Here is a 144,179-nt window from a genome sequence, read left to right as displayed (position 1 = left end):
ACTGAAACCTGTTCATCTGGGGTTGCCTGCTAGTATTTGTGATAAGTAACAGTGACCTAGTTTCCAGCAACCCACAAATCACCACAGTATAACAAAGTGACGGAGAAATGGTGCACATGATCAATAACTACATGAAAACAATTTGACTGGAGCCTTCCATGTTAGCGAAATGAGTGAAATGGTTTCCAAAAGTGCATTGGAAAATGTCATTATCTTTTTTAGAAAACTTTTTTTATTATGAATTAGCCGAAGGTCTACAAACCATGTCATAAGTTTTGCATTCAACGCCCCATGCATGTTTTCTCTTTATGTAAACAGCACTGATCCCAATTCCTTCCTGTGTTTTCATACCTCCTTTTCCCTAACTCTCTGAAATTTGTTCTTGGATAAAGACTGCCTTTTTGACCTTGAATGGCTGATTATTCTAACCTAGAAGTGAATTCAGGTCCATAACCAAAGGGTGATCCAGAGGTACCACCGAACTCATTATCTTTTAATTTCGCTTTGCTACAAGACTTTTGCAGCCCCTCTTAAATGAAAGCCACTGTCAGATGCTACTTCCTTCTCAATACGATAGCTATAGGAACATATAGGAGAGGGTTTGGAGACACTGGAACTCAAAGCCATTGGTGGGAATGTATAATGGAACAGCTACTATGGAAAACAGGTTGGCAGTTCCTCAAAACACAAAATATCGAATTCCCATGTGTTATGAATTGAATTGTAACACCCAAAATCTGTGTCTTTTTGTCTAGCCCATGTTTCTCAGTGGTTTAGCACTTATGAAATATAGAATCTGGCAGTTATACAATGATGTAAGCATACCCCATGAAGTGATCAGCCACTAAGTTGTAAAGGAGTTCAGATGAATGCAATACTCTTTCTCAGGTTCCAGACTGGACCCAGTGTAATGAAAATTTCGCAGAGTGTGACCTGCATCATTTTTTATCTTACAATATATAGAAGAAGGGACCTCAGTACCACAAAGAAAGAAGGGTTAGAAGTGGAGCATATTCTCTGGACCCAGGTCCCTTGTGCTGAGCACTACCGAAACCCAGAGGAAGCTTGATGTCAAGAAACATCATGGGGAGCTGCAAGAGCCACTGAGGTCACAGATGTTGAAAGAAGGCAAAGACCTTCCACCAGGCCTCACACAGAGAGAAAACCTTTCTCTAGAGCCGGCAGGCTGAATTTGGCTTCCAGCCTCCTAACTGGGAGAACAGATTTCTATTTGTTGAAGCCGTTCACCTACAGTATCTCTATTATCACAACACTAAACAACTATGGCACTATATGACTGAGAGAGTCCACTCCTAGTTACATACCGAAGAGACCTGAAGACTCTGACTCAAACAAAGACAGGCATTCCCCGGTTTGTAAACAAAATCTAGTCATAGCTATAGGAGCCCTGCTGGAGTAGTGTTTACAAGTCGGGCTGCTGACCACGAGGGCAGGAGTTCAAAGGCATCAACACCAACTCCGTGGCAATGGATCTATTTATTTTTATTCATAGCTCTCTGTAAGAAGTTGTAGCTCAGTCAGAACAGTTCCGTACCATTCTGATTTGGCCTAACTTAAGTGCAAGAAAAGACTCTAAACCGTTTCAATTTTTAAAAAGCTGTTTGTGCAGCAAATAAAGTTGATTGTGAGGAAGCATTTGTTCCACGTAGGCCCCGGCTCAATCACTTCAAAGTAAAAGTAAATCTATAGAACACTTAAGGGCAAGTACAAATATGTCTATAAGTCAGATATGCATAACCCAGAGACTGCTTGTATTTATATACAATTCATGATAGCATTATTTCAAATAGCCAGAAGATGGAAATAATTCTAGTGCCTATCAACCAATGAATGGATAAAGAAAATGTGGTATATGTGTATAATGTATTAGTATTTAGGCATAAAGAGAAATGAAATTCTGATCCACAGTACAACATGGATGAGTTTTGGAAGACTTCCGAGTGAAGTAAGTCCACACAAAAGAATAGTAACCTGTGATCAAATATATAAGAAATATATAGAATAAAATATGCACACAATAGATTAATGGTGATGAGAAATAGGGGGCGGGGGAATTCAGTGCTTCCATAATGTATTTAGCAGGCATGTCTCCGTGATGAAAAGGTTCTAGAAACAGACAGTGGTGATGGTTGTACCACACAGTGAATACAATTAAGGTTACTGGACTGTACATGAAATGTGGACAAAAGGGAAGTTTCAAGTCAAATGTAAGAAAAGATACTTTCATTTAAAACAGAAAATATCCCTTCTTCAGTGGTATTATAACGAGTGGAGTGTAGGAGTCAGAGACACCACTTGGCAAGTATGATAGTGTGATAAATGCGCGACTGACATATTCACAGGTGTTCAGAGAAACAAGCAGGCATGGGAAACTCGGGACCTGAAAGTTGCTATTGACTGGTCTTGGAGATTGATGAACTGCAGAAGGTGGTGGAGATGGAGGAAGTACAAACATGATGTGCAGTTTGTGATTGTAACAACTAGGTGAGTCATGGTTTCACAGTTTGCTGAGGGAACATCAGAGAAGCAACACGTACAAAAACCCACCCAACTTGCTGCCATAGAGTTGACTCTGACACATACACACACGTGCGCGCGTGCACATGTACACAAATGCCTCACTCATTATCTACCTCATTCGTCTCATCCTTCGAGATTCAGCTTACGTGGTACTAATTCTAGAATGTATTATCTGATAACCACTTACTGTCCATGATCAGTCCAGGCCTGCCCACATTTACCTCTATTGTAACATATATCCTACTGTATGACTACATTCTCTTTGCCTGTCTATCTTCACCTAAGGAATGGGGTAGGGCCTTTATTTTGCATCTCAAAGTTTAATGAATACTGAGTAGGTGCTCGTTAAAATTTAATGAATGAATGATTACTTCTATGATTAAGCAAAGCAGAGTGAATAAATGTGCATGTTACTAGGCTTTGGGGAAGGCACTATGTTTGGGTAGGGAAGTGAATCCAGAAAGCTAGAGCTTGGGTAGAAGCACCAGAGCATAGAATCAAGTAAAGTACTCTGCATACAAGATGAACTGGAAGTTAATTTTTTAGGAGGGATGGATTATCCAGTAAGGAAGCAATCATATGCCTAAGACATCAAAAAAAATAGAGGGGGAAAGTTTTCCAAAACAGGGATATAGATTCCAAGCAGACGAGACACCGGAAAAGCCTCGTAGTGAAAGTAACTAGCAACACACTAAGTCAAGTTGGTGTCAGCTCCAGGTGTTAAACAGAAATACAGTTTATACATGATCATAAGAGGAAGTGCCCATCGTTCAAGTTTGAGTTATGAGACACCTACCTTTTCAGGACTTTTGTTGGTGTCTGTCTCCTACAGTCCCCTCCCATGTAATTGAAGCACCTTATCTCAGCAGGTCTCTTGTGCATATGTGATTTCTTTCTAAGAAACAAAATATTGACATGGCTATTGGTCTAACTTTGCTACCTTCAGCCAACATGCCACTGGATCCAACATGAGCAGTTATTGGGCAAAAAAAATTATATTAATAGTGAACAGGTCTCTTGCTGATTTTGAAAGAACTTGTACATCATGTCTATTGATCCAGCAGCTCCAGCTACGGGGGGAAGCAATGATATAAACACAGAGTATGCTTTTGAATATTTCCTGGTTAACAACCAATGAAAACCACAGTCCCATATGATGCAGGAAGCAAGGAGCAAGGGACCTTGAATGAGTGGTCTATTGCAATAAATTCCATCTAGGTACTTTTGAACTAGAACAAGAGAATGACTCGATGATTCTGTTGTACATAGGTCATTGTAAGTCAAAACCAACAAGATAGTACTTGACAACTTTTTAATTTCATTTTTTTCCCTCAGCAACTTTTTAACTGTATAACATTTAAGGGAAGTTATTGCCTAGATACCATAAGCAATATTATTTATAACTTTAACTCTGAATTGGCTTAGCATGCTTGCGGATGCATTCCAGCAAACACATAGGTAGTAGTTTAATATAATACTATCACAGCAAACACCCAAAATTGACTGGAAATGCTAATATGGATCAAAAATGATAAGTTTTAGTTTCTAGACAGCTGAATTTTTATTGTCTGTGGAAGGGAACACAGTGCTTGATATTACACAATGTGTGCTCGTTAATGGGATGGTAGGTACATTGAAGGCGGCCTGGTGGTACGGGGACTCGGTTCCTCAATTGCTCACAGTGGTGCAACGCCAGCAGCCCTTCTGTGGGAGAAAGGGGTGGCAGTTCGTGCCTGCGAAGACTGACAGCTTTGAAACCTCGAGGGACCAGTTCTCCTCTGCCCTCTACGTCCCTGGGAATTGGAAAGGACTCAACAGCAGCAGGGTGGGTTTGGTTTTGGTAAATGTAGTAAGAGGACACAAAATTCCCTTTTCATTTATTGTGCAACAGACGTGAGTTGAAATGGACTAGGACGAGCCATTTTGGATCAGACCATCGCATGATTTACCATGCCTGTAATGACAAACAGCATCACATTCACCATCAAAAAGGACATTTCAAGAGCTATCTCAGAGTGCCATGCTGTCCGTGATGGGATAATACCGATACATCTACAAGGAAGACCAGTTGATAGGACTATTGTGCACATTTGTGTACCAGCCATTAAAGCTAGTGCTAAAGAAATTGAGTTCTACCAGCTTCTTCAGTCTGAACTTGCTCACACATGCAATCAAAATGCATTGATAAGTACTGGTGGTCGGAATGTAAAAGCTGGAAACAAAGAGAAAGACAGCGTAGTTGGAAAATACGGCTTTGGTGACAAGAAACATAGCAAGAGGCGGAGAGACGAGCGCTCAGAAACATAGTTGAAGAAAGAAAAATCACCTGGGCTGGGACGAACACAGTGGACAACAGGAGCACAGATCACAAATGGCACCGAAAATCCAGGGCCACGATATGTTGCCTGTGTGGTTCTAGTGGAAGAAAATCCTGCTGTGATTTTTCCGAGGGAAATAAGGTGGGGGGGGAGCGCGAGAAGGACAATTCCAAAGAACTGACTGGAAGCTCTTCACTTCCTAATAACATGATGTGGTAAGTCATTGTTCTTCCGGTGGAAAAAGGAAACAACTCAAACTGACTTGGGGGGTGGATTAGGGGGAGATTTTGTGAAGAGTGTCCTAACTAACTCACTAAGCCTAGGTTTAGTCAATCACAGGACATACTGGAACCATGAAGTAAAATACAATAAAAGCAGTTGTCTTTGAGTCTACTCTGATCAATCACACATTCGTCAAAATGAAACTGTGCTTCACAAGATTCTCAAAGGCTGATATCTTTTAAGTTGAGCAACAGGATTTTCTCCCTCGACTTCTCTCAGGGCACTCAAACCTGCAGCCTCTGGCTAGCAGTCAGCTGTTTAACAACTTGTATCACCTGGTTCAGGCAATAGCTATCATGAAGACCAGCCATACTTTCTCTCCACTTCTGTTTCACTCAGTGCGGATTTCCCTACTAGCATAAAAGATAGGCGACATGAAAAGAAAGATTAACAGAAATTAAAAAGTGAAAAAGAAAAGATAATGAATCTCAACATGCTGACTCAGAGAGAGGGTAAATATGACTGACACCTGGTCCATGCTATGTCAAAGGAGAGAGTCATGCAGTACAAAACTGTCTACTAAGATCTTCCCCACAGGGGTGGGGTGGGGAATGCTCAGAAAAAAAATGAAGGTTCTAGGAACTGAGAAGCCATCCCAAAGGTTACTACTGAACTGACAAAATCGAAACATCAAAATGAGAAAGTAAAAAAATATATATTCTAAAAGCATATATAAATGATGTTATAGAAGCAGGATCAGAAGAAATCGAATCATTCAAATTCAGAAAGAAAAGCCAGCATGTAAAATAGCATTGCATGATGAAAAAAAATTGAACCACAATGTATTCACTACAACATGACTTTAATGAGCATCATGCACACAGAAAACAAATGTGTGAGGGTGTCGTGTGGTATGTAAAAACCACATAACTCACCTTTTATTTGTGTAAAAGACAGTAATAATAAAGAAGCATAACTGACTTTTCAGCTTCGACTAGTAGTGTAGTAGTTACACAATGGGGTACTAACCACAAGGTCAGCAGTTCGAACCATCAGCCAACCAACAAGAGAAAGACGAGACTTTCTACTCTTGTAGAGATTCAGTCTCAGAAACCCACTGACAGGGTAGAATCAACTCAATAGCAGTGGGTTTGTGTTTTGAGTGCTTTCTAGTTCACCTCTTTTTTTAAAAATCATTTTATTGGGGGCTCATACAATTCGTATCACAGTAGTTTAACCTCTTTATCTGTAAAATGATTCTACTTGGTAGAGCAGAACCATGGTAGGAGTGCGACCCTCGTTGGCTTGAGGAGTGGTCAGTAGCCACATGGAGTGAGCCAGGGATCACTTGCATTTGCGATGGCACAAGTGCAAGTACAAGTGGAAAGCAGAAGGATGTCCTCACGGGGAAGCAGGAGTGCGAGGTGGAAGCACCTGTGGTGGATTCCAAGGCAGAACTGAGACGGAAATGCTTGGCTGCCAACCAAAGGAGCGGCTCAATGCTATTGGACCATCGAGGAAGATTGTTATGATAGAACATAATCGTAGCAGTTAATTATGCTTTGTTGCCATTGTTCAAAGGAGAGCCTGGGCTTTATCGTTACCCGTAGCCTTTTCCTAGGTCTAAAGATCTAGAAATTTTTCTGACGTTATTGGATTCGGTGACACAGCAACCATGACTGTGTAGAAAAGTATCAAGGAGCTTGTGTTAGTCTGGGTACTTCAGAGAAACAAATCCACAGGAACTCATGTAAAGAGAGCGTTTTATGTAAAGGTTACATGCACATCAAGAAACATACCAACCCAGTGCTGCCCAAGCCCACAAGTCCAACATTAACCCATATGTCCAATGCCAATCCACAAAGTCCTCCTCCATCTCACAAAACACACATTATGATGCCGACTGTAGGAGGAAAGGCGAATCAGTGAAAGTGTAAGCATCTCGGCAGAGGTCTCCACACGGCTGCCCCAGCACCCAGGGCTGCATCGGGATAGGTCCATGAGTCTTCTCCTCAGGGATGTCTTGCAGGAAGTGAGCCTTGCCAGCTGAAGCAGGGAAATCCTCAGGCAGTTGCACCTGGTCCGACCATCACAAAGCAAGTGACCCGAGAACTAGGAAGGCGAGGTTCACCGAGCCATTTATCTCTCCGCCCTTCAATTAACCCCACATGCGTTTATTGGCCAGGTTGGCACAATGAACTAACTCAGAGCTGTAACACATGGATTACAGAATGAGATGCATATCACAGATTGTCTTCTCCAGCACCTCTGAGGCTTTAAAGGTTGTGAACTTGATCCTCTGTGCTGTGGTGAGTTCAGGAATCAAATCTAAGACTACAAAGCTTCCAGAGTTTGGAAAAAGTAGGTTTGGGTCTAGTGTTACCCTGAGTGGAGAACTTGGTTTCCATGACTGTGGAGGGATCATCCCGCAGAGTTACCGGCACTGCTTGAGTTCCACTTGCTGGCGCTATAGGAGGCCCGGGAGTTGGCAGGGCAGCAGGTAAGGGGAATTAGCTGCTGTCCCAAATTCCCCAGCCTCCTGTGAATTAGCAGCACCCGTCCGAGAAGCCGAGGGCGAGCAGGTGACTAGAGGTTCTGTAGCAGCTGCTGCATTGCTGCTGCTTTCAGCATTGCTGTAGACCCGACACAATACTGACCGAGACAGGGAAACCAACCGCTACCTGTGGGCAAGGCAACCCTATTTTCAAGCTCCTCCACCCCAAAGGGCCTTTCCCCTCAAGTGATGAGACCCTCTTCATCAGGGAATAGAGGGCTACCTTTCTCAGGAAGGTGCCCACCAACACCCTGGGATACTGTTGGTCCTTCTTAGTCGATTGTTTTCCTACAATGCCTTATAAAACTATGTAGCCTGTTTGTGAACTTGGGGTCTTCTTTTTGCTGCGTTAATATTAACCAATAATAAGGGCATAGAAAATTGCACTGCAAAATAAAAAAGATTCTACGTGGTGAATGGAAGCTGTCATTACCCAACCAGAAAATACTCAGGACTTCCTCATGCCAATATTTCCGTTGTCTTTGTGATTTGAGGCTGACCTCCCTGCAGGGGAAGATCATTGCCATCTCATTAATGAAACTGCAGAGGAGCGTTGACTTCAAAACAGATCACACTAAAAAAAATCATGACATAAAGGCATACAAATTGAAGCTATATTGGATGTCCAAACTGGAGTAACTTTAAAAAATAACAAAAGAGAATTATACAAAGAATTATTTTTAAAGTATGTATACTTACAAAATAAACATTGATGGTACTTTTGATAAATAAATTTTATAAAGTTGTTTATGAAAAGAATTAGGACTAAACAAAAGGTTGTGTGAAATGTTTTACGAAATCAATGGCGTTGAAAAAAATTTACATTTTTTCTTCAGGAAAATATGCCCTTGCCAAAGGGAAGGATTTTGGAAGAACTAAACAGAGAAAAGACTTGTTAGGAATTGCTCCAGGTCACAGACTAAGTGGGTCCGGTGTGCAGAGCAAGGCCTGATTAAAAGGGATACAAAAAAATAATTCATATATCTATATTCCATTATTTTCCAATGAGAATTTAGAGTAATTTATAAAACTACATGAGCTACAGCAGGATAAAACAAATTAAAAGTAAATGGGAAACTACAAAGGCATGGAGAGATATTGGGTTCAAAAATGAGGTTAATTATAAACCAGGAATAAGGTTAAATTTTGTAGTTAGGCTTTTTCTATCAATAGGCCACACAAATTTAGCTTGATGAATTTTATCAGTGTGGTATTTACATAATCTGGTGTCAATTTAAGGATTAAGAGTGTAGGGTGGAGTCTAGCCTGTCAATTCAGAGACAGCCAATGAGACAGAAGACACTTCTCTCTTCTCTCTCTCTCTCTCTCTCTCTCTCTCTCTCTCTCTCTCTCTCTCTCTCTCTCTCTCTCCACTCCCTCGGAGATGCTCTACTGACAAGACACCTGGTACTATGCTGATAAACTCCATGCCCTGGGAACCAGAGAAGCCACAGAGAGACCCCTGCCAGCACTGAGATGCTTACAACGCCACTGGATCCAAAGACTTTCTACCCACTGGCCTGTGATTGTCCTGCAGTCGGAATCATTGCATATGTTTCATGAGTCTGAAGAGGACTTTATAGACTGGTATCGGACATATGGGCTAATATAGGACTTATGGGCTTGGACTGGACTGGGTTGAGATGCTTAATGTACAATTACCCTTTATATAAAACTCAATCTTGTACACATATGAGTATCCATGAATTTGTTTCTCTAGTCTACCCAGACTAACACAATCAGTAAACAGGAAAATCTGATTAATTCTATAATATACAGAGTTAAAAAATTGAAAAAATTCTAAGAGATGCTCAGTCATTCCTACTGGAATGTGGTTGTGTATGTTTCAGATGCCATGTTTCTGAAACACCTTGGTGGGAACGCTTCGTCTGTGTACTTTTATGAACTGCATATTTTACAGGCCATCTTGTACACTTGCCCAAGATTTCCACAGTCGTTACATGGTACAAAACTTCCGGTGACATTTTGCCAATATAGACAGCATCTATATTTTTCCAGATCCTTTAAATGACAATGAACTAAAACTCAACTAAAACCAACTTCAGGCTAAAGAGGGGATCATCAGTTCATGTAATCAAAATATAGTACTACTGGTACTAAATGAATTCGAGTTAGCATGTTTATAAAACACTCTATCTCCTCATTTCTAACTCTCATCACATTTTTTCCATATTGGTTTTCTTCTTACTCTCTCCAAGTGGTGGATATCAGAGTTCAAAAATCAACTGCTCCATCTCCAAAGAAGGCATGCTTTCCTGCCAGAAATAGTATTTAATTTTTTTTCCCCTTTAAGTCGAGAAAACAGCTCAATCGACTCATCTTGGGCCAGTCACTGGAGCTAGAATAATAGTAAATCAATAAATTCTAAGAACTTCATAGGATTACCTATCATGTGGCCACTTACAATAGTTTTGAGCTATAAGTACTAATATGCTCACAAAAAGATTATTTGTAGAAAAAATGAAGCTCAAGAAAGTTTATATTAGATGAGGTCTTAAGGTGCGGTTATTTCTGAATAAATATATGTACACACACACGTAAATCATTTTATTGGGGCCTCTTACAGCTCTTATCACAATCCATACTTACATCCATTGTGTCAAGCATATTTGTATATATGTTACCATCATCATTTTCAAAACGTATTTTTCTACTTGAGCCCTTGATATCAGCTTCTCATTTCCTCTCTCCCCCACTCCCTTCCTCATGAACCATTAATACTTCATAATTTTTTTCACATCTTACACTGACTGATGTTTCTCTTCACCCACTTTTCTGTTGTCTGTTGCCCTAGGAAGGGGTTATATGTAGATCATTGTAATCGGTTCTCTCTATCTCTCCCCACTTCCCCCTTACCCTCCTGGTATTGCTACTTTCATTATTGGTCCTGAGGGGTTATCTGTCCTGAATTCCCTGTGTTTAGAGCTCTTATCTGTACCAGTGTACATGCTCTGATCCAGCCAGATTTGTAAGGTATAACTGAGGTCATGATAGTGGGGGAGATAAAGCAATAAAGAACTAGAGGAAAGTTGTTTGTTTCATCGGTGGTATAGTGAACCTTGAGTGGCTTGTCTCTTCCTTGTGACCCTTCTGTAAGGGGATGTCCAATTGTCTATAGAAGGGTTTGAGGTCTCCCCTCCACATTCCCCCTCATTCACATTGATATGATTTTTTTGTTCTGGATCTTTGATGCCTCGTACCTGATCCCTTTGACACCTAATGATCACACAGGCTGGTGTGCTTCTTTTATGTGGGCTTTGTTGCTTCTCAGCTAGATGTTTATCTTCAAACCTTTAAGACCCTAGACACTATATCTTGATAGCTGGGCACCATCAGCTTTCTTCATCACATTTGCTTATGCACACATTTTGCCTTCGGTGATCTTGTTGGGACGGTGAGCATCATGGAATGCCAGTTTAATAGAACAAAGTATTCTTGCATTGAGGTAGCACTTGAGGAGAGGCCCAATGTCCATCTGCTGCCTAATACTTAATATATGTACATAGATCTATTTCCTGATCATTATATATAAATATATTTACATATGCACATGCCTGTATTTAGACCTCTATAAATGTCCTTTGCCTCCTAGTTCTTTCCTCTATTTCCTTTTACTTTCCTCTTGTCCCACTATTATGTTCAACCTTCACTCGGGTTTCAGTAATTCCTACATTGCTCTTGATTAAGCACTACCAGACACCCTACGCCCTCTTCACCATTGACTTTAGGTAACTTGTTGTTCCCTTGTCCTTGGGTTTGTTAACACCCACTTCCTTCCCCTCGCCTGCACTTCTCCCGTGTCCCCCAGGAACCATCGGTCCTGTTGTTTTCTACTCTGGATTGTTTATCCCACCCATCTTATCTAGATAGATATGCAGAGACAATATTAAGCACAAGAGAAAGCAAAACAAAACAACAACAACAAAAAAACACAAAACAACAATGACAATAAAAGGAAAAGTCTATCAATAGTTCCAGGTCTGTTTGCTGACCTTTGGGAGTGTTTTCAGTCCAGTCTGATGGGGTGCCATGCCCTATCCCCAAAGTCTATCTTTGGTATCCCTTGGGGACTTCATTGCTTTGCTTCCCTTGCTGCTCTGTTGCACGCCCTTAGTGCTTCACTCCAGTGAGATAGTCAGATCGGGCACAATTGCTGCACCGGCACACATATATTATAGGCATTAAAAACTAAAAAGTAGCACAACTTATCTTTGACTAATGGTCAATAGTTTTCTACTTTCTTTTTCATACGTATGCTTTCCAAATTTTCTGTAGTAAATATGTACTACTAGTATAATTAAGAAACAAGTTTTTGGTAAACATTTTTAAAAAGGGCACTGGTGACACAGTGGTTAATCATTTTGCTGCCAACTGAGAGGTTGGTGGCTTAAATCCAGGAGCTGCTCTGTGGGAGAAAAATTTGATAATCTGCTTCCATAAAGATTTACAGCCTTAGAAACCCTAGGGGGCAGTTCTACTCTGTCTTAGAGGGTTCGTTGTGAGTTTTAATTGTCTCACGGGCAATGGATTTGGGTTTATACTTAAAACATAAGTAGCACACTAAAGAGAGACAAATGAACGATTAATTTTCCCAAATTCCCTTCCACTAAACCACTAAGTACAAATTTAGATAATTTGTAATGTACTTTGATGTCCTCAATGAATGTGTTAAAGATGTACATCAAGCTAAAGAAATGAACTAACTAGCCTATGAGGATTTTGTCTATTTATTCAACATACATTAAGTACCTACCATGTGCCACGCACCGAGTTCATAGAAATGTAGCAATAAGCACTTCAAATACATTTCCAGCCCCATGAAATTTATAAACTAGTACTCTCAAATTCACCGCCCTGGAGTCAATTCTGACCCACAGTGATCTTATAGGACAGAGTAGACCTGTCCCTGTGAATTTCTAGGATAGCAGATGTTCTAGGACAGCAGACAGAAAAAGGCAAGAATATTTTAAGAAGAAAACCCTTATCTTTTCATGAGTGTTGTGAAGAGGAAAAGAGTTCAACAGAAAGTATAACATGGTAACATATTTGTTGCTAGTGAAGGCCTCTCGTCAGAGACGATATTTTAGCTTGAGGGTAAGGTAAAGAGGATAAGGACAAAGACGAGTTTGGAGGTGGGACAGTGTTGGGTACTTTTATAGAATGGAGAGAAGGCTGATGCCAAGTGAAAAAAGGGAAGCATGGAATGGGGTACAACTGGAAAGAAACATCTATAACCAGATACACTTGAGTGCATTGTCAAAATAATGACCTTTACACTCGGTCTGGGGCCCTTCTCCACAGCAAGCCCACTCTGTTGAAGCGGGTTCCTTGTGTGACAGGAAGCCACCTTTGACCTACAAACGGAACGCTTTTCAGAAGATGTGTTGATTCTTGTTCTTGAGGGACAATCTTTATGAGGACGCAAAAAGCAAAACAAACCCAGAGGAAAAGAAGAAACTTCCAGAAAAGTAATAACGAATAAAAAGAGAGGAGTTACAAAGAAATGAAACTTTAATAGATAACATTGCAAGGCTAAACGATGTACACAGTGTTTAACCACAACGTTCCTCTTATAATGCTTTCTCCTGTCATTAACATGTCCCTAGCATCACTTTGTTTTATTATTAGGAAGAGGCAGGGCATGGACACTGCAACATGATAAACTATGCTTATATTTTTCATTATCTGGTGGCGTAGTATACATTTAAATTGTGTAATACATAAATGTCTTTTCTTCTCATCTGAGAGTTCATACATAAAATGAAATAGGATACATAAAGTATCATAGTTAAATGGGAAATGATAAAAAGTAAGACTAAGGAGTGAACGTATCCATAAGCCCCCTCTTCCCCAAATCCCAGCCTGTCTTCTTTGGCTGCAGGAGTTTAGAACTAGAACTTGAGACAAACCAAAAGCCCACCTTATGCAACATCTAGGTAATGTCCCAAAAGGTCCAAAGTAGGAGCCCCTTTTCTCATTGGTTTTCTAGTATAATCTTCGCAAACTATGCAAACTGTTGCTTCATATCTCTCAGTCTGGTCTTTTTCTTTTTAAAGATGAAATAATCAAGTTAATAAATTATATATTAAAAAGAGCTCCTCTATTCACCGAGATCCCAAAGACTAATTAGTTGGAAACTGCTGAAGGACAATGAAATTGATCTCTCCTGATTGCTGCTGCATGAAATTAGCGCACTCTCTTAAATCCCAGTCCAAAAAAGAAAACTTCTTCGTTGGTTGGAAAGAAAATGAGTCAGCGGCCTGAGTCGGCGTCTTATGCAGACTACTTGGTAGCTTTAGGAAAACAAAAAGGATGATGCTGTTTGCGAGGATTGCTGCTTGTAGAAGCATCCCCTAGCATTCCGGACTGGAAGCTGCCGGCCATGTAGCTGCTCCTTCTGAATGGAAAGCTTTTAGATAGGTCGTTCAATAAAGACTGCCGCAACACCAGGGCTTCAACAATCTTATAGAAGCCGGATGTGAATGATAAGAGAACCAAATAGATTAGAGAGCAGAGAAATTCCAGACTTTTCCTTTCTGTTCTTTCACAAAGTTCCACAAGGTAGACTGGCTGGGAACAGTCAGGTATTCCTATAAAACTCTCCCTGTTGCTCCGAATAAGGATTTTTAAACATCAACTTTAATATTACCTTCCAGTTGAAAACGAGCTACTGATAGGCTGATGCTATTGGCGATATTGCAAATTATAGAAAAACCTCAGGCTGTGTTAAAATTCCTACATATCACAGAATCTAAACTTCTCCTACATTTTGCTTTTACTCTCTGGACTGTCATAATGGCAGAGAAGACAGCGCTGGCAGAGGAGCTGGTGGGGAAAGTAGCGCAATATGCCGGCTGGGAGATGGACATTACCCAACCCTCATAGCACAGGTGACAACTCGGCAAATGAAATCTCTTAAGTATCTTTCATTTCACTAATCACCAGAACTCCAAATCTCCACAGCCCCTAATGGCAAACTCCCTGCCATGAAATCACTTCCGGCACATAGCAAACTTATGTAGGGTTTCTGAGGCTAGAAATCTTTAGGATAGCAGGTAGCCTCATTTTTCTCCTGTGGAGCAGCTGATGGATTTGAACTGGAGACCCTGTGATTAGTGATTAGCTTATCTGACAGTGCCAGCACTGAGAAAAGAGAGAGAACAACAACAGCAGGAAAAACGCCCTGCCATCGAATCAATGCTGTCTCAGAGTGACCCCTGTGGGTTTGTGAGACTGAAACTGGTTAAGGGAGTAGAAAGCTCACTCGTTCTTCTGTGGAGCTGCTTGGTGGTTTCAAACTGGCATCCAGGTGGATCACAGACCAACAATGTGACCACGATACCACAGTGCTCCTAATAACTAAACCATGCCACGTTTCTCTATCCTGATTACCCATCCAGTTCCACACCATTCATCTGTCAGTGTGTCATATCGTGAGGCTTGTGTGTATTGATGGTGGAAGTTATGCCACCAGCATTTCAAATTCCAGCACATTTCATGGAATGCCCAGACCAAGAGAGATGAAACAAAGCAAAAGTCTGTCAATGTACCTCCAAAAGTTAGCCAAGGAAAACCCTATGGACCATCCCGGAACTCTGCTGAATAGAATGACCCAAAGCCGACTCCTACGTTAGAAAGCCATACAAACTTATTACAACCCTGGCGCAAGCACGCCAGTCACCTTAAAACTGGCACGGCGCCTGGGAGCATTTTGTTCTGGTAGATGCCAATGTAAGGCTGCCATGCGTTGGAGCCAACTGAATACAACCCACAACCTAAGTCAAGCCTCTCCAGAAGAGAACCCAATATGTGTATAATAAGTGAATTTATTGAACAGACTACCAGCCAATTTATAGAATTTAGACCAGACACCTTTGGTTACCTCAGTTGAAGAACTTTGAGCTCCTGGCGAATGGATAATCACTTACAGCCCCTCTTTTCACAATGGACATAACTTCGCATGGAATTGTTGTAGATGAAGACATGAGCCATGATGAAATGAAGTTACTTGACATGGCTCTCCTCTCCATGTCACACACTTTCATGTGGGGATGGAGGCATGTAAATAGGGTGTGTGAGTTACATAATCTGGTGTCAATTTGGGACTTGAGAGGATTAAGAGTGGAGGGGTGGAGTCTAGTCTGTCATTGGATCATAGCCAATGAGGCGTCTGTGTGGGCATGGCCTTCTCCCAAGGATTCTGGGATCTCTGGTATTTTCCTTCTTGGAGTTGAGAGACATCTCTCTCTCTCTCTGCTGACTCCTTGCAAGACATCCCTGAGGAGAAGCCACATGGACCTACCATGATTCAGCCATGAAAGCTGGAGAAGCCACGTGAAGACTCCTGCCAGCACTGAGATGCTTACAACGCACTGGATCCAAAGATTTTTTTACACACTGGCCTGTGATCATACTGCGTTCGGCATCATTGCATGTGTTTCATGAGCCTGAGGAGGACTTTATAGATTGGTACCGGACATCTGTGCTAATATCAGATTTATGGGCTTGGACTGGACTGGGTTGAGATGATTTCTTAATGTACAATTAAATTACCCTTCATATAAAACTCTCTTGTACACATATGAGTTTCTATGCATTTGTTTCTCTAATCCACCTGGACTAACATATAGGGTATGTAAAACACTAATAAAGGGTATTGGTTAGTTTTGCGATTCCATTGGGTAAATATCTGAGAAGGAAAAGCGAACTATAAGGTTAGCAATTTGAAACCACCAGTCCTTTCCTCAAAAGAAAGATTGGCTTTGTTTTTTTCACTCCTGTAAAGAGTAACAGCCTCAGGAACCCACAGGGGATGTTCTACCCTGTCCAACAGGGTCCCGATGACTCAGCATCGACTCCCTGGCAGTAAGTTTGATTTGGGAGTGTGTGTCCATCTAAAAAGAAGAGCCAGCCGCAGGGTGCACAGAGAATCCCTGTTTAAAGTGGCAGTGCACCCGAGGCCACAGTGCCAGTAAGGCAGAGTAGAGGGGCCACACTGAGACCAGGAGGAAAAGTGGTGGGGCTTCCTGAGCCACGGAACAATGCCGACGCCAAGGGGTACTGCTGTGGAAAACAGCTTGTACCCTTGTTTTCTGATCTGACTTATGGAAACCTGTGAACTTCTCTAACAAACCCTCAACATCATGAATACTGTCTGTGAGTTTGGTGGAGCCATGACAGCAGGTTATCAAATGCCGCAGAGAAGCCCCAGGACGTGGGAGGAACAGTTGGTGCCAGAATAGTAAAAGAAGTTGGAGAGTAGAGACATGCCTGACGTCTGCTTTGTAGAAATCAGCCTTGGGCTGGTATGTAGTTGGAGTCTCCTTCTTTCTACTGATGCTAGAGGCTGTCGGATGTGGCCCACCTGCCATTTCCTCAGCACACTATTTTAATGATGTGGAAGCACACAGGAAACCCAGGCTAAGTCTTGAACTTTACAACTCAGAATGTTTAAGGCCCTGAAGTTTGGCTAACATCTTATAAGTCCTCACTAGTATCAGTTGCTGTCCAGTCAACTCTACCTCACAGTAATAACTCCATAGGCTTCAGAGTCAAAGTATGCTCCCCAGGGGTGTTCAATGGCTGATTTTTCCAGAAATAGATTTCCAGGCCTTCATCCCGACGACCACGGGGTATATAGAAACCTCTTCTCTTTACTTTGCAGATGAACATATTACCCTATTATACGACCAGAGAGGAGCACTATTTTACTAAGGCTGTAGATCTCTGGGATCACTAGTGGTATAGGAGCCCTGGTGACAGTACAGTTGCACTGCTAACTGCAGGTCAGAAGTTTGAAACCACCAACCTCTCTAAGGAAGAAAAATGGGGGTTCTCTACTCCTGTTCTATAGGGTCACTATGAGTCAGTATTGACTGGTTAGTAGTAAATTTGGTTTTTGTTTTTTTGTTTTTTCATATTGCTGGGAAGCCTGGTGATGACAGTGGGTTACTCATTGGACTGCTCACTGAGAGGTTAGCAGTTCAAAACCATAAGACTGTCTATTGTGTAGAGTAACAGTCTCAGAAACGCACAAGGGCAGTTCCACTCTGCCCTGTAGAGTCACTCTGAGTTGGAATCAACTCGATGGCAGTGAGTTCTCTTTTGGTTTTATATTGCTGAAATCCCAGTTTGAAAAACCATTATATACGATGCTGATGCACATGGATTATTTGAAATAACAGGCCTACGGGGCTTCTATAGTTTATTGACATCTTTGAAAAAGATCTACATAATGAAGTAGATCCCCACCGCCCTAGTGATCACTGTCAGGTGAGTCTGATGTTTGCTTGTCAGACACATCATCACAAAGAGACAGCCATGAGATTCACCACGTTTCCCAAGAATTCAAATTGTAAAGGTAATATTGGGAGACAACTAACAAGCTCATGTCAACTTATAACTGGACAGTGATTTGATCTACTGAAAACCTCTGAGGGATATATTTTGGTCCATTCATGTATATATATATATTCACACACACATATATACCCACACTTTGGCACTGGGGTCCAAAGATATGTGGGTTATTTTGGATTTGTGGTTTCTTTCAAAGTAGTTATTTATTAAATGATAAAATATAAAACTCCTTAAAATGATTATAGGAAGCCAAGAATTAAGATTCTTGAACTTATTCCACTGAAAGCATAGTCTTTCTTATTGGAAAAGCTATAGCATAGGTCCCAAATGCCAGCGATTTAGAATGCATTGCTGCATGAACCTCAACCTCAGGTTCATTTTTGACCCCTGAGAGAACTGTGTACATTGAAGCTGAAGGCCCAACCATATCACTCCCCGGGGGTGGTCATTCTTTCAAGGACAAATGGCATTTTCATGGCCCTTGAAAAGCTGTGACTCACCTTGGGAAGTATTCTTTTTCTTCTGTACCAGATTCACTTTCACTTGATAGAACCTGGATCTCTGGGCTTGACAAAGGGGACTGGGGGATGCTATCCAGGTCTCTATAGCACTCTTGAGCCATCTGTGGTTTTCTTCGGCCTCAGGTTAGACCGAGGAATTCCAGGGCAGTGGCAGCCCGGTAGATCCTATATACTAAAATCATTACCCTCTCTTCTCCTGAGGAAAAATCAGCTCATTTCCAAGTTTAATTGACTTACAAAGGAAACCAGCATTGACCTCAGCTCCCAGCACAGGGAAAGTAGTAGAAGAAAAATGGGAAAACTTCGGAAACCCTTCTTCCAGTGCATGCCTTCGGAAGGACACCGAGGACCCAAAGGGAATGTGGGCGGCGTCATCCATGTGGTCTGTTCTCTCTAGCTCGTGCTCAGGGTACGTAGTTGCTTTGCCCTGTGAGTGATTTCCTGCCAAATTATCAAGCTGAGTTTAGTCCGATATTTGTTGCATGTGTTTTCTCTACCCGCCTGTGGCTAAATGTAAATAAATGCAATCAGATGCATCTATTTATGAAATGGGAAGATGCCAAGGAAACTACTGTCAAAATGACTTCCAGGGGATTTCAATTAATTTGCATCTGCTCATCCTGCGCCCGCTACACATTGAGAATACCCCTCTCTTATCTATGCTTAAAAATACTGAGTTTTGTATTTGGTATATTATCCTTCGTAGTTCACATGAGAGGTTTCTGTCACTTTTTTTTTAAGCTATTGCGGCTAAATGAGGAGGTCTCACAGCACAATTGTTAAGCAATCAGCTGCTAGACAAAAGGATGGCCGTTCAAGCCCACCAACGGCTCTTGAGGAAAGAAGAGGAACAGTGTGCTTCTGTAAAGACTACAGGCTTGATTTCGTGCAGAGTAGTTCTCCTCTGTCCTCTAGAGTCAGAGTTTATGTCTAATTAATAAAATAGTTATTAATTTGCTAAATTACTTTTTGTATCATTTAATATCTCATGGCTGAGAAGCATATGATTAGACTTCAGCAACAGCACAGGATCAATAAATTAATAGGCACTATGGAAAAAGATTGTTCCATCTACTTTCCCTTGCCTCAGCATGTGCCGACATGAATTCACTGACATTAACGTGGTACTTAATTTGGTTTCTATGCTCTTTCTTTGAGACAGTATCTTGCTTTCACCTCTATTCAAAGGAGCCTTTCCCTCGAGCACATCATGGTTTAATTATGCATTGGCATTGTTGATGGAAAAGACAAAGATTGCAAGTAAATTGCTGTATAATCACAGCCTCGCAGCACTTAAAATGGCAGTGGACTGAGAAAAATTAATAATAATTTCACAAATGCAATAGTGTAAGAAGGAAATACTCCGCTAATTCTCATAGCCAAGTGCTTTTTTTTCCTGGGCAGCATTTGAGTAGGAGAGAGCATATCCGCTTAGATGCCACTATGTTTGATACTGAACCCAACTGATGGTTAAATTAAAACTTTCAGCTACAAAGGAAATTATAAAAGGACACGCTCGTCCTTCCTTAAGGGACTGTTTGTAGGACACGGAATTGTACCAGGCACTCTTTGATGACATTTAAAGAACATTATAGTAAAATCTAGAACCCAAAATGGAATCCATTTCTGTGGTCAGCCTACTTTCTCAAGGATGCAGAGCTTAACCTCCGGTTTCATAAAAGCTTGGAGGTGGAATTTCAAGGGAAGCAAAATAATTAGAGGATTAATACTGCAAGCATTCAGTCTGACAGCCTGGGTTCAAGCCATTGCTTTCTCCCTCCCCAACTGAGTGATTTAGCATAACGTATGGAAACAAACAGAAACATTAATTTTCTCATTTGTGAGATTATGAAAGTAGCTGCCTCTTAAGATTCCTGAATGTGAAGATGTTTAAAATATGTAGAATTCTAAATTCTGTTTAGCTTGTATTACTCAGAATGCCTTCATGGTATCCCATTGTTCTAAGATATTGCAGACCCAATAAGCTGCCTTATTTTCATGGTAGGTCTATGATCAATAGACAATACAGACAGACTCAATCATGTATGTCATATGCACCCTCAGATTCCCACTTTAAAGCCCTCTGGCAGATTGAGGAAGAAGGCTGCAGCCAGCCTATTAACCTCAGTAGGTTTTATATGACAGCAGACAGGGCTGGAACTGATGGGTAAGTGGAGAAATGATGAGGAACCCTATTAGTTCAGCCCCTGAGCAGTCTTCAGCACAAATACTTTCAGTTTCTAATCTCTGAAGCTTTCTGATTTTAGAAGATTTTAAGAGCTAACACATATAAAAGGTAACCAAAAACTGAAGCCCCATGAGTTGGTAGTTATATATCTTTATATACTTTTCTACAATGGCTATATTCCATTGTCTTTAAACACTAGTTTCACATAAAAAGTTTGAAACTATTTCCTTAAAAGCAACAGGCATTAAAATAAACCAGCCTGTGCTCAGTAGACATTCCTGAGACTAGGTGAATTCAAGATGTGTCCATTTGGTGATTCGGCGTTCTCAACCATCTGTAAGAATGGCTCATGGTAGGCTTACCGTGGCAGTACCATTTGCCACGCAGGCAGCAGAAATGATTCCCACAGTTCTAAGCTACGTTCACACACATAGAAAAAGTGAATATTTAACCTGCTGTAGTTAAAGTTTATTGTGCCAACCTGGCCGATAAACACACATGGGGTTAATTGAAGGGTGGAGAGTTAAATGGCTTGGTGAACCTCACCTTTCTAGTTCTCCGGTCTCTTGCTTTCTGATGGTCTGACCAGGGTGCAGCTGCGTTCGCCAGTTCAGCTGGCAAGGCTTACTTCCTACAAGACATCCCCAAGGAGAAGCCATGTGGATCTACCCTGATGCAGCCTTGGGTGCTGGAGCAGCCCAGTGCTGAGATGCTTACACACTCACTGATACGGCTTTCCTCCTGTAGTCGGCATCACTCAGTGTGCTTTGAGAGATGGAGGAGGACTTTGTGGATTGGTGTCGGACATATGGGCTAATGTTGGACTTGTGAATTTGGGCAACACTGGGTTGGGATGTTTTCTTGATGTGCACTTACCCTTTAAATAAAACTCTCTCTTATCCATATGTGTTTCTGTGGATTTGTTTCCCTAAAGTACCCAGACTAACACAAACCATTCCCCAGTTCACTTTATTCAATAAATTTTCCTTAAACACTTGTTCTGTACTAAGGGCTGATCAGAATTTTACTATTGAGGGAAACAGAATACACTGGGGTAAGTCCAGAAGGACTGCTACTGGGGTTCCAGTTCAAGGCTTTATTTTTCACCCAGAATGTGTTCAAACATGTCTATCGGTGGAAGAGACATATGTTCCCTCGGGAATCTGCACACTTGTCTCAGTCTGGTTAGGGTGCCTTCAAAGAAAAGCCAATCAAAATAGTGGCTTCCAAGGGGAGGGGTGGATGGGAGGCAGGTGTGTATGCAAAGAGGTGGGAGGTTGGGTGAGGAATGAAGGGTGTCACAGAAAACAATAGATGATAGATAGATAGATAGATAGACAGACAGACAGAAAGACAGACAGATAGATAATTGCTCCATGGGAAAGAAAAAAACGCACATCTCAATTCCTTAATTCCTCAGATCAAAATATTTTATGAATGGTTAAAAAAGAAGGAAAAGTAGAACCGAAGTGGACTTGGAGTCTTCAGTGACATTCAAGGTGATTAAAAAAAATGTGGTTCCCAAGGCGATCTACAGCGTTAATGAAATTGAAGGCAAAAAAAAAAAAAATCAACTCCGAAGGTTATGGTGACTACATTTTGGGATTCCCAAGGGGCGATCATGATATTCCCAAAAGACAGAAGACAATCATGGGGGCTTATATGAAGAAACTAAGAATATTTAAAAGTGCACTGGTAAGAGAAAGGCCAGGAAAGTTTTGGCAAGGAATTTGTTTGTCTCATTATAATGCAACTGCTCATTCTGCCAATGATGAATGCTCTAAAGATACACGAGCCTTACGCACTATTCTACTCTGTAGCAGGGTTCTAAAAAGTATAAAACTATTGTGGCTCACTACCACAGTCCTTCACACATGATTTTCTTACTCTCGAGATCTGGGAGGCAAACTCTTTTAGGTGAGTCTTATAGCATGAGCTGGTTGATGCTGACTTATCGTTAGGATTCTGGATTCTATTTATACAAAGAAAAGGGAAAAACTGGAGAAGGACTCCATGAGCTGAATCATTGTGGAGAATCAATAGAGAGCACTCCCTCCCTCCACCCCCCATCTCCTCATTTGCAGCATGGTGTTTTTCCATAAATTCCAAGAAACAAAGTGAAGTTTCTACTTCGTTTTCACTATGAATATGCAACCTAAGTGCTAGCTGAAGTTAAATCTTTGATACTTGTACACATACCTCCATGGAAATGCAAATGGAAAAATGAGAACTATAGGTCATATAGGCCAGGCATACGAATTATTCACACCAAAAAGTGATTTGTTTCTATCACATTGGGAAGAACAACGAGACACTAGGCCATCAGAAGTGCGGTCCCTGGTTTGCCATTTCCACTATCCTTGGGACCTGGGAGGCATCATCTCATTAGTTATTCTCCTTGAGTCTCAGTTTTCCCATTTGTAGAATCTGTATATCGTTTAATTCTAAGATTTGACAGTAAAATCTTTCCCCATAATTGTCCAACTTGGAGCGGTAACCCTGGGTGCACATCATGGTCTAGCTCGCAATAGCAATTCCTTATTCTGATTATCTCCCATCTGAGGTTCTATTTTGTAAATATAGATACATGTTCCCTATTCCGCTTCCTTATCTGTCAGGTTTTAGAAGCCAATCAGCAGTTTGTGCTTTCTCTTTCTTGTGTAACTCTTGGAGTTTGAGTGAATAGAACAGAAAACAATCTTCTCTAGCAGATAGCAAAGATCGATCTTCTAGGCCTCCACAGAACTATTAAATAGGCTAAATTAGTTTCACCTGGGTTGACCTTTGTCCTACCAATGCTCGATTGTGCAAACCCAGGTGTCAGGATCTTATTTTTTATAGCCCACGAGATTCTTTACCTAACCTCATCAGCAAACCAGGGATCTACATCTCAAATATTTGCTGGCCCAGCAAGGTAACGTAATTGGACCAATTGTAAGAGAGGGGTGATCTACAGCGCAACTCTCATCTAAAGACATGGAAATAATTTCACTTATCTATTTATTTATTGTTAAATGTGTCAACCAAATAAAACACTTCCTGATGTCAGATTTGACCAGAATTTGTAACCTTTGCTGTAAATTTTTTAAAATCAGGAACTAAGTCTTATCCAGCTTTAGAGACCCAGTACCATCCAATCAAGTGTTATATCTAGTAAGTGTTCAATAAATATTGTTGAATTCTTTTTCAGAGGCACAAGACTGAAAATTTAGATATGCTGACATCTGGTGGCAGGGAAGAGGGATTGCTTATGATATTGTCAGTTCATCATACTGGCGTGGCTGTGTTGTTACCATGCAGGTAGCTGTGCCTCCACTATTTCAGATCCAGTAGGGTAGCCCATGGTAGACAGGTTCCCCAAGAGTTTCTAGATTAAAACAGAGTAGGAAGAAAGGTCTTGGTGATCTTCTAATGAAAATCAACAAATTGAAGCCCTATGGATCACAACAGAATATTGTCCATTAGGCACTAAATGATCCAGGGGGTCTGTAAAAGCAGATTCCCATACCGTATCCTAAATCATGGTCTACATGACAAAAGTTTTTAATGGCCAGGGAGGTGCTGAGTTGTTTTGTTTTAAAAAGCAGGCAGTAAGCCAAAGAAGTTTGGGAAACCGCTAGCAGATGAGTGCCCTGCATTGGAAGGTAGAGTGGCCGTAGTGAACTAGACATATCCACAACCGTGAACAGGATTTAGAGCCAGACAGTATGTTGTCCCGTTTTGAACTGGAATCACCGTGATTTGGAGCCCAATTGACAACAACTCACAAGAGCAGAAGCTACTGAGAACCAACATTTGTCAAATGTAAAGTTTTCTCATAAGAGATTGGATTTGTGCATAATCTCAAAAAATCAATAGCATAATTATGTCCGGTTTAAAGTTGGTTAAATCCAATGTTGGGTTAGGAAATTGCCCTGATCACTACAGGGATACAGATTTGTTGGGATTCTGTCTGACTCAGAGTTTTAGGCTTAAGAGGGAGGGGAGCCATTAGCTTGCATTTCAATGAAAATTGTTTTATTACAACATTTGTGGAATGTTTAAACTTTAATTGATTTGTATTTGTCTTTCTAGGTAACGCATTTTGGTTCTGTAAGTGCCTATTATAATCTTTACAATGCTCTTTGAAGCTTAACATATTGTCAAAAATCCTCCAGACTTGCTTTATGCCATGGTTGAAAGAGGGGAGAGTATCCACTAAAAGGTGTTAGGGATTGAATTGCTCCCCCACCCAAATATGTCATCTTGGCTAGGTCATAATGGTCAAGATTATATAATTATCCTCCTTGTGTAATCTGGTTTGTAGTGATCCTAAATTAGATCAATCTTAACCTCTGTAATTTCATCAGGCAAAATTAGAGCCTGTTATGTTAATGATGTAGGATACTATCTAGATGGATTGTATTAAATCGATCCCTTTCCAATATAAAAGAGATTTTACAAATGAGCAGAGATCAGGGGGCCCCCAAGATCACCAAGAAGAGAGAGCAAGCTAAATGCAGTGTGTCCTTTGAATGAAGGGAGCCTGTGCCGGGAGCCTCCCAGACCTCAGAGAAAGACAGATGCAGACACATGGCATTCCAAAGAACACAAGAAGAAACAAACAGACAAAAGCCGACAGAGAACCAAACCCTCCCCCTAGTACTGACACACCACGCTGAGACGTGCAGCCTCCGAAACTGCCAGAGAATAAATGTCTGTGAAAGACATCCACTTGTCATATTTCTGGAGAGCAGTATTTGAAGTCGAAATCAAGGGTGCTTCATGACTCGTCTGATTTTCCTTCTAAGTTAAAATTTGCATTTTGATACTACCAACTCTCCTTCCTGTTAAACACATGTTCTCTCGAATTCAGGATGCCTTTCCTTGAGTCTCTCCCCTTCGCTGGACCATTTTAACATACGTGTTATTTCTGTATCAAGAGCTTATGTCTCATGTGTGGACTTTCCTCAGTCAGAGGGATTTTTCCTTGATTTATTCCCCCCTTTAAAAGGCAGTCTCTCTCAGTCTCTGTCATTTTGTCTACCACTTAATCAACAAACAGTTGCCGTGGGTCAGTGAACAGTGACAGGACACTGACTAATTAAAATCAGAAAGACTCCCACCTCCCTCCACATATCCCAGAGAAGAGCGGTGAAATGTCATGAACATGAACATGAACATAGATGTCAGAGTCAGACAGAACTGAAAGGGAACTCCAAGCTCCATCATTTGAAAACTGTGTGATCTTGGAAAATTCTACATCTATAAAATGAGATGATGTTCTTCTCTAATGTGGCTATGGTGAAGATCAAATAAAGTTAGACCATGATAGGCTTTCAAGAGAGTGCCTGGCCTAGTCTGGGTTCAGAGTAACCATCTTCAAAATAAGCAAGAACAGACTTTCAAATAAGTCTCTAAAATGCTACAATTTGTTGAGAGGTGATAGGATGTAGCGTTTTGGAGGATTTTGAGTTTTGACTAAATTAGCTGTCCATGTTTTTTGTCCTGCTCAGGAGAGTGCATGATCTGGATCTGTCCTGGGAGGCCCGTGGTCTCAATCGTAGCTCACCACAAAGACCCCAGGAAGCAGAGGCAGTGCAAACATCTCTTGACTATTTCCCATCGACTGCCTTCACCTCCTGGTATAAACATCTTTCTCCTTTCTCCCCCAGACTTCCTTCCTGCAGCTCTCCCAAAGTAGAAACTAGCATTTCTTCATTTACTGAGCTGCCCCCAGAGCTACACAAAATACTCGTGTCACACCGAAAACAAGTCTTCACGCCCTTTGACATGAAATGAATGCAGAATGGATGTCTTTTTGGCGAAACACGAGTACATCTCCCTGCATAGCATCTGTGCAGGAAAACCCCACTTTTAATGTCTTTGAATAATGATGAACCACTCTTAAGAACTGGTCATTTTTTCACATTTATCATGTAATATGTTGCAGGGCAAGTGCATAATTTCTTGATGTTATTCTTTGATATTCACTTGCCAATGTTAAATTTTATGATTTACTGTAATAAAGACACAGTTATATTTATAATACTGATAATAAAAGGCAAAAATAATGAAAATGGGATAAAGTGAGGTATTCAGCTTAAATCAGAACCGACTAATAATAGAGTCCTGGAAACAGAACCCCATGAGTCGGGGACTACTGGTAGTAGTTTTCGTTGTCAGCTGTCGGGCAGTTTGTCCCCGACTTGTGGGGATCATGCACAATGGACACAGGATCAGAGCATTGTGAACCATAGTGGTTTTGTTGGCAAATAAATCTTCATCCTTTTCTTCCAACTCTGCTGTTGTCTGTAAGCTCCTCCTGGCTTCAGCTTCCTAGCATTATAGGATGGCCAGCATCATTGCGGCACACCATCTCCAAAGACGGCTAAGTGGTGACTATTCAGGAGCTGCATTGGGAGGGACATGAACCTGAATCTTCTGTATGGAGGGTCAGAGTGCTTTCTCTGAAACACCCACACTTCCTGTTCACCAAGATAGAGAAGCTGTTTTCCTTAGTTGTATTTAAGAAGTATGGCTATTTTATGGTTTCTCATTTTTTTCCATAATCTTTCTTATTGTGTCTCTTATAAACAAATTTTATTCTAGTCCAGCTTTCTGACAGGCAGTCAGAGAGGTGGTGAAAATATAATTGTAGTAATAAACAAACATGGATTTATGTCTTACCTGCACCTGAGATCCCTCAACGGGAAACCACAGCACAGCCTCAGCGAGCCTATGCAGGCCATTGGGAACTAGAAAATGCCCTCAACCCTCTTCCTGAACACAGAACTCAAGCACAAAGTTCAAAAAGTGCAATTAACAGAATTTCAAATCTAACTCCTAAATCCTGCCACCACTCAACTCTTCAGCCCATATTCAACCCACCCTCCCCACTCACCTCTTAACCCCGATGTGGCCTCTCGCATAATGGGTGCAACTTCTCTGAAAATATTGAAACACTTGCTTTATAAGGGGTGCTTAAACACTTCAACAAGAGATTATCCATCAGAGATCAGTCCGGAAATATGTCTCCACAAGAAAATGGGTTGCAGTGAAATAAGTTTTGAAAGACTATTACTACCTTGAAATTCAGAATGCACATTAACATTTTAAAAATGTTGAATATATTCTTAAATGAAATACTGATTTAATTTTAAGTATTTCCCAATTTATTTGACCATAAAACTTTCTTATGTTCTAAATAAAACTATTAACAATCAGACACACTTTAGGCAACACAAGTGGGCTACCACTTACCTGTAAGTTTGTTGTACTGGGGTAACTTGCTTGTCGCTGTGATGCTGGAAGCTATGTGAATGATATTTCAAATACAAACTGTGTTAGGCTGAATTGTCTAGAGAAACAAATTCCATGACATTCATCTCTGTATAAGAAAGAGCTTTCAATCAAGAAGTAATCATATATCATGAAGGCATCCCAATGCAGTCCACCTGAAGTCTGTAAGTCCGATGAGAGTTATGCCTCGCCTCAGACTCAAGTGGCCACATGCCAGTGATGCAGAGAGGTGACTAGGAAGCAGGAAGATCACAGGTTGGTGTATGCAGAGTTTTGTGAATCCAAAGTCAATGGGAAAATGGCAGGGCACCGGCAGCTCTCAGAGTCAGGTGGCCAACATGGGGCCATCTCCTGAGGCAGGAAGAGCTCCAGGAGGCAGGAATGTGAAGAAAGAGCAGTTCCCAGAGTCTCTTCCTCTTATACAAAAGGTCAGATCATTAAGGAGCTGTCATCAGCTACCATTTGATTGACAGATTTGACTCCACCCATAACCATGAGTGTCTATAAAATCATCCAACTCCCACAATGATGTTACCCAAGGGGAACAGTTTTCAACAGAGCTTCCAGACTAAGAACAGACAATAAAGAAGGAATAAGCTGTCCAACTTTGGAGAGTTAGCCACTGAAATTTTTATAAATAGCATTAGAACACTGTCAAAAAATAGTGCCAGCAGATGAGCCCTGCAGGTCACAAGGCATGGAACAATGGGATGGAGCAAAAGGTGCCTTCTCAAAGTAGGTTTGACTATAATGATGTGGAGGACCTGCCACTTTTATGACACTCGTTTTCTGTTGGGGCATGACTCAAAAGAAGAAGCAACAGCTGCAAACATCCATCAATAATCAGAAAGAGGACTGTCTGAAGCATGATTCTCAGAAAATTGGAAGTTGTCAAAATGAAATGGAACTCATAAATATCAAAAGCCTAGGTATTAGTGAGCTGAAATGGATTAGTATCAGGCATTTTGAATCAGACAATCATATGGTTATTATACTGGAATACAAAATTCAAGAGCAATGACATTATATTCATCATCAAAAATGACATTTCAAAATGTATCTAAAATATAATACTCTCCATGATAGAAAAATATCTATATGCTTACAAGGTAATCTGGTTAATAAAACTAGTATTCAAATTTACACACCTATCACCAAAGCTAATGATGAAGATATTGAAGAACTCTACCACCTTCTTTGGTATGAAATTGACCAAACATGCAATCAAGATGCATTGATATGCATTAGAATGCAAAAGTTGAAAACAAAGAAAAAATAGCAATTGGACACTATAGCCTTGATAGAACAATGTTGGGGATCCATTGATAGAATTTTGCAAGATCAATGAGTAATCCGTTGCAATGACCTTTTTCAACAACATAAATGGTGACTGTACACATGGCCTGAGCTGGACAGAATACATAGGAATCAAATTCACTACATCGGATGGAAGAGACGATGGAGAAACTCAATTGGTGTTAGATGCGATCAAGGCAGTTCTGACCTATAGCAACCCTACACACATTGCAGTGAACCATTGTCCAGTCCTGCACCACCCTCACGAGTGTTCCTACACTTGAGGCCATTGTTGCAGCCACTTTGTCCATCCATCTCCCTGAGGGCCCTCCTTTTGTTCACTGCCCTCCACTTTAAAAGCATGATGTCCTTCTCCAGGGACTGGTCTCTCCTGATAACATGTCCACAGGAAACAAGACAAAGTCTCTCTAGCCTTGCCTCTAAAGAACACTCTGACATACTTCTTCCAAGACAGATTTCTTTGTCTTTCTGACAGTCTGTGATACAGCCAATATTCTTTGCCAGCATCACAATTCACATGCATCAATTCTTCAGTTTTCCTTATTCAACGTCCAATGTTCACAAGTACATGAGGTGATTGAAAATACCATTGTTGGGGCCAGGCTCTCGATAGTCTTCAATATCACTAGAGAAAAGGAAGCCCGGGGTGACTGTGGTAAAGACTTATTTTGTTCCAAAATAAGTTCAGGTTGAAATAAAATAAAAATCAACCCAAACACTCAAATTTGATTTTGACTCTATCCCACCTGAATGCAGAGAGCATCTCCAGGATTGAGTCAACTCCAGGGACACAAGCGACAGAAGGATTGATGAGGTACGGGGTGACCCTGAAAACGTCACATGTAAAGAAAGCAAAAGGTCATTCCAAAGAAAGGAAAAAAACAAAGATCAAAATGGACGTCAGAAAAGATGCTGAAGCTTGATCTTGTTTACAGAGCAGCGAAAGCAGAGAGAACAAATGATGCACTCCATTCCAATTGTTATTCTTTCCCAGGTATAGCGATACTGTGAGTCATGTGGTTTCATGGGCTCGCACCACACACACGCATCTTTGTTTTGGGTGCTGTTGGTGTCCCTATGATTGCTCCCAAATCTGGGGGGGGGGGGGTTTAACTACAATATTGTAACAGTGTTATTTCTGAAGTTACGTCAGTAGCTGTTTTGAGAAGGCAATGGCAATGAAAGGAAAAGAAGAGGAAAGCTTAAGCTAAATTACTTGGTAAACTGGAGGGTCCGCCAGAAAGGAAGACCCTCGACACGATGCATTGGCCCAAGGAGGTAGGCTTGTTGAGGACGGCTCAGGAGCAGGCAGGCTCTGGCTGTGTGGGCATAGGATTGTCATGAGTCAGAGCCAACTTGGCAGTCCCAAAGCACAACAATAGTCACTAATAATGCTGCAATACTAGTGCAATTCAGTCTAGAAAGGTTTTACCAAACAACTTTGCTTTCAGTACTGATATAATCTTAAAAATATTACCTTTAAGCAACTCATGGCACTATTTAATGCACATCTTTAAATCAATGATGAGCATTGCTGAGGGTTTGGCATGGTCTGATGTGGGAGAAAGTACACGGGGGCAGGAGGTATGACAGTATGTGTTTCCCTGTGGCGGACACCAACCCTAGTGCCATCCCTGGGTTTTCCAAATTGAATCAGAAACAGGCTTGCCCTGGGGTCTGCCTATCTTCCTGACTTTCTTTCTGTGTCCCTGATTCCCTTTCAAAGGATCTATGGGCAGATCAGGTAGCAACATAGCCTGCAATAGGGCTGATATGAAAGAGGCAAACACAAACCAACAGATGAAATGCTGACTAGCTCAGGCAGCAGGTCAGATCTCATAGACATAAGTCCGCAGGGATCTCAGAGGTAGTCAGAGCTGCATCAACAGCTAGAAGGACAGGGGAAAATGAAGGCTCTTCGTAAACCACAAAATAGCTAAGAATTCAAGTTTCAGTTTTCGGAATTCTGTTTGCTTTTAAGACATATTCTGGAGATGAGCCTTACAATGCAGAGTATAGTTTTTATTTTTCAATATCTGCTTGATTTTTACTATATACTTAAGAATTCTCCAAGTGATTACAATTTTGGTTAAGATTTGAAATGTTAATTGACTAATTAATGAAATAAAAAATGAACAAATTAATTTCAAAATCTGTTTGAATATGTGCTTTTAATACCAAGATATCTGAAGTTTGGAAAGAAATGTATGGTTACAATGAAAAATTAAGGTTATAATGCTGTCTTACTCTGGGTTTTCTAGAGATGAAAAACAACTGACACTTACACACACACACAGAAAGACAACCATTTCAAGATGGTTCACCCTCCTCCCTGGGGAATGGACAACAGAAAAGTGGAGGAAGGGAGACCTTGGACAGTGTAAGATATAACATAATAACAATAATTTCTAAATTATCAAGGGTCCCTGAGAGAGGAGGGACCAGGAAGCAAGGGGAAAAATGAGGAGCTGATACCAAGGGTTCAAGCAGAGAGCAAATGTTTTGAGAATGACAAAGGCAACAAATGTACAAATATGCTTGACACCATGGATGTATGTACGGATTGTGATAAGAGTTGCACGAGACCCCGATAAAATTATTTTTTTTAAATCAACATGAGGGATGCTTGTGGTGATTAAAAAAATGTTCTGTTATCTTGACCATATCGCTCTCTGGACATGTCTACATCTTGGTTGTGATAGTGTACTAGTTTTGCTAGATGCCACCATTGAGAACATGAGGTAAAGAGCTCACAGGGTCTCTCTGTGTTATTTTGTACAATTGCATGTGAATCGACAATGCTGCCAAAATAGAAACTTTAATTAAAAACAGAAGAAGAAGGTTCACGTGATTGTGCTATTATTGTTAGGTGGCACTGAGTCCCCCCTAACTCATAGCAACCCAGGTACAACAGGAAAAAACACTTCCAAGTCTTTCAGGATCCTCAACAATTGTGCGGGTCTTTCTCTTTAACAACGACAAAGATTGAACTTGCCACAGGTTTCCTTTTACTTGAGTCCAGCCTCAGCGTCTACAGAAGTCACCATCAACAGGCCGAACCAGTATTGTGTGGTAAATCTGTACATCGTAGAATCGAATCGTTCAATTGTTCAAACATTTCAAGGAGGAATTGTGCAATCACCATCACATCCATCCTAGACCATCCCCATGGTTGATTCACCCCCAAAGGGAGCTTTTCAATCACGATCAGCTCCAGTGCTTCCTCCCCGCCCGCCACACCTTCATGATTTACTCCCAAGCTCCCCTTCCCACCCTATCGCCCACGCCCTCCCTTACATTCCCTGCAACACCTTGCATCAGTTATTATCATTGTACATCCACTCCCCTGTACTTCACAGCTTGGAAACCCTACAGAAAACAATGAAAAACAAATCACACTAGTGTGGTCAGGATACGATGAAGGATGAAGTAAAAAGGCAAAAATACAAATACTGTGGATGGGAGTCTTTTCCCTCTCACAAGTTATAATTTAAAGTCGTGAAGAACAATGACGTCACTTTGAGCACCAAGGTGTGTCAGACTCAAGCCATGGCACGTTTGCTTAACCTGTGTGCATGTGAAAGCTAATATTGATGGAGTGAGTGCTCTGAGACAAGTGCACTTCCAGACACTTCATATGCATGATCTACGTCAGCCCTCCAGATCGGGAAGCTAGAGCTTAAGTCCCTCACCCACAGTCACACAGCTTAAAAAAGTCAGAACCTGGAGCCTTCATTATGGAGAAAGTGATGGGTTCTTTAGCAAAACTTTCTAAATTAGTTATCTCTTCTTTTCACTTTTCTCAATAAACAAAATGGAATCAAACACAAATCTGCCCACCCTTAAGTGAGCAAGTGCATTATGATGAAATTTAGCAATAATTCTACTTCTTTCACTACATAGAATATACACGGGCACATAGGATAACTTTAGGGCTCATTAATGTTCTCTAAGTGATCAAGGATAAAGTGCCCAAAATGGAAGAAAGAAATTCCATTTGACAAACAAATTTTAGATTTTATAAATTGCCTTGTAGTTCTGCACCAGACAATTCTCAAGTTGGAGAATTTCGGGAGGCTAAGAGATATAACCTCAGAAATGTATATACTCAATTTGAAAGCTCACACAACAAAGGTGTGCTGGTGGCACAATGTGTTAAGTGCTTGGCAGCTTGCCACAAGCTTGGCAGGTCAAACACCCTAGTCATTCTGCAGAGAAAGATGAAGCTGTCTCTTCTCATTAACCATTTTGGAAACTCCTGTGTTACTATGAGTCAGAATTAAATAAATTGCTGTTCAGTTTGGGTTTATATAACATAAATGATATTTTGCCTAGCTGTTTTACTAAAATTCAGTGATTTTGTTGACATTCTTAGGCTCGAAAAAAATGATACATTTTCTGATTATGTGTTTTTCCCTTTGATATGACCTAATTCATCCACAATACAGCAGAGAGGAAAGTCATTACCCTAAAGACAATGGATTAAACGGGACATGAGAAAGGTTGAAAACGTAAATCAATCACCTTTCCTTTTATCAGCGCACCGGAGAGCTGCATAAGAGATGCAGCGTCCTCCAATGCTATCCTGGCTGTCAGACAAAGAAAAGAACATAATTGTTTTTCCAAATCCTAATCTCCTGGAGTTAGAGGGTCAGGTTATCCATAAATACCTCTGATCTCTAATAACCTCCCACCAGCTACTGGGGTCTGATAAGGTAAAGGTGATTGCTCTTTATCCAATCTCCAGAAGTGTTAAGGTGCATTGCAGAGGTACCATAACCTTGTCACAAATGGCATTTCGGTTAGCTAGGGAATTAATCTTGGTTTGGCTGAGTTCTCTTTATCGCAACATTGTTTAAATGGAGAATTTTAAAAGATAAAAGTAGGCAGGAAAAAAGAGACACTCATCGTCTATCTTTCCCATTCTTCTAGGGCAGGATATGCCAATGATCCAGCCTTTCTAGATATTAACATAAAGATAGCGCTGGATGCAGGGCGAATGGAACCCCTCCATTATAATTCATCTTAGCCGAGGTCTGCCTGCCAAGCACTTGGCTAGAAATAAGTGGCGCGCGTGGGATTGGTCTCAGGAATTTGGTTTAGCTTCAAGGGCCACCATCTTACTTCAGGACAGTCCTTTTATACTTCTTTCCCCACACACACCCACTAGTTCTTCCCATCCTCCAAGCCCACTAGTTGATTCTGAATCACAGTGAACCTACACAGCAGCATGGAACTGCTCCACAGAGTTTCTGAGACTGTACGCCTGTATGGAAGCAGCCGGCTTCACCTTGCTCCTGCAGAGCAATGGCTGGGATTGAACCACACACCTCTTGGTAAGCAGCTCAATGCTGATCCCACACCACCGCCAGAGCTCCTTAATTAGGATGCAGGCCTAATTAATTGCCTTGATCGTTCCCACTAATGTTGTGTGAGAAAGAGGTTAAATATCACTCTCCTAATTACTCAATATCTATCCAAGTATATAATGTCCAGTGATTAATAGTACAATTGCTTTATCTGGCTTAGAATGAGCAAGTTTACTTAATGCTCAGCTGAAAGCATCTTTGGCCATGCCATATGGACCAGTCAAAAATTTAAAAGTCATGGTATCAATCAACCCATTTTTAACACTGAACCTAACTACATGCAGTTAGGTATCTCATTTTATATTTTCCCCCAGGGGTGATCATCTCAAACAGATTGTTAGACATATTCCCCTATAGAGACGTGTGCTCTTCTTCTTTACCCTAATGTTTAAACCAGGCACACAACGGTGTCCTGAGCTGCCAGAGATGCGCGGCTTTGTATTGTTCCCTTGTTCAACAGCACCAGTTCCTAGCCCAGCTGTCGGAATATGTTGGAGTAGCAAGTCTTCACATGTGCTGTTTTTCGAGAGCTCTGAAAGTTGTCACCATTAATACCATGTTCTAGTTAGAGTCTTGACATGTTATTTCCTGCCCTGCCCTCTCCAAACTTATATGATTCTGGAGACAGCATCCAACCCTGATACCATTTCTTCTGCATCTCAGTTATCCCGTGAGTAAGTGGGGAAGCCGTTGGTATTGTTTGCACCATCAAGGCTGCTCGGACTCATAACCCCCCTCTGTCCAACAGAACAAACCACTGCCTGGGCCATGCCGTCCTCACAATCACGGTTGTGCTTGAGCCCATTGGTACAGCCACTGTGTCGATCCATTTTGTCAAGGAGCTTCCTTGTTTTCACCGCTCTTCCATTTTACATGATGTCTCGCTGTGTGTGATGTCCTTTCCAAGGACTGGTATCTCCTGGCAACATGTCCAGAATCGGTGGGATGAAGTCTGTCCATCTTCCCCTGAAGGAACATTCTGGCTTACTTCCTACAAGACAGATTTGTTTGTTCTGCTAATACCCCATGGCATGTTCACTATTATGCATAAGCACCATACTTCCAATGTATCAATTCTCCCTGTCTTCCTTATTCATTGTCCGTCCTTTACATGCATATGAGGTCATTGAAAATATGGCATGAGTCAGGTACACCTTAGTCCTCAACATGAAATGGTCGCTCTTCAGCATGTTAAAGAGGTTTGTAGAGTAGACTTGTCCAATAAAATGCATCATTTGATTTCTCCACTCCTGCTTTCATGAGCATTGATTGTAGATTTAAGCAAGACGATATTGTTGTTAAGAACTCAGTCTTTTCTCCACTTATCATGATGTTATCTATCTAGTTATGAAGATTGTGTTTTTCTCTACACTCCGTTTAAATCCATAGTGGAGAATGAAGTCCTTGATCTTTACCAGCAAATGCTTCAAGTCCTCTTAGCTCTCAGCAAGTAAGCTGTGTCATCCCCATATCTCAGGTTGTTAGGAAGTCTTCCTCCAATCCTGGTGCGGCATTGTTTTGTAGTCCTGTCTCTCAGCTTCTGTGCTCACCACACCGACTGACTAAATTAGCAAAAGGGTAGAACCCTGACACCTTTCCTAATTTAAAACCACACACTGTTCCCTTTGAAGAGGTAGTTCCAACAACTACCTCTTATCCAACGTACAGGTTCCACGTGATCGAAAGGAAGCACTCTGGAATTCCCGTTCTTCCCAACGCTATTGATAGCTTGTTATGATCCACACAGTTGGAAGTCTTTGCATAGTCAATAAAACACAAGTAAACAGTTTTCTCGTAGTCTCTACTTTCAGCCAAGATCTATCTGTGTGGTAGTTATTTCTTACAGAAGAATTAAAACCAGGCTAGTTCCAAGGAGTTGGAAATTAAAGACATCTCAAATGCCCAATTCTTCCAAACCCCTATTCCCATTCCCAGTCCCTACTCCACCTCATCCCCACCCTCTCACAACTCCTCCCTTGAGTATAGAACCTCACCTCCTTGGCTTCTGCAATCTGCTGCAACATCTCACAGGAATTTGTTAAAGTTTAGAAAACTGTTACATGTGGTTTGGGGTACTGTTAAGTCTCCAAACTAAAAGCAAGGCAGAGACGAGCCCCATGCGGAGTCCAGAGGCAGAAGACCAAAAAAAAACAAAAATCTGAAAATGAAAGCAGGTCTTTATGCTTCTACCAAAGTCCAGTTGGGAAACACAAGAAAGGATGGTGTCTTAAGTCACATCATCTATTACAGTTTAAAGATGCCCCCCAAGGAAACAAATGATGTAACTTGGTTCACACCTTGGATTAAAGTTAATCTTAGCCTGATCTTGTGCATTAGTATAGTAGAGAACACCCTCCAAAATGGGATTATAGCCACAGTATGGTATCCAGAATTACAATACATCACATAAGGAATTATGGATAGAAGGGTCATATCAAGTGACTACAACTCAATCTGAAGTTAGTAATAAAATCCTTTGTTCCACGTCCTCTGCTGAATCTGGCATGATTTTCTGGGAGTTCCCTGCTGATATATGGACATATTTGTTTTTGAATAATCCTTAACAAAATTTTACTAGGAAGTCATATTAATATTAATGATATTTTTATAATTTCCACATGTTGTTGGATTGCTTCCTTTGGAGTGGGGAAATGTTTGGATCTCTTTTCATTCTTTCTTTTTTTTAATCATTTTATTGGGGGCTGAAAAAACTCATCACAATTCATACATACATCAATTGTATAAAGCACATTTGTACATTCGTTACCCTCATCATTCTCAAAACATTTGCTCTCCGCCTAAGCCCCTGGTATCAGCTCCCTGTTTGCCCCCTTCCTCCCCACTCCCCCTTCCCTCATGAACCCTTGATAATCTAGAAATTATTATTTTGTCATATCTCACACTGTCTGATGTCTCCCTTCACCCACTTTTCTATTGTCCGTCCCCCAGGGAGGAGATTTTATGTAGATCCTTATAATCGTTTCCCACTCTCTACCCCATCTTTCCTCCACCCTCCTGGTATTACCACTCTCACCACTGGTCCTGAAGGGATTATCCATCCTGGATTCCCTGTGTTTCTAGTTCCTATCTGTACCAGTATACAGTTTGAATCTCTTTTCAATCAGTTAACCAGGCAGTGTTTCCAATTTCTTGGCATAGATCAATGAGTGCTTCCAGTGCTTCATCAACTTGTTGAAATATTTCAGTCAGTGCTGTCAATTTCTGGGGGTCTTGCTTTTCCCTAATGCCTTCATTGCGGCTTGGTACGGACGACTCTGTGTATTTCTTCCATGGTCTTTTGATGCTTCCTGCATAGTTCATTCTTTGTCTGTAGAATCTTTCAATGTTGCTGCTTGAGACTTGGACTTTTCTTCATTTTTTTTCAGCTTGATATATGCGAAGCATGTTCTTCCCTTTGATTTTTTAACCAATATACAGATATGCGGTATATTAGTCAACAACCACTATGTGCTGTGTTATGCCGAGTCTAATTTTTTTTCTGATATTGTTTCAATTAAGCTTTATCAACAACTCTGGGAAGATGGTTGTATAAAACACACAGAAGAGTCCTTATCTGACCTCTGACTTCCCAATTGCCATGAAGCAGTGGACAGAAATGCCTCCACTATTCAGCTTTCTTTATCTCTTCTGACACCAACTGTTCTTTCCAGGACACTCTGCTTCTATGCTGGATTTGATGATGTGTTGTAATGGCTACACGGCAGTCACAAACAAAATTCTCAGTTGGTGGGGGGTGGGTGGGGTGGGGAGTGGTTATTAGGGAAGTTAGGATCCTTGGTGGTGTAGTGGTTACCAGTCGGGCTGCTAACTGCCAGGTCAGCTGTTTGAAACCACCAGCTGTTCCTCAGGAGAAAATGGGGATTTCTATTCTCATAAAGATTACATGGACGCTCACAGGGGCGTTTCTACCCTGTCTTATAAGTTGACATTGATTTGATAGCAGTGCATTTGTCTTGACAGCAGTGAGTTTGTTTTGTTTTCATTTGGGAAATGAACAGGTCACCACAAATCAGGACCAGTAAACAGTAAGGATATGGTTGTTGGTACACAACAACCCTTCTCCTCAGCCAGTAGGTAAGTCTCTCTCTGGTCCTCAGCCACATGGTCCCTCGAGCTCTGCCACTGCGCCCCAGGATGCACACCTGCAGTTATGCCTCGCAGTCTCAGAGTTGCAGTGTTGCTCCTCTGGTCCTTCTCATAGTCTGCTTGTCCCAGTCTCTGGCCTGAGCCTGATTTCTTTCCTTTATCCCACAGTCCAGAGGTTCTCAACCTGTGGGCCGTGACCCCTTTGGGGGGTCCAACAACCCTTTCACATGGGTCACCTAAGACCATCAGAAAACACATATTTCTGATGGTCTTAGGAACCGAGACACTGCTCTTCTATCTGTCTCCAGGCGGGTCTGCCCACATGCTGAGTACTACTCAGCATGAAGACTGTTACCCACGCAACACCATGCTTCAAGACAAATTTTCATTTATTTTTCATTAGAAATAAATATTTCACAATATATAATTTCATGTTATTGTGATTAATCAATATGCTTTTATCATGGTAAATTTTTAACCATGAAAATACATCCTGCATATCAGATATTTACATTATGATCCATAACAGTAGCAAAATTACAGTTATGAAGTAACAACAAAAATAATGTTCTGGTTGGGGGTCACTCAGCATGATGAAGGTTGAGAACCACTGCCATAGATGTAGTGCCACAGTTTCTACTGTCTCTGGTCTTGGCCTCTGTCATTTAGTCTTGGGATCTCTCATTGTGTGTTTTCCAGTTGGCTCTTATACACACGGGGAGGCTGTGATTGACGTGTGGTGTTTGTCTTCCAGCCGTCCATACCCTATGTGTTAGTCTGGGTTGACTAGAGAAACAAATTCATAAACACTCATATGTGTTTAATAGAGAACTTTATATCAAAGAGTCATTGTATATTAAGAAAACAACCCAGCCCAGTTCAGATCACATCAACAAGCCTGATATTAGTCCATATGTCCAGTACCCGTGTGTAATTTCCTCTTTCCACTAACACAATACATGCAATGATGCACAGTGCAGGGAGATCACAGGCCAGTGGGTGGAAAGTCTGTGGATGCAGTGGTAGTGGAAGCATCTCAGTGCTGGTGTGGGTCTCCACGTGGTGCTTCCAGCTCCAAGGCTCTGGCTGCCATCAGCATAGCTCCATGTTGCTTGTCAACAGCAATGTCTTGGAGGGAGGGAGTGTGTGTCTGGCCTCTAGGGAGCTATTTATATCCGTGGTACCTCCAAATGTGATGAAATAAGCTCAACTCCACCCCTTTGCAAGTTGACAGGAGATTGTGTAATTACCACAACCCCCAAGGAAAAGAAGGTTGGTGACTTGGTTTACCTCCTCCTACTTTAATCCTGTCCATTAGGGCATAGCAGAATATTCACTCCAGAATGTGATTACCGCTGCAGAATTTATATCACAGACGAGATTGCAGTAGAAGGGCCCTACTAAGTAACTGACTACATCTCAGCGGTCTGATAAAGTCATATAGTCTATGATAAGAACATGTAGAAGAGCTAGGATCGGAATGCAGGCTATGTAACTCCATAGTGTGTGTATGGTAGAGGGTCCTTTTGAACTCTATACACTGTCTGTAGTGGTTACTTTTACCAAAGCAGCTGAAAGTTAGCCCCAAAGTCTAAACCTTGTTCTTTCCTGTAATTTCAAATCATGAAATAAATCCTTTATAAAATGTGTTATGCTTAGCTGGTAAGGATTGCTTGGCTATAACATTAGTCATCTCTCTATCCTCCTGATTCGTTCCTCTCTACTTACTGACAACACCTGTGGTCCAAATTCCTAGCCTCTGGTCTGTACACACACACACACACACACACACACACACACACACACACACACAGTGTTCCAGCCCCATTTGTTGAAATTCAGCAGCATCTTAGAGAATCATTTGAAGAATCTCATTCACCACATGGAAAGCTCAATAATTCAAATGTCTTCCAGGGACCTTCAATTTGGAGAATAAGGTTTTTATTTGAGATCTGAATCATCTACAAAAGTCTAAGCTTCCCCCGCCCGACCCCATCCCCCCACCCAACTTCAAGCACCCTTTAAAGATTTGAAACTGCTTTTGCAGTTTAGATTGCCTCTTACCACAAAGCAAGCAGCAAGATTAGTCAAACAGCTAATTATGCAGATTTCCCCATTAGATTTCCTTTGCCTAACAAATTCTGAAAGCACTTCTCTATGAGCTGTAGAGAAAACATTGATTTTTGTGGTTAGGCACCTACTGTGCAGAATTTTCAGATCAGGTCCCACTGTGTTGATGTGGAGTTGAACAAGAACGCTGACTGAAGTGGACATGGCAAAGTTCTAATGCAACGCTGTCTGTTACGGCTTTATCACAGCCTTGCAGCCCCCTCCCCTGTTTACATGCTGACCTGCGGCAGTCCCAGGAAATACTGGTAATAAAATAAAATACTAACTGAATCACTTGGCATCCTCTCTACTTGCTGGCGGTAGGATGGGCTGGTAAAACATTTCAGTGGGTTCGAATGCTTTCATAATTATACAGCTGCGGCAACCTGAGAGTCTGTTTCTCTCCAATGTTAAGAAACAGATTTTTAAATGCTCAGTGTGTGCTTCAGAGTTAATGGACAGCGATTTGAAAACCCCTTTGTACACTAGAGCTGAATTGGACTGATTAAACTGTAACACTCGAAGGGGAGAAAATATGAAAAAAAAATGTAAGACCAGCATCAGAGCCCTGGTTGATAGGAATATCTTTTCACGTCCCCACCGACCATAACCAGCTGGACTGGAAGCACCTGGCTGTAGCCCTACAGCCGCCTCAGACTAATTGTATCACCTCAACCGGATCCCTTCAGTTACCTGATTTCTCCTCACTTATCAAAAATAACAAAAGTGGCCTCCATAAATTCAAATGTATCCTTCATCTAACAGCAGGGGATTTGGAGGCAAACTGATTTAAATCTTACCCTGAGCATCATTCTGACTCTGAGCGTGTATGATCTTATTGAGCCTCAGTTTTCTCGCATGGAAAATGGACACAAACCGTGTGTCTTACGGCATCGTTGTAAGAAGAGAACTGGACTGTGCATATAATGGATGTCGCATAGTGCTTCTCACCAGGGGCATTTCCTCCACAGAAGCTATCGTGCAATGTCTGGAACCAGCGTTTACACAAGCGGAAGAGTACGGAGTCTTTAATGGGCAGCAGCCAAAGATGCGGCTGAGCATCTGATAATGTGCACAGAATCCTGTAAGGTTTCGGTGCTTGTGGTTAGGAGACATGAAGCCCCAAGACTATCAGACGGGGAGGAGTTGAGTCAAGACTCAGTCTATAGGATGGATTTTCCCTTTGGAGAGGGAAACTTAACTTCCTCTCTCTGGACTCTTTTCTGATCAAATCAAAAAGGTTCTGGTCCCAGCATGAGGTGGCGTCTTTAGCCCATCTCCTGCAGACTTCACCAGAATATTAATTCCACATCCTAAGTCTAAATGCAGCCAAATATTAAAAGGCCCTGGAATTTTCCACTATCCTGATCAACCTAATCAGAAAGAGCTCCAAATTTAATTAATTTGCATTAAAATTCCTCCCTTTTCCAAATTAATAATCTACAGTAGGTCGACCATAAATCATTTACTCCCCCCAAAAAGTCCCATGTAGTAATTACCACTTTCCAATGCAGCACACTAAATTAGATTATAATTATTAGTCACGCTTGCAGCTTTTATTTAGACTCCAACACGAGCCAACACAAAACAAATGTTTGGTGTGTTTATAAACACTCTTCTTCCCTTTAACCTGACAGGGTTCTGCACATTCAGTAGAAATCAAAATAGAAAATGTGGGGTTGCTTGGCGTGAGGCAAGGATAAGAAAGATGAATTGAACAAATAGCCGCCCTGTGACTCTGTCATCTGCATGCACCATGCGGGCAGAAGCCAGTGATGATGCTACTGGAGAGCAGTAAGCAGTGACAGGTCTGCTGGCTCTGGATCATCTTTGTACTGGATCCGCCAGCCAGTCTGAAAGTCTAACATGTTCTTTTGTCATTTACCCATTAGGATCCTTTTCGCCCACTGCACTTCATGACGAAGTGAAAAAAAAAAAAGAATGAATTTTGCAGTACGATGTCATAGGTTCATAAGCCAACCCTAAACAGTTCATCTACCAGCAGCCAAATCTGGGGGGGAGGGGAGATTCACCTTTAAAACCAAGTTTTCTTATGTGAAAATAGTATAACACCATAGCATGGCATTTTAAGAGTTTAATAAATAGAATGGAGTCCTGGTAGCCCAATGGTTAAGCACCCAGCTGCTAACAGAAAGGCTGGTGATTTGAATCTAAGGCATGGTCCTCTGAACCTCTGAAAATGAAAGGCTAGAACCCCTGCAGAGCAGTTCTGCTCTGCGACCTGGGTCACTATGCCTCAACATCAGCTTGATGGCCCACAGCCAGCAGCTTGATAGATGTTAGCCATGACGATGTGTTATTGTTAGCAGGAACAGGTATCTGTTCTTTTCACTCCTGTACAGATGCCTCAGTCCTCAGTACATTGCTTGCAGATGCCGTGGACTCCATGACGAGTTGTTAAATGGTCCCATACAGGCTATGGACTCTCAGAGCGGCCTTGGGGAACTACTCATCTCCATGAGCCAGAGACACAGTAATCTATATGGGAATAGGGTTATTGTGAGAATTAAATGAGATCATGTCTGTGTCATTAGCTGACACAGAGCATTTTTTAAGGAATTGTGGTTGTCTCTGTCATTAAAGTGACTACTATTAGCAATGGGTGCCTTAAAAAATCTCTTCATTCTAAGCTTTAGTTTTCTTGTCTAAAAAATATGAAGGTATTGATTCAATACCATGCGTGTAAGTGGAGAATGGCTCTTAAGCAGGGCTAAGGATTTGTAAGGAAGGTCTGATAAAGGGAGAGGGAGGCAAAAGACATTTCCCAGAGTTATTATAATGATGAGCCATTAAGACTATGGGTGGAAATGAGGCTATAAAACTATAAAACAGAGAGTAAAGGAAGCTCTACTGGGTGTGGAACCCTCTTATTCAGGGCTAGTGTGGGAGTACTAGCGTACAGAAGACAGCGGGCTACCTGATCCCTTCAACACCTCGTGTTCATACGGGCTTGTGTGCTTCTTTCTGTGGGCTTTGTTGCTTCCAAGCTAGATGGCAGCTTGTTTGCCTTTAAGACCCCAGACGCTGTATCTTTTGATAGCCGGGCACCATCAGCTTCCTTCACCACATTTGCTTATGCACATATGTCTGTCTTCAGCAATCATGTCGGGAAGGTGGGTATCATGGAATGACTGTTTAACTGAGCAAGGTGCTCTTGTATTAGGGGAATGGGTGCGAGGAGGCCCAATGTTCAACTGCTACCCTGCTACTAAACCTATAAATATATGCACATAGGTCTATTTCCCCCATAATCATAAATATATTTACATATGTACATGTCTGTATTTAGGCTTCTATGTATGCCCTTTGCCTCCTACTCCTTTCCTCTATTTTCTTATGCTTTCCTCCTGTCCTACTATTATGTTCAGCCTTCATTCTGGTTTCAGTAATTCCTCTCAGTTACTTTGCCCTTGGTCACTCCCTACCAGTGATCCCATCCTCCCCTCCACTGGTTTTGAACCACTTGTTGTTCCCTTGTCTCTGGGTTGGCCAACACCTCTTCCCTTCCCTACTTCCCACACTCTCATGTCCCTCCGGGACTGTTGGTCCCATTATTTTCTTCTCACATTGTTTGCGTAGCCTATTTTATCTAGGTGGACCTGCAGATATAGTAATATGTGCATAAAATTGTGGAGGGCTTTGACAGCACCAAAGGGGCACATAAGAACTTGGCATCAATGGCAGCAATACCGACAAGCTAACAAACAGAAAAGTCACTGACATGAAATTTAAAAGAAGAGAAAAAAACCCAAAAAGATAGCAAAAAAAAAAATAGCCTGTTAGTAGTTCAAGGTCTGTTTATTGACCTTTAGGAATGTTTTAGACGAGTCTGATGGGGTGCCACATTCTGGCCCCAGAGTCCATCCTTTATACTCCCTCAGGATCTCCTTGCTCTGCTTCCCCCGGTGCTCCATGGCACGCCCCCAATGTTTTGCCTCAGTTTGGTGGGGTCAGACACCAAAGAACAAAAACCATCATTGTGTGATCACCCTCCCCACATAAATGCTGAAGATGAATGTGTGCATAAATAAGTGTGGTGAAGAAGGCTGATGGTGCCTGGTTATTGAGAGATATAGCGTCTGGGGTCTTAAAGGCTTGAAAGTAAACAAGCAGCCATCTAGCCCAGAAGCAACAAAGCCCACATGGAAGCAGCACACCAACATGGGTGATCGTGAAGGGCTGAGGGGACCAGGTTTCAAGCAACAAAGGCGGGGGGTGGGGAGAATCATATATTCGTGAATGAAAGAAGCATGTGATGGGTACTCAATGCCCATCTATATACACTGGACATCCTTTGCAGAGGGGTAGTTGGGAGGAGATGAGTTACTCAGGGTTGAGTCTAGCAATAATGAAAACTCACAACCTTCCTCTAGTTCTTAAACGCTTCCTCTACCCAACTATCATGATCTAACAACCTGGTTAGACCAGAGGATGCACAGTGGTGCAGATGGGAACTGGAAACACAGGGAATCGAGGACAGATGAGCCCCTCAGGACCAGTGGTGAGAGTGGCGACACCGGGAGGGAAGGGAGTGTAGAAAGGGGGAACCAATCACAAGGGTCTACATATGGCCTCCTCTCTGGGGGATGGGCAACTAAGAAGTGGGTGACTGGAGACGCCAGGCAGTGTAAGATAAGATAAAATAATAATTTATAAATTATTTGGGGTTCATGAGGGAGGGGGACCGGGGAGGGATGGGGGGAAAGGAAAGCGAGGAGCTGATTCCAGGAACCCAAGCAGAAAGTGAATGCCGAGGATGATGAGGGCAATGGATATATACGTGTGTTTATACAATTGATGTATGTATGGATTGTGATGGGTTGTGTGAGCCCCAATAAAATGCCTTTTTAAAAAAAAGGCAGCAGGCTGACTCTCCAGAAATAAGATGCTGAAAATGAGCTTTCAGAAGAGGTGTGAGGAAATGTGCATTTGCCAATATCTTCATAGCCCTTTATGCTCATTAGCATACAAAAATATTTGCTGATGAATGAAAACTTTATCCCTTTTAAAAAACAAAAGACCCTCTTTAAAGCCTGAATGGAAATTATTAGCTGTAGGTAACACATATTTCTCCCCTCACACTTTCTTGCTGTCCTACTGACATACTGTAATTACTCATTCTCTATCATTCATTCACTATGTTTTCACTGAGGGTCTACCATGTACCAGGCCCTGGTCTATGCATTTCGGAGTCTGTTGGTCTTAGCTCTTCTCCACCCAGTTCTGACTCAGGATAACTATCTCCAGGTGTTACAAAGTAGAAATGCTCCATAGGTTTTCCTAGGCTATAATTTTTACTGACATGGTTCTCTGGGACTGCCATCTATGCTGTTGCTGGCTGGGTTTGAACTTCTAACCTTCAGATTATAAGCCATGCATATTTGTGCCACTCAGGGACTTTTGTTTGGGACATAGGGCTTTAATAATGTACCCCTAGTAAAAATTGTATTTATTATTTTAAAAAAATAGCCACCTGCAGTCATCCAGTAAGTTCTGATTGATGGCAGTCCTATGGGACCAAGCAGAAGTATTCCTTGGGGTGTCTGAAGCCAGAACCTTTAAGAAAGCAGAAAGGCCTATCTTTCTTCTGGAGAGCAGCTAGAGCACTTGAACCACTAACCTTGCAAGTTGCAGCCTGAGTGTGTCCCACTAGGGTTCCCATATATTCCACAAAGTTCACCAATTCTCATTAACCAATTAGACCGACCAAGATCTCTGCTACTGTGGAGCACGTGTTCTAATGGGGAGACAGATTTTTCCAAAGTAAACATGTAGCTAATAGAGTGAACTGTTGGGAAACTACAAGGACTATTGGAAAGACAGTGGAACAAGTAACGAGGATCAGGAGGGTTAATGGAGCCCATTTGAAATATAATGATCTAGTTTCATTGAGAGAGGCCCTTTATCAACAGGTAAGGAACCAATCCAAATCCATCTTCTCTTGTGGAACAAACTCCCATTTGCCACTAATACGGCTGAGTGGCTGACTTTGGTTTCCTGGCCCACATTGTCACCATCTGCTCTTTCATTTCCAAATATGGTTTCTCTCATTGGCAGGATAAACCCGCTATCACGAGGAAGCTTTCCCATGATGTGACCCGTGATGTCATAACAACCTTGAAGAGATTAACCACCCCGAATGGGTCGAGAGAAAGCTGGCACGTAAAAAGGCCAATTCTCCCTTTCAGACTCTTGCCAAAGGACCCTGTCCCTGTCGCCACATCAAACAGACACCAGCACTTTCAACAGGAAAGTCGCGGGCTTCTCTTTGAAACATCACTGCAATTTCTCCAGTATTAAGACTAAACAATCAAGTGGTAGAATGCCCTGCATCTGAAAAGCTACCTTTTAGGATAAGACCTGAGTCCATTTCTCCTTCATCCATGTCAGCCAGAGGGGAAACTTAAACCAGATAACCATTTTCCACAATGGTTTCCATCGGACACTGGGAGGATGGATGGCACACCATTCTTCAGGAGAACCTATTATTTCGTCTGAAGGAGACGTCAAGTATTGTTACTATTTGGTGGGACTTAGAGAAAAAGAACTGGAAGAACTGAAGTAAGAAGTAACAGGCATCGTCACTAGAAATGCACATCATTTGATATAATCAATGGCATATAAATGTGTGGCCCCTGCTGACTGACTATTCACCTTGGCACCAGAGAGGTAAAGCCAATCTCAAAAAAGAACCCAAGTTACAACCTTAGGAATAATCAAGTTCTGAAAATGAAATATTTCCTCATTCAACTACTGTAGGTTTATCTGCAAATGGTTATAATAAATATCTGTAAAAGTGCTCTTGTTACAGTCTTTTGGCTCAAAATAATGAGGCAAATATCAAAGAGCTAGCCATCTAATAGGTTTAATCAGGACAAACAACCAACTAGTTAGTGCAAGACCCTAACTACATATTTAGAATATCTCATTCTGTCTAACACAGTGGTTCTCAACCTGTGGGTTGCGACCTTTTTGGGGGTCGAATGACCCATTCACAGGAGTGGCCCAATTCATCACAATAGCAAAATGAGTAATGAAATAGCACTGAAAATAATTGTATTGTTGTGGGGTCACCACCACATGAGGAACTGTATTAAAGGGTTGTGGCATTAGGAAGGTTGAAAACCCCTAGTCTAACAGGACAAGTGTTTTTTAAAAATTAATGCTTATAGATTATAGGTTTTTAATCCTTATAGTTATAAGGATTTTAAAAATCTTTATAGCTCTTATAGATATCAAAACATTCCATAGTAGGTTTAACATCACTTTAGATATGCTGTGAATGTTTTCTCTTTTGAGTGTGGGAGATTCTTCCTTCACTAAACTCAATACTCTTAAAAAAAAAAAAAACCTAAAATAAAATTAGTCAAAAACTCCATAGTAGGATTACTTCTGAAGCATTCCCAATACAATCCCAAGTCTCCTTTGAGTTTTAAGATCAATTCCACACTCACTTAGATACTATTTGGATTTCTACTTCTTGTCATTGTACAAATTATAATAAACCTACTAGGAGTTTACTGTTATAAAAGGGAGAAATGAATTATTATTTGTAAAAGGTCATTTAAATGAAATAATATTTTCCTTTAGTTGTACCATTTACTTAAACTAGTGAAAGCATGTGGTTCAAAAGTCAATTAATAGGACAGAGATAGAATAAATACTTTTGGAAAATACTAAATCAACATGATCTTGGACTAGGCTTAGAATAATCTAGTCTAGTCATTTTTGTCTGTTTTAGGGTCAGGAGCACCATTTAGGATTAAGAAACATTATGGATTCTCTCCTCCGAAAATTCTTACATGTATAATTTCAAGGGGCTCATTGTCTTAGGATCACTGTGGAATCTATATTCTAAAATCCAAATTTTAACTGAATTTGTCATCTTTTTTTCATTAAAAAATTAGTGGCTCAGAAAATGGAAGAAATTAAATATCACACACAAAAAAGTTGCTAAAATAGAAGAGCAAGCTGAGCCTCTGATTCTGCTAACTCCTAGACCCTTGTCCTTCTGGGTAAGTGCTGAACAACTATCCATGAGATCCGTGGTTCAAGTCCTCCGGCCCATTCTAGGGAGGAAAATACAGTTCTCTGCTTCTGTAAAGATTTACAACCTTGGAAACACTATAGATGGTCACAAGGAGTCAGGATCTACTGGATGGCAGTGAGTGTTTTTTTGTGTGTGTGTCTACTAGCTGTTATCTCTCATTGACTCTCTCAGAAGGAAAAAACAGCCAAGTCAAACTTCTCATAATTTCCTTGGTTTTAAAGTTCATCCAAATCTTGAAATATTTTGCATAATTTGTATGTACCATGGGATATTAAGTCTGTGGGGGGCTAGAATTCATTGTTTAATCTTTTCTTCTTGGAGATTTATGAAAATCAATAGACTCCAGGTTATAAAAAATCCTGCAGTAAATAAATTGTACTTTGTTTTGATTGATAATATTTCCCAAATTTACCAGAACATAGAACAAATGTTTCAAGGCATTCCTATTCATTAATAATCTGTGCTATAAACTTCCAAGTGACATCATTTAGAAAAACACTGTAATTATGCACAGGGTTATATTGTCCTAATCATTCTATGCAAATCCTTGGGCTTTTTCCCACAGTGTTGTTAGTAAGAGAGTAAGTTAAAAAAGATAGCTCCAGAATCATAGAACCTTTACTAAACAAAAATATCAGACTGTGAAACTTTCCCCCCAATATATCCACCATCGAGGTCCAAACACATTTAAAGGCAGTGAATTCATCTCTCTAACCTGACCCTGTGTGTTAGACAGGGGTTTCTAGAGAGACAAAACCAGATTGCTAATAATTATATATTTATAAAGATAGATAGATATACAACACAAGAAATTAACTGTTAAATTATATACAGATAGATAGATATATAATACAAGAAAGGAACAGTTACATTATAAAGCAGTACAGATGGCTCAGTGCAACTCACTCCTGTGAGAGAGTTGTGAGACACTGGCAGTCCTTCAAGTCTTGAGGGCCATCAGGTAGTCCTCTGTAGAGATAGAGCTAGGCTATCCTAGCACAGGCAGCAAACAGCAAGGTAGGTCACCAACAGTCAGCCAGGTCACCAACAGTCAGTCCCCAACTCAAGAGGTGTAAATTCCAATTGTGTGGCAGAGCAGGTCTTAAAAGGACCTCAAATTACAGTAGCACAGTCCACTGTAGGTGCGTGTCCCACCGGTAGTGTTAGGTGTCCCACAGGTAGTGTAGCTTGCAAATTGAGGCATAGAACAAGCAAGGCAGCCGCACACTGGTCCGATGATCAAAGAGCAAGAGACAAGAAAGGTGAGGCTCACCGAGCCATTTTTCTCTCCGCCCTTCAATTAATCCTATATGTGTTTATCGGCCAGGCTGGCACAATAAACTATCTCACCCTGAAAATTTCTGCACTCTTCATTTTACTCCACATGAAACTGAGAGTTTGGACAACTTCAAGGGACTCAAATTGTGTTTTTTGTAACAGAAGTAAGTCTGAAAGCACAAGACCATGATGGTAGAAAGGATAGCGAAAGATTTTCCAATAAGAATCCCCAGTATTCTCTGAGAAAATCCATCTAGATTACCCAAGGGGATAAAAACAAATAGCCACGACCACCTCCTGAGCTGACCCCTCCGCCTTGAGTTTAACTGGCCAAGCAGATCCCTTCCAAAAATATGTTCTCTTGATTAGATGATTTTTAGGGCATTCTAAGGAGAACTTTTGAAAGCAAGAATTCATTTTCCCCTTTTATAAAAGTAAACTCCTAGTAGGTTTATTATAATTTGTAGAGTGTCAAGAAGTAGACAAGTGTATTCATGAGAGAACTTGTCTACAGCACTCACTGATGACAGAGCCATGTTAAAACAAAATTTGTTTGCTATGTCTCTGTGTCCATGAACTGGTACCACAGTAGCAATATTTTTGGAATTACCTCATATATAAACTTGTGGCAGGCAAGAATGCCTTAAAGTTTATAAAGTTCAAAATGTCAACAGGTTACAAACCTTGGGAATGCTAACTTAATTCTCTCCATCCAGGGCAATTGGGCTGGTAACTGCGAAGTCAGTGGTTTGAAACCTCAGCCCCTCTGTGGGAGAAAGAGGAGGCTTTCTACTCCCATACAGATTTACAGTCTCACAACCCTAAAGAGGCAGCTCTCTCAGCCCTCTAGGGTCACCATTCACTGTAATCGACTAATGGCAGTGAGTTCTAGGATAATTACTGCCTCGTATGGACAAGTACTCTGGATATCTCTTGTAGCATAGCACACCATCACAAAATTTAATTACTGAGAAAGCGTATTACCTCTCTCCTGGATCTTGAGGTTGGCTGGGCTCAGTGGGTAGTAATTGCTTGTGGTGTCTCATACAGTTACAGACAAATAGCAACGGGGGCAGGAGTCCTCTGAAGGATTGACTGGGCTGCGCTTCCAAAACAAAGACTGGAATCTGGTGATGACTGTAAACTGGAATACAGGATATGTGAACTAATCAGGAGAAACTGCTTACCTTGTAGTTTCTCCATGTGAGCTTAACCTCTAAATGCATGGCAGCTAAATATGAGAGAATGGATTCCAAGAAACAACATTCTAAAACTCCAGTGGAACACAGGATGTTTCTTATTATGCATACTTAGAAATCTAAGAATATCACCTCCATTATTGATCAAGCAAGTCACTATGGCTAGCCTATATTCAGGAAGGGAGCCCTGGGTAGTGCAAAAGGTTTGCACACTCAGTTGCTATACAAAATGTTGGAGGTTCACGTCCACCCAGAGGTGCATTGGAAGAAAGGTCTGGTGATATAGTTTAAAAAAAAAACGGTCATTGCAAACTCCATGGAAAATAATCCTACTCTACAGAGCACAGCATCACCTCGAGTCAGAGTTTACTTGATAACAACTGAGAAGCCAATGTCAAGAAACATGTAACATGTTTAAAACCCACATTGTAACACTTGTTTGAATTATAAAGCCTGTTTATTTAAACATCTATCCTATTCGATGACAGCCATTGCTGTGTCTTAATAACTGGGAGTTGGATAAATGAGTGAAGGGAAGACTAAAGGAATATGGAGGACACGTCTAAGAGTCCCTTTAAAGACGGTTTCTTGTGAAAGAGCTTTACATTTGTGAACATTGGTTGTTAGTCTTTGTCGAAATAAAGTATAAAAGACTTAGTAGAGGGAGCACTTGAAATTACAAGAAGAGAAACAAAACAAGCAGAGCTCACCTCTATATGAGATTAAAAGAGCATGATCCATAACATGGATGAAGAATTTAAGGTGGAGGGGGGAAAGAAACATTTCCATTGATACATGAGGGAATGAGGAAAGGTGTCTGTGGGAGAAACAAACTTATGAGAATAAAATAGAACAGGGAAAGAATGATACCCTGATAGCTGATGACATGTATATATATATATATATCCATATATATGATCTAGCATATATATATATATATATATATATATATATATATATATATATATGAGGTAGCTTCATTCTTGATGTGTTCATTCAATGCTGACAACTACCACCTCTGTGCCCATATGTTATGGCACCGTATTTTGGGCCTGGGATCTCTACCAACAGTGAGAGTGAGCACATCATTTCTTGAACTTTTTGAAAGACTCCTCAATCTTGGTTATATAAAATCATTTTTCAAATAAAAACTCATTCTGGCTATTTCAATGTACATGTTTGGAAGCAAATAGATTTGGGAAAGAGTCTTAATGCATTTCACTATTGCCTGCCATCGACACACCCCATTACTCCCATATATTAAGAAAACTGCTAAGAAATTTATAGTTGAGAGTAGCTTCAAAAAGAACATGGGGGAAATAAAAATTGTTGAATTTGATTAATAGTCAATGATCCTGTGTAAGTAAAAAATACAACAGTAAATTCCTCCTCCTAGAATTCAAAGTCAGGCAGGAAAATGAATGAACTTGTTTGTTTTCTTATTCATTTTCCTTTTATTAGATTTCATTTTCAATAAACAGTTTTATTGGGCCATAATACAAATATACAGCTCAATAGTTCAATAGTGTCAATAAGAGTTGCACCAGCATACAGACCCAGAATTTTTCTATATTTCTATACTTTGTTATTAATTTTAATTTTTTCTTATTTCTTATTTTCATTTTTAAAAATCAGTTTGGGCTATGTCATAGTCAGTGTACCTACTTATATAGGATAGACATGGGAGGCATGCCCGAGGAGAGAACAATGGAGCCAATGGTCCTGGGGAGACCTGGGAGGTGAGGATTGTGGGAGAATGGGGCGGTGAGCAGGCTGTGCTGTGGACAGGAGAACAACTGGAGTTTTGGAGTCAATAATAAGTAGGGGATAAGGATCTGAGGTGGGGGTGTCGGAGCAACAGCAAACTCACTAAGAGGAGGTTCCATGAGGTGGAAATAAGGGGGAAGTGACAGTGGGACAGGAGGAAGGTAAAAGAAAACAGAGGAAGGACCAAAACAAAGCAATAGATAGAGATATAAGCATAGCAGTATGCATATGTAAATACATCAATCCACAAAAATAGAGGTATTGGCATGTACATATATTTATATGTCAATACACTGAGGTAGGGGATGGACTTTGGGCCTCTACTCATACCCTCCCTCAATACAAGAACACTTTGTTCTAACCAATCAGCACTCTGAGATGTTCACCCTCCCAACACAATTGCTGAAGACAAAATGGGTGCATAAGAAAATGTGGTAAAGAAGGCAGATGGTGCCCAGCTATTAAAAGATATAGCATGTGAGGTCTTAAATGCTTGAAGTTACACAATCTGCCACTCAGCAATGAAGCAACAAGTCCACATGGAAGCAGCACGCTGCCAATGAGATCATGAAGCATCATAGGGACCAGCTAATAGGCATCAGCAGACACATAACAAACAAAAACATATTATTTAGAACAAGGGAGCTGGAGCAGAGATCCAAAGCCCATCTGTAGACAATGAAACTATCTATCCACAGAGGGGCCACAGGGAAGGGATGAGCTACCAGTGTTCAGTAAAGCATTGATGAAACGCACTATATTCCTCTGGTTCCTTGAGGCTTCCTCACCACCACCACCCGCTACCATGACCCCAGTACTGCTTCTCAATTCACACTAGACCAGAACATGTACACAGGTATAGAAATGGATGGGCGCTCACAACACACAGAACCCAGGAACAAGAGTGGGAGTAGTGATACCAGAAGGGTATGGAGATGAGGGGGAGCGGAAAGGAGAGAGGGGGAACTGATCCCAATAATCGACACATAACCATACACCCCTCTACAGGGGGAAGAACAACAGAAAACGTGAGGTAAGGGAGACAGCAGTTGGTATGGAGATGAAAATAATAGCAATGTACAATCTATCAGGGGGTTGTGAGGGTGGGGGTGGGGGAGGAAGGAGCTGATACCAGGGCTCAGTAGAAAGTAAATATGTAGAAGAGAATGAGGGCAACATATGTACAAACATGCCTGATTCAATTGATGTACGGACTGTGAAAAGAGTTGTATGAGCCCCGACTAAAAGGATTTTTTAAGTGTATATATAAAAAAGGAAGAGAGACTATGACTGATATGCTATCACAAAACCTCGAGCAACTAGAACTGAGTCAACAGAGCAACCCCTCCAGTAGAAAAAGAAAAGAAATAATAAAAATCAGGGCAGAGTTAAACCAATGAGAAGACAAGGGAATATTGCAAAAAATGATGCAGCAAAAAGCTGGCTCTTTGAAAGGATCAAAAGGATTGACAGGCCGCTGACACACCTCATCAAGGAAAGAAAGGAGCAAGCATCAATAGCCAGGATGAGGGATGAAACAGGAGAAACAACAACAGACCCAAATGAGATTAAAAGGATAATCACAAAATTCTATGAAAGTCTGTATTCTAATGAATTCAACAACGTGGAACACATGGACAAATATTTGGAAAAGCAATACCTCCCTAGATTATCTCAGACAGGGGTCAAGAACACTAACTGACCATAACAAAAGAAGAAATAGATATGGTTATCAAGAAACTACCAACAACAACAAAAAGTCCCTAGGCCAGGCGGCTTCACAGGAGAATTTTACCAAACATTCAGGAAAGAGCTGACACCAATCACCCACAAACTATTCCAGAGCATGCAAAAGGATGGCAAACTCCCAAACTCATCCTAGGAAGCCAGTATAACTTTGATACCCATACAGGAATAGAGAACTACAAACTGATATCTCTAATGAACATAGATGCAACAGCCAACATCATAGTCAATGGAGAAAAGAATCCCACTGAAAGTGGGGACCACACAAGGATGCTCCTTGTCTCCACTTCTATTCAGCATCATACTGGAGCTCCTAGCTAACAATATAAGACAGCGGAAGGACATTAAAGGTATCCAACTGGGAGAGGAGGAGGTGAAACTATCACTATTTGCAGACAACATGATTCTATACATTGAAAATCCCAAAAGCTCCACAACAGGAGCATTGACAAAGATAGAGGAATATGGAAGAGTGGCAGGATACAAGATCAACAAACAGAAGCCTGTTTGGTTGCTATATACATCACAGTAACCAAGAACAAATTGAAATATCTAAGGATATATTTAACTGAAAAACCAAAAGTCTTATACAAGGAAAACTACAAGTCCCAATTACAGGAAACCAAAAACAACCTCCACAAATGGAAGAACATCCCACACTCTTGGATCAGAAGACTCAATATAGTAAAAATGTCAGTTCTACCCAAGGTACTATATAAGTTTTTTAAAAACAATTTATTAGGGTCTCATACAACTCTTATCACAGTCCATACATATACATACATCAATTGTATAAAGCACATCTGTACATTCTTTGCCCTAATCATTTTCTTTTTTTTTCTCCTCTTTTCTTTTTTTACATTTTATTAGGGACTCATACAACTCTTATCACAATCCATACATATACATACATCAATTGTATAAAGCACATCCATACATTCCCTGCCCCAATCATTCTCAAAGCATTTGCTCTCCACTTAAGCCCTTTGCATCAGGTCCTCTTTTTTTTTCCCCTCCCTCCCCACTCCCCCCTCCCTCATGTGCCCTTGGTAATTTATACATCGTTATTTTGTCATATCTTGCCCTATCCGGAGTCTCCCTTCCCCCACTTCTCTGCTGTCCCTCTCCCAGGGAGGAGGTCACATGTGGATCCTTGTAATCAGTTCCCCCACTCACCCTCCACTCTCCCAGCATCGCCCCTCACATCCTTGGTCCTGAAGGTATCATCCACCCTGGATTCCCTGTGCCTCCAACCCTCATATAGTACTATATAAGTTTAATGCTATCCCGATTCAAATACCAGCAACCTTCTTCAAAGAATTGGAAAAACTGACCACCAATTTCATATTGAGAGGGAAGAAGTACAGAATTAGCAGAAAGCGCCTCAAAAAGAAGGACAAAGTCAGAGGGCTTGCTTTACCTGACTTTAACACCTCTTACACAACTACAGTGGTCAAAAGAGCATGGTACTGGTATAATAACAGATACCCAGACCAATGGAAAAGAACAGAAAATCCAGAAATAAAACCATCAGCATATAGACAATTGATCTTTGACAAAGGGGCAAAAGAACATCAAGTGGGAAGTAGATGCCCTCCTTAACAAGAGGTGCTGGAAACGATGGATATCCACCTGTAGGAAAGTGAAACAAGATGTTTACCTCACCCAATGTACAAACTCAAGGCAGATCATAGACCTAGAAGTAAAACCCCAAATTATCATGCCCATCAACAAAAGAATTGGGACAAATCTATGAACCTTGGCTCAGGGAATACATACGCTAACTGCAATAGGACAGGGTAAACACACAGATGAAGCTGAAAGCGACAAGTGACATATGCTATAGATAAAACACCTGTGCACATTGAAAGACTTCACCAAGGGGGTAGCAAGAGCACCCACAGACTGGGAGAGGATTTTCAGGAGTGACACAACAAAGAGCTTATTACTAAATCTACAATGCCCTCATAGCCTGTAAAAAGAGGAAAACTGTTAAACCCCGAGGAAGTGAGCAAAAGAGCTGAACAGAAGTTTCACAAGGGAGAAAACCCAAATTGCCAATAAACATATGAGAAAATTCTCCTGATCATTAGCTATTAGAGAATTGCAAATTAAAACAACCATGAGATATCATCTGATACCCTTGAGGATGGCCCAAATCAGAGAGCAATAATTGTTAGAGGGGAGGTGGTGAGATAGGAACTTTCCTCCACTGCTGGTGATCTTATAAATAGACACAGCTTCTGTGGAAAGTGATCTGGCGATATTTAAAGAAAATGGAAATTGAGCTACCCAGTGACTCAGCTATCTCTCTACTGGGTATATACCCAGAGGAGGTAAGAAGTAGACCATGACCAGCTTTCTGTGATCCAATATTTATTGTGGTGCAATTCATGATCGCAAAGAATTGGAAACAACCTAAATTTCCATTGATAGATGAGTGGTACATACACAGAGTGGAATACTACACATCACTAAAAAGCACTGATGATCACATGAAACATGTTTTAAGGGAAGAACTGAAGGGAATTATGCTAAGCAAAGTCAGCCAATCACAGGACAAGTACAACATGAGTCCCCTGAACTAAGTACAATTAGCACAGTTGGTATAGAAGAAAAACCACATATCTCATGTTGTACAGGTTGAGATACAGACAGTGGGGTGGAGATTGGACTAAACCTAAGGAGGTGCATGTTATTCCAACAGAAAGAAGGGGGAAGGGGGAGGGAGAAAAGGGTGTGTGTGTGATGGCACAGGGAGAGCAGAGCACTAACCCACACGGGGAGAGGATGGTTTATGTTTCCACAGAATTGGGAGTGTGCAGTGTAGATCCCAACAGAGAGCACCAAACCTTGAGGGCAACATGGCCACGTGGAGAAATGATTAAAACATTGGCTACAGGGCTGGCCCCAATCAGAGTCAAACTTACCCCTCCCTAGAAGTACGTGCAACAGAGAACAACACTAAATCTACAGGTTGAGGAAAGGGCCGGGGCAGTCTAGACACCACTTCAGCACACCATGCCTGGGCCGATGTCTCTGAACAGATTTGCTAAGGAACAGAGAGGATGGTAGAGCATACAACAGCTCAAGACATGCCGTCTCCTCCCTGGAGCCTACTGCAACAGAGGACAAAACTGGGGACACATGGCAGGGAGTGAGTCTAGTCTGATCCCCCACCCCTGCTGTGGGTGAACCAAGAAGGGAACAGAACAATAATGGAAGCAATACAAAGCCCCTGAAGAGTACCCCAAATAGACTGCAGGCTAGGAGGGCAGCTCCTGGAATTCCCCAAGGACCAGAAGGGAGATAGTCATAAAGGTCAGCAGACAGACGTGGAATTAGTTTTTTTTTCTTTCAATGTTTTGTTTTCTTTCTGCTTGGTCTCTGTTATTGTTGGATTCTCTACTTATATAAGACCAGCATGAGAAAGCCATGGGACCAACAGTCCTGGATGGACTGTGGGGAGAAGTAGGTGGGGGGAGAGAGCAGTGAGAAAACAATGCCATCGACAGGGGAACAACTAGGAAATTAAAATCAACTACAAGGACGTAGAGATCCTGGGGTGTTGGAGCATCGGCAATCTACCTGAGAGGAATTACTAAGAAGCGGAACTAGGGGACAGGAGGAAGGTGAAAGGAAACAGAGGAACAATCTAGGAAGCAAAGCTATGGATGGAGGTATAAGCATAGGTGTGTACATATGTTAATACATTAATTCATTGAAATAGAGGTATTGGCCTATGTACATATATTTATATGGCAATACTCTGAAGTTGTGGATGGACTTGGGGCCACAGCTCACGCCCTCCCTCAGTGCAAGAACACTTTGTTCTAACAAGCTGGCATGCTGTGATGCTCAGCCTCCCATCAAAATCGCCGAAGACAAAACGGGTGCATAAGCAAAAGCGGTCAAGAAAGTGAAAGTGACTACAAGGGTGGGGGTGGGGAAGAGGAGCTGACACCAATGCTTAATAGAAAATAAATGTCTAGAAAATCGTGATGGCAACATATGTACAAGTGTACTTGGCAACATTGCTGTATGGATTGTTACAAGTGCTGAAAGAGCCCTCAATGAAATATTTAAAAAACAAAAAAGAACAGTTGCGCAATCATTATCACAATCAATTTTAGAACATTATCATTAGCTCTCCATTTCCCCCCAGCCTTCCCTGCCATATCCCAAGGAAACATCAATCCAGAGACTGTCTCTACAGATTAACCCTTCATCTATTTCATACACTGAAATATACAGAAACAAAAACCAAAGAGTTTAAAAAAACTAACAACAGTAACAATAAATATGTAGAAAAACCAGGAAGATCATTGCTTAATCCTGAACATAATTATAATAATTGTTTCAACTTGAGCATCTGATAGCTATACACTTTTCCTCTTGTTGTTTGATGTCTGGCACTTAAAAATCATAATTGTATCACTTTGTTCAGGTTATGTGTGAAAATTACTTCAAAATTGCTTTGGAAGTAGAGAGAATATACATAAATTTTTAGAGAAATGCTGAACACAAAGAGTTCATTGATCAGCCCTAAAGCAATGCTTTTATTAATATAATTCCACCAATCTGAACTCACAAGAAAAATGGATGATAATAGACCACTCAAAGGGTTGTTATAGGTTACGTAAGAAGTAACTACCTGGTGCTCTCACGTATAGAGAAATATTTCCTGAATCCTAAAAGTCACATCGCAATTCAAAAGAGCTACTACATGCATCATACCATATTTTCTCACAGTTGTTGGGCTGATCATGTATTATCTATATTATCCTTTGTCTGAATACTGGGGCTGGTTGCACAACATTCAATTGTGGGTGGAGCCCATTTCTTGAGACCCAACTAAAAATTATATGTAGATATAAAGATGCAATTACAAATAATCATGAATTCATTTATTCCATAGTTACTTATTTGGGGGGGTGTGGATTATGAACATGGTGACACTGTGGGTTAGGCATTGGGCAAGGTTGGTGGTTCAAATTACCAGCTACTTCATAAGACAAAAATCTACCTATAACCCCCTCCCTGGGGGATGGACAACAGAAAAGTGGGTGATGGGAGACATCGGTCTGTGTAAGACATGAAAAAAAAAAGGTAAATTATCAAGGGTTCATGAGGAAGGGAGGGTGGGAGAGGGCACAGAAAAATGAGGAGCTGATACCAAGGATTCAAGTGGAAAGAAAATGTTTTGAAAATGATGATGGTAACAAATATACAAATGTGCTTGACACAATGTATGTGTGTATATATTGTGATAACAGCTGTATGAGTCCCAGTAAAATGATTTATTAATTTAAAAAAAAGAAAAATGAGATTATCTGTTCCTGTAAAGAGTTACAGTCTTGGAACCCTACATAGGTCCGTTATGAGACTTAATCGATTTGATGGAAGAGGGATTGGTTTTTTGGTTTGGTATGAATTTGGTACTGTATTGGGATTAGTGGTATATGAGATACATTAGCCATATACACAGAGGAAAAGACAAGGTGAAAGTAGAAGGAGAGATTATGGTGTCAGAGCCATATGCCAAGAAAAGCCAAGGGCAGCATTACAGAAATTAGAAGAAGCTTCAAAAGCTACAATTCTCCAACAGAGCCTTCAAAGAATCTTGCCAGAACTTTAATTTCAGACTTGAAGCCTCCAGGACAATGAGAGACATGAATTTCTATGGTTTCAAATCATCGAGTTTGTGGTGATTTGTGACAGCAGCCCTAGGAACTAATACAACACACAAATTACTATGGAATTGCAAGTTTTGAAAAGTAACAAATATGCAAAGTGTAGGATACTATACAAGAATAGCATGGAAAGTACATTACATTCATGTAGAGAAGTGGGGGAAATAAGGGATAAAAAGGCCTAGACTTCATTTTTTGGATTTTATGGGTGAGACATTGAACAATTCAGGATACATAAAGGGAGGGTGCAAGGAATACACAAAAGCTGCACCAAAACAGTGTTCAACCATTTCAGCAGGCAATGTGAGATCCAGAACCAATGTTACTGGAAGAAGAAGTGTAAGTTTCACTGGAGGAATAGGTGATAAACAGGGTTTTAATAATTGACAGAACACAACTTGAGGTGTTTTAACAAATGTAGACAATGCTGAAAGTATACCCAAAAATTTAGAAGGCAACTACCTGACCAACCGATTGGAAGAGATCCAAAGTAAGGAGATTCAACAGAATGCTGAAATTACCTACCAGTATCAGTAGTATTATATGCAAGTAATATTTTGCTGAAGTGAATTTAAAAATGGATGTACCATTGATGATAGTAAAACTCCACTTGATATGACTGAACAACAGAATTGCATGTAAATGGATATATTGGATTGTGTAAGGTATGTCAATAAAACTATTATATTAAAGAAAAAGATATACCGCACCAAGGGAGGGTGAGGGGGTTGGGAGAGCAAACAATGTGCGTGGGAGGGGGAGGGAGTACTCTCTAGAACTGATGGTGATTCTACATCTCATTGGGGTTGAGGAAAGAAACTGTTAAAAAATGGATTGTGGTAATGATTGTACAACCCTTTTAGATGTGACCGAACCACTCAATTGTGTGATGCATAGAGTAAGTGCCAATAAAATTGTTCAAACAAACAAACAAACAAAAGATGGTTGTGGCAGTAGATTAAGAGAGCACTTCCAAAAATTCAAATCAGATTCAGAAGAGGATATGGAACAAGGGAGAGCACTGCAAATGGCAGATGGACTTTGGCTGAAAGAAAAGAATGCCAGAAACATGTATTGAATTGACTATTCAAAGGCATTTCACTGTTGGATCATAACAAATAGATTACATTGGAAATATCTGGAGTTCTAAAACACTTAATTGTGTACATGAAGAACTTGTACATTGGCCAAGAGACAGGCCTTCAAACAGAACACGGGGGTGTTGTTTGGTTTAAAACTAGGAAAGGCATGCATCCAGGTGATCTCCTTTCACTATGCTTATTCAGTCTGTTTGTTGAGCAAACAATCCCCCAAATTGGAATATATGAAGAAGAACAAAGATCAGGATTGGGAAAAGACTCTTTAAGTACCTGCATTAGAATAACAGACAGGCAGATATGCATGGAGAGTTTCAAGATTCCAGTCCTACTTTATAAGGGATCTGGTTTCTGTAGTACCTGCTTAGTTCTATAAGCTACTCATTTACTTTCGAGGTAAGAAAGCAAGCCTCCTTTTTCTCTAGGTAACTAAATTTTAATTCTAACTTTTAACCAAAAGAATTCAGTGATGGACTACTACTAGATCTTTGAGATGTGAGAGTGAGTTCACGCTACTCTTTATCAGTGAGAGTGTTCTGTATGTGTCCTCTTAAGTGTGGAGGTAGAGGTTACCAAAGAGGAAAACAAGACAAAAAAGCAAAAACCACTGCCATCAAGTCAATTCCAACTCCTATGACCCCAAAGGACACAATAAAATGTCTCCAAATGGCTTCTGAGACTGCACTATGTTTTTAGAAATAGACTGCCCCATCTTTCTCTTTCAGAGCAGCTGGTGCATTAGGGCCAAACGCCTTTCAGTTAGCAGCCCACTATTTAGCCCACTGTGCCCATTACTGGGACCTCTTTAATAAGTATAAGGCTAATAATAATAATAATAATAATAATGGGGACTCCAACTAAAATAGAGTAGGATGAAAGCCTGATGATCCACTTGCCCAAAAAACAAAAATTAGTAAATGAAAACTCCCTTAACCAGTTTAATTCCATGATGCATGGATGGGTATGAATCCTCTCACTCTATCACATATGATATCATTATTTACAGTTCAAAGACAAGAAAAACCTCCTATAAGAGGTTGCATAACTGACTCGAATTCACACAGTTCATAAGTAGTAGAGAAGAATTAGAACATAATATTTCTCATTTCAGAGAAGTTATCTGCAACAATAGTGAGAGAATTCTTGGAGGGAAATGTCCCAAGGTTAATGAATGAAAACCAGGCAACCTTTCAAGAGGCTGAAAGAATGCCAGCTGGAGAGAATCTTAAGAAGTCACCAAGGCGCATAACAGTTAAACCATCTAACTTTGAGGCAAAAGAGAAAATCATGAGAGCAGCTAGGGAAAAACAACCTAACATAGATACAGGTTCCCAAATAAGAATATGCTCAGACATATCAGCAGAAACTATGAAGAAGAGGAGAGCAACATATTCCAAAAATTGAAGGAAAACAACGCAAACCCAAGAATACCCAGCCAAATTATCCATCAAGATAGATGGAGAAATAAGAGTCTTCCCAGACAAGAAAAAACTCAAAGAATGCAATAGAAGAAGCCCAGCCCTACAAAAAATCCTTGCCAATCCAGGAGGATGGTACTCCAATGAATTTAACAACTTGGAAGACATGGACAAATTCTTAGAAAAACAATCCCTCCCTAGACTATCCCCAAAGGACGTCAAGAATTTCAACAAACCCATAGCAATAGAAGAAATAGACAAGGTTATCAAGGGATTACCAACAAAAAATCCCCTGGACCAGATGGCTTCACTGGAGAATTCTACCAAGCATTTAAGGAAGAACTAACACCAATCCTACACAAACTCTTCCAGAACATAGAAAAAGATGGCAAACTCCCGAACTCCTTCTATGAAGCTATTATAACTCTGATACCAAAACCAGGCAAAGATCCCACAAGAATCGAGAACTACAGACCAATATCCCTAATGAATATCAATGCAAAAATCCTTAAGAAAATACTGGCTAATAGAATACAAAAGTATATAAAACAAATAATTCACCATGACATAATGGGATTCATACCAAGGAGGCAGGGATGATTCAACATACAAAAGACCATTAGTATCATTCGCCACATTGACATGAAAAACTATAAGAACCAATTCCGATTTAAGACACATAAGAAGATAGTACTGGAAGGACAATTCCTCGGAACAATACAAGCTATATATGAAAAACCAACAGCCAACGTTGTAGTCAATGGAGAAAAGATGAACACAATCTCACTGAAAAAGGGGACCAGACAAGGATGCTGGTTGTCCCCACTCTTATTTAACATCATATTGGAGGTTTGGGCTAACAGCATAAGGCAAATAAAAGACATCAAAGGTATTTGTCTTGGGAAGGAAGAGGTGAAACTATGGGGAGTGCAGAGTGGGGACCCAAAGCCCATCTGTAGGCTACTGGACATCCACTTATAGAAGGGTTACAGGAAGGAGACGAGACAGTCATGGTGCAGTATAGCAACGATGACATATACAACTTTCTTCTAGTTCCTATATGCTTCCTCCGCCCCACTATCATGATCCCAATTCTACCTTACAAATCTGGCTAGACCAGAGGATGTACACTGGTACAGATAGGAACAGGAAACACAGGGAACACAGGAAGGATGATCCCTTCAGGACCAGCGGTGAGTGGCGATACAGGGAGGGTAAACAGAGGGTGTGATAGAGAGGGAGAACCTGCTATAAGGATCCACATATAATCTTATCCCTGGGGGATACACAACAGAAAAGTGGGTAAAGGGAGACATCAAACAGTGTAAGATCTGACAAACTAATGATTTATAAATTATCAAGGGTTCATGAGGAAAGGGGGAGCACGGAGGGAGGGGGGAAAAGAAGGAGCTGGTGCCAGGGGTTTAAGTGGAGAGCAAATGTTTTGTGAATGATGAGGGTAATGAATGTACAAATATGGTTTACACAATTTATGAATGTATGGATTATGATAAGAGTTGTATGAGCCCCCAATAAAATGATTTTTAAAAGAAAAAAACCTAAAAATTTTCTTATTTCAGAACCCTGCTGTTAAGCTACTATTTGTCCTCTATCCACTCTACCTGTATGAAGTAGACAAATGCTTCCATTATTTTATTGGTAATGTTTGAAATGATGAGTTTGAAGAATCTTAAGTCATTTTCTACAGGGATATCAATAGCCGCTGGGAAGTGAAAATTCACTTACTGGGTACGTTAGCTACTTAATCACTTCTTTTAACTTTCAAAAGTAAAGGGAAAAAAAGAAATCTCTTACTTTGCCCAGAGAATATATTTCCCAATATTTTGTTCTTGAAATAAATTCAGGTGAAATAGAAAAACCCAAAGGTTCATTTTTATTTGCAGATCAAATTCTACCTTCAATTAGCAGAAAAATTGAAATTAAATACTAAAATCCTGAGGTATCATTATCTTATCCAAAGCCAACTTTTTCTGCGATCTATAGTTAGAGAGGCGAATCACAAAAGAATAGGAAATCATTTAGATAAATTTTGTTTGTTTTTTTCCAGGAAGTGTTAAGGAATAACCAGGATGATTCCAAATTGAAGTGAGAGCATTGCTGTGCAGTAAGTCTCCTGAAATGGCACAAATGACTTACTGTGCTTATGTCATCAAACCAAGTTACAATAATTTACAGAAATAGATGGGTCTATCTATATACTGAAAACAGATAGACCTATATTTGTATATACTTAATACTATGCTACTATATCACTCTACCATCCTTTTATAGCCAATAACTCAATAATGCCTTTATACCAGGAAAGAGGACAATAAATAGCTTAATCTAAAACATATTATATGGCATTATCACATTGTTTCAGCTAACTTACAATTCCAACTTCTCTAATTTGCATCCTTTATGACTAAAGCTGACTTTATAGGCAAAATTCTCCTACGGCATAGAGCAGCTCCGGTGAGACATGATGTATTGCACCTTCACACCTTAATCAGTTAAAGTTACAGGACACTTCAGAGTTTGGCAATTAAACCATTGAACTATTTAGCATTACCAACAGAATTCCCTTTATGGAAGTGGATTGATTTAGCTAGAGCCTGTCTCTTCCTCTTTCCTAGCAATCACTAAAATCCTGATTACTTGTTAAAAGGGTTTTCCTTATGTGATTCAAGTCTCCAAACTTTTGATGAGCCATTGACCATGTTAACTGTGCACTACCCAGGTACTCTGTAAAAGACCAGAAAGACAAACCAAACCAAAGAGTCCACAGGCATAGAGTGTATTCTTATTCATAGCAGCCTAAAGGGTGGAGTAGAACTGTCCCTGTGAGTTTCTGAAACTATAAAACTTTATGGAGGAAGAAAGCCTCATCTTTCTCCCAAGTAGCAGATGGTGGGTTCCACCTACTAACCCTCCTTTTAGTAGTCCAACTCATAATCCACTAGGCCCCTGGGATCCTTTCCCTTCAGTAGCTCCCTTCAAAAATAATAGTTTTATAAAGTCAGACATCTCTGTTCTTTATGCCCCCCAGCAGTCATTAATCTATTTAATCTCTTTCTGTGTCACCAAACTCATCAGTACTTCTCAAAATTAGGATGTCTAACATAAAATGTGAGATAATTCCTTCAATTTTCTTGAATGTCTATGCTAACAGAATCCTTGGAGGTTAAAAGGAGGGGTCAATGGTCAGTCACAGGACTATGAGCCTTATAACTAATATCTCACGTAATTCTCACATCAAGCTAATCAGTTAGGTACTGATCATGCCCATTTTTGATCTTTTAAAAAGTAAGATCATACAGCTAGTAAGAATCAGGGATGGCTCACTGAGTTAGTTAAAGTTTATTGTGCCAACCTGGCTGATAAACACATGTGGGGTTAATTGAAGGACGGAGAGATTAATGGCTCCGTGAGCCTCACGTTTCGAGTTCTCTGGTCTCTTGCTTTGTGATGATCGGAACAGGGTGCAGCTGCCTTAGCCAGTTTGCTACTTCAGCTGGAAAAGCTCACTTCCTGCAAGACATCCCCAATGAGAACCCAATGCAGCCTTGGGTGCAGAGCAGCCATGAGGAGACCCCTGCCAGCGCTGAGATGCTTACAAACTCACTGATTCGGCTTTCCTCCTGTAGTCGGCAGCATAGTGTATGTTTTGTGAGATGGAGGAGGACTTTGTGGATTGGTGTCAGACATATGGGTTAATGTTGGAACTTGTGGGTTTGGGCAGCACTGGATTGGGATGTTTTCTTGATGTGCACTTACGCTTTATATAAAACTCTCTCTTCTACATGAGTTTCTGTGGATTTGTTTCTCTAAAGTACCCAGACTGACACACTCACCTTCAGTGTGTCTGATTCAGGAGCAAAATTTAACCCCTACAAAGCGCTGACTTTCTTTCAGCGTTCACTACTCACAGCACGCCATTAAAATGTGGCCCCTTGTCCAGTGATGCAAACAGATGCCCGTAAGCAAGCTTACTGCAGAACCACTCACAATAACAGAAGGTAGAGACAACCTAAATGGTTATCAGCAGATGGGAGAATGAATAAATAAAACATACATACATACAGTGGAATACTACTGAAGTGTAGAGAAAATTGAAGTCCGGATACATGCTACAGCATAGAGGACCCTTGAAAACATTATGCTGAGTAAAATAAGTCCATCAGAATAGGACAAATATTTTATGATCTCAGTTATGTGAAATAGACAAAATAGGCAAAGACATAGAGACTAAAGTCTGGTAGGGGTTCCCAGAGGTGGGGGTCGGGTGGGTTAAGATGGAGCCATTGTTTAGGAAACAATGAGCTTCTGTTTATGGTGATGGGGAATTTGGCAAATGATTACGGGTGCTCAATGTACGACACACGGACCTGATTTTGTAGTATTAAAATGCTGAGCTGCTAACCAAGAAGCCAGTGTTTCAAACGCACTAGTCATTCAGTAGGAGAAAATATGCTGCCATCAGCTGTGTAGATTTATAGGCTGGGAAATCCTGTAGTGTAGCCCTGAGTCAGAATCAACAAGACAACGCAGGTTGGGTTATTTTGGTTTGGTTTGGTTTCACAACATCACAACATGGTTAGTATAATTGCTATCACTAAATTGTGCACCAGAAACTGTGGAATTTGGTAAATGTTTTGCTATTTATATATTTACGTTTTTAAAACTTTCTTGTGACGAGAACATTGGCGCTCTGCCATTAGGTTTTCAATGTCTCTGTAATTGCTTCTACATTTGAGTGGGATTTATTTGACGACATAAAGAGAAAAAAATCTAACTGTGAATAAATTGGTTTATTTTGCGTATACACAAAAGATACCACACTGGCCCCGGTGTTCACACTGTCAAATATTATTTTTAAGCCTGGGAATTTTTCCAAATCAAAATGCTGCCTTTGTTTTCCCCAAACCAAATCATAACAACTGTCTTGCTCCTAACAAAAATAGAATGACAGAATTGTGTTTGCTTCTGGTTATTTTTCCAGATTATATCAGGAAGCATAGAGGGAAACAATATTCTCAAAGCACATTAGGCAACAGTGTTCGAGAATACATTTCTAAACAGTGGTGACGCATAGCCATGATAAGTAAATATGTATTGGTTTAGTTGATTTATTTATTCCTTATGTACTAGAAACACAAAAGGCTATCTTATCAAAGGCAATAACTCACTCAAACATAATAACGGGTGTGATGTATTCTTTCAGTTACTGAAATTATAGAGAAATCCAATCCTGAAATAAAGTTTTAATTTTGAAAAACAATTGCTTTTTATTAACATAATGCTCTGAGTTTTAAAAGTAGATGCTATTAATATAAGATCTAAACATGTACTATTTTAAAAGTAGTAGATGTGTCACAATAGCTTTGTGAGTCAAGAATTCTAGATACCAAGGGATATTCTTGGACTCTGGTACTAAACCATAGAGGCGTAAATTTATCTTTATACCTTGAGTTCCCATTATAACTGGTGCTGGAGATAATGGACACTCACTTGGGAAAATAAAAACAACAGTGAATATCCTGAAAGAATTCTTCAGAGAAGATGAGAACTTCCTACTATATCCAGTACAGAGTCAAAACACTATGGGAAATAATAATAAATGGTTGATAAATTATTTCAGCAATAAGTCTCTGGAGAGTATAAAATGTTTGCCCTCCACTTCACCTAAATTGTAGCAGTTCAAACCTATGCAGCAACGCTGTGGGAAAAAGGTGGCGTGATCTACTTCTACAAGGATTAGCGCCAAGAAACTATGGACCAGTTTTCTACATGAGTTTTCATCATGAGTCAGAATTGAAAGGTTAGTATGAAAGAGTGCTCTGACGTAAGTATGGTGCCCACGTTGAAAATACAACTCGAAGCTCTTCAGAGATCTGCCTTATTGCAACTTTAACCACAAAGCCTGGCAAGCCTATCTAGGCAAGGGTAGGAAATGGCTGCATATAAATTGTTCTTGCTGAATAAAACAAATGTTAACTGTAACATCCCAGCCTAAATCTTCAATTGGGCTCAATAAAGCAGATTTAGCTCCAAGTAGAATTAACTCCGCATCTTCCTCACATTTTATGAGTTCATTTTCATGGTTTTTTGCACCTTTCCATCTTTAGTCCATTGTCATTATACACAGGCTTCTTGAGTTGAACACTTGCTGTGGCTAGGTAGGCCACCGTGATTCAGAGCAACCCCATGTTCAACAGAATGAAACACGGTCAGGTCATGGCCCATCCTAACCACGCTTGTTCTGTTTTAGCCTATTGTTTTTGTCAATGTCTCGCTCTATCACACCAAGCATTTTCCTCTACTTTACCAAGCATGATGTCCTTGTCCAGGGACTGGTCTCTCCTGACAACAAATCCAGAAGACATGAGATGAAGTTGTGTCATCTTCTTTTCTAAGGAGTATTCTGGCTGTGCGTCTTCTAAGACAGAGATGTTTGTTCTTCTGGAAGTCCATGGCAGTTTCCATATTCTTCACCAACTCCAGAACTCAGACATCAATTCTTCTTTGCTCTTCCTTATCCACTGTCTAACTTTCACATGCATACGAAGGGGTTGAAAATACCTTTGCTTGAGTCAAGACCAACGTAGTCTTCCAAATGACATAATTGCTTTTTAACATTTAAGAGATCTTATGCAACAAATTATTTCCCACTGCAATATATAAATTGATTTCTTGAATATTCCTTTAATGATAGTTGATTGAAGATCCACATAAAATCAAAATCTTAGCAGCTTCACCCTTTTCTCAACTATTGTCTATTGGTAGAATGGTGAAAATCTTGGGGTTTTTTTAAAACCATTTTATTGAGGGCTCATACAATTCTTATCAAAATTTGCTTTCTATTTGAGCCCTTGGTATCAGCTCCTCATTTTCTCCTCCCTCCCTTACAAACCCTTGATAATTTATAAATTATTCTTATTTTGTCACGTTATATCTTACACTGTCTGACGTTTTCTGTCACCCACTTTTCTGTTGTCCATCTCCCAGGGAGGAGGTTATATGTAGATCCTTGTAATTGGTTTCCCTTGGGTTTTTTTTTTAATGATGAATTGTAATCCATACTAAAGGCTGTTGCCTTTGATCTACTTCATAAGTAAGTGCTTCAAGTCATCTTTGCCCTCAGCAAGCAAGGTCAAGTCAACTGCTGTCAAAAGTTGTTGCTCATTTTGGGGGTACAATTAGAGTTCCAGAGCCTCCTCCTACCTTTATGTGTGACTATAAAAGAAGGCTCGAAATCCTCACCATGGACTAAAGGTCACCATCAGAGTCTGGCCATCCCAAAACCGTTTCTTTTCTCTACAAAATACTTACTTCTTATTATTAAAGAAAAAAATTTTAAAAATAAAATGGAAAAAGTTATTTCTCCAACCATGATTTTCAGTCTTCCGTTTTTTCTAATAAAGTCTTTTAAATATATATAGTCCTATAGTACTATTTTAATGAGCCCTGTTGGCCGAACAGGTTAAAGGACATCAGTTCAAACGTACCGGCAGCTGTGCTAGAGAAAGATGAGGCTTCTCCTCCTAAAGAGCGATAATCCCGGAGACACGCAGGGGCCGGTCTATTCGGTCCCATTGGGTCACTCTGAGTCTGGATCAATGCGATGCCATTGAGTTTGAGTTTGATAATACTGTTTTAATGGCATTCACATTTAACTGTGTTCTCATTGACATTCTAAGCTAAATTTTACATACCTAGCATTTAATGTTCTTCTTTAACCCTTTAAGGATGTAGAATTGTTTCCCAGTTTCCAGTTGTATTTTTGAAGTAGCAATGAATACTTTGGCTAGTTTTAAATTTTGATTTCATCTTTATTATATTGTTAATAAAATCTAATTAGTAAAATAGTATTTTTAACCTTTGGAATAAAGGTTTCCTTTGTTCGCTGGGATGTGGTCAATTTTAAAGACCGTTTCATGTTACCTTAAAAACATTTACAATTTTCTATATGTTGAATGCAGGGTTCTACATGTTTGTACTCATTAAATAAAACTTATTAATTGTATTATTTGAAATGTATATGTCATTTAATATTTGGTTTCTCAGGTTCTAAATTCATCTACTGAATGGAGATATCAATTTCTTTTTGCAATTCTGCTTTGCATATTTTGAAATTCAATGAATACAAAATAACTCTTTTTATATTGATCATGTAACATTTCCTTAGCTCTACCCTGCTTTTAACTTTAAACTTATTGTTTCTGTTATTAAAAACTACTTAGATTACCCAAAATGCTTTACTGATTTACTTCACTAATGGCTCTGTTTTAGTATATTTACATTTACTAGTGGTCATGAATCCAGAAAGTGAACAGGAGAGACTGCTTTTCCCTGCTCCATAGTGTGAGGGCTTCAAAAAAAAAAAAAAAAGTTGACTCCCGTGGCCAGTGGGACCGGAACAGCGAGGGTCCCCAACAACTGAAGTTAGAGGCGCCCCTACCACGATGACTTCTTCACAGATCACTCTGGCTGCTTGGCTGAACTGACTCAACGAAGGTTCCTTTGGACTTCTATAGAGCAAACCTGCCAAGAAAGTTTCGCAGACCTCGCTGAGCTTCAGATTTACAAAGCACCTCTACTGCACTGCAAACACAAATTGGGCACGAGGCAAGGAAGAATCAAAAGCCAGTGTGTTGAGTTTAGCTGATTCTAACTTCAGCTGTTTATGGGAGTAGAAAGCCCAGTCTTTCTCCCACGGAGCTGCTGGTGGTTTCGAACTGCCGTCTATGCTTAGTGGACAGAACAAAACCATTCCATATGGTTTTAAAGACTGTCGTCTGTGCGGGAGCAGGCTGCCACATCATTCTCCCAATAAGTATAATTTTATTTCTCCAAATGTTTGTCAAGTGTTGTGCTATAGTCTCTTCTGCGTTATAAGAGCTTTTCTTTTGTTTTGATTTGAGGGGAGGACTGAATTTTCCGGAGCTGAAATGTTTTAGTTCTTATAGATTTGTATAAATGAGGACAGCTTATATTTGTGCATTTTGTGGCAAGGGATGACATTCTTTAGATGATTTACAAGATTCTTGATTCAAGAGTACCATATCTGGTTAATATCATTGGGATGAATACTTTATTATGTTTTTTTACTATTGAGGGAAAATTATGTGCCCATTTTAGGGGTCACTTTGAAACTATTTGGTGAAACTTCATATGATCATATGATGAAGTAGGAATATTTTTCAGAAAAATGTACAATATATTCAAGCACACAAAGATTCCTCACTGCAACAGTCTTTGAAGCTGAAAAGGGTTAAGTCGCTGAATGCCTACAAATAGGAAACGGATGACTAAAATGCGGTATATACAAATGATAGAATAGGAATGTTAAACATAAAAGGTAGAAGACAAAATGAGCTATGTACCACATTATCATATATGTAAGGCCACAAGAGATGGTGGTAATGTTGGAGAAAGATAAAACTTAGCTATAGGAATGATAGGCAAATAGGAAGAAATCAAGGTACAAGGAGGGGGGATGACAGTCTTCCATAACTAAGCATTTTGAGTAACCCAACATTGTGTATATGGTATTGGATTTTGAAAAAAATTAAGTGTAATCACTCAAATCCTACAAATATAAAATAACTTGCTGAGAAACTGCTGGTACTTGTCCCATTAAGGTAGTGCATGCTATAAATTCGATAAGAATGATAGTCAGCATTCCTTTGATCCCATTTCCCATGCCAATTCAACTCATTTCAGCATTAACCACTTTTACTCATTTAGGACATGATAAAAGAGAGCTGGTCTCAATTTCTAAACCATATGCTTTAAATAAAATGGTGATTTGGCAATTCTACTGATAGAATACCATAGCCAAATACATGGAAAAATAAGCCCAAGATAAACACCATCAAAAAGATGAATCAAATTTGTTTGGTCCGTTTAGAGTCATAGAAACCTCTGTTTTGAGAGAAAACATTTGCAATGTCAACTTTAGAATCACCAGTCCAAACATTAATTTCCTACCCAAACTTGGGCATTTTCAAGCAGATAAACTACAGCTAATTTTATGATTACAATGAAAAAAAATTGGCTAAATAAAGTGCTTAGCTATCTATAGTCCAAAAAGAATGAAATATTTATTAGTCTCTCTTCATTTTTCTCTCTCTCTCATTCTATGGCACACCTGCCAACACTTATTTGCCTATACTCAGCAGAACACACATAACCAGAATAGGAAAGAAAACACCTCGACTTAAGGATTATTCCCTCATCTTTGCCTCATGTGTCCCTATTTGCCTTCCCTGATTCCAGGACACTATTCCTAACCTCCTGCTCAAAATTTACTTTTTGGTTATTTTATTTTGTTTACTGGAAACCCATTTCGGGTCTGTTCTTCATCACAGTTACATAGTAGTTTAGTCTCTGAATGTGGACCACACTTCACATTCCCACATGTTCCTGCTAAATTAGAGATTGTACTCATGAAGATTTTTTCAGAATCTACTACATCCCAGCTTCACTCAAGTTCTGAATCTGACTTTATTTTCAATTATCCATTATCTGGTCATAAGAGACAGGCTAACAGTTGTATTTCTCTGTGTCATGGTAGATATGTGTCCAAGTTACATTATTATTATTATACCCGGTTACTTAGGATTTAAAGATATAGCATTTGAGACAGTCTGTTAAAAATTTCTTCCAACAAAGCCCACATGGAAGAAGCACATCAGCCTGTGTGATCATGAGGAGTTGATGGGCTCAGGTATCAGGCATCTAAGACCCAGAACAAAATCATACCCAAGGTGAATGGAGGTGGGCATGGAATGGAGACCCAATGCCCATCTGTAGACAATTGGACATCCCCTCACAGAGGGGTCACAGGGAAAAGATGAGCCAGTCCGGGCAGTATAGCACTGATGAAACATACAACTTTCCTTTAGTTCTTTGGTGCTTCCTTCCCCCCACTATCATGACCTCAATTCTACCTTACAAATCGGGTTAGACCAGAACATGCACAGATAACTAAGAGCCTGTAACACAGGGAATCCAGGATAAATAATCCCCCCAGGGCCAACCATGAGAGTAGAGATACCAGGAGGATTAGGGGGAGTAAGCGGGAATCAATCACAAAGATCCATCTATAACCTCCTCCCAGGGGGACAAACAACAGAAAAGTGGGTGAGGGGCAACAGAGGATGATATAATATATGAAAATAAAAAGCTGCAGCTTTTCAAGGGCTCATGAGGGAGGGAGGGCTGGGGAGGGAGGAGGAAGAAATGGGGAGCTGATATCAGGGGCTCAAGTGGGAAAAGAATGCTTTGAAAATTATGATGGCAGCATATGTGCAAATGTACTTGACACACTGGATGAATGTATGGATTGTGATAAGAGATGTAAGAACCCCCAATAAAAGTATTTAATTAAAAAAATTTCCTCTGCAAATGTTATTCTTCCTCTTAGAGATAGAGGAGAGAAAGTAAGTACTCCAGGTCATATTTCTGTTCAGAATTTAGAAAGTGGTATGCTTGAGCTCAAAATACCTCTTGAATGAAAAGTAAGATGAAAGCTTTCTCTGCCTTTTCTCTGCATTAAAAGGAAATAAAACAGTGAAAAATAAGGCATGTGCCTGAACACACATATGTTGTTGTTCGGGGTGATTGAGTTGGCTCTGGCCCATAGTGATCCTATGCACAGCAGAAGGAAACACTGCAGGGTCTGGTGCCATCGTCATAATTGTTCCTTTGCCTGCGCCTGCTGATGTAGCCACTGTGTCCATCCATCCTATCAAGAGCCTTCCTCTCTTTCATCGTTCCTCCATTTTCCCAACATGATGTCCTTCTCTAGGGACTAGTCTCTCCTGACAGTATGTCCAGTGTTTTTAAAATGAAGTCTTGCCTTCCTTGCCTCTAACGAGCACTCTGGCCTTACTTCTTCCAAAACAAATTGGTTTGTCCTTTTAGCAGTCCATGGTACCTTAATACCCTTCTTCAGCATCACATACCAAATGCATCAATTCTTCAATGGTCTTCTTTCACATGCATATGGTGCAAGGGAGAATACCATGACTTTGGTCAAGCACACCCTAGTCCTCAAAGTAACATCCTTGGTTTTCAACACTTCATTGCACTCATTCAACATTTTTCTTCTTTTTTGCACTCATTTTTAGCTCCCTACTTTCCCCCAACATCCCCGGCCATACCACCCGAGAAATCATTAATCTAGGCACTGTCTCCTTAGATTTACCTATTCTGTATTTCATGTACATAAAAACACACAAAACAAAAACAATCAAATAAAAAACTAACGACAAAGTAAAACAGAGAAAAAAATCCTCAGTTAAAAAGAAAGCAGAAAATATAAAAAAGTAAAATAAATTTAAAATGTGTCAAAAAAGAGATCAAATGATAAACCTTTAAATTTTTCCTGACCGCATCTGCAATAATCCACTTTCCAATGCACTGTGCATGATACCAGGGTGATACGTATCCCTGGTTTTTGCTCACGGAGTACTCACCCCTGTCTTAATAAATGTGTATTTCTGCTTCACTTTTTAAAAAACTGAAGCAAGTTTTTAAAGGGTCAAAAGGGACAAAAATAATAAGAAATTACATTTCAACCTATCTACAGCTGCCCTAATCAAGTTTACAATGCTCTCTGTCGGGTAACAAGACTATTCATGTCCCTCGACTTGGTGAGAGGGGATTCACTGAAAGCTCATTCTATGTCTGTACCCTGCACATGTATTTTGGGTTTGTCACCAGTACCCTTCTGTAAACCAAGTGTTCACGATTTAAGCTCTAATATCAATCCCTCCTTCAAATTTGGATTTTATTACTCCAACCTTTGGACAACACAAGCTGGTGTGCTTCTTCCTTGTGAACTTAGTTAATGCCTCACTTAGATGGCTGCTTGTTTGAAAACAAGTTTTTAAGACCACAGACACTATTCTTTCTGATAGCCAAGCACCATCTAGTTTCTTCACCATACTTTACTATAGCACTCATATCTTCATGAAAGTGACCATCAGGCAAGGCCATGTTACAAGAACTAATTGTTCTTAGATTGGGGCTAGAATTGAGCTCAAGCCCCAAACTCATTCACATACCTATGGCATATATATGTCTCTGGTTCATTTTAGAGACATCACTATCATTTTATATTAGAGAACACTGTCAATCGTCCCTTAGCACTAAAGTAATTCTATTGATTTTGTCATTAATTTTGACAATGGTAGAGAGGTTCAAACACTGTTGAGAAACAGAAATTTTGGAACAATACATGAATTGCTTACTTGTACAGATGAAACTCTAGAATGTCTGGAAAATATTTACACAAAAATAGGGGTTGGTAATAGAACAACCCCCTCAATAATATTCATTGACAACAACAGAACCCTGCCTACCAGATTAACACATACAATAATAAGGCAAGAAGGGTATTAAATAGTAAATATATGGTAGTCCTGGGCAACCATTCATTGAGCATACTCAAGGCAAGAGATCAAAACAAAGTCCAATAATCACCAATTTATGCCCTTGGGATAGAAATCATCTGCTTCTCACATTAGGGAGTTTTAGCCGTAAGTCCTTAAGGACTATGAGTCAGTTTGAGGCAGATTCCAGTACACTTAGTGGGGTTTCATATGGAGTCCTTCTATTGTGGCCTATGAAAAATGTTGTGCACCTTGAAAGAACAGAGTCTACAGCCCCAGTAGTTTATAATGCATGGCCTGGTTCAACAAGGGCTGGATAGAAACTACGACGGTAGCACTTTAAGGAAGTTGGAAGCCTCATTTTTCTGCTGTGAAGGGGCTGGTTTTGAGCTGCTGACCTTGTAGTTAGCAGTCCGGTTGTTAACCACAGCACCACCAGGGGCCCTAGTTAACTCAAAGAAGTCAAATATGTAACATAGGTGAAGACACAAACTCTGTCAACTTAGTTTTGTCTGCGGCATGCTCCATATTTAGTGCCTCTTGGATGAGTCTGTTTATGACAAGATGACCTGCCTGAGAAACACAAGGTGATCTTCAGCTCCTAGGTAGAATCCAGTTTACCTTGAAAATGATCTAAATTTTAGGCAGTGTAAAAGTCTATAACTTATCCTCTAGAGGCACGCTTTCTTTCCCACACTCTTCCCAAAAGGGATGTATTAAATGGGTGTCTATTCATGATTTACTACACCTGTGTCTATATAGGTGAGCCCTCTAGCAACAGATGACTCCCATTCCTCCTACAAGTGTGAGAGCAAGAGGAAAGGTCTCATGACCTTCATGTGTTAATGTAAGACCATCTGCCAACTTTATCCATGACAGGTTCTTTCTCCAGTTCTGGGGATACAGAGGGGAAACATGAAATACTGTGGCTAAAAATATTGAATGGGATAGACATGGTCTCTTCAACAAATGGTGCTGGCATAATTGGATTTATAACTATAGAAGAATGAAATGGAACCCTTACCTTCTCTCCTGTTGGAAAATGAACTCAAGGTGGAGCAAACACCTACATATAAATCCCAGAATTATAAGGATCCTCAATGAGCAAATAGGAGCTAACTTAAGGGCCCTATTGCAAGGCACAGACACTCTATCAAACATAACAAGTACCACACAGTAGCTTATGAGACAGGTGACTTGGACCTACTGAAAATAAAACACTTGTGCATGAAAAGACTTTATCAAAAAAATAAGAAAAGAACTGACTGTCAGAATGTTTTTTCCACAATGATAAGGGACTAATCTCAAAAATCTATAGAAAACTACAGTATCACAATAAAAGAAATCAGCCAGCTAATTAAAAATGGACAAAGGACATTAACAGACAGTTCATCCAAATGCCCCACAAACATGGAAATGCTCAGGATTTCTAACCATTTGGGAGCCACAAAGCAAAGCAACAATGAGATACCTCTTCACCCTGACATGACAGTCAAGTTAAAAAGAAAATAACAAAGGTTGGAGAGGTTTCACAGAGATTGGAGCACGCAGGCACTGCTAGTTGGAATGTAACTGTGTGCAACCACTGTGGAAAATGATATGGCACTACCTAAACTACCGAGACTAGAAATTCCATATGCTCCAGCACCCCCTCTGCTCAGATCCTCAAAAAGTAAGAGTCATAGCAGGAGCACGTGTATGCACATCCACTGTTCACAAGAGCAAGGAGATGGAAGCAGCCTAAATTCCAACCAGTAGAAGAAAGGACAAAGACACATTGGTACATATACACAGTGGAAAACGATGCATCGCTGAAAAACAATAAGGAGACAGCAAAGCGCCTCGGGGCATGATGGCCCTGGAGGACACTATGCTAGCCAATCACAAAAGGATAACTATTTTTTTTTAACAATTTATTAGGGGCTCATACAATTCTTATCACAATTCATACATATACATACATCAATTTTATAAAGCACATCTGTACAGTCTTTGCCCCAATCATTTTTTTCTCTTTTCTTTTTTTACATTTTATTAGGGACTCATACAACTCTTATCACCATCCATACATATACATACATCAATTGTATAAAGCACATCCATACATTCCCTGCCCCAATCATTCTCAAGGCATTTGCTCTCCACTTAAGCCCCTTGCATCAGGTCCTCTTTTTTTTCCCCCCTCCCTCCCCTTTCCCCCCTCCCTCATGTGCCCTTGGTAATTTATACATCGTTGTTTTGTCATATCTTGCCCTATCCGGAGTCTCCCTTCCCCCCTTCTCTGCTGTCCCTCTCCCAGGGAAGAGGTCACATGTGTATCCTTGTAATCAGTTCCCCCTTTCCAACCCACTCACCCTCCACTCTCCCAGCATCGTCCCTCATGCCCTTGGTCCTGAAGGTATCATCCACCCTGGATTCCCTGTACCTCCAGCCCTCATATGTACCAGTGTACAGCCTCTAGGATAACTATTATAGAAGAATCTTGGATGCTCTCAGAACAACAAACAAACAAGACAAATTAAAGACTCTCATATCAAAGGGATCAAATTTTGGAATTTGCCAAAGTGGGGGAGGCGGAGAGAGAAGAAAGGACAAGAGGGACGATAAAGCAATGACTGTGGGGGTGTTAACTTGGGTGAATTACAAGGTCATAGTCCACAAGAAGGAGAAAAGTTAGGCAGAAACGTGGGCATTATGGGGAGCTAATAACAATGAGTTCAAAAATGAAGAAAACATTCTAATATTGGTTGTGGTGGTGATTGTGCTTTTTGAGATGACGGACGGTTGTATTGTATGATTTCTGAAATATTTGCCAAGAACACTGTTTTAAAAAAAGAAATCCAGAAATGAGTGAGGGCTAAACAATTGGGAGTTTGTTGAGTGGTTTAAATTATTGAATAGAAGTTGATGATGTACCATGTAATCGCCTAATTTTTTTTAAAAGGATGTTGTGATGATATGTTTTTCTTTGTTTACTCCCCATCTATGGTTGGGAGAGCAATATTTGTTTCTGATTATTGTTTATTATTCTACAAATTACAACCCTCTGCATGACAGCACAATTCAGAGACCTGGGCTTTCTGTAGACCTGCTTTAAGGGGTGTCGGTGGCCTTTTGAAAGCGCAAATCAGAGAGCAGCAACCATCCTGGAGCAATTCTGATAGAAACAAGAATCATGGATGCCATCCAGCTCCTCTGTTTGGAACACCCACACTGAGGCTCTGAGGCTACTGAAGCCTTTCGAAGGGAATATGCATTTATTTTTCTGTCACAGGAACTGCGAAAATGCTTTGTGTCCAAACTTGATCTGAGGCTTCAAAGAAATTTGGGAAGGCAGCGTTAGCAGGGTCAGCCTTCAAATTACAGTTTGGGGAGTTTAGAGATAAAATTTTGAGGGAGCTAGACATAAAAGCAAAGGCAAACCCTCAGAAATGTTGTGAAAATGCCTTTTTCACCTCATGAGCCAATTAACTCCCACTCACAGGACACCAGGAAGAGTGCCCAGAGTAAATGTCCCCTGTTGTGAAGGCTCCCCCACAGCAGGGCATGCACAGAGCTGCCTCTGAATTTGCAGATGGCCAAATTAGAAACAGAAATAGATTTGATCACCAAGTGTTTGATGTGCTGCTACTTATGCAAATTCCATTGAACCTTAAGCTGTCTGCATATGTACATGGGGGGACTGGTGCGCACTGCTTCCCAGCCTCAGCACCAGGCTGGCTCAGATTAGCTAGTCTGACAAATATGCCTGGGGCGCTTCTAAGTGTCAGGCCTTGTGTTAGATTGTGTGTCCAAGTTGATTGCCACTGGTCACACATGGTAACTGAGCATTTGAATTGTGTCTAGTACCTAACTGGTCATGCTGTATATGATAAAATACTTACTGTAACTTGAAGACAGATCAAATGAAAAGCTAAGGTCTCAGTTATAATTTTTGTAATAATTGCCTGTTGAAATGATACTATTTTGACTACATTGAGTAATGAAAAGTACTAAAGTCAATTTCACCTGTTGCTTTTATTTTTAATGTGTCTTCTAGAAAGTTGGAGAATTTGGTGCTTCAATGGTAGAATTCTATCCTTCCATGCACACGTCTCAGGTTCAATTCTTCAATTCTTGGTCAATGGATTTCATCTACATTAGAAGCCTACATGGTGTTTTGATACTGAACAGATTTCAAAGTAGATTTCAGATTAAGATGTAGTAGGAAGAAAGATTTAATGATTCACTTCTTAAAATTAGCTAATGAAAATCCTATGTATCACTATAGTCGGATCTGTCACTCATCATGGGGAGGACAAAGAACTGGGCAGTGGTTCAGGCCACTGTGCATGGGGTCACTATAAGTCAAAAAATGACTCAATGGCAGCTAAAGACAAGTAGAAAATTTTAAATGATATATACTCTGGTCTGCATTATATTGGTGCAGCACAGCATTGTATTAGCCCGTAGAAACTCAGTGGCAACAATTGCCTTTAAAGAATACTTCCTGTTGTCCATGCGACAAGTTCACAAGTCATCAGCATAGCATCTCTGAGTGCTCACACATAGAGTGTCTGATCCCATCTTGAGCCAGGAAATACATCTCAGGTGTGATAAGCAAAATACTATTTCCTCAAGAAGATCTACACCACAATTGCCAGAATGTGCACACAGGCTTTCTTACATGTCAAAGGGGAACTTTGCAGATTTTATGAAATTAAGGTTGTTGAGGTGGAGGAAGGATGCTACATTATTTGGGAGAGCCCAACAAGAATCCTTTAAAGTATAGAGTGCTACCCTCCAAGGGAAAGCAAGAGAGACAGGAGATCTGATGATGAAGAGGATGATGAATGATGAGGTGTGATGTGAGGAAAAACTCAACCTGCTAGTTTTCAAGATGAAAGAAGGGGGCCAAAAGCCCACCAATATGAGTGATCTCTGTTGTTGTTGGGTGCTGTCAAGTTAGTTACAACTCATAGCAACCCTGTGCGCAACAAAACAAAACTTTGCCCCGTCCTATACCCTCCTCGCAATTGTTTCCATGCTTGAGTCCACTGTTGCAGCCACTGTGTCAATCCATCTCCTTGAGGGCCTTGATCTTCTTGGCTGCCCCTCTACTATGCCAAGCATGATGTCCTTCTCCAGGGACTGGCCTCTCCTGATAACATGTCCAAAGTATGTAAGACAAAGTCTTGCCATCTTTGCCTCCCAGGAGCACTCTGGTCACACTTCTTCCAAGGCAGATCGGTTTGTCCTTTTGGCAGTCAATGGTAACGTCAACACTTCTCTAGCACCGTAATTAAAATGCATCAATTCTTCTTGTCTTCCTTAATCAACATCCAACTTTCACATGCATACGAGGCAATTGAAAATACCATGGCTTGGGTCAGGCTCACCTTAGTCCTTAAAGTAAAATCTTAGTTTTTCAATAGTCTAAAGAGGACATGGGCAGCAGATTTACCCAATGCAACGAGTCTCTTGATCTCGTGACTGCTGCTTCCAAGAGCATTAATTGTGGATCCAAGGAGGATAAAATCCTTGAAAATTTCAACCTCTTTTCCTTTTATTTTGATGTTACCTATTGGTCCAATTGTGAGGATTTTGGTCTTCCTTACAGAGTCGTAACCCATACTGAAGGCTACAATCCTTGATCTTTATCAGCAAGTGCTTCAAGTCTTCCCTTTCAGGAAGCAAGGTTGTCAGTAAGACTTCCTCCAATCCTGATGCCACACTCTTCTTCCTATAGTCCAGCTTCTCTGGTGAGATGCTCAAAAGGACCTCTAGAAGCTGGAAAAGGCAAGTGAATGAATTCGGACAATATGACCTAAATGGGTGAGGTGAAGTTGCATTATTCTGGCCTCTCAGGAGCATTCTAGCTGTGCTTCCTGCAAGGCAGGTGTGTTCTTTCTTGTGGCAGTCCCTGATGTATTCCACAGTCGTCTCCAATGTCACAATTCACACAATAAATCTCCTTTGGTCTTCCTTATTCATTGTTCCACTTTTACGTATTTATATGGGGATTGAATATACCACGGCTTGAGTGAGGCATATCTTACTTCACATTGTGAAACCTTTGCTCTTTTACACTTTTAAGTTCTGTTGCAGCAGATTTACTCAAAGTAATGTGATATAGTTTAAGTTTATTGTGCCAACCTGGCCGATACACACGTGGGGTTAATTGAAGTGCAGAGAGAAAAATGGCTCAGTAAGCCTCGCCTTTCTAGTTCTCAGGTCTCTTGATTTCTTTGGTTGGACCAGGGTGCACCTGCCTTAACCAGTTTCCTGCTTCAGCTGGCAAGGCTTACTTCCTGCAAGATATCCCCAAGGAGAAGCCACATGGACATACACCGATGCAGCCCTGGGTGCTGAAGCAGCCATGTGGAGACCCCTGCCAGTGCTGAGATGCTTACACAATCACTGATTTGGCTTTCCTCCTGAACTTGACATCATTGTGTATTTTGTGACATGGAGGAGGACTTTGTGGATTGGTGTTGGGCATATAGGTTAATATTAGACTTGTGGGCTTGGGCAGCAATGGGTTGGGGTGTTTTGTTGATGTGCACTTAACCTTTCTATAAAACTCTCTCTTATACATGAGTTTCTGTGGATTCATTTCTCTAAAGTATCCAGACTAACACATAATGCATCCTGTGATTTCTTCTTTTTTTCTCTCTTCTTTTTCTGTCCTGAAGGCTTCCTTCTGATAGATCCCTACCAGAGAGCTGCTCTGCTATCAAGGAAACCTACATTCAGAACATCCTTTAATTATTGATCCTTGACAACTGCGATCTTGTCTCCATATAGTATGTTGTTGCTTTTCAGTCCAGTCTGAGAACTTTGTCATCTTGACGTTGAGGTGTAATCCATATTGACAGCGATAGTCTTTGATCTTCATGAGTGAGGATTTACAGTTCTCTTTGCTTTCAGGACACAAGGTAATATCACCTGCATAGTTCAGGTAGTTGCTGAGACTTCCTCCAATTCTGATATCATACAGCCTACCTTCTCAGATTATTGGCTCAGCACACAGAGTGAATTGGTATGGTGAAAGAATACAACCTTGACCTGCAGTTTTCCAGGTTTTAAACCATATAGTAAATACTATTCCATTGTCAGGAAGAAAACGGATGAAATCTATGGAAGATGATGATAGTGAGGCTCAATATTATTCGTCTGAATAAGGTCAGAAGCCAAATGAGGAACAGATAATCAATTGCTCAAGTTCAAGTTCAAATTGCAGCTGAAAAAAAATGTTTAAAAGTCCATCCATAAGCACCAATGAAAATACAACTTCCAATTTAGAGAGCACCACAAAAGTAGGTTTGATACACTAAATCCTAATGACTAAAGACCAGGTGAGTTATAGGCTGACATCAAATGCATCATGCATGTAGAAAAAATACAAGAAAGAATAAAAGGCCAAAATGAATGTGAGAAAAACTAAGAGATGCTGCAAGTCACTCTTGAACATCGAGATGCTAAAGTGAATATAAGAAATGATGAAGGAAAAGAGTGGAGTGAATATTTTCCAGGGCAGTTCAAGAAGATAAAGTGAAATATTACAATGAAATGTGCATTAAACAGCTGGAATTAAAGAACTAAAAGGGAGGAACATTCTCAACATTTTTAAGCTGAAAATGTGTGGGTGTACTCATTAACAATTTGCAATATGCAAATGACACAATGTTATTTTCTGAAAGCCAAACGTCACTTATTGCTGAAGATCAAAGACTGCAACTCAATATGGTTTACAACTCGGTGTAAAGAAAACCCAAATCCTCACAACTGGAGCAATGGACATGATAAATGGAGCAAAGATTGAAGTTGTTAAGGATTTCTTTTTACTTGGATCCGCAGTCAAGACTCATGAAGCCACAGTCAAGGAAACAAAAGACACACCACATTGAGCAGCTCTGCTGCACGAGGCATCTTTAAAGTGCTGATGATCAAGGTCACTTTGTGGACCAGGATGCAGTCTGCTCTCTCGCTCTTTCGCTCGTACTTTGCTCCCAGGTGGTCTGGGAAGACCCACCACTCTCCCAGTCTGTATCTTCACTGCTGCCCTTTTTAGTGCATTCTCCTGGGGAGGGGGGTCGATGTAGCTGGGATTGGGGCTGGCTCTGCAAACCTCTGTTAGTTCACTGCTTCATTCCCACAAGTTTGGCGCGCCAGGTGAGGTCTGGTCCCTCTCTCCCCTTCCTGTGGATAAATTAAATAATACCCTCCCCATGGGTGGGTTAGTGCCCTATTCCCCCACTATCCATGTCCTGTTCCCCCACTATCCATGTCCTCTTCCCAACTCTATTTTCTCCTCCTTTTTAGTTGGCTGCCATATGCATCCCTGGGTTGGGTCTGACCTCTCAAAGATGACATTGCTGCTCAGAGTAATCAATGCCCATAGAGGACCCTAGGAGTGGCCCCACCACAAAACAAGATGTCCCCTCACTGACCCACAGTGCTACAGGGGACAGCACTGGAAACACAGTATGGGAATTGTGCCATCTGGCTGCCCCACACCGGGGTGAAACACAAAGGTAGTGCAACAGAGCAGCAAAGGAAGCAAAGAAACAAATTTTCAGGGGAATCCTGAAAACAGAATTCAGACTTAGGGGACAGGGCTTGGCACCTCATTAGACCTGATTGGAAAACATTCATAAGGGTCGGCAGAGAGACCTGGACTATTTACAGGTACTTGAAAAAATTGTTCATCTCCCCCCACCCTCCATGCCTATCTATATAAAATAAGCAGGAAAAACAATCCTGAGGAGAAAACAATGGGGACATGAAAGGACAGCAATTTGATGACATAAAAGAGGGACAGAGTGCTAACCCACCCAAGGGAAGGGTACTGTTTATATCTCCATAGGGAAAGAGGGACCAGACTTCAACCCAGTGCTCCAAGATGTAAATGGAGTAGGGAACTAATGGAGAAGTCTGAAGGGCCGACCCCAATCCCAACTACATGGATACCTGCCCCTCCCCCCAGAAGAAATTATTTCAGAGGACAACACTGAAGCTACAGCTCAGGGAAAGGAACATGTCTGATCAGAGCAAATGGGAGCAAATGAAGGGGGAGGAAGACAGAGTGGAGCATAACCTGGTCCACCAAGCCTTAAGGACAATATTCCAGCTCAGAGCAGCCAATCCACAAATAAGACCATACGGCTGGCTCCACTATGACACACAACACCCCTCACTGACCCATAGCCCTATAAGGGACAACACTGGAGACACAGTGTGAAAATTCTGTCCAATCTGATCCCACCTACTGAGGCAAAACACTAAGGGCATGCAACAGAACAGCAAGGGGAACAGAGCAATGAATGCCCCAGGGAGTACCAAAAACAGACTTTGGGGCCAAAGCTGGGCATCCCATCAGACTCGACTGGAAAACAGTCCTGAAGGCCAACAAACAGTCCTTCATCTAACTACAAGCTTTTCTCTTGTGTAGTTTTTTGTTGTTTTGTCATTGGCTTTTTGTTGTTGCTTAGTTTTCTTTTTCTGCTTGGTTTTTCTCTGTCTTGTATTTGTGCATGTTATTATCTACTCAAGTCTGTCTAAATAAGATAGGCTGGATAAACAATCTGGAGGAGAAAACAATGGTACTGACAGTTCCAGGGTGACATGAGAGAGGGGGAGATTGGGGAAAGGAAGTGGTACAAGGGACAAGGGAACAACCCAGGGACAAGGGAACAACAAGTGATCCAAAGCGGTGGTGAGGAGGGTATAGGAAGCTTGGTAGGGCTTGACCAAGGGTAATGTAACCAAGAGGAATTACTGAAACCCAAATAAAGGCTGAGCATGATAGTGGGACAAGAGGAAAGTAAAAGGAAATAGAGGAAAGAGCTAGGAGGCAAAGGACATTTATAAAGGTCTAAATAAAGGCATGTACATATGTAAAATATTTATATGTGAGGATGGGGACACTTATCTATGTGCATATATTTACAGGTTTAATATTAAAGTAGCAGAAGGACATTGGGCCTCCACCCAAGTACTCATTCAATGCAAGAACACTTTGTTCTATTAAACTGGCATTCCTTGGTGCACACCTTCCCAACACGATTGCTGAAGACAAAGAGGGTGCATAAGCAAATGTGGTGAAGATAGCTAATGCTGCCTGGCTATCAAGAGATATATCCTCTGGGTCTTAAAGACTTGAAGGTAAATAAGTGGTCATTTAGCTCAGGAGCAACAAAGACCACATAGAAGAAGCGCACCAGCCTGTGTGATCATGAGGTGTCAAAGGGATCAGGTATCATGCATCAAAGAACAAAATACTATATAATTGTGTGCTCACCTCCCCAGTACGATCACTGAAGGCAAATGGGTGCAAAAGCAAATGAGGTGAAGAAAGCTGATGGTGCCCGACTATCAAAAGAGATAGTGTCTGGGGTCTTAAAGGCTTTAAGGTAAACAAGCAGCCATCTAGCTCAAAAGCAGTAAAGCCCACATGGAAGAAGCACATCAGCATGTGTGATCATGAGGTGTTGAAGAGATCAGGTATCAGACATCAAAGAACAAAATATCCTATCATTGTTCATGAGGGGGAGTGTGGAGGGGGGACCAAAAGCCCATTTGTAGGCCACTGTACATCCCCTTACAGAAGGGTTATGGGGAGGACGCGAGCCACTCAGGGTGCAGTATAGCAACGATGAAACATACAACTTTCCTCTGGTTCCTAAATGCTTCCATCTCCCACGCTCCACTATCATGATCCCAGTTCTACCTTACAAATCTGGCTAGACCAGAGGATGTACACTGGTACAGATATGAACTGGAAACACAGGGAATCCAGGATGGATAAGCCCTTCAGGACCAGTGCTGAGAGTGGCGATACCAGGAGGGTGGAAGGAAGGAGTGAAGGAAAGGGGCGACTGATTACAGGGATCTCCATATAACCTCCTTCTGGGAGATGAACAACAGAAAAGTGGATGAAGGGAGACATCTGACAGTGTAAGATATGACAAAATAATAATTTATAAATTATCAAGGGCTCATGAGGGAGGGAGGGAGGCAGAAAAATGAGGAGCTGATGCCAGGGGCTTAAGTGGAGAGCAAATGTTTTGAGAATGATGAGGGCAACAAATGTACAAATGTGCTTTACACAATTGATGTATATATGGATCGTGATAAGAGTTGTATGAGCCCCCAATAAAATGACCAAAAAAAGTAAATAAATAAAGTTCATTTTACTACCAAAAAAAAAAAAAGGTGAAGAAAGACCAGATGACTTTGAAAAATGTGTCCAATAATTGAATCACAGATTTGACAAATGTATTAAGTGTAATGGAGAGTACGTTGAAGGTGATAAGGTTGTTTTGTAAAAAAAAAAAAAATTTAAGTACACAGCTTTGAAAAAAAGTCCTTCTATTTTACATATATATTTATATATATATACATATATTACAAGCCCTATTAAGTATCTTACTACATGCATTTCACTGAGTTTACCATTATTATCCCCAATTTTTTATCTTGCCCATTCAAGGATTCATGAGGATTGCAATGGTTCTAAAACAGAGCAAAAATGTTCATTTTAAATACAAGGAAACAATATTGAAGTACTCTGTAAATAATTCCACGCCAAATGGCTTCTTCCTCCTGGGCCTTTCAAGCCTCTCCAATGAGGCCGGAAATTCTTTCACGACAGGGAGCCCACTTTGCTATTCTTTCTGTCACTCACAGCACCTTCTCAAATGCAGGAGACTCAAACAGCCCTATTAAAGATTGAGCTTCCGAAAGGGTTACTCTAATGGTGACAGCTCCACATGCTATGTCAAGGAGCGAGGGGAGATTTTAATAAAGATGCCCTTTGGTGCCCCATATCCCTTAGGGCAGCATGCGCTCCCAGCATGCTGCATTTCTCCGAAGTCTAGGTACGCTCTTTCCTATCTGTATCATCACAGTCAGCTTAATAACTTCTCTGGGATTCTGTTTTCACGTGTGTGAAAGAATCAAGAATGCATAATCCTTGTCACTTTCTCCTAGCACTGACACAATCAAAAGAGAAACTGCATGGAAATCACTCAGAACCTATGCCAGGCACACAAGAAACAGCCAAGAAATCATACCTATTATTACCATCAACATCATCACTATTCTTATCACTTTTATTCCTATTATTACAAAGTCCAGCCCTTCAGCAGGACGCTTATTATCTCTGGGACTGAAGTTTTTAAAGATTAAATCTCAGACGGGTTTTTTTCAATTAGCTTATTTTCTGTGGATCTGTGAACCATGGTGCATTCTTACTTAAAAAGTAATAGCACCTCGTAATGTCTTTAGCAATCTGTCATCCACCCTACTGAAGGAGATCATTAATTATTGAGGTAGGAAATATTGTCAATACTTGTTAAGCCCTGCCCTCTGAAAAACTGAGTTTTCAAAGCAGGTGATCTAAAGATCCTGAGATATTTTACTTTATGATCTGTGTTCTGTTTGGAAAAGTCTAGAAACATGAAATCTATGCATCCCAGAGGCTTGTTTGACTACAGGGTGATACAGGAAGAGACCCAGGTGTTAAAGATGGACAGGACTCAAATGTGACCCTCCCATTTGCCCTCGGATGACTAGGCACCGCCAAGAGGATTGTGACTCACAGCCAGTCCACATGATAGATCTGTGCCACCGAGGGTTCTTGGCTATAATCAAGGCAGCGGCAAGGTTGCCAAGCCTTTCCTTGAAGGAAGTGCCAACACTACCCTTTAGTGGTTTGAAACACTGACCTTGCAGTTAGCAGTCAAATGCTTCAACACTGCACCACCAGGGCTTCTTCAAATAATTAATTGGGGAAAACATTTCCTATCCCCAAGACTCAGTTTCTTCATCTGAAATAATGGGTCCATTGACTTAATATTAACTATAAATCAAAACAAGGAAACCCACTGCCATTGAGCTGATTCTCGTACGTGGTGAGATGTGGGCAGAGTAGAACCCTTCCTGAGGGATGCAGAGTCTGTAAGCTTTATGGGAGCAGGATGCCTCCTTCCACTCCCTTGGAGGAAATGGTTGATGGGTTATAATCACCGCCTTTGCCTGTAGTCACCCAACACTTAACCACTGTATCGCCAGGGAATCTTTATTAATGACAGTAAAAATTATACATATATAATTCTCAGCTGGTTGTGATTCACATTGACTTCGTAAGCTTCACTTGAGCTACAAGAGAAATATACTTCTTGAATTTCAAAGGAAACCCTGGCTTTCATTCACTGATCAATATTCAGTCAGGGGCTCTGGCCTATTCTTGTCATTTGCTAAATGCTGGAAACCTCAGGTAATCAGCTTCATTGTTTAGTTGCATTTCTCCCCTACAAAGTTATTCATAACAAGATCACAATTAGGTACAATTATCTCCAGAGACTGAGTTGTAATCACCACAGAATGGAATTAAATTTCCATATTATAAAAGAATTTAGGAAGTGGGGCGTTTTGCCACCCTTGGCAAAGTATTCATTTGCTTGTTATTTCCACAAAATTATAATTTTTAAAAACTGTTTTTCTACCATAACCCCATGGAGCAACTCACAGGTTTTCATCTTAAAACTGGTATTTCCCTAAATAAGACTTCTCACAGGGGGGGAAATATATTTAGTGAGTACCTGCTAAATGCCTGGCTCTTTGGTCAGTGCCTCCGGTCTTTTGTCTAGTTTCCTCCGGAGAGCACCCCATCCGATTAGCATGAACCCACGGTCATTGAGCCAATTCTGACTCATAGAGACCCTATATGGGTGAGACGGTAGATCTTAATGGAAGCAGACAGCCTAGCTTGGAACCACCAATTTTTCAATCAGCTGCCTGATGCCTAATGCACAGGACCACCAGGCATCAGAAATCCCATTTTAGTGTACGACTCAGAGGTGTGCAGTAAAGCACTGAAAGCCATCACAACACAAATGCAGTTTATTTTCTTCCTCTATAGCACTCGGTTTTCATCACCACCTCAGGAGAATGACTACAAATCTCAAAAGGCATTTGAGAGGGTATTACATAATCATCAAACACATGGAAATGAAATAGCAATGACATTTGTCTTTTTTTTCCTCACTAATTTGGCAATAGGTTTGTTTTTTTTTAATTGCTAACACCTAGTGCTGACCAGGGATGTGAGACTGAGCAATCTCAGGCCTACATAAAACACCGTAAAGCCAAACCTCTGCACCTTGTCAATGACATGCCTTTGCTCCACCAATTCCACTACTTGAATATCAACCTATGGAAAGTATCATGCGCCCTTTTCACGTCCCTCCTCCCTTTCGTATTCCCTCTCTTGCTCTACGTCCCCCAGCCATCCCCTCTCACCACCACAAGGTTCTCACTGAGATCACCAGTGATCTCCGCGATACCAAATGCAGACTTTCCACTCCAGCATTACTCTGCCTGCCTCACGTTCCCCCTTCGCACCCACTGCATGCAGCATTCTTCTTTGCGTGTCACTGCCCGGTCTCCCAGCACCCAAGCAATCATGCACTGTCAGAGGGAGACCTTTAAACTAAGAGGACCTCTACTATGCCCCTGCCTCTCACCTTCCAAGATCATACTTACGATTATTTTTGTCACAAAATCTAGCCTCTGCCTAACTCTCGAGTATCTTCCTTCAGCCTCGGTCTTAGGCATTTTCTATGTTCTAACCTTGCCTTGCATCATGAGTAAGTCCCACTTTCTCTAGCTTCTGGCTTTTTAATGTAACCTGAAGTGCCCAGCCCCGAGCCGAACTTCTGAAAATGTTTGCTCACATTTCAATTATAGATACTCATCTTTCTTATATAAATGGCATGTCCTCTGAGTGACTCTCCCTGATCCCCAATACCAAGGAATATCTACTTGCTATATACTCCCATGACACTTGAATTTCCCCTTTAATAATCTTGAACTTGCTCTTACTTACTTGCATAATAGCTAATTTCCCTCATCGAAGCCTGGAGAAATAGGCTATTCACTGAGTGGCTAACTGCAAGGTGAGTGATTCAAACTCACCAGCCACTCCACGGGAGAAAGATGCTGCTTTCTATTCCCATAAAGATGTATAGGTTCGGAAACCCACAGGGCAGTTCTACTCTGTCCTATAGGGTTGCTATGGGAAAGAATTGACTGGCAGGTAGTATGCTCTAAGGCAATTTTGGCAATGGTGATCTTTCTTTACCTACGTCCCTCCTGACTTGATTTGAAAGACGTATGAATAAAATGATTTATTTTTATATTCATATTAGAATACAATGGGATTGACTCAAATGTCCCCCAATGGGATAAGCAAGCATACCTATGAAATGTTTACAATCTATATAAACTGACTTAGAAAAAGGACAACATAATATTAGGTTAAAAAGTAGATTATAAATTCCCTATGTAGAGATGAATATCGTTTTTATTAAAACTGTATATGCATGAGTGTTTGTGCATGCATAAGGGAACTTTTCAGAAGAATATTTTATAGGCTATTGGCCAAGATTATTGGGGAAGAGGGGTTGACCGAGAAATTATATTCATTCTGACTGTCTTTATAATGATCAGGCAGTAGTTGTATAATCACAAAAAAAGCGTGCTATTATAAAATTGAAACCTTTTTTAAAAGAGCTACAGAAGAGATGATTTGGCCCTTTCCTGTTTCCCTTTTGAAGTGTCAGAGAGTCCTGGTATTTGTTACAAGGGTGCTTGACCAAACCAGCAGGATGCTGAGAAGATTCTGGGCCTGTGTCGTGGCTGTCAGGCAGGCAGAAGGGATGCTGTCATTGTTCTTGTAATATAGGGTGCTGTCAAGCAAGTAGGGCAGGGCCACCTTCTGTTGTGCAGAGATTCATTCAGGACTGCCTTGCCAATATTTGTGAAGATGGCTTTTAGCACTCTCAACCCAACTCTCCTGAGAACCCATCTGTTAAAAGGACAACATTTGATATGAAAATGTAGACATCTCGGTTCTGCAAAACAAGCTTGTTAATAATGAGATTATATCCACAATCACAACAAAACAGAAAGAGCCAAGGATTAAGTCTGTCCTTTTGACTTTGAACAATATATAAAATGACATTGATTTTCAAATAATATGAATGAGTCATTAGCTCAGCGAGTAATTTATCTCTTGCTAACACAAGAAAGGTGCCCGTAAAAGAAGTTTTAACATTTCTGTCATTTCTTTTATTGACATAGAATAATGAAAAGACAATAAACTTTGCAGTCAGATAAGCTTGGTTTTATATTTTGCTCTTCCATGAACCGACTGTCTGAACTTGTCAAATGATTGCCAGTCACTCTAAGCCTGCAAAAATGACAATGAAAATGCCCCCTTCAGAGGGCTTTCTTGAAAATCAAAGGAAACAATGGCGTAAAACATCTAGCTCCATGCCTGGCATCTTTTAAATGCTCAGATGAAGCGTCTTCTCTTAGCATGTTCTGTTCAGATAGTTTTCTTCTTCCTAAAAAGGATTTCTTTGCAACATATATCAGGCATCTTTTTAGCCTGGAGATCAGGTATTCTTTCAGCATAGAGTCAAAAAATATATCGTATAATCTCAAGATATGGTCAAAAAGAGTCTGTGATAGGGACTCCGGTAGTGCAGTGTGGAAACCCTCGGCTGCGAACTGAAAGGTTGGTAGTTCGAACCCATCCAGCAACTTGACAGGAGAAAAGACCTAGAGTTCTGTTCTTCTAAAGACCATTGCCTACAAAAGCCCGGTGAAAGAGTCCTCCTCTACCCTATCAGGTTGTTGTGAGTTGGAATTGATTTCCTGGCATACAACAACAAGCTAGGTCATACACTGCTGTCGACCCCTCACGGGTTCCTTAAGGAGAAAAGACCTGCAGCTCTGCCCCCACAAAGCCTACACCCGAGGGATTGCGATGGGGCAGTTCTCTGTTCTACAGGGTTCTTATGAGTCAGAATTGACTCAACAGCACACAAAAACAAGACAGGTTATACCCTGGACTGAACAAGGTAAAAATAAGCCCAGGCCCGGTAGAGTTAACATATTGAACGTGTTTGGCTGAATAATGTTTCCCCAAAGACACTCCAAAGTTTGGATGGTGCAGATGATTAAGTAACTGGGCTGCTAACGACAAGGCTGGTGGGACGAATCCACCCCGAGGTGCCTTGGAGAAGGGCCTGGTAACTGGCTTCTAAAAAAGCAGCCGCTGAAAACCCTAAGGAGCATAGTCAGATGTGACACCCACAGGGTGATCTAGACTCACCTGAATGATAATAAGTAGTTTTAAATACTCATGTTCTAATCGCTGGGATCTGTATGATTATCTCATCTGGCAAAAGGGACTTCCAAATCGGGATGAAGTCATAGAATCTGAGATGAGAAGATTACTCTGGATTATCCAAGTAAGCCAATGCAATCATAGGTCTTTAATAGAGAAGCAGGAAGATCAGAGACAATAGTGGAAGATGAGATGACTCAATTAAGCCGTGCAGTGATGCAAGATTGGAATCAAGAGGCAAGGAGTGCAAGTCACCAAACCTAGAAAAGGGAAGAAGCCTACTTTTTTACCTGGAGCCTCCAAAGGAATGACCCTGGCCTACAGCCCGACCGCAGTCCAGCTACAGTGAACACACATGTGCAGCTTAAGGCATTCGGTTTGCAGTAACCTGACAAAGCAGCCACAGCAAACGAATACACTGGGAAGCATGAGATGACTACATCGGGCAATGCAACTAGAGTCCGGCTGATTCCAGGGAAAGGACTGATAAGTAGAGGGGATGGAGGCTTATTGAAGAGATCATCTGTGAAGCAGGACATCCTGATTTGGGAAGGGGAAAGGGGGATGACTTGCCATCTCAAATCTCTGGACGAGAAAGATATTTGGCCTGGGAGGAAGGAAGAGGGAGAATGCTAGGCATGGGAAACGGAGGTACACAGATGCCTTGGAGAGACAGAAGACACATCACAGAGTGAAGATAAAGAAAGACAGAACGGTAGGATCCCAGCAGTAAGAAAAGGTTTTTCCCTGAAGTTATGAATTGGGTTGTTTCAGATCAACATGTCTACTGAGCACAATGAGAAAAACTGGGGGAAATGTTTTTTGCTTCCTAGAAGCAGCAGAACCACGGAGGTCACCCACAGCTTTGCGAGTTCAGACTCTAAAGTGAAACAAGTTCAGAGAGGTGAGCGCGGCTGCAGGCAGCCCTTTTCCACAAGGCATTTGCTACTTTCAAAGAATCAGTTAGGAGTCTGTGAAACAGAGCACCAAGTGGCAGCTTGAGCAATTGATACACTGAGCCAGAGCTTCAGAAATCTGAAGCGCCTGGAGGGATGCAAATTGAAGGTCAGGGTCTCTGTCAAAGAGGTGAAACACCGTTGAACATAACACACTTTCATTCCAAACCCTAGAGAAGACTACACACTGGGAACAAATGAGAATCAAATAAGTCAACCCTCAAAGGGGCACAAGTCCAACTTGAAACTGTTCAAACCTTGACAGAGTTGGGGGGGGGGGAATCTTCCTTCCCCCAAATGCCTTCCGAAAGCCAAATTAAACCTTCTCTTCCAGTGCCTCGCATTATCTCTAAAAATTTTAATACACAATGTCCAGCAGGAATAATAAAAAAAAAACCAACAGGCCCACAAAAATCAAATACTTGACTGAAACCCCAAAAGATAAAAAGAAATAAAAAGGTAGAACTAGCATCCAAGATAATGGAGTTCTCAGCCATGGGACATTTCATTAGTTTACTTAATATGTGCAAAGAAATAAAAGTTAAAAGGAAATGAGAAATATAAAAAAATTCTATTTCAAATGGAATTCTGTAGAACAGAAGAGATAATAGTGGAAATTAAGACATCAATAAATGAATTTGACAGCATATTAGACTTAGCAGCTTAAAAAAAAGACTGAGCTAAAGAGATCAGAAGATGTTCAAATTACAGAAAAGAGAGACCAAAGAATAGACAAGTGCCAAAGGTACATAAGAAGCAAATGGGATAGAATGAAAGTTCTAGAAGTGTTAATTGGGATTACAGAAGGAGAGATGAGATGAGGGGAAGCAACAAATGGAGAAATGCTGACTGAATTCCCCCCCCCCCATAAAAACGGTTCAAAGACATCAAATCACAGACTCAGGAATCACTATGAACTCAAGCTGGATAATAACCAAGGAAACCAAACTTGCACACATCACTGTAAAATTGGTGACAAGCAAAGACAGAGAGAAAACTCTTAAAAGCCAGGAGAAGAAATACGCATTGCCTTCAAAAGCACTGCTGTCTCATTGGAAGGGTAGAGGGTAGACCCCAATGTAATTACACCCTCAGAGTCCCCAGTCTTTAGGTGAAGAGTTACTGTCAGCCCATGAGGAAAAAAATCAAGCAAATGAAAATTAAAACAAATGAACACTATAGCTGTTAGGGAAGAAAGAAAATTATATCAGAAGAAAGCAAGAGGGGGGCGGAAAGAAATTCAAAATAATGTAAATGTTCATGGAACACATGAATAAATAGAAATATATACTGCCTGTATACACATTTCTATATCCACAAACTGTGTATTATGGAGGTTAAAATGTAATCTAGGGAATTTAAAGACAAAACAAAAAATGAGAAGGAACTCTTTACACTGTCTGAAAAAATGGCATAATACAGTATAGTAAATTATATTAACTATGTTGTTATTGTATGTGTTGTTGAGTCAATTTTCTCATAGTGATTTCATGTCATAGAGTTGTACTGTCCAGTAGGGTTTTCTTGGCTGTAATCCTTAGAAGAACAGATTGTTAGGGCTTTCTCCCACAGAATCTCTGGGTAGGTGAGGAATACTTAACCACTGTGCCAATATAACTCTTTGTGTTGCACTATAATCTCAAAATCTATGTTGCAACCTCTGTGATAACCACTAAAAATAGTGGAACAGAGCATACTAAAGAAGCTCATCCAACCGGGAAAAGGATTGTAAAAGAAATTAATCCAAAACAATACAAACTCAGAAAAATAAATATTAACTAGTTGGGAGAAATAGGAGGAAAAAAGGAAGATGTATTTAAATTAAGTTCTTCCATACCGACAAAAACTGTAAATAAGTCACTCCAATTAAAAGTTACAGGCTGTCAGATTGCTAGGATAAAAGTAATAAACCCTAACTCTATTCTGCTTATGAGATATACACTTAAGTAAAAGGACATAGAAAACACAAAGATAAACAAAGTTTTAAAGTATATACCATGTAAATATTAACCATAAAAGAAACTGGTATAGCTGTATTAACATCACAACAATTGAAAGAATTACTTGAGATAAAGAAACCATTGAGAAACAGTATAGGGATCACTCCAATAACATAAAGCAACTCTCAACTGGTATATGATTGATAACACAACTTCAAAATATAGCAAATAAGATATGTCAAAATGAATTTAAAATGCCACAATCTAATTGGGAAATTTTTACATACGTTTTTGCATCATTGCTTTAAAAAACAGACAAAAAGAAAAAAACATACAGAAGCATTGAACAGCATGATTAATAAACAGATATAGGGGCAATATATGCATAATATATTTTAATAAGAGTGTATATGTTTATAAGCATTCATTATATATATAATAAATATATTCACTCACTCATGACTTATCCCAAACATTTAGGAATAAATATGACCAATTTTATACGTACTCATATGGGGAACATTTCCCAACTCACTTTATGAATAGCAGGAGCCCTGGTGGCCTACGGGTTACACACTGAGCTAAACACAAGGTCAGCAGTTCAAAAGTGCTGGCCAATCTGTGAGAGAAAGATGAGGCTTTATTTTCTTTAAACTTTTTTTTAAGATGAGGCATTTTACTCCCATCAAAATTTGCAGTCTCAGGAAACAACAACAAAAAACTCTGTTCAATAGGGCCACAGAGTCGCAATCAACTCTATGGCAGTAAGGATGAGTGTATGTATGAATACAGCATGGATTTAGTCTAAAAAGAAAAACCTGGTAATGATATTATAAGAAACAACAACAACAAATTTCATGCCAAGAAACAAACATTTTAAATAAAATCTTAGGTAATTGAAATACCAGTGTCATATTAAAAAATACATCATGTCTCAGAGGATTGATTTCAAAAAGTCAAAAATTAAAAGTCGAATAATTTAGTCTTCATTTGAATCAGAAACTTCCCTTTAAAGATGTTTTATTCAAATACATGCCACAAAATAAGAGAAGCTATTTACAATACATATATCTAACCAAACTCATACTCAAACTCTATAAAGGACTTCTAACAATCAGCAAGAGGAGCAACCATGTTTTTATTTAAGTGAACAAAAGACTTGAATGTAATTCCCTGTGATAAAATTCCCAAGTGATATCCGTATGGAAATAAGCACTTTTATTAGTCATCGTGGAAATCTAGCTAAAACCCCAGTACAAAAATAACTCGAATTTAGGAAGTGCTGGAAAATATAGGGAACAACTGGACCTGCAAGAGCAAACTTCAGGTGGGCGTGCTCGCTGGCACAACCACTTGGTAAACTTTTGCCCATTACTCTTAAAGATGACTATATCCCACAATCCCATTCCTTCATCAACACCGAACTGAATTACAGATGTACATATACTAAAATGTATAGATGAGTACAATCATGTCTAAGAGAACATACCTTGTAAGAGTCAAAAGCTTCAAGCAATTAAAAAAAACACTTCCGTTGTATATGAATAAATAAATCTTGGCATGTTCATATAAAGGAATATTATACAGCAATGAAGATAAATAAACCGACATACAATATGGATGAATTTCATATATAAAGGTAAGTCAAAAGTATCACTATAAAATCATAGAAACCTTCACCAAGAAAAATATCAAAATATGAAGTTGTTTAGATGCCTCCTCCATGCAGGTCCATACACATCTGAAGGTGGCGTTGCGATCTATCTAACTCTTCCCCCCAAAATTCTACCCTCTTCAATTGACACCGTGTCTAAACAGAAATTTCAGCGTACTTGAGGGGCTCATGCTGTGTTCCCTTTTAAAGGTTTTGTGAGTTTTGGAAACAAAAGAAATCTCACTGAAGGGTTGTGGGGAGGAGATGAACCAGTCAGGGTGCAGGGAAGCAACAATGAAGCATATAACTTTCCTCTAGTTCTTAAAAGTTTCCTTCCCCCCTCCCCACTATCATGATCCCAAATCTGCCTTACAAATCTGGCTAGACCAGAGGATGTACATAGGTACAGATAGCAACTGGAAACACAGGGAATCTAGGACAGATGACTCCTTCAGGACCAGTGGTGAAAATGGCGATTCCTGGAGGGTGGAGAGAATGTGGGGTAGAAAGGAGAAACCGATTACAAGAATCTACGTATAGCCTCCTCCCTGGGGGGAGGGGCAGCAGAGAAGAAGGCGGGAGGGAGACATCGGACAGTGTAAAATCTGACAAAATAATAATAATTTATGAATGATGAAGGGTTCATGAGGTAGGCGGGAGTGGGGAGGAAGGGGGAAAATGAGCAGCAGATATTAAGGGCTCAAGTAGAAGGCAAATGTTTTGAGAATGATGATGGCAACAAATGTACATATGTTCTTGGCACAGTGGATGGATGGATGGATTGTGATAACAATTGTACGAGCTCCCAATAAAATGATTAAAAAAAGAAAAGAAATCTGAAGGGACAGATGGGTATAAGGTGGAAACTGTTTCCCAGTGAAGTTCTTGTAGTATAGCCTTTGTCACCTTCAAATAAAGGGACATTGCTTTGATGGGAGGGAAAGTTCCCTTGGCACAATTTTCCCAGTCTTTTTCTAAGAAACGTAAATTTCAAATATTTTAAAAACGTTTTTATTATGAAAATTCCACGATTTTCCTGTGTTCTCTGAGGAAATCTGTCAATATTAATCCTTTGGAAATTAAAAAAAAAGTTGTCGTAATCTTCTGAGCTGATCTTTCTACCTTGAAATTAACTACCCCTGCAAATCCCTCTTAGAAATAACTATTTTAATTAGATCTTTTTCCCTGGGTCATATTGGTAAATCCAAGATTTGCCTTTCATTTTGGTTCATTTCAAAGATCATGTATATTAAACCTAAAATTTCTTATTAGACTAATGTAAGACCTGATCTTTGGTTTCCAACACTAGTCTATGATTCTTTTATTAAAAGCACCTTATTGAGACTATGACAAATATATTACTGAATTTATCTATACTCATCCCCTGATATCTCTCTCTCTCTCCCTCACACACACACACACATACACACACACACATTTACACACGTTTTCTAGAATAAATCCTTGCATATATGAACCGGCACCCTGGAAGCAATGCGTTTTTACTTACCCTCATAGAACGCTGAGAAAAGAAGCCAAACACCACAAAGTATAACCACCATGATCTTGGTTGTATCAAGTTTTAAGGAGGAAAAATTAACTTCTGTGATATTTATCTGTATAGAGGTTGTCTGTATGATCAAGAACCAATGATACCTTAGGAAGGAAGAAATCTAAGCTGCATAGAAAGCTTTAGTGAAAAACAAGGGTCTATAAATTGCTGAAATACCATGGAAGTGTTTCAACAAGTTGACAAAGCACCGGATGCACTCCCTTGGCTATGCCAGGACATTTGGAAGATAGCTACTTGGCCAACTGACTGGAAAAAATCCATATTTGTACCTATACTAAAGAAAAAGGACCCACAGAATATGAAAATTATAGAACAATGTCATTAATATCACATGCAAGTGAAATTTTGTGAAGATCCCCTCACAGAGGGGTTTAGGAGAGGAGATGGGTCAGTCAGGGTGCGATGTAGTACCGATGAAGAACACAGCTTTCCCCCAGATCCTGGATGCTTCCTCCCCCCAACTACCATGATCCGAATTCTACCTTGCAGGACTGGATAGGGCAGAGGTTGTACACTGGTGCATATGGGAGCTGGAGGCACAGGGAATCCAGGGTGGATGATACCTTCAGGACCAGGGGTGTGAAGGGCGATACTGGGAGAGTAGAGGGTGAGTGGGTTGGAAAGGGGGAACTGATTACAAGAATCCACATGATGGACGGCAGAGAAGGGGGGTAAGGGAGACTCCGGATAGGGCAAGATATGACAAAATAACAATCTATAAATTATCAAGGGCTCATGAAGGAGGGGCGAGCAGGGAGGGAAGGGAATTAAAAAAAGAGAACCTGATGCAAAGGGCTTAAGTGGAGAGCAAATGCTTTGAAAATGATTAGGGCAAAGAATGTATGGATGTGTTTTATACAATTGATGTATGTATATGTATGGATTGTGATAAGAGTTGTAAGAGCCCCCAATAAAATGTAAAAAAAAATTGCTGAAGATTACCCAACAATGTTTGCAGCAACATTCATAAGCAGCTGCCAGAGGTTCAGGCCAGATTCAGAAGAGGATGTGGAACAAAGGATATTATTTGGTGTCAGAGGGATCTTGTCTGAAAGCAGAGAACATCAGAAAGAAGTTTATTTGTGTTTTGCTGACGTTGCAAAAGCATTCAACTATGTGGATCACAGCAAACTATGGATAGCCTTGAGAAGCTTGGCTATTCCCAAACAGTCATTGTGCTCATGCAGTATTTGTACAAGGATCAAAAATAGAACAAAGGAATACTGCATGGTGTAAAATCAGGAAAAGTATGGGAAGGGTTATAATCCCTCACCACATATACTCAACCTGTATGCTCAGCAAATAATCAGAGCATCTGGCTTATATGAAGAATATGGTATCAGAATTAGAGGAAGGCTTAATAATAGCCTGTGATATGCAGATGATACAACCTTGCTGAAAGTGAAGATGACTTGAAGCACTTGCTTTTGAAAATAAAGGATTGCATCCTTCAGTATGGATTACAACTCAATGTATAGAAAACCGAAATCCTTACAATTAGACCAATAGGCGGCATCATGGTCAGCAGAGAAAGGATGGCTTGGATCCACAATCAGTCTTCAAGGAAGCAGCAATCAAGAGATCAAAAGACATATTACATTGGGCAAATCTGCTGCATAGAACCTCTTTAAAGTGTTGGGGGTAAAAAAAGAGGAGCTGATACCAAGGACTCAAACAGAAAGAAAATATTTTGAAAACGATGAAGGCAACATATATACAAAGGTGCTTGATAACAATTGATGTATGGATTGTTATAAGAGCTGTAAGAGCCCCCAATAAAATGAGTTACTTATAACTAAAAGAGTGTTGAAAAGTAAGAATGTTACTTTGAGGACTAAGATGTGTTTCGTTCACCTCATAAGCATATGAAAGTTGGACATTTTATAAGGAAGAACAAAGAAGAATTGAAGTGTTTGAATTATGGTGCAAGCAAAGACTTTTGAAAGTACCACGGGCTGCCAGAAGAACACCTCTGTCTTGGAAGGGGCACAGCCAGAATGCTCCTTGGAGACAAGGATGGTGAGACTTCATCCCAAGTCCGTATGACATGTTATCAGGAGACACCAGGCCCTGGAGAAGAAAACCACGTTTGGTAAAATGGAGGGGCATCAAAAAGAGCAAACCTTTTGACAAGGTGGATTGACACCGTGGCTGCAACAGTGAACTCAAACAAGAGTAACAGCGAGTGCTGCCCAGCCCTGGGTGGAGTTTCATTCTGTCGCACATCGTGCAGCTGAGTCAGAACAGAGTCTAGGGCACCTAAACAAGGTGGTCGTAGCAGAGGTCGGGGACAACGGCCTCCAGGAGGGACTCTGCTGAGTACTGGTATAGTTCCGTTCCAGATCTCATTACCTATTTATTGCATGGATTCATTCACTTAGTGAACATACACTGAGGTATATACTTTTCTGTACAAATATTTCCCTCTGTGAGTATATTTCTCTTTGAATCCCCATTATAAAGATCTCAAGATATAGTACCCTAAGCATGCTTTTTATTCTAGGCCGCACTATCCGATACAGTAACCCACTAGCCACATGGGATCATGGAGTATGTCCTATGAGAATTGGCTCATGCAATCCAGAATCTTCATTTCAATTTGTTATGTTATTTTAGTTTCTATTTAAAAGCTAATCATTGATCGTTATTGGGGGGAAATTAAAAGTGTTTGGAACAACTGGGGTAAATGAATATACTTTTCCAATTCCATGCACTCTAAATGCAAAGAAAATATTTCTGATCAAAATTTAACATGCAATTTGACATACAAATGTACTTACAATATTGCAAAATATGCACCAGTTTTCAAATATTTAATACTAAGCAAAAAGAATGTAAAAGATTTCAACAACTTTTTCAATTGATCACATATTGAAGTCATATTTTAGATATATTAGGTTACATAACACATTATGAAATTAAATTGCCCTGCTTCCTTTTACTTTTTTAATGTCACTACCCAGAAGTTGAAAAATGTACAATCATATTTCTATTACATTATATTTCTATTAGCTAGCACTACTCTATATGAACTAGACACAGGGCAAACATGAGGGAAGGGTCTCTTTGCTCATAAAATACAAGCAAAGCAAAAGAGCCCTGTGGAGCAATAGTTAAGAACTAGGTTGCTATTTGAAAAGTTTTGAACCCATCCAATGTCTCAGAAAGACCTGGTATTTTCCTTCTTTGAAGATAAGAGCTTAGGAAGCCATACGGGGCCGTTCTAATTTGTCACACAAGGTCACTATTAGTCAGAATCTTCTCAATAGCACTTAACCACAATGGTGCAATGAAAGCAAAACACAGTAAATATTTTTTCAATATGGATTTAATCCAGGTGTTCAAATGCTGGTCAACCAAACACTGTTAAAATCGTTTTTAAAAATATTTTAAGAGACACTTTGCATCTTTCCAACCTCCCACATATTGCTTGCTTTCACTTCAAATCCGGATCATCGTCTCCCAGCTAGACAGCAAGCTCCTTGAGACTAAGTCTTTTATCTCCCTGAATCCCCATCAGTTTATGGGAAAAAGCACTAGGCACTCAAGAAGTGCTTGCTGGGTAATTTCCAGAAACCCTTCCGTGTGCTCACCGAAGAGCAGCCATTCTGTGAGGAGTCTTACCTGAAACATTGGGCTTGTATTCTTAGGTGCTACAAATTTTACTGATAATTGAAATTCTGGTACTTGCCATTCTTGTCTAGAATTTTACCTATTACGGCTTTGGATGCTTGTGGACATTGAATTGAACTGAAAGCGGAAAAGTCAGGGCAGATACTTGGAAATAAAGAAAGCTAAGGACATGTGTACTTTCATGAGGCGTTTCCTCAGGAATGGCCCCAAAGACTGGAAAGATAATGATGTTAGTTAAAGTAGAAGCAGAATTCTATAATGCTCAAGAACACTAGATTCGGGTTAGTGATTTCAGGTCAAAATAAAAACAAATTTTTAAACAATAATTACCGCCCTACAAGCGATGGACCTTCTTAAGAGACAAGCATTCAGCTGATGGAAGTACTTGTACACCAATGTAAGTATCTGCACACCAGAAAGCACACAGGGTAAACTCTGAAATCTTAAAACAGTTGGTTATATTCACCATGCTGAACCCAGTTGTTCCTCATGATCTCCTAAAGGCACAGCTCTTAGGTTACAAAGTTATAACATGTCACAGAGTCGCAACTGAGTTACATCTCCTATGTTATTTTATGTTAGCAAATAGCAAGTAGCATCCTGTGCCTAGATTTTCTGAGACCATGTAGTGGAGCCAGTAAAGAGAGAAAAAGAGGGATGGCAGATTTTAACCAAGAAGATAGGATGACCTGCTTCAGACATTAAACTACCCTTGAGCTGTGAGCACACTCCACTACCACTGTTTCCACGTCCAATGCATGTAGGCACTTAAGAAGTATTAGTCATTCCCCGATAGAGTCGCCATGGGTCAGCATTGACTTGATGGCAGTGGAAGTGATAGCCCGGAGGGATGGTGGATAATGTTCTCCAACATACGAGGGGTAAGCCTCCAAAAATGATGGATGCTCATTTTGTTTGTTTGTTTCTGTTTTTAATGTGAGGGGGATAATGGATTTGGAGTTTTTTCCACCAGGCCAGACTGTTAATCACACTTTCTATTTAGAGATTCTGAAAAGATTGCTCAGGAAGTCATCTCAGTGCACCAGTTTTTGGCAAAAAAGAGAATGCTTCTCTTGCCCCACACACCTTACTCCACTTGACCTTGCTCCATGTGGATTCTTTTGTTTCTGCGAAGGAAGAGGGACATGAAAGGATAGCGATTTGACGACATAGAAGAGGGGAAGAAAAAACCAAGGGAGGTGCTGTCAGCCATCCAAACAGATGAGTTTGAAAAAAAAAAAGTTTCCAAGAATGGAATCACAGATTTGACAAATGTATTTATTATGTGTAATGGAGAGTGCTTGGAAAATGATAAAGTTGTTTTGTAAAAAACATTTAAATTCATAGCTTTGAAAAATATTACCATTTTGGGGGGTACCCCCTCACAAAAGAACAATGATACCTCTAAGGTGAACCAAAAATATATACAAACCAATGAAGCATGAATGGATTTGGGGCTTCCGCTTGATTCTGGCCCATTTCTAAGAACAATTAGTTCTTATAACATGATGCTTGCCCTCATGAAGAGATCATTGAAGATCTGGGTGCTATAGCAAAATGTGGGGAAGAAACTAGGTAGTGAGAAGCTATCAGAAAGAACAGCATTAGGGGTCTTAAAGGCTTGTTTTCAAACAAGCAGCCATCTAAGTTAGGGGTTAGCTAAATCCACATGGAAGAAGCACACCAGATTTATGTAATCCAAGGATTATAAAAAAACATAATTCAAATCTAAAGGAGGAAATCTAAAGTGCTCAAATTGTGAGCACTTGGTGTGCAGAAAGCTATGGGGCACAGTGGAAGACCCAAGTCCTTTATCAGGGTCCAGGCATGGATTAAGCCTCTGCCCCTTTGATCATATTGGCAGGAGGCCAATAGCTCTGTTATCAGACAGAGAATCCTGTAAAGCCGATTGAAGCAGATGTAGTTAGGTCAAAATGTAATGTCTTATCATTTAACCTCCATTTGACCCATGTTAAAGCTGTTTTGGTTGCTGTTTTTTAAGGTGAAAGGGAAATAAATGTGGGTTAAGCCCCTAGTGAATCCACTCTCACCACGGATGAAGTTTGTGAATAGTCTTGCCATGTTATGCAAAATGCATTGGAAAGTGGATGTATGAAGTTAGGTTAAAATTTAGCACTCTGTCAATTGATCTCCCTTATAATCCATTTAATTTATTCTAGTTTTTAATATTTTCTGCTTTCTTTTCATTTGAGGTTGTATCTGTTTTACTTTATTATTGTTGTTACTTTTAAAAATGTTTTTCTGTATCTAAAATCCAGGATAAGTAAATCTTTAAAGACAGTAATGGGATTAAAAGTTCCTCCCGATTTCTTAAATGAATCATTAAAGCTGGAGCTAAATTAGGAGACAAATACTATCTCCTCATTAGAATTATACCTGTACATAATTGTAATCATTATAGGCAGCATTTTTCCATATGGTATGGCGTTTCCATAATAAAAGTAGGCTTTTAGCTCAGAAGTGGTGCAAGCAGCCATAAAAGTGACAAAGGTAGTCAGTTATTGCTGTGTCATCAAGTGGGTTCCAACTCATAGTAACCCTACTCAGTGACTGCCTGGTCCTGTCAGCTTCACAATTGTTGCAATGTTTCAGCCCCCTTTTACAGCCTCTGTACCCATCTATCTCACTTTCTTTTTTTCCTGATTCTCCACAAATCATGATTTCCTTCTCCGGGAAATCTGTTCTTTGTTGATATGTCCAAGGTATGTAACATGAAGTCTCACCATCTTTGCTTCTAAGAATCATTCTGGCAGTACTTCTTCCAACACAGATTTTTTCCATTCTTCTAGCATCCAATAGTATATTCAATATTCTACACCAGCAATGCTAGTCAATGGCATTAACTCTTCTTTGGTCTTCCTTATTCATTGTATAGCTTCTGGATGCATATGCGCCCATTGGCATCGGCCTGACTTAGGTCAGGACCAGCTTAGCCTTCAGAGTAAATTATTGGCTTTTGAATACTTGAAGGAAATCTCTTGCATCAGATTTTCCCAGTGCAATATGCCATTGACTTCCTGGCTACTGTTTCCATGGGTCTTGATTGTGGGTCCAAGTAAAGTAAATCCTTGAAAACCTCTTTTTTCTTTCTCCATTTATCATGATGTTTCCTATTGGTTCTGTTGTGAGAATTTTTGTTTTCTCTATATTGAGGTGTGATTTACATGAAAGCCTGCAGTATTTTTCATGTCCTAGACCTTGTCAGCAAACCAAGTGGCGTCATCTGCACATTCCAAGTGTTTAATGCACCTTCCTCCAAACCTGATGCCAATTCTTCTTCATAAAGTCCAGCTTCACAGATTATTTGCTCAGCATAAAGACTGAGTCAGTATGGTAAAAAGATATAACCCTAATGTATACGTTTTCTGGTTTTAAAGAATCCCCATTTTGATCTATTGACAGGGTTTGCATAAGCACAATTAGGCCTTTTGAAATCCCACCCTGCAATGTCAGCCATAGTTTGTTAAGATCCACACAGTCGATGTCTTCGCATAGTCAATAAGACACAAGTATTCTCTGCCTTCAGGAAAGATTCATCTGATACCAGCCATGATATCCCTTGTTCCACATCCTTTTCGGAATCTGGTTTGAATTTTTGGCAGTTGTTGGTTAGGGTACAGTCATGACCATTTTTAATTACCTGTAGCAAAATTTTACTTGCATGTGATATTATTAATATTGCTCAGCAACTGCATCATTGTGTTGTATTACCTTTCTTCAAAATGGACAAAAATATAGAAATCTCTTTGAGTTGTTTGTCTAGGTAGCTGTCTTCTAATTTTCTTGGCATAGATGAATATGTGTTTCTAGTGTTGAAACACTTCAATTGATAGCTCATTAATCCCTGGAGTCTGCTTTTTAATCAATGCCTCCAGCTTGCACATCTTCCTTCAATACCATCCGTTCTTGATCATATGCTAATTCCTGAAACAATTGAACCTTGATCAAAATTTTTTGGTACAGTGACTCTATGTATTCCTTCCATCTTTTGTTCAGTAGTTTACCCCTAGAATCTTTCAATATTTCAAGTTGAGGCTTGAGTTTGTTTTTCACTTCTTTCAGCTTGAGAAATACTCATGGTTTTCTTCCTTTTTTATTTTCTAACTGCAAACAATTTAAATTTCACTATTTTACTTTACTTTATCTTCTTCAGTCACCTTTTCAAATATCCTATTATTTCCTTATAGACTTATAGTTATATACTACTTATATTCCATATACTCCTTATTTCTTCCTTAAACTTTAGCTATTCTGAATTCAAGAAAAAGACTGGGAGTCTCTTCATTGTTGTCTTTTGTTATTTTCCTGTCCTTTTAGTGATCGTTTGTCTTTGCTGTCATCCCACTACTCGTCTAGACTTGGGTCATCAGTGTTCAGTACATCTAATCTATCCTTCAAGTGATCTCTAAATTCAGGTGGAATGTAGTTAAAGTTGTATTTTGGTTCTCATGGGCATCCTTTAATTTTTTCCAGCTTTGAGAAAGTCATGGTCTATTACATATTCAGCCTCTTGGTCTGAGTGGGTATTCTGAACATCTTCCAGGTCTCTTACATGAATGTAGATTGCTCCACAGTCAGTCCTCATGGTATTGAGTTACTGAGTTTTCCATCATCTCTTTTCACATTTGTAAGCTATTTGAGTTTTCCATCTGGTAAGGTACACAATATATTCACCATTTATCTTGTTGAGGAAAAATGTTATTTCAGATTTATAAGTCAAGGCAATGCCTACTTTCTAAATTTATGATACTTTCTAAAAGCTTTCCAAATCATTGCCTTTCTATATATGAGCACATGTGTGCACAAAATATACATACTCCCAAAGGGAAAGATAGCAGATTCCAGACTGCCCAAAGCATTATGGCATGACAACCTAATGTAGGCAGCAAAGTACGATTAGCCCAGGACAAGAGTAGCCATGGCGCTGTCAATGGTCCCTGCTAGAAGATCGGAATCTCAATAAGCTATGAAAATCAATGAGCCGTAACTTTGGCACTGCCTTAGAACCACCTAGAATGCTTTGTCAAAGTCCACGCCCTCGACTTGTGATGTGCACAGAGATGCAATAAATCCGGGAAAGAACCGTGTGTGTAAGTGCACAACTCAACACTGAGCAGATGCTGTGAGTTAGGATTGGTGGACAGACATAGCACTGCTTACAAATCCTTTTGAAGAAACTTTGTTAGAAGATGGATTATGAAAATCTCCGCAGGGAGAGCATGAGTAATTGTCGACAGTTAGGGTTGCCAAGCGAAAACAAATTAAATACTCATATTCACCTCTCTTCTTTCCTAAGGCCCCCCCTAAGTCAACTTCAGAAAAGGCACAAAATCATACGCCCATGAGGACAAAGAGAACAGAAAGTAACAGCAGACAAGAATGTCCGTTTCGGAACTTGAGAATACATGGAAAGGTGGGCAAATGTCTTAGCGAATTATAAGGATGCAAGAGAGTTTATGGTGCAGAACCCTCAAAGTTTTAGGAATCGAAAGCAGCACAGGTCAATATTACCAGTATAGAAAATATGAGAATTTTTGTAAGTCCATATGGGAGGATTTTGAGAGGAATGTTTTTTAACTCAAATTTTCACCGAGCGCACAACCTTCAAGGACAACTAGAAACAAGCTTCTTGGGCTTGCAGTAGGACGCTGCCCAGCCTTGGAGAACTGGACTCTGGGTGGCAGTTCATTGCATCGTCTAAGTCATTAGGAAGCAGCAGTTGCTCTGGAGCAGCAGTTCTCAACCTTCCTAATGTCGCGACCCTTTCATACAGTTCCTCGCGTGCGGTGACCCCCAAGCATAAAATTATTTTCATTGCTACTTCATAACTGTAAGTTTGCTACTGTTATGAATCATAATGCAAATATCTGATATGCAAGATGTATTAAGCAACCCCTATGAAAGGGTTGTTTGAATCTCAAAGGGGTCGCAACCCACAGGTTGAGAACCGCTGCTCTAGAACCTGGTTACCTCTCAAGTTTTGCTAGTATTGCTTCAATCCAACTTCTGAGGATTTCTCCATATTTTCATGTCAGCTCAGTCATTGTTTAAACATGCAGATGTGCATATGTATGTTCCAATATTTTTTATATTGTTAATGGATTTTCCCCTAGATAACTAGTTACTAGAAATTTTTAACTCTAATATTCTTTATGCCTCTTGAAAGTTCCAAATAGTTTATAATTTCAAGTTAGATTCCCAGAACATCTCCCTGAGTGTGCTGTTATTCGGTGTCATGGAGACAGTTCTGACTCACAGCAACCTTGTGGACAACAGAACGACACACTGCCCTCTGCCATCCTCACAACTGTTCTTACATTTCACTCCATCATGGCAGCCACTGTGCCAATTCCTCTTATTGAGCGCCTCACGCTTTCACTGTCTTTCAACTGCGCCAAGCATGCCATCATTCTCCAGGCCCTGACCTCTCCTGAAACACATCCACCGGCCATGCGGAGAAGTCTTGAAATCCTTGGCTCTAAGAAACTTTCTGGATGTACTTCTCCGAAGACAAGTTGTGTTTGTTCTTTTGAAAGTCCATGGTGCTTTCAGAATTCTTTGCCAGCACCAAAATTCAAATGTAATTCTTTGGTCTTGCTTATTCGATGTTCAACTTACACACATGTGAGGTGATTTGAAAATATCATGGCTTGGGTCAGGCACACCTTAGTCCTCAAAGAAAAATGTTTTTCAACACTTTAATGAAGTCCTGTGCAGCAGATATACCCAATGTAAGCCATTATTTGATCTTTTGACTGCTGCTTCCATGAGCATTGATTATGGATCTAAGTAAGAAGAAATTTTTGACAACTTCGATTTTTTTTCCATTTATCATGATGTTACCTATTTGTGCAGCTGTGAAAATTTGATTTTCTGTACATTGAGTTGTAATCATCCTGATGGCTATAATCCTTGATCTTCATCAGCAAGTTCTTCAATTTCTCCTCACTTTCAGTAAGCAAACTTATGTCATCTGCCTATCGCAGGTTGTTAATAAGACTTCTTCCAATCCTAATGCCATATGCTTCTTCACAGAAGCCAGATTCTCTGATTATTTGCTCAGCAAACAGATAGAATTAAAACGGTAAGAAGATACAAAATATGTACAAAAATGTTGTACACATTTCCTGATTTAAAATCATGCAATAGTCCCTTGTTCTGTTTCTACAACTTCCCCTTGATCCATGTACTGGCTCCATATGAGCACAGTGAATGTTCTGGAGTCCCCGTTCTTCTCAAGGTTATCCATAGTTTGTTATGATCCACATAGCTGAATTCCTTTGCATAATCAATAAAACACGAGTAAACATCTTTCTAGTAATCTCGGCTTTCAGCCAAGATCCATCTGACAAGAACAATTATATCCCTTGTCCCATCTCCTTGCCTTAACCAGTCTAAACCTCTGGCACCTCCCTACTGATGTGCTCCTTCAGCCATTGTTGGATGGTCTTCAGGAAAAAAAGTTGCATATGATATAAATAATATTGTTCTACAACTTGCACATTCTGTTTGGTCACTTTTCCTGGAATGGGTACAAATATGGAGCTCTTCCAGTCAGTTGGCCAAGTAGCTAACTTCCAATTTCCTTGGCATAGACAAATAATTGCATTCAGTGTTTCATCAGCTTATGAAAAGATCTCAAGTCATAATCCATCAATTTCTGGAACCTTGTCTTTTGCTAATGCTTCCAGTGGACCTTGGAGTTCTTTCCGTTTCATTGGTTCTTGCTCATATGCTACCTCTTGAAATTGTCGACTGTTAAGTAGTTCTTTTTGGTATGGTAACTTCCTGCCTTCTTTCCTTCTTCTTTTGATAGCTCCTGTATCATTCACAATTTTGTCCATCTAATCTTTTGATATTGCAATTCAAGTCGTGCATTTTTTCTTGAATTCCTTCATTTTAAGATACCTTGAGCATATCTTCCGTTTTGGTGTTTTAATTCTAGTGTTTTGCACATTTCATTATAATATCTTGCTTTGTCTTCTCAAGCTGACCTTTGAAATTTTCTTTTCAGCCTTTTGACTTCATCATTTCTTCCATTTTCCTTAGCTCTGTAATTAAGAGCAAGTTTCAGAGTCTCTTTTGACATCCAAGTTTGTTAGCCACCTTTAAAAGTCAAAGGAAGGACACAGCCGGGGGTGAGGAAAGAAGTGCGATTTCAAAATACAGCAGAGATTCCATGGAACTTCAAGGAATGCCTATGGGAGCCCTGCAATCAGGCTCATGTATTAACAACCTCTAGTTGGTTAGAGGGCCCCAGGGACCATCTCAAGAAGCAGACTCACAGATGCTAATTGTTCAGGTTTTCCAACAAAAAATATCAAGAGTTTTCTTGATAACTCCATAACAAAGACCATGAGCAACAACACCAGAACCCGCACACAAACTTCCAAGCATCTTTTAGAGCAGCCATCTGTGATATAAAAAGATAGCTAAGGATGTTAGACATTTAAGAAAATCCTCCACGTGACATAACGAAAAAGAAAGAAACCCTGAGAGAAAGGTAAAACATAAATCAAAAAGAAAAGTTACACCAAAATATTTATAATGAATATCCATTAAAGATTGCTTATCTCCATAAAATAAGATGACACAAGACAAAATTGAAAAATTAGATAATGCAACAAAAATATTTCTAATTTTAGTGATAAGCATTCAATACTAGATCACTCAGAGAGGAAAACTAGTGACAAGGAAGGATCAGTAAAAGTACAGATTTCTATGTAAGTAGCTAGAACATAAGGGAGCCATGTCTTTGACGCATTAGGGAAGAAGATATACATACAGTGGTTAAGTGCTTGTTTGCTAACCAAAGGGTCTAGAGTTCGAATCCACCAGTTGCCCGGTAAGACTAAAGACCTGCTTCCCTAAAGGTGGCAACCTAGGAAACTCTATGGGGCAATTCTAATGAATCGTGTTGATATTGTTTTTAGAGGCCATTAAATTTATTCCAATTCATAGTGACCCCAGATACAACCAAACAAAGCACTGCTTAGTTCATCCTCACAATCATTCTTATGTATAGAGATCCTGATCTTACGTCAGAATTCACTGGACGGCACATAATGGTATCGTTTCTATATCACCAAAGGAACAATGGAAGATGGAACCAGGAAAAGAAACACTTTTAAGGTATGCAAATTTCAAATCTAGATATTATACAAAATATGCATCGCCCAAACAAAGGTGCAACCCAAGAAAGGGAAAAAGAGAATAGAAAGGGTCTGTTACAAAGAAGAGTCATAATTCTTTCATGTTGTTCATAACAAGTCGCCAGATCATTGGAGAAGGAAACTTTCTGAGGGGCACAGTATAGACCATCCAAATGCAAGCATGGGAACAGAGAAGTCCAAGGGGAAAGGATGACCCTGGACGCTAGGTAGCTGTGTTTCTGCAAATGGAGAAGGGATTGGCACGTCTCCAGCCACGTTTGACATTAACTCTTGATAGCACATTGCAAACTACACAAGGAAATGAGAGCAAGGATTAACATTAGTCCACACAATGTTTGATCATCACAGAAAATCCATGTCTCCGCTATAATAGTAAGCCCTGAATATTGATTTAGCTAAAACAACAATACAGCACTCAAAAGGGCAAGAAAGCATGTGTGTACTGGGGGACAAGAGCAAAACACTCACTTTCTAGGGCTGTTTCAACGAATATCACTAGATTTCTGATACATATTATTAATAGATACAAAGTCATAAATTCCACAAGACACATCCTAAAGTTTTCAGTGACTGCTTCCGAAGAGTCACACCCTGGGGACTGAGCAGCATGTGGAGGATGAGAGACCACTCTCTTTATGTTTTATTCAACCAAGTCTCCAAGTTGTGTGATGTAAAAGAATAGATTTAATTGTTTTACACCGTTAATACACATACCTCATCCTTTACGGTTTTGGAGTAGCTGTGTGTGTATTGGTTATGAAGGTGACTTCACTCTTTGGCTATCTGGGATCCCAGCTCCCCCTAGTTTGTCGTGAGCACACCTCATTCATATTCCAAGAGCTAAGCCGTGCTTGTTCAATCCTCACAACAACCATAGCTAGAACTTAATTAAAATGTCCTTTTCACAAGAAGAAATGGAGAATCCGAAGCAGAGCCTTCGAAACAATCTCTCAGCCTTCCTTGGAGCTAATGGTTCGGGAGCAGTTCTGGCCAAGGAGGTGCAAACACAAAGTCCTGCAGATCGGCTCGGCTTCTTATTACTCCCGTCCTTTGTCCTGACTTGAGACATGATGCTGCCCTTATCAATGAGCCACCAGGCACTCGAACATGAACTATCTCCATATGTCTTGTTAAGTGAGGAAAATAAAAGTGTTTAAAATGGTTAAGCCCCCGCACTAAGCTGTACTTTTGTGCATCCCTGAACTCACCTGAGTAGATACAGTTTCCCAACCCTCCTCTCTTCCCTACATCCCACTGAAGTCGAGCAGACGCACCACAGAGCTCCCAGTACAGCTCTCTCACAATTCCCTGTGAGGGTGTACGAAGCGGAAGCAGTCTCCACTTCCCATTGCTGGTGGATTACAAAGTCACAGAGGCAGCCAACTTCTTGATATATGAGTCATAATCTTTCTGGCTTGGTGGGTTGATCCATAGAAATATTCCTTCTTGAAACCTGGTGCTGGGATCACTGGAGATCTCAGAATTGCCCAAGGACTGTCAGAAGCCTGCGGAAGGCAGGAAATATGCCAGACTTCCTTGTCCATTTTTTATGTTAACGTATTTTGGTATAAATAATAAACATAGGAGCAGCAATGAGATATAGAGAGTGCCATCAGTCATATACCCCCTACTTTACCACAACTCTATTCACTTTTGAGCTCTCTCAGAGTTCATGCACCAAAGCATTCTTAATACTTTCATAGGTGTTCTTGTAGAGGGATATTGTCCAGATTATGAAGGTCTGATTATAGACAACTTCTACTTATCAACGTTATGCAAGTTTACTCTACCTTGGAATCAACAGACCCAACCCTTAAAACCTCAAGCAAATCCCTCGATGTAGAATGGATTCCAACACACAGTGACCTCACAGGACAGAGTAGAATTGTCCCCAAAGACTTTCAAAGCTGCAGGTCTTTATGGAAACAGACTGCCATATATTTCTCCTGCACAGTGGCCGATCTTTCAGTTAATAGCCAAGCACAACAATTGCCGGTTCACAGGATGCTGAGCCAGTCCCTACATGTGCAGAACGAAGCAATGAAGCGAGATTATTCCTGGTGTACAGCAACAAAATGCCTAAGGAATGGAAAGCTCTAGGGATCAATATAGGGATCTCTGGTGGTGTGGTGGGTTATGTGTTAGGCTGCTTCCCACAAGTTGTTGGTTCAAACTCACCAGGATCTCTGAGGGACAAAGACCCATGAAAATGTACAGACTCTGAAACCCATAAAGCAGAATTAACTTGATGGAAGTGCGCTTATTTATTTATTTGATGGACCAGTATTTGACTAGAGGAAAGAAGAGGATGGTTTTAAATATTTCATCACAATCACCTTTACTTGATGAACGAGTAGCTTTCAAATCATTGGAGAGGCTTCATGTCTTTTCTTGCACTAAACCCAGCTCCCAACGCACCACCATTGAGTCCATACCAACTCCATCGCATATAATGACTCTCTAGAGCCTTTTCAAGCCTATACGTCTCTGAGCAGGCAGACTTCCTCGTCTTGCTCCTGTAGAGCAGTTAGAAGTTTCAAACCACTAACCTTTCCGTTAGTATCCCAGCGCTTAACCTGATGCACCACCAGGCATTCCCCCGTCTTGTACTAAATCAACCAAATACATTGCCATCAAGTCGACTCCAGTTCAAACTGCCCCTCCTGAGATTGTGAAGCTGCATGGAAGCAGATGCTTCACCCGCTCCGGCGGAGCTATCGGTGGGTTAGAATCACTGGTCTTGCAGTTAGCAGTCCAGTGCCTAACTAGAGTGCCACCAGGACTCATTTCTTTGCACTAAAGTCCCGCGAGGCCTGTGCATAGAAGGTCACTTTCGTTCTACTTGGCATTGTCACCCAAAAGCCAAACTCGCCGCCATCAAGTCAATTCCAACTCATGGGAACCCTGGTGGCCAGTGGGTTATGAGTCCAGGCTGCTAACTTTAAGGTGAGCATTTCAAAACCACCAGTTGCTCCATTGGAGAAAAGTGCGGCTTTCTACTCCATAACGATTTCTCGTCTCGGGAACCCACAGGGGTAATTCTACCCTGTCCCATAGGGTCACTATGATGGCATTACCACAACGGTTCATAAAACTTTCTCCAAAGACTCCCTCCATCATTTTTGCTATATGTAATGTATTCTTCTAAATAAATATCTATTATCACATGGGGGTCACCATGAGTCAGAATCACGGCTTGAGGTCAATTAATAACAGTAACAACATCTGCTAGGAGCTAATGGGAAACCACACATTGAAAAACAGTACAGTAAGTAGGTGGATCATGATGTACTTAACCCTTCCACTAATGATGGAGCATTAGGTTCATTTCCAACTTTTTCTTTCATAAATAATGCTTTAATGAGCATCTTTATAAGCATCACTTGTTGCTTATAATTGTTTCCAATTCTGAGCAGTGAGCTGACTGGAGCAGAGCAAAGGGCATGGGTAACATATGGCTCCTAAGATTTTCTACAATAAGTATTGCATGATTATACCATAACGTGACGTCCTACTCTAGTTTTATTTTCTAGGTTTAAGGCATGCTCAAAAAAATATGAATCTAACTCCAGAAATTATATGGGTTTTTTGTTTAATTCTATAGCAAGTGAAATAACACAGAAATGTCCATCCCCAACTACTTGCTCTAACCCCACACCCTTGTGTTCAGCAGGGTGATCTAAACACAATAAAACAAAACACAGCTGCCCTGCCCCCCAAAAAAGTCACTTCCATCGATGTCTATAAAATAGGGTAGACATGCCCTGTGAGTTTCTGAGACTGTAACTCTCTTTGGAAGTAGAAAGCCTCATCTTTCTCTCACAGAGCAGCTGGTGGTTCTGAACTGCTGCCTTTGCACTTAGCAGCCCAAGGCATAGTCACTGCACCACCAGGGTCCCTGTATATGAGTACACACACATTAAAAAATATACATTAGAATGAGGACTTTATTTTGTGTGTGTTTACCACACAGGCATTATGTATCACATCACCCAGAAAATCTCCCTACATACTCTGTTCAAGCACTTCTCCCTTTCTCTAAACTATTCTTACTTGGATTCTGTCAGAATCTTTCTCTCTGGCTAGACCACATGGCTTCTTTCTACTACAGGGCTACCCTACTCACATTTGTTCCCGGCACTGAACATGCCCATCACACATCCAAAGTCAAAACCCATGACCCTTCCTCCCCAGTAGGCATTGCCCTACAGGACCTGCAGCCAGTGTTCCGTTCAGAGTTCTTTGGGAGCAGGGGTTGGGGGTGGCAGTGTAGGAAGAGTCAGTCGCCATCATCTGTTTTTGTCCTTCATAGACTGTGACCTGGATCCTCAGTGCTTAGTACAGTGTTTATCATGTGGGATATGCCCACCCCACTAATGATTTCCGAGTAAGTGGACGCAGGAATGAGATGTGTGATTTTCTTTTCCTTCTACTGTAAAATTAATGGAGCCTTCTGACTCTTTTGTATCCCACTTTGCTACCATCCTTTGAGGGGCTCAGTGAACACTGTGTGTTCAAAGATGCTTGTGACTAATAACATTTGCACATTCATCTTACTACCCAAGAAATAGCTAGTGCCATTGAAATTTGCTACCTGGCCATTTAAAAAGATTTTCTGAGTGTTGTAATTATTGGCCCTTCGTTGAATACGGAGTGGGTGAAAGAATTCATCAACTCATTAAAATAGAATGAGAGGAGCATAATAATCAAAACACTCAGGTGATTTCTAGGTTATGGAAAATGAATGATCGGAGGTGCAAACAAACTCTCAGCCAGTGGATTGAGGACAGAGGACCTGAGCATCCTGAGGCATGGCAGCCTGCTCTGTCATACATCGAGTTGGCTAAATGTCCTCTCCTCTACACGCATACAAGTACACTTGTTTTTAATGAGATCTAATCCTTGCCTACAGTCCCTGGGTGGCAAAAATGATTAAGCATTTGGCTACTACCAAAAGATTAGTGGTTCTAATCTGCTGCTATACTTCTCAGAAAAAAGTGCCCAATGACCCACTTCTGAAAGATCACAGTCATTGAAAAGCATATGGACTCGAAGCCACATGGGGCCATCAGGAGTCAAAATCAACTCCACAGCAACTGTTTTTATTTGTCTATTTTGTTTTTGTTTTTCATTCTTTGCTCAAGTCTCTGGGTAGTGCAAACATTTAACATATCCTGAGATATGTTAAGTGCTCACTGAGAGGCTGGAGGCTCAAGTCCCCCCAAAAGTGCCCTAGAAGTGTGGGGTACCAGCCTTGACAATTGAAATGGTCCATGGGGTGGCTGTGTAATGGAAGGGTATACCTAGAGACATCAGACAAGATAAAGCATGCAAATGTTCACCTTTGGGACCAAACCGCCATGACTTCAGGAGCCAGATCTACGCAGAGAGGGAGAATATATTTCCAACCAAGACTTATATACACTCAGGAGGCATGCATGGCCCACTAATTACAGGTAACCACATACATAACAGAGTGGGCTGTACCTTAACCCTAAAGGTCCCTGAGTATGTAGGGGGAGTAACCTAACCAGTGGCAAGGGCAGGGCTGTCTTCAGAGCCTAGAGAGCAAAAGCACATGTCTGCTCCTGTAGTTAGAGCTGCCGCCGACAGAGCCTTGTGCTTGTAAGAGGTAACTTTAAGGTAGCACTTTTATGGGAGGGTATAGCGGGAACAATATTAATTAAGAGAATGTGATTGGGACTCATCTCCTACTCACAAGGGTGAAGGTTCTTTTCTTTCCCCATCACACTGTGCCCGTGACTTTGCTCCATAATCCGTCCATCACAAAAGAGACTGGGAAATGAGAGAAAATATCTAAAAGGGGGATGAGATTCAAATTTCACATTATGGTTCTGGGCATGGCCCTAAATTTGAATTTCACTATTTCTTTTTGCCAAGTCAAAGGCAACAGCAAGGAGGGAAATGCTTCCCTCTCGGACACATCAGCTCTTCTGCTTGAGAAACAACGTAACGGACCCACATCACCTGGTATTTGTGGGCTTCTTGGCGTCATCTGATTCGGAGTCAAAGGGGGCGTGTCAATTTCTCAAAGAATCATTTTTGGCATGCTGACTGCTTCTGGCAAATCAGCAACATGGGAAAGTGCTAAGCCTCACCTGCAAGGTTTGATTTTGTGTATATATATATTTTTTAAATAGGGGTTCATACAAGTGATAAAAATCCTTAGACTCACCACCATCTTCTTAGAGTCCCTTCCCCCACAATAACCACTGTGCTTTGTGCATGTATGCAGAGAAACTATCATTTAAAGTGCCTGACAATCAGTACAAATGACTGAATATTATACACAATCATACAGCGATCGATGGCCAAGGACAATGGTTATAGGCAGACGCACATAACTGTCTATATCAGGGTTGCAGCAATCTATTCAACTACTATAAGCAGATGACCCCAGGATGAATTACAGTACGGTTACAGCTAAGAACCACCTTGACAATTTCAAAGTGCTAGACAAATAAGTCCCCATTTGTTGTCTGTTTTTATTGATGAGATTAAAATTGTAGTGCAGTGGCCAGGAAGGGTCCTATACAAGGAGACTTGCATGGCCAGCGGATGTGTAATGGCACTTAGCTTAGCTGGAGGAGTTACCAGGAGAGAGACACTTTTCCACAAATCCTCCTCATCCAGGGCACACGGCTGAATCAGGTGGTTTAAGAAAGGTAAAATTATTATTTACTGTGTGCATAGTAGACCAAAAATGAAAGAAATTGGCACCAACTTCTCATGCTGTCCTTATTCCACCCAATCCCAGGGCAGGGGGGAGGGAGGCGTGTATAACCAGGACATTCTCCCCTTAGGAAAGCTATCGCTGGTGGGGAACGCATATTTCATGACTGAAACTTGATTCAATGTCCTATCTCCAAGACTGTTATTTGAGAAGCGGAGTGGGAGTAATCGGATGACCACTCGGCATTAATAGAACAATCTATCTAAGTTTATCAGAGTCCCCTCTCCTGTGGAAGTTATCGCTAAAGCCTGTGCACAAAGTAAAAATTGCACGGAGGGAGCTTATCCGTGATAACCTCTTGTAAAGACACTGTGATCTTGTTGGTATGCAAGCCCTTTCCTGAGCACAACAGAACAAATCAATGAACTCACTTGGGCTCCGGATAAACTGGTAGAGATGAATTTGGAGTCCGTACTTCAGAAACAAAGAAAATTATTGAGCACCTAAATATCAACACACACACACACACACACACACACACACACACACACACACACACACACCACTCAGCCAGGTTACAAACACACACAAGCTAGCAAAGTGACTGTGGGAAGATGAGAGGAGATTTACAATCCCATTCATTCTTCCTCTCAGGCATATACACACGTGTATGACGGCGGCCCAATCACCAGCACCATTAAATTATGTTTCTCCTGCGTTCCACCTCACTTCCTTGCATTTTGCTGGCTGAATTTGATTAAATACTAAAGGTTATAAACTTAAAAGAAGCAGCTGCACTCTATAGCAACTAACTTCCCTAGATTTATAAATGTGTTTCAGATACTTTACCGTGCCCCCTCGCCCCCACATATCCTGTTATCAAATGAAAGCCTTAATTGCCCGAACGATTTGCTCCATCCATGTCCATTTTGGTGTACTTTGAAGAGACAACCACCACGGTATGACAAACTGACAGAGAAGTGGTGGTTGGTATACTCAGTAGGCGCTGGACTGCAACCCACAGGGTCAGCAGTTCAAAAGCACTGGTTACTTTATGGGAAAAAGACTGGGCTTTCTACTTCTCTAGAGAGTCTGTTTCAGAAACCCACATGGTATAGGAGGTATTGGCTGATCAAGGTGTTTATTGATGGGTGACCAATTAGTCCCCTGCGCCTCTGTGTCTCTGCAGACAAAAGCATTGCAAAATGACTGTTATTTGTGACCTTGCTGCTGAAAACATTGAGAGAGAGCTCATTATTTACAATATCTTTAAGGCTCTCTTGAATCTTGCATATCTGTGTGATTGTCTTAGAACATAGTGCTTTTATTATTCAAATGTTAAGAAAGCTTGACTAGTTAAGTAACATTTGCATAGATAAGAGTTTAGGAATGTTTTTTAAGTTCTTTGATGTTTGTTTTGTAACCAATCCCATGTAAGAAGAGTATAAAAACCAAGCTTCGAATACACTCGGGACTTCAGTCCATCAGACTGTCATCCTCCCGATCCCATACTTTGTACATATCTTTCTTTTCCTTTCATCCACACGCCTCATTTCAGACCCAGTTTGATGCGGGATAGCTGGTCTAATCCCCCACAACATGGGCAGATCTATTTTGTCCTATTAGGTGAAAATGAGTTGGAATCATCTTGATGACAATTAGTTTTAGGTGAAGTATCTGGAGAAATTTACTAAACAACATAAATAATTTCATTACTATAGGACTTCTCAGTTCCCCTGCTATGCTAATATTCATTGTGTAGCTCCAAGAAGATGACAGAACATACATAACTTTTCACGCATATTTAGATACAGAACCCTTTTATACGGAATGTCTTGAGGCACGGCCTTTCCAGAGAAAGCACTTTGGAAAAGGTTGCTCTATTGAATAGTGCAAGTCAGAGACTATTGAATTACTCCCAAGTACAGTGTCAGGATTAGCAATTGCTGCCCCTCACAAGTCTAGTGAAACAATTGAACTCTTTCTCTGGTGTATGCACAAGAAAACAGTAAATATTTGTGGAAGAGCGAGAGTCCCTAAAGCAGCGTCAGCCATCCTGACCCGGACGGAGGAAAGCTGCCAAGGGTAAAGCCTTCAGGATCTTCATTTGCTTTGGGGGCATGACTCAAATGAAAGAAATGATGAAGCCCAAGACAATTCCAACAGACATGCAAGTAAATTTTTGCTAACGATCATCCAACAGTAGTTGCAGCAGTACATTGAGAGGGAGCTGCCAAGGCTCTGGCCGGACACAGAGAGGATGTGAAGTAAGAAACATCATTGGTGACATCAGATGAATCTTGGCTGAAAGCACAGAATACCAGAAAGATTTTATTGACTATGCAAAGCATTTGACTATGTAGATCATAATAAACTATGGATATCCTTGAGTATAATGGGAATTCCAAGACAATTTATTTCAGTCATGCAGAACCTGTACATGGATCAAGAGGAAGTTATGCAAACAGAGTAAGAAAATATCGCATGGTTTAAAATCAGCAAAGGTGTGTACCAGTTATATCTTCTCACCATAATTACTCAATCTGGATGCTGAGCAAAGTATCAAAGAAGCCGGCTTATATGAAGAAGAGCATCGTACCAGGACTGGAGAAAGGCTCATTAACAACCTGCAATGTGCAGATGATGCAATCTTGTTCGCTGAATGTGAAGATGCTTGAAACACAGGTGAAAATCAAGTATTACAGCATTTAATATGGATTATGACCCAACGTAAAGAATACCAAGCTACTGATAACTAGACCAGTAGGACCAAAAGATTGGAATTGTCAAGGAATTCATCAATGCTCGTGGAAACAACAGTGAAGAAATCAAAAAACACATTGCATTGGCTAAATCTGCTATACAAAACCTCTTTACGGTCTTGAAAAGTCAGAAGGTTACTTTGAGGACTAGGGGGGCCTGACGCAAGCCATGGTATTTTCAAATCACCTCACATGTGTGTGAAAGTCGAACATCGAATAAGCAAGACCAAAGAAGAATCGGTGCCTTTGAATTACGGTTCTGGCAAAGAATATTGAAAGTACCAAGGACTTCCAAAAGAAACAACAGATCTGTCTTGGAATAAGTACTGCCAGGCAGAGGCTCCTTAGCAGCAAGAAGGTGATCTCATGCGCTTGGGACATGTTGTCAGGAGAGACTCGTCTTTATCACTCATGCGTGATAAAGAGACAACAAGAAAGAGGCAGACCCTTGACCAGATGGAGCGATCCAGCTGCTGCAATAATGGACTCAAACAGCAGAAGATGCGTGAGGATGACTCGGGACCAGGCAGTGTTTCCTTCTGCTGTTATGCATCACATCCAACTCAAGGACACCGATCTACAACAATGCAGCTCAGTCTCTATCACATTGCCCCGCACATGACTAATTTTTATTAACCTCCCTTGTGGTCATTATGATGGAATACTCTAACTTTTTATTTGTAGATTTCATACCTTGGAATACTCACATCCCAAAGTCAAAATAGAAAAAAACATTTTAAGGCAGAAGGACCCGAATTATAGAACATCTGTGTGTCTCTGCTCTGGAAAGCCAAGCTTAAAAGTGAGCCTTCAGTACTGGGTTAGATCCACTACAAAGTATATTTCCTCCTGTAAAACAAGCATCATCAATTAAAAAAAGCAAACCGGAAAATGAGATCTCCTCCGCAATCTACCATGAACGGAAAGGAAGCAGCGGAAGATGAAAGCCAAGGAGCGGCATTGTGCCGGGTCTGACGACGAAACAGCAACTAGACTGGCTTGGAAAAGTCCCCGGCCAGATTAAAGGCAAACTCGGCTAAAATTGGAACGGATGAGTCGAAGTAGAATAGTACTCTCTAAACAGTTTGACCATGATGGAGCAAGAGAAACAGGCCATTCAAGAGAAATGACATACATATAACGCTGTGTTGGAGGAAGAAATTAATATCAGTACATTCTTGTTATTTGTCCACGTACATTTGTTCCCAGAAACACAGTTAAAGGGCTGCTGCCATAGCATTCAAAGTTGATAATCCGTTTGCCCAAGTGGACGCTTCCTTTCATTAATATACCCCATACATAGCACACCTGAGTAAGCTCCTTGTATCCTCGCAACGGGTCCCCTCCCCACTCCTAGGGAGAAGCCAGAGACACTGTGAGAGGATAGGTCTGGGGCTTCAGCAGCATCCTCACTGTAGCCGTTACCCAGCAAGCTTGACCAAAAGGGGAACACAGGGTGGCTTTCAACAACATGCCAGATAACCTCCAGCCCTCTCTCCTCATCCAAGAGTTCCTCACACTCCACTGTTTCAATTTGTGGCTATTTGTGGCCAAAGACTGAAAATGGAGCAGAGCCTGGACCAAGCCAAATAAATCTTAGTGTCTGGTGGAGGGTGGAGGGTGGAGGGTGGGGTACAGGGGACAGCCCAAGTGCGCTCTCCACCACAGCTGGGGAGACAAAGAGTATGAACTTAAACATTGACACCATCTTTTCAAGCAATTGTCACTCCTTTGCCCATACTTTATGTTTTGCTGCTCTAAGGTGAATCCCCTATTCGCTAACTGGTAGTGAAACGTCCATATTCACAGGAACTTTGGCCCTGTGCAGTTCCCCAGAGCTAGGCTTGAACACTTCTTAGCGTGCTGTCAATAGGAACTTGAAAGTCCCTAGAGACATTATTACTAGTTTTGTTTCCACGGCTGTCACTGTAATGCAAGTCCTAATGAGCTCAGGGATGAATTTAGCCAACTCTCCCCTAATCAACAAGCCAACCCACCCTCTGGGCTGCTGGGTACAAAGACACAGATATCATCTTCCTAACCGGTATCAGTAAAGAGGGGCGGGGTGCTCTGCTCGTGCACATTCCCGGACTCCTCCGCTGATGCTTCTCATTTTCTTTCCTGCGCATCTTCATCTTCAGTTACGTAGATCTTTTTTCCAGCCATATCTCTGTCCACCCCCGGACTCTGAGTCATCGTCTGCCTGTGACACCTTTCAACTTCCCTGTCTCCATTTCTCCGTCAGAGCACACCCCTGCCTTCAGAACTTTGCCTGAAAGCCGTTTTTAATCACAGGATCATTTGCTGTCATGTCTAATGTAGACAGGGGTCTAAAACCCTTGATGACTCAGAGTTCCAAAGGAGCCGTGGCTGAGGATGGCTTTGCTTCCAGCCTGCTTGCCATGTATTTGCACAGATCTCCATCCGAATCCTCCCGGGGGGGAGGGGGGGGCTGAACAAGCAAAGTCCAGGGCCTGGCCCTAACCTGCTAAATGAGAATCTGCAGAGAATAGGGCCCCGGATCATCTTTTTGTTAGCCAACTCCCCAGATATTATGCACCTTCTCTTTGACACTTAGAGATGCCTCCGACTTCCTTGCCTGATAAATAAGGATTTCTCGTCGCTCACGGGAGCTCCGACGTCACACTGGCTACTTGATTGGCTGCTAACAGAGAGCTCGCTGTTCCAACCCATTAGGAGCAAAGCATGGTGATCTGTTTCTACAGCAATCACCGCCTTAAATGCCCGCGGGTCATCCTAGTTTGACTTTGGGGGTTCTTCTGCGTCAGAATTGACTCGACGGCAATGAGGCTGTTTCGTTTTATTCTCTCAGTGGGTGCTTTGGGTCAGGCCTGCTACCTGGGCTCATGTCTTCAGTCCTCACAATATCCTTCCGAGGTAGTGCTGTTACTTATAAAACAGAAACTGGATCTTCTAGAAGTTAACCAATTTGTGTAAGACCACCTAGGAAGTGGCAGAGGCAGGGCTTAGCTATTGTGGCTGCGGGCCAGCAAAATGGACTGATAGAGTGAGAGACTGAAGAGTGAGAGGCATGACCATTCTGGTCTGATCACACGGAGGGATTGACATTGGCATCTAATAGTCTGTTGCCAGGCGGGTACAGATATGCTGACATTCTGCCAGGGAAGCAGGCAGGTGAGAGCACTTGATGAGTTCGTGCAGATACTGAACCTTGAACACTCCGGAGGAAAACAAGAATGTCAGTCAGCATTTCAAGAATGGAAACTTTTTAGTTTGTTTATTTGACTCTTTCCTGTACACCCCACTTCTCAAGGAGCCCCCAAAACAAAACCCCCCATTGAACCCAGAGTGTTTCCATAAGGGTCTACATGCATGCTGGAGAGTGTTTTCGTGCTGACAAATAGTTTCTCTACCTCTTCATTAGTTCCCTTATTAGTAATTGCTTTTGAGCAAATAGAAGACTGGGGGTCACCCCAGGATGATTCAGATGGTTCTGAGGGAAGCAATCCTTCTGGTGATACAAAACCCTTCTGAAAGTGATTGACTGTAGAAACGTTTTCTCCAGTGGCATTATCTTGATCCCAGTCCTTTCTCGTTGGGTCTTACACTGACTGTCTAATTGAATATCAGACAAAGGCAAGCTGAGTGTTAGCTTTCTAATTAACAAGGTAAGTGAAGTAAATAATTGCTTGGACAGATGGTTCAAGCCAAAATGATATTTTGAAAAAATAATTTGTCTACATGGATTAAAATCCAGGCTTAAAAAGACTTCAGAGCCCACTGGTTTTAGATTTTATTTAAAGGAGAAATAAAATTAATAACCTTGTCCTTGTGGAGTTCTCCTTTGCCTGTGCACATCAGGTAGACAAAATACCCATGCCCTTCACCCAAGTACTCTTGACACAAAACGGGCAGCCCTGCTGGTTGAGAGTAATGTCCAAAATGTTCCGACTCACACGTCAACACTTAGCACTTAAGCCCTGGCCCACCACTAGTGTACCGAGATCTATGACTGATAAACTTTTTTTAAAACTTATTACAAAAGAAAAAAGCAGTCAAAGAGGTAGGGGAAAGAGGGTATAACATCTTGACCGCAGATTGGATCAAGAGGCCTAGATTGGAAACTGGGTTCTGCTACTCAGGAGCTCGGTGATCATAACCTCTGATCCTCAGCTTCTTCAAAGACAAAATTGGGGTAATCCTAATACCATATTTCTGGTTTGGTTTTGTGGGACTCAATGAACTCACCTGTGTTAAGGTACTTGTGAAGACTGGCTAGGTGTTCTTCCTCTGAGTAGCTAGAGGCCATAACCATGTCTTCCTTCTAGTCCAGGCCTGGATTGTGATAGTAATTAATGCCAAGGGCTCTTCCCATCTTGAAGATGCCATCTGTTATGCAGAGCTATGAACTCCCAGGCCCGTGTGCCACCAGCACTTCTATGGTGCACAGATACTGGGTATGGTTCACACCATGGGAAATCTCTTTGAAGCATTGTACTCAAAGTCCCCAAGGTCATTTGTTTCAGTAGGTGCTGAAGCATAATGACAGTTCTGGAAGAAAGAAATGAGATTTTATGTCGTTTACAAAAGCACAGACGGGCCCTGACTACCATAACTTAGCTCAGATTGAAATCTTTATTGTAGGCTGCCACTGTCTTCAAACTTAGTCGTTTCTAGAAGTTCATCTTATGAAGCCAGTTCTGCACATTCTTCTTCTCAATGACGTAAAAATTATATATATGAGAATCCTGTCATATTTTTTCATTTATTATATCCATCATAGAAATGGTATAAACATGGGTCAATAGTATCGCCATGTCATGTTGGTCAGCTCCTTCTTGTCTGTGGTGGCAGAGCTAGACGGACTTGCTTGAGGACCAACGTGGAGGCCCCAAACAGTATAGTTATTCACATCATCTCTCAGCATCCACCACATTTCCTAGGAAGAGCAAGGAAACTGCCAGAGTATTTTGATAATACAGATGAATGTCTACAAAACGCTATCGACACTCCTTATTCTACAGCTCTCTGCATGAGGGAGCTCCAGAAGAAGTAATTTTGCAGAATGACTTGCTGACATGTGTTAGATTATAAACTTGGGTTAGCAAAGCTTGTACTGAATGGCTTTTTCTCTCCAAAGGGCTGGCTTTGTGGATCTTGGGGATGCTGGCAGCACTTGGGGGACAAATCGGGATCTGTGGCTGATCATGTTCTGACTGAATCATCATGGACAGAGAAAATGCTTTTACTTTTTAAATTATGCTTTAAAAAATGACAAAGCCGTCATCATTAATTCATCTATCTGTGGCTTTTAGAGTTTCAACACCTTCCTGTCTACACCTGACAAAGCTTAAATCTTTTCCCCAAGATATTGTCCTAATGGTGTTAAGTAAAATTCTCATTTCCTATCTAACAATGTCATTTTAGGCATGCCTAAAATGCCTGGGTGCCTAGGCGGTACAACCAGTTAATACACACAACTATGAACAGAAAGGTTGGTAGTTTGTGTCCACTCAGAAGTGTCTCCGAAGAAAGGTCTGGTGTCTGCTTTCAACAACGAATCCACTGAAACCCCAGGGAGCAGGCACATCATCCAATTCAGGGGTCCTCAAATTATGGCCCACGGGCAACATGCGGCCCACTAAAGACATTTATCTGCCCTGCTGGGTGCTTTTACCGCCACTGCCTGTCCTGCTTATCAGCCCACAGTGAGCATGTGTGGATAGTTTGGAGCTGGACTGGGCTAAACTAGCCAGTGTGACAACCGATGGTGCTCCTAGCATGGTGGGGGTCTAAGAAAGGAGAAACTGCTCACAGTAATGAAAAGATGGACAAACATAACCATTCTCATCCAATAGCCATACACTGCCTCATCCACCAAAAAGTGCTGGGTAGTAACTCACTGAAGTGGGACTCTGTTATGAAAATTGTAGTATCTTGTGTTAACTTCATTAGAGCTAATGCACTAAACCACAATTTCAGGAATTTGTCTGAGCTAAATGTTGCCTGTGAAGATGTTCTGTACCACACACAAGTCTGTTGGCTGAGTCAAGGGAGAGTTTTGAAACATTTTTTATGACTTACTTCCACAGATTACAGCATTTCTTTCAAAAATTAAAGAAGTACTAGAGCTGAATGATGCAGAATGGAAATGGCACCTTGCCTTTCTGACAGATGTAGCAGAGCTTCTCAACATCTGCAATCTCCAACCAGATCTAGACTAACTGATGTACACTTGCATCACTTGTTACTAGTAGGGACAAATATGGAACCAGACATTGACATTAGCAAAAAGCAGGCCCATAGTTCCCATTGAAATACTGCTAAGTTTGTTGATTTAACTTTACTTGTTCTTCATTTTAAATACTGCATTTGTTCCCATTTTGTTTTTTATTTCAAAATAAGATATGTGCAGTGTGCATAGGAATTTGTTCATAGTTTTTTTTTTTAAAACTATAGTCCGGTCCTCCAACGGCCTGATGGACAGTGAACTGGCCCCCTGTTTAAAAAGTTTGAGGACCCCTGATGCATTTCATGGGGCACCGTGAGCTGGAGTTCATATGATGGCAAAATATTATTGTAGGGAGATTCCATAAGTCTCTGATGGAGTTGAAAACTTTCTTTTTTTTTTTTAATGAAATCATTTTATTGGGGACTCTTACCATTCTTATCACCATCCATTGTGTCAACACATTTGTACATACGTTGCCATCATCATTTGCAAAGCGTTTTCTTTCTACTTGAGCCCTTGATATCTGCTTCTCATTTTTTCCTTCCCTCTCTCACGAACCCTTGATAAATTATAAATTATTAATATTTTAATATCTTGCATCATCCGCCGCCTTCATTTCTTTATGCCGTTCAGCGCCCTCTCTTCATCTCATTGCAGGTTGCACGTGGCTGCAGCAGCTGAAAACCCTTCACCTTGGTAGGCCTTCCACACTCCCATCCGAGGGCTCTGGCCTCCAGTGAGGGCAGAGAAGAGGAATGGGAGTTGAGCTATTCATCTATTGCTACATAATTCAAAATAGTTCAAATCAGTGATAGGAACCAATAGGAACCATGCCTGTCATTTTTCACAGTTTCTCTGGATCAAGAATTCAGGAGCAATTTAGCTGAGCATTCCTGGCTCCGTTCTTACCATGTTGGTGGGGGCTGCAGTCAGCTAAAGGCTAAACCGGGCAGAAAAATCAGCCTTTGAGGTTGCTCATACTCTTGGTATGTTAGCTGGCCACTGGCAGAATTTCTCTGCACCTGTTTCTCCATTGGGCTGATTTAGTGTTCTCATAGCACAGAGGCTAGTCTCGCCCATGATGCACACCTTCCCGACACGATCGCTGAAGACAAATGTGTGCATAAGCAAATGTGGTGAAGAAAGCTGATGGTTCCCAGCTATCAAAAGATATAGGGTCTGGGGTCTTAAAGGCTTGCAGATAAACACGCAGTCATCTAGCTCAGAAGCATGAAAGAGCACATGGAAGAATAACACCAGCCTGAGTGATCATGAGGTGTAGAAGGGACCAGGTATCAGACATCAAAGAACAAAAAATCATATCAGTGGGTACCCACCTTCCTGATATGATTACTGAAGACAAATGTGTGCATAAGAAATGTGGAGAAAAAAGTTGATGGTGCCCGGCTATCAAAAGATATAGCGTCTGGGGTCTTAAAGGCTTGAAGGTAAACAAGCGGCCATCTAGCTCAGAAGCAACAAAGCCCACATAGAAGAGGAACACCAGCCTGTGTGACCACGGGGTGTCAAATGGATCAGGTACCAGGCATCAAAGAACAAAAAGTCATATCATTGTAAATGGGGGTGAGTGCAGAGTGGAGAGCCAAAACCCATCTGTAGGCAACTGGACACCCCTTTACAGAAGGGTCGCGGGGAGGAAACAAGCCAGTCAGAGTGCAGGATAGCTACAATGAAACATACAACTTTCCTCTAGTTCTTAAATGCTTCCTCGCCCCACTTTCATGGCCCAATTCTACCTTACAAATCTGGCTAGACCAGAGGACGTACACTGGTACAGATAGGAACTAGAAACACAGGGAATCCAGGACAGATGATCCCTCAGGACCAGTGGTGAGAGTTGCGATATTTGGAGGGTGGAGGGAAGGTAGGGTAGAAAGGGAGAACCGATTACAAGGATCTACATATAACCTCCTACTTGGGGGATGGATAATAGAAAAGTGGGTGAAGGGAGACATCCAACAGTGTAAGATATGACAAAATAATAATAATTTATAAATTATCAAGGGTTCATGAGGGAAGGGGCAGCTGGGAGAGAAGGGGTAAATGAGGAGCTGATATCAAGGGCTCAAGTAGAAAGCAGATATTTTGAGAATGATGATGGCAACAAATGTACAAATGTGCTTTACGCAATTGATGTATGTATGGATTGAGATAAAAATTCTACAAGCCCCCAATAAGATGATTTTTTTAAAGCATGTTGGCTTTTAAAAAGGTTCAGGAAATGGTTCTGAGTTATTTTTCATTTTGGGTTTAAAGTACTAAATCTTGGTACTGATCTGAGAATTGGTAGGATTGCATGGAATGACAGGAGACAAAATGAAAGGCTTCATTAAGACCTATGGGGTATACCGTTGCTAATCTGTTCATCATTGTGGTTTACAGAACATAAAACAATGGGTATTTAAAAAAAAAAAGAAGACTCTAAGAAACAAAGATGGAAGATGTAATGAATTTTACAGCACAATTTAGAGAGTCTCGCTTTTTTTTCCCCCTTCTACTTCTTCTTCTTCTTCCATGGTATTCTAAACATCACATTGATCAGCCCTGAAAGGTACAACCCAAGGGTAGGGTTACCAAAAGGTGAGGACTGGTCTGGTGGTAACCACTGATGGAAAAGGCAAATAGCTCCTGATTCATGTGCCAGATGTTTCCCTTCTTATCATTTTCTTCTTCTCCTACAAACACTATCTAGTCATCAGTTGCTTCTATATATCCGGTATCCTAAAACTGTCCCTCTTGGGGAATCCAGGAAAGGGTTCTTTGGAGAACCTTCAGCCCAATGCAATTTCTTGACACAGGAGATTTGACTCTGGTTCCACCTTTTTTATCTCCCACTGGTAGTCAGGGCAGCAGTCGTTTGCTTATTGGGGCCTTATACTTGGAGCGATGCTTCCTGGGTAGACATAGGCAAAATGGCCCAAGGCAGCTTCTGCCCTGTCCAGCTAACTGTTGGCAACTCCTGTTTCCTTGATGTACTAATGTTTGGCATGCACGCTCTCTCTTGTTGCCTCATCCCTCTGACCTGGTTTCTGTCTCCAGTTCTCCATTCCCGTGCTCAACTAGACACAGGGGCATTAGAAAAAGTTAGCCAAATGGAGAACACATATAATTTCAGTACTCCTTCCTAAACACTTACTATCTTTACATACTGTTCTCTTAGATTTCCCAGCTCCCATCATGTGTTAAGGAGAGAGTAGATTATCTCAGAAATCCAAAGGACTACGAAAACCCTTACCTTTTTTACCCAGGCTTCTCTTTAAAAGACCAGGAAGAAAGTAGGGATTTGCGGTAACTGAATTAATTTGACTACTTATTAATTTTAAAAGCTCAAGGAAAATTCCAACTCCAACTCTAGACTGTTCATTAGCTACTCTCTCTGTTATGGTATTTAGTCACCTTGATTTTCAGTGTCATATCTTGGTCACAATTCCACAGCTACAGGAAACATTTTGCCCAAATTAAGCATAAATAATATTCAGCCAGCCACGTAAAAGGATAGCATCTAACTTACTTGATTTTTTTGTTTCTTATCCTATGAGGTTTGAGACTGCTTCTCTGATACGTGGAAAGAGAAGTGGTTCAAGTCGCCCTGAGAGGTTTCCTTGGCGATTTAAACTAAATAGAAGAAAGTAAGTTACATCTTAGCTATCAGATCATATGATTCTCGTTAGTTACTTAGAAAACTGTCATAACGATAACAAGACTAACTTCAAACTCAGTCAAAAAGTGAGCTTTGATCAATTAGCAATGCCTGTAGGGGTGCAATAGGGAGGTAATTGACAGCAGTCACAGTGAATAGTTTCCCGCCTTAATCTACCCTCTTCTGACAATCCACTGGGAATGTCCTTGTTTTGATCACCTGTTCTTTCAGTGAGGAGAAATTTTCTAAAACTTTGTGGCAAGATAGTGTGGCATCTCTTGTCTTAGAACAATTCCTACCTCTGCCTGTGCCCACCAAGATATTCAAGTGCACAGACTTTAACTTCCAATATTTCCTCCAAATTCCTCTAGCTTTTAATTCAGAAAGCATTACACATTCTGTGTACCTTAAGCCAGAGTGCTCAAAGCCAACTTAAATTCAGTCAAGTCACAATGAGTTTCTAAAATGATGTTCCAATTGCCTTATACAGGAATGTCAATTATAAAACCCATGAATAATTTCTCCAAACTCAAAGCTTTATTTCACGCTGACACCAGGCTGAAGTTTTTTTAAACCTCTCTCCAAACTCCTCTTAAAGAGCAAGTGTCTGTATATATCAAGGCCAGGACAAATTCACAATAGTTCTCTTCAGATGATAGAAAAAGATGCAAGCTTAGTCACAATTTTTCTTAAACCTACATATAGTTGTTACCATTTTATATCCCCACTTTGGGAGGGTAATTTCTTTAAACAAAACAGCACAATGGTTCAGTGGGCAAAAGAGCAAGAGAGCAAGATTTTAAAATGGAGGGAAATACTATAGCTGACCCTTTCATGTTAAAAACTAGGTAATAACATTGCTGTCATCTCCCCTCACGTAACCCCCCCTTCACTGGTCAGCAATATGCTCGTACCTGTCCCCCATTGAGTTTGTTCCCACACAAGGCAACTCCACGGGCAGACGGTTGAACTGTGGTCTTTGGGATTTTGCATAGCTGGTTTGTCAGAGGTAAATTTCCAACACTTTCTTCTGAGGTCCCTCTGGTTGCCCTTGAACTTCAAGCTTTCCATTAAGCGCCTTAACCATTTGCACCACCCAGATAACTACTGTCAACAAAATTGTCTTGGTTGTGGAGTGCTGCTACGAGAGAAATACAAAAGTGGTTGGTGCTGACTAACAGAAATTCACTTCTCACGGTTTGAGAGGTTTAAAGTATGAATTAAGGGCACCAGCTCTAGGGAGAGGCTCTCTCTCTCTCTCTCTCTCAGCTTCCTCTGTCTTCAATTGAGGGCTAGTCAATCACCCACAGAGAAATCTTATCCTAGGCAAAGCCCCAAAGTTCACGGCCATCAAGTCGATTCCAGCCCGTGGTGACCCTAGAGGACGGGTTTCCGGCCTCTAGGATAGCTCTTTATGGGAGTTGAAAGTCTCACTTCTCTCCCACAGCGAGGCGGAAGCTTATCAGCCCAGCACATAATCATTGCGTCACGAAGGCTCAAGGCACAAGTCCAAAGAAGCTCCTTTGCCAAGAAGACAAGTCCAAACACATTCCTGTACCACGGTAAAGTTCTTCATTCCAACATCTCTGGGCCCAATCCGATCAGCGAAAAAAGAAACAGTCAATTATTTGTTATCCCTTTCCATCACACGTGTGGAGCAGGTGGTGGTGTAGTGGTGGTGAATTGCACTACAATTTTCAAGGTTGGCTGTTTGAAACCACCAGCAGCTCTGCAGGAGAAAGATGGGGCTTTGGACTCGTAAAAAAGTTACGGTATCAGAAATTCAAATGGGACAGTTCTATTCTGCCCTATAGGGTCACTGTGAGTCCACATTGTGGTTCCAACACACACACACACACACACACACACAGAAATGAAATAGATGAAAAGCCTATTGAACTAATCTCTTTTTTTCTACAGATCTGTCTTTTGTGGACCATTCTTCCAACCACCCATAGACTGTACGTGTGGGGACTAGATCTACACAGCAATGAATTAACACGTTGAAAAATAAACCCATCCGTGAAGTCTGGTCTTTTGCTTGCCAAATCATTCTGTTTATTTTTCCCACTAAACTGATTTAGTTTTGTTTGTTGACATGTTAGATTTATTATAAAACAAGCACTGAAAGGAGGGAGAATCATAATGGGTTTTAAACTTAAAAGAAGAAACAACGTGTCTTAGACTCATTTAGGATAGCCTGTTTCTCTTGGGAGAGAATATGGTGATTTTTCCATGCAACATAAGAAAACCAGGACATGAAGTAAAGCTAGTCATAGAATTCACCAACTGAGTCCACTCCGACCCACAGTGCCTCTATATATCATTTCCAAGGTAGTTAAACTTTACAAAAACAGACCACCTCATCTTCCCCCACGCCACCGCAACCCCCCAGAGAAGCTGATGAGTTTAAGCCACCGGTAGTCAGCCACACAATGCTTACCCCACAGCAAGATCAGGGGTCCTCAGTCACAGAAAGACATCCTTAATTAACCCTGTCTAAGTCTGAGTCACTTCAGAGGAATCCACTCCTCACATGGGAAGAAGTTCAAGAATTATCGCCAATCATCCATCAAGATTTGTTGAGCGTTTTCTCTGAACACAGAATTGCATTAAGTGTTCCTGTGGGAAAGGGCCGACCTAAACCGTGACCTCAAATTGCCTGCTATTTCCTCAGCCAAGACAGGCAAGATGAAATATTTGAAGGGAGGGAAGCAGGATTCTATAGACTTCGTCTGATGTAAACTCAGTTCTTGCTAGAAATTTAGCTTTATGTGCCAGGGTGTTTCACAGTCCAAAGCCTCCCGCAGATGGCAGCCATCATTTGGAATTGCTTGTTGTAGACAATAGAAGGAATTCCATTTGATTTTCTGGCTTTCACTGAAGTTTTTCCATTTATGTACACATCCTTTATTCCTCCACCCACTGCCAAAAAAGTCCTATCTTTGTGACCCAGCCACCACAAAGACAATAAAGGCTGCCCCATCCATCTCAGAGCTATCTTGCACTTTGAGAAACATGCTCACACATGCAATTTCATGTGATGCTCTCAAGAAACAGGTGAAGAAATCATTTGTGCTCTCATTTCACATATGAAAAAACTAATACTCAAAGAATTTGTGAACACTTCTCAAAACTGGCTGAAAATTAGAATCACATAGGAACCTTTTTAAAAAGCATAGGAGTCTTAAGTCCCTCCCCCCACACACAAGCACAATTGATTATTTTGTTACATTAAAAAAATCATTTTATTGGGGGCTCTTACAGCTTTTATCACAATCCACACATCCATCCACTGTGTCAAGCGCATTTGTACGTATGTTGCCATCATCATTTTCAAAACATTTTCTTTCTACTTGAGCCTTTGATATCAGCTCATGTCCCCCCTCTCCCACCATCCCTCCCTCATGAAGCCTTGATAATTTATCATTTTTTAAAGTCTTATACCGGCCGTTATCAGTTTTCCCTTTCTTCCTCCACCTTTCCTTTACCTTCCTGGTATCTTTATTCTCATTATTGGTCCAGAGAGGTTAATCTGTCCTGGATTCCCTGTGTTGTGAGTTCTTATCTGTACCAGTGTAGGTGCTCTGGTCTAGTCCGATTTGTAAAGTAGAATTGAGGTCATAATAGTGGGGGGGTATTAAGGAACTATAGGAAAGTTGTATGTTCCATCGGTGCTATACTGCACCCTGACTGGCTTGTCTCTTCTGTGTGACCCTTCTGTAAGGAGATGTCCATTTGTCTGGAGATGGGCTTTGGTCCTCCACTCTGTACTCTACCTCATTCACATATATACGATTTTTTGTACTGGGTCTTTTATACCTGATACCTGATCCTTTCAACACCTTATGATCACACAGGCTGGTGTGCTTCTTTTATGTGGGCTTTGCTACTTCTGAGCTAAATGGCCACTTGTTTATCTACAAGTTTTTAAGTCCCCAGACACTATACCTTTTGATAGCTGGGCAACATCAGCTTTCTTCACCACATTTGCTTATGCACCCATTTTTTCTTCAGCAATCATGTAGGGAAGGTGAGCATCACGGAATGCCGGATTATTAGAACAAAGTGTCCTTGCATCGAGAGAATACTTGATTTGAGGCTTAACATCCATCTGCTACCTTAATACTTAACATATAAATATATGTACATAGATCTATCTCATTATTGTATATAAATATATTTATATATGTACATGCCTGTGTTTAGACCTCCATAAATGTCCTTTGCCACCTAGTTAATTCCTCTATTTCCTTTTACTTTCCCCTTGTCCCACTATCATGTTCGGCTTTCATTCAGATTTCAGTAATTTCTTCTCAGTTCCATTGCCCTTGTTTAAGCCCCACTAGGCATCCTATGCCTTTCTCTCCATCAATTTAAAATCACTTGTTCCCTTGTCCCTGAGCCCCCTTCCTTTCTCCTGCTTCCCCTTCTCCCATGCTCCCACCATGTATTGGTCTGGGTAGACAAGAGAAACAAAATTCACAAACATACAAAGTGTATGACAGAGTTTTATAGAAAGGGTAATTGTACATTAAGTAAGCATCCCAACCCAGTCTAGTCCAAGCCCATAAGTCTGATATATATCTGATACCAATCTATAAAGTCCTCTTCAGACTCACAAAGTACATGTAATGATGCCAAATGCAGGAGGATTGCAGGCAAGTGGGTTAGAAATCTTGTAGATCCAGTGGTGTTGTAAGCATCTCAGACTGGCAGGGATCTCCACCTGGCTTTTCCAAGTCCAGGGTTCTGGCTGTATCAGGGTAGGTCCATGTGGCTTCTCCACAGCGATGTCTTGCAGGGAGTCAGCCATGTCAGAGTACAGAGTCTCCAAGGAAGTGAGCCCATAAGGGTCTGTCTCCTACCTCCAAGGAGGAAACTCAGGAACTCTCAGGAGAAGGCCATGCCCACACAGGGGTCTCATTGGCTACCTCCGGGTTGACAGGCTAGACTCCACCCCTACACTCTTAATCCTCAAATTGACACCAGATTATGTAACTACCACACCCCAAACTGCCAGTCTCATTGTTTTCTCCTCCAAATTGTTTATCCTGCCTATCTCATCTAGATAGACATGCAGAGACAATAATAAGCACAAAAACAAAACAAAGCCAAACAACACAACAGAGGAAGACAAAACAAATGAACAAAATAACAACAAAAAAACGACAAAAAAGGAAAATCCTATACATAGCTCCAAGTCTGTTTGTTGACCTTTAAGAGTGTCTTCCAGTCAAGACTGATGGGGTACCACACTGTGGCCCCAAAGTCTATCTTTGGTATTCCCTGGGGACTTCATTGCTTTGCTCCCCTTGCCGCTCTGTTGGACACCCTTAGTGTTTCACCCAGTGTGATGGGGTCAGATTGGCCACAATTCCCACACTGTATCTCCAGTGTTATCCCCCATAGTGCTTAGTGAGGGACATCGTGTCTCGTGGTGGGGCCGGCCTTATGGTCCTCTCTGTATATTGGCTGCTCTGAGCAAGAATGTCGTCCTCAGACCTTGGTGGGCCAGGATGTGTTCCACTCTCTCTCCTTCCCTCGTCCTTTGCTCCTGTGTCTCTGATCAGATGTACCCCTCACCCTTAGATATAGCTTCATTGCTGCTCTCAGTATTTTGTTTTAATGTCTAACCCGAAGAAGAAGTGGTCGGTCTAAGGACACATATACCTTAATCGAATCTGCGGTTTTTAACCGGATGAGCCCGTATTTCTGAAAGTTATTGTTTTATAAGGAGCTTCCACCTATATGTTTCTATGTGATCCACTGGGTGTTCCGTGGCCAAATCTAATCGAGGTGCACTTGGGCAGAATTGTACATTTAGGTTTGATCAAAACCAAAATCCGAAGGCAAAGGCCCAGGTTTTCACAGTCTTAAAGGAGACATATTTCAAGCTGTCAATATTTTGTTGAAAAGAAATGAAGGAAACCTTTTATAAACTGTCAAGGAAATGAAATTTTTGAAAAATCTTTGCAAAGCAAGGCTGTGGAAGAAACAGAATTTCACTTTGTGTAATTCTCCTCAGAACTCTGTGCCACCAGTTCATTTGAGATACAAATGGCCTCGGGATGACGAGATGATCCAGGACCTCTCTATAGTCTCATGCCTGCCCAAGAGCACATGGATATTAGAGAAACTTATGATCCTCGAACTTTGTGGACTGTTTCTAATTCTGCCATCTAAAGGGTACTCCTTTTGCTAATGAACATTGAGGTGCAGTATAGGTTCCAGTAATAGTCCACAGTGTTAATTAGTATGAATCACTGGGGGATATTGTTAGAAATGTAGATTTTGACTCCTTAGGTCTGGGGGCCTGAGATATTTCTAACCTGTTTCTGAGTAATGCTGATACTGCAGTAGACCCAACCACAGTGCATCACGATTGTGAAAGTGGGCTCATTTCACAAGAGGACACATGATCACTCCTACATAATAATTAAGGTAGGATAGGGCAGAGGTTGTACACTGGTACATATGAGGGCTGGAGGCACAGGGAATCCAGGGTGGATGATACCTTCAGGACCAAGGGTGTGAGGGGCAATGCTGGGAGAGTGGAGGGTGAGTGGGTTGGAAAGGGGGAACTGATTACAAGGATCCACATGTGACCTCCTCCCTGGGAGAGGGACGGCAGAGAAGGGGAGGGAGACTCAGGATAGGGCAAGATATGACAAAACAACGATGTATAAATTATCAAGGGCACATGAGGGAGGGGGGATCAGGGAGGGAGGGGAAAAAAAAGAGGACCTGATGCAAAGGGCTTAAGTGGAGAGCAAATGCTTTGAGAATGATTGGGGCAGGGAATGTATGGATGTGCTTTATACAATTGATGTGTGTATATGTATGGATTGTGATAAGAGTTGTATGAGCCCCTAATAAATTGTTTAAAAAATAATTAAGGTAAACACATCAATAGGAATCAGAGGCATGAGTCAAAATAAATATAAACAGTTCTTGTGCAGGGAGGGGAGAATTACCTTTCGTGTAGGTTTATTTAAAATATACAGTTGGCTGAAAGTGTTTCTGTGTCTGAGGTTGATGAGGGGAGGACTAAGGGGCCATAACATTTAAGGCAGCCTTCCTGGAACTATGCAGCTGGGAGAAAGAAGCAATCCCAATATTAACTGGTACCCACACCACAACAATCTCTTTTACTTGCTCTGTACCAGGAGGTACTATAGGGTCACTATGTGCAAAAGTAATTGCAAACACCACACAAGGGGCAGGTCTGAGAAGTCCAGAAGAAGAATCTAACTCCACTCTAGCCCAAGGATGAGGCAAAGAGCAGGCACACCTCTAGCTTCCGAGCTTTTTCACCCTATTCTCACCAAGAGTCTCCCTCACAGCACTTTACTTCTCTGTTAGGTTCAATAATCTATTTCAATGGCCACACAGAACTTAGAGACAATATCCAAGATTATGGAATTTATTATAAGTCAGGTTGAGGAATGCTAAGGATTCAGTTCTTTGTCCATGGCATCTCTTCTCAGCCATGGTCTCTCTGGTCCTCAGGCTCTGTCTTCCTTGCGTAAGTGTCACAAAGCTCCTTTGGCACACCATTCTGCAAACCACTCTGCTTCTTCCACACAGTACTCTCAGACACATCACACTTGTGGCTCTTCTGTCTTGATACTCATGAGATTAACCTCCATTCTTGCTTCTGAGATGACTCACTTCATACCCAGGGAGGCAAAACTTGCCCGTTTCCATTTTAGATCTAGTCCCATACACCTGGTTTGCACGGCCCCACCCAGTCATCTTGGCAGGATCTACAAAAATCCTAGACAGAAGAACTGTACCAAGACACTCAAGTGCACCTTAGCAGAAATGAGAAACCACCGTAGAGCTGAGAAATAAGAGGAACTAGGGACCAGTGGAGGGTTGGGAAATGAAATATCTCCTAAAAAATTAAACTCTAATTGTACTGTCACAGATATTCAGTCACCTTAAGGCAGAGGCTTCCTAAATTGGTGTCATTTGACTCTAATTAGAGAAATGATCATACCTAAAGTTAACATATTGTGTTAGTCCAAGTGTACTAGAGAAACGAATCCAGAGGGAATCATATGTGTATAAGAAAGAGCTTTATATAAAAGAGCAATTGTGTATTGAGAAAACATCCCAGCCCAGTCCAAATCAAGTCCCTAAGTCTGGTATTAGCCCATATGTCAATACTAGTCCATAAATTCTTCTTTAGACTAGTGCAGCCATGCAATGATGCCAAATGCAGGAAGATCACAGGCCAGTCGGTGGAAAGTCTTGTGGATCCAGTGGTGGTAGAAGTATCTCAGTAGTGGCGTGGGTCTCCAGCTCCAGTGGCGTGGGTCTCCACGTGGTTCCTCCAGCTCCAGTTCTAGCGTAGCTCCATGTATCTTGTGAACAGGAATGTCTTGCAGGAAGTGAGTGTGTCCCACCTCCAGCAAGCTATTTATTTCCTAGCGCCTCCAATGAGATCATCAAGCTGTGACCTGATTGACAGGCTAAGCCCCACCTCTTCACTCTTAAATCTCAAACTGACAACAGATTATGTAATTCCCACGCACAATTTAATTATGAAGGAGAGTTGGCTATAACGGAGGCCTAGAAAGGCGCAAATCACAAGGGATTAATGTTGGCTGTTTAACAAAGGGGGAGCGAAAGCTTCTTTGAGACTGTGAAGAGTCTCCTATCACTGTGGAAGAGAGAGCTCTATCCAGATAACTGGGCCCAATACCAAAGTCAGGGCTTGGGACATTACAGCTCCTGGATTGCATTTGCACAAGTCTTGTATTTTCTCTCTTGCAAAGAAAGTTTAATTGGACTGCAACCACTTCCATTTATTCACTCACTATTTATAACTGCATTTTCACTACAGTAAATCTAAGAATGAACAAAATTGCCCAAACTGACAGTCCCCACAACTCAAGATCATTGGGCATAGTGACAAAACCCCTCACACCTCTTCAGTTAGCTTAATTGTCATTTAATTGATTCTCTTGTAAGAATATCCTAAATGTGCAGTTCTTCACCAGCCCCTTAGATAATACATCCACAAATTAATACTTTGATTATGGGGCACACCCCCCAAGCTCACCCATACTAAATGTTTACACCACTGGTCCTTTCAGGAGAAGACTTATGTTTAGGTTCCATTTCTCAGTTATTTCTTTCTGAAGAATCACAAATACCTGCCAAGGTGCAAATTATTCAGGAAGCATGGTAAACCCAGTTCATTTGTGCTTACTTAAGAATTTTCAGTAAGCACAAGTCAGCCCATATTTACCTTATTCCTTGTGTACCACCCCCAAGCCCCACCCCGCCAAGGAGCCCACTGCTACCCATAGGGCTCTCTAGGGCAGAGCCCAACTGCTCCACACGGTGGCCCAGCTGTACCTATTTGTGGGTTGCCACGTCTTTCTTCCACAGGGGGCTAGTGGCTCCCAACGGCTGACCATTGGTTAGCAGCCCAAAGTCAAACCCACTGTGCCACAAGGTACCTTCGGCCCCAGTCAGAGACTGCAAATTTGAAAAGGGCTTTGGTTCTGTGAAAAAGAGATTTGGAATCGGGAGAGAAACAGAGGCCAGCCATACCTGAAAGCAGACTCTGTTGTAGTCAAACCAAAAAATATGAAATTGTTCTCTACAAGTTAGTAACTAAGCACAAGTAAGCCCTTGCTTACCTGTAATCCAGCAGTGCACCTCCCTCCTATCACAATGCAGCAGAACAGAGGTGAGTGGGGGCCTCCTGGATGGACGAAGGCAGTTTCTCTATTACAGTGCATCTTTGTCTGACTTAACCGATTGTCATCTTCGGCTCCCAGCTTGGGAAACCAATGGTGCCGTCCCTTGGATCATCAACACAGGGGTGTAGGTTTCAGTCCACCTCGCAGGCCATCTGCTCTGTCGTTTAGTACAGAACACTCGGCAATAACTCACCAACTTCGAAAAACAAAAAACAAAACCAGATGCAGCATGGTAAAAAACCTATTCGTGGAAACATTACAGCTGAACCAGAGGCAATCTCTTCTAGGATTTTTCTATGTAAAATAATGCAGACTCTTGAGTTATTAAAGCACAACTTATAAAGGAAAATGCATCAACTGACATCTCGCCGTCTATTTTTACGCATAGGACCACGCTTTGTGTAAGTATTTTAAATCAACCTCGATGCCATCTAGTGGTCATTGAGGGATTTTTTTTGTCTAAGAAAAGCGATCATGAGTTCAGAAATTTAAAAATCATAGCTGCTGCCTTTAGAGACTAAAAACCATCGAGCACTCTCTATGCCCAGGAACTCTTGTGCTCAGGACACACATCATTTTATTTTGTGCTGTTGTTGTGAGGTCTCATGTGAAACCTGACTCTGTGACCTAATGAGACCGGCTAGCACAGTCTCTCTGGAGCTGAAGGCTGTAATCATTAAGAAGCAGATCCCCAGGTCTTTCTGAAGAGCCGTGGGACTCCTCAAGGTTGGGTCAAATGACCAAGCTTTCAAATAGCAGTTCTGCTCTTCGCCTGGAGCCAGGAGGGCTCCTTGTTGCCGTTACAATCACCTGAATAGGTAGCTCTTTTTCACCACGTGCGGCACAGCTGGGATGACTCTTCCATCCATCGTCTGTGTAATTCCAAAATGACTGGGCAAGAACATGCACATAAGGCATATGGAACTTTAATTTGGTATTGATTAAATTTACCATTCCGCTGGGTATAGCGTGAGCCATCTCAGAAGCAGGAAAAGAGAATCCCAGAGCCATCAGGAAACAAGAGCCACAGAGCAGAGTATTTTCAAGAACCCTGGGCGGGCAGAGAGCCATCAGAGGCAGCAGAGCTCCTGAAACTGGAGAGCAGACTTCCCAACCAACAAAACAAGTAACGCTGTGTACCTGCAGACAGGAGTTTGGCTTGCAAAGTAAGGTCGCCTTTGGGTTTTTATCAGCTTGGTAAAGTAGAAGGTCAGTGAAAGAGAGAGACTCACAATTAGATAGGCTGGCACAGTGACTGCAACATGGGCTCAAACATAATAGTTGTGAGGAGGGGACAGAAATAAGCATCCATTCTGTTGTACACAGGGCTGCTGTAGTTGAAACTGTCTGCGCAGCATCCAACAACAATGGAGTGCCATGAACACGTGCCTGAGCAGAGCAGAGACAAGAGGACCGCTTGACTCAGATCCTGAGGACCAGAGAGAGATTTGTCTCTAGCATGGCTGGGAAGAGATGCTGTGGACAGAAGGGAAAAAAGAAAAGAAAAACTGCATCTTTGATGTTTCTTATCCTGACTTGTAACTCACTGGCTTTCCTAAATAGCCCCATAATCTTGAGTACTGTACAGTCTGTGAGTCCTCAGTGGCCATTGAAATGAATGGTCAAACCCAACAGAGAAGGAGAGAGCTGGTGTCTGAATAGTGACGTTTGGGAGGGTGCAGCCTGGCCTCTGCTACATGGGGACCATCGTTGAGCAGATGTGGAGTTGGAGTTGGTGAGCTATGGCTCCCCTGCCATTTCAGCATTTCCATTAAAGAGATGAAGAAAGTAAGGCTACCTCTGGTGAAAAAACATGCTACTGCCACAGATTCAATAAATACCTAATGATGATTCATGCCTATGTAGGCTGGGCCATTGCTTTCAGAGTCAGCCAGAAGGCTTTACTACGGCTCATCAGCTTTGACTCAAAGAATATCGTCAATAGACTAAAATAGCCACAGCAAAGAACACACAGGCCTCCATAAATTTTTATACCCAAACCAGTGCCCATTGTGTTTTCATTTTCAGGCTTCTCCTTCCAGCAAGATTTCTATTTCTTGGGGATTTTTACACGTTTGAAATACACATCTGGCACCTCTAAAATGTGATGAATTCGCTCATTTGTATACCAAGCACTTGCTAAACTCTTTGCTTAAATGCTGAGAATGCAGCAATAAAGCCAAAGAGACACAGCCCCTCCCTCTAATTAAAGTGGGCAGACCAAAACTCGCAACCCAACTGCCGTAGAATTAATCCTGACTCATGGCAACCTCATGTGTTACAGAGTAGACCTGCTCCATAGGGTGTTCTTGGCTGTAAATCTTTATAGAAGCAGATCTCCAGCCCTTTATTCCACTGTACAACTGGGTGGATTTGAACCACTGGCCTTCAGATTAATATACAAGCACATACTCC

This window comes from Tenrec ecaudatus, chromosome 16 (genome assembly GCF_050624435.1).
Source record: "Tenrec ecaudatus isolate mTenEca1 chromosome 16, mTenEca1.hap1, whole genome shotgun sequence".
Taxonomy (NCBI): domain Eukaryota; kingdom Metazoa; phylum Chordata; class Mammalia; order Afrosoricida; family Tenrecidae; genus Tenrec; species Tenrec ecaudatus.
Note: the sequence above shows the minus strand (reverse complement) of the source record.